Raw genomic sequence first — 141,014 nt, 5'->3', positions numbered from 1 at the left:
AATACTTCAAAGGATGGTGACTCAACCACTTCCCTCGGCAGCCTGTTCCAGTGCTGGCTAATCCTTTTGGTGAATAAATTTTTCCTAATATCCGATCTAAACCTCCACTGGCACAACTTGAGGCCATTTCCTTCTGTCCTGTCACTTGTTATCTGAGAAAAATGAATGACCCCCACCTTGTAACAATGCCATTTCAGGTAGTTGTATAGAGCGATAAGGTCTCCTCTCACCTTTCTTTTCTCCAGGCTAAACAACCCCAGCTCCCTCAGCTGCTCCTCATAAAACTTGTTCTTTAGACCCTTCACCAGCCTCATTGCTCTTTGGACGCGCTCCAGCACCTCAATGTCTTTCTCGTAGTGAGTGGCCCAAAACTGAAGACAGTATTCGAGGTGCGGCCTCACCAGTGCTGGGTACGATCACTTCCCTGCTCCTGCTGGTCACACTGTTCCTGACACAAGCCAGGATGTTCTTGGCCTTCTTGGCCACCTGAGCACACTGCTGGCTTATACTCAGCCAGCTATCAAAGAGCACCTCCTGGGTCCTTTTCTGCTGGGCAGCTTTCTGACCACTCTTCCCCAAGCGCATAGGATTGTATGGGATGGTTGTGACCCAGGTGCAGGACCCAGCACTCAGCCTTGTTGAACCTCACACATTTGGCCTTGGCCCATCTATCCAGCCTGTCCAGATCCCTCTGTAGAGCCTTCCTACTCTCATGTAGATCAACAGTCCTGCCCAGCTAGATGTCATCTGCAGACTTACTGAGGGTGCACCAAGGGTTTGTCCTTGGATATCCTCTCTTTATGCACTGCATCGCTTCAGCTCATTGCACCAACACCGCAAAGCACCACTCTTCACCTCTGCCTGAGCCTCTCACCAAAGAGTCAGATTAAACCAAGGTGGAGGCTTCTTCGTTCCACCCTGCTGATTCCAAGTAAAGGATTTAACCCTCAATTATCCCACTTTTTCAAGCTGTCAGGAAAATGCCCGTGATGGGTCAGCAGCAGGAAATAAATGGCCAGAGGTCATCTGACCGTGATGGATGCCAACTGCCCTCTGTACCCACCGTCTCCTTGGGCTGCTCCTCACATTCTCCTCCCCCAGGAGAAACCCTATCTCCCCTCCTCAGTGTCACCTGAAAGCGGGGATCTGCTTTCAGCCCCATCCCGCCACCACTGCTCTGTTACCGACAGTGGCGCGTACTAAGTGGCTCTGTCGCCCCGCCGAAATCCTCATTGTTATTGCTGGCTCCAGGGAGCTGTGCCCTGGGAACTGCAGAGATGCACCTGGACAACTACTGAAGAGGTTTAACTCTTTAGGGTCCTCCTCACTAGGTTCTGCTCCCAGGAAAAGGGAGCAGGGGATCTGGCAGGGAGATGTGGTGAACAAGCTGGAGAGATGGTGGCGAAACAACCCATGGATCAAAGTGCTCCCATCTAAGAGGCACAAAGGAGAGGGAAGGACACCCTAAAGCCAAGCTTGGTGATGGGAGAGGGTCTCATGGAGTGAGAAAGACAACAGGAAAATGCAATTTAACTCTGACAGAAGATACTTAAGGTAGGGAGGTGAAGGAATTGTGTCTCATCTGGCACAAGAGGACAACGACTTTGTCTCCAACTGTTTGGAGAAAGACTATGAAGCTGTGAAATGCCTCATTGATGGATTCCTAAGGATTTCTTCTTTCCTTAGACTAGAACAAGCATTGCATGGCTTCATCCGAGGACTCCAGTTAACCCAGTGTTGCAAGTGTAAGTTGACCTGGGAATCCCAAAGCAGGATTTGAGCCCATCTTCTTGCAGATAAGGCAGGAGCCTTAGTCAGAATCCACTGCAAAAGGTGATACAAATTGGATGAATGAGTCTTTAGGAAGTCACAAAACAATTCACCTAATGTCATGCCCTGCATGGGCATATGTGTCTTACCACCCCCTCCATACTGTGCAAATGGTCACTGTCACTCAGGTCCACCAGCCTTGGTAATTCAATTTCCTCACCTGAGGAACTAGCCAAGAGGGCCTCTGTATGTGTCTAGACTGTCTCTACCCAGGAGATGACACGAATAGCCCAAGGTTTTTAATTCAGATGTATGGACCTCAATCTCCATATCCACCCAATCATGGGGAAAGGGTAAAGAGCTTGTCACTCACAACTTGTAAGTGAAAAACTGTCAAGATCTATTGAAGATGTTTCTTGCTGTCACATCAGCTGTTCAGATGATTTTCAGTGGCTTCCAGTCTTGCTGGTCCAAAATCAGATGAGACCCTCTTCAATGTTCAAATTATTGTGTACCGAATGTTCCTTGGTGTTCATTGCAACCATCAAAATATAATATATGGCTGTTGCAACCCCTGAGAGGGCAGGTTTGTGGTGAGTGGGGTGCAGAGTAACTGGGTTTGGTGGAAATTTTCATCATGGCTTAAGTTATAACCTTTCCAGTTTGAGGGAGAAAATGAAGATATGGTTCCTGGGAGGGTGACGCTGTCAGCAGTTGGCACGAATGGGCATGTAGAAGTGCTTATCATTCACGTCCAGGTGACCTAATGTATCCCCAAAAGTCACATCCAGGTTTATCTGCTAACCCTAGGCTCCTGGCCCTTCTGCTATCCATTTGAGGGATGTGCTTCCAGGAACCAGGTTTCTGGCTGGACAACAGGGTGAAGCCAGGGTGCAGAGCAGAGGTGGGCTAACATGTGCTAGGGTTCACCCTAAAACAGAGATGGGACAAGGAAACGGGTGTGTGAGCAGGCTTGGGAGCATGAAGCATTCCCACAGATTAGAAATAACTGAAGATCCCAGATCCCATCTGGAAGGTGAAAAGCAACCCCAAAGCATCAAGAAAGTGTAGACATTTGCAGTGCCACTGAGTACAGTCTGTAGATTTTGCTTGGAGGACTTAGGAGCTGATGCCTCCTCTTTTGTTCATGGGATTGCATTGGGAAGAAGGACTGCTGTGGATATTTCTGGACATTTCTAGCCAGAGTGTGATTGATGTAGGTGTGGGGGCAAGAAAGCTCAAACTGAACTAGATGACTGCAGTGCTCATTCTGCAGCTTTTCACAAATCAAATACTCCAAGGATAGGAGGGAAACCAGCTCTGCAAAGATCTACCTTGGCTTTTGGCCTGGAAATGAGGAAGAGCATTAACTCTAATGTGTTGGAGGCAGGGGTGGGCACAAAGAATTTTGTTAAGTAGTTAATGGATGCAGAATTTGGTCAGCCCTGTGGCACCGACTCTTGCTAACTCGGGGATTTTAGCAATCCTGTGGGATGCAGGCTTGGATAGAAGTGCTCTGAAAACAGACACTCTCCGGCTGTGCACTGAGATGGCTGGGAGGGAAACCTGGCTGCTGGAGGGATATTAGTTCAGAGACAGAGTCCCCTCGCTGGGAAGTGTATCCTGCTCATGGTAGCACGGCAGCCATCAGCATCCCTTGCTCCGTGTTCCTCTGCTCCTGCAGCATCCTTGGCTGGCATCCCTTTTTCCTTAGTTTGGGAGAGCTAATGAGATCACAGCCCTTAGCAGGGAGCAGATAACAAGTGAGTAATTCCCTGACTCCCGACTCAGCAGAGGTTGGCGTCACTGGGTGAGTGACATGGTTTAAAGAAAACCCCGTTTGTGGCCAAGATCTTTAAGGATTCTCCCATCGTGCTTTCCCCTCCCTCCTTATCTTGCTCTACCCCAAGGTTTCTGGCATAGAGCAGCTGGGGAATAAAATGTGAACCTTTCTGGTTTGGTCTCCCAGGCTCTGCTGGAGGCTAAGTGAGGTTAATAACTGAACACGCCGGGAGGTATTGAGGAAAGAGACAGGGGAAAAAGCTCCGTCCCTGATCTGATAGTGATAAACGATTGGAGATAGGGTATCTGATTTCTTCTCTCTGGTGGTCTCTACAGTAACAGCTTCCAAGAGAGCGTGTCAGCCATTCATTAAAGGAAAACGGCAAAGATTATCGCTAATATCTTGAAGATTAGTTAGATAAATATACGCTGCAGAGGAATATGCAGAGAAACGGGTCTTGCGGCTGCCGCGAAATGCGCCGGCTTCATCGACTGAGCAAAACCAATTTGCATCCGCTGCCGCGCACGGTGCTCTTAAAGATGATCCGCGGTGTTTGTGTTTGTAAACACACAGCGTGCCTGTACTTAATGCACACCCACTGTCTCCTTTTGTGGTTAGAAACGCAAGAAATTTTGTTAGGAGCGGACTGGAAGCACTAAATGATCCCCAGCAAACTCTGAGCGTGATTTAAAATGATACAGATGACCGTACGAAGTGGTAAGTCAGCCAGGATGGAGCTCACCTGGATAACTTCTAGGTGATTGAAAAGTGTTGGGATGCTTCCAAAAACAGAGAGTGTGAAAGGAAGAGTTTTTCCCACAAAATATTGCAAATATAAATCCTCTTGATAATTTTTTTTGAACTGAAAATGGCATTTTTTTTTCTTTTCAAGTGATGTACAAAATCCTGTTTTAAGCCAGCCCTTCTCGAGTGGGGAGGACCAGAGCAGAGAATTCCAGAGGTCTCGTCCAACCTACATCACTCTTGTGAATGTGAACAGGAAGCTTTGCTGCAAAGCAGCTTTCTGAAAGAAAGGGATACCCAGTACTCAGTGTCAAATGTTGTTTTGTTTCCTTTTAAAAAACCAGCAAGCAGAAACACTCGTGGCGCTAAGTCTAAATGAGGCAAAAACTGTTGTTTCATATTGACGCAAGTGTCAGCTCTTGTTTCTCTTCTTCTAAACTTGAAAGCCAAAGTCACATTTTAAGTCAAAACAGAGGAGAAATGCAAGGGATGCTGGAAGGGAACCAGCGCTTGGAACCACCATTTTGCTGTACAAGGAGAAATCGGGGGGAAAAGCTCCAGCCTTTGCTCCGTCCTCTGGCTTGGTTTGCTGCAGGAAAAGGGTGAATGTGGCCACCGTGTTCTGGCACAGGTTGGTCTCACCCGAGGACTGGCTGGATTTGGGGTGCAACATCCACCGCTGAGCAAACTAAGATTTTTTTTTATTGCCTCTGCATCCCTCTTGTCACAGAGATATGTCCCTGGGAGTGTGGGATGCTGCTGTTGTCAGTTTGGCCTGGGCTAGAGCTGCTAAATGGTGGAGGGCTCGTGGATTTTTGTTTCATCAAATAATCATAGAATGGTTAGAGTGGGAAAGGACCTTTAAAGGTCATCTAGTCCAACCCCCCTGCAAGGAGCAAGGACGTCTTCAACCAGATCAGGTATATGGGCTTGCTTCTTTTATTAGAATTTTAAGAGGTCCCTTCTCCCTGATTTTTTTTGGTCCTTCTCCACTTGACCATCCTCGATGGAGCACCACTAAGCAGAAAGTGTCTCTGGCATGGCTGGAAAGCCCTGGTCCAGGGGGAGAAGCAAGAGGGGTCACCCAGAGGTCACCCACCACATCCGTGTGATCATTGAGGCAGGGCTGTTGCCATTTTACCCTTCTGGGTTATGAATTGAGCTGGTGAAGCATCTTAAGAAGTCAGGAGAAACCATGGAGGTCAGAATTTTATGCCTGGCCAACCCTCTCCCCCAACTAATTTTCACAAGTACCCTTAGATACCCTAAAATAACAGCAACCCATTGCTTGATTTCTATCAAATCCACCAAAGGGGTGGAATTTGCAGGGGGAAGAATGGCTTTTCTGCAGGATTTGCAAAAAAAGGGCTTCTGGGGGTAGAAGAATGAACCCTTTTTAGATGCCACAGGGCTCCCGGAGCCATCGCAGCTGCAGGGAGGCTCTGGTGCCCTCCAGGGTACCAAAACTGCTTCTGTGCAGGCACAAAACCCATGTAGCAGCTGTAAAAGGAAAAAAAAAAAACCAACACCTTTCCACAGCAGGAATTTCCACTGGAGTAGGCAGAGTTGAAGCTAACAGGGAGGTACGAGAGGAAAAAAAAAAAGAAAAAAAAAAAAAGATTTACATGAAATATGGCCATTCTTAACCTTTTCTCTCCCTCCACGTCTCTTCCATGCTTCCCAATTTTCCTTCCCCCCCAACACTGTGGCGGCCCTCCCTTCCCTGTGCAGAGATGGCTGGAAAACAAAGAGCTGGCTTATTTTTTATTTATTTATTTATTTATTTTTTATTTGTCACCTCTGCATTCAGATGGAGGTGGGATGCTCTGTATATGTGTGTGTGTGTGTGTGTGTGATGAAATTCAGGCCAAGCAGGCAGCGCACAGAATTCAGCCGCCCTCAGCAGTAAATACTCGCAGGAGCAGCAGGATTGAAAGTGCCGGCGGAGATGAGAAAAGAAAGGATGCGCGTAATTGCACGCTCAAAATGCCACCTTCAATTGTGGCTGCGGATAAGCCAGCCTGTTCCCTGCCGCAGCCCCGCAGAGCGCTGCCAGGGTACCGCCGGTTCCCCAGCACCGTCCGACCTCAGGGTACGATGACTTCAGAAAAGTCCATAATAAAATCAACCTGTATTTTTTTTAATTTTTTTTTTTTTTTGGGGAAGGGAGAAATCTCCAGCTTCAGGAATCCTGGGATTTTACTTTTCTTACCCTATGACCTCCTGCCTTTTTTTCTAGCTACCTTCACTGTAGAAAAACCATTCACAAGATGTGATGGCAAATATTAGGACTGCAGTCCATTAGTTCACTTTTTACCTAATATCTGCTCTTCTGGTGAATTGAGTGATTTCGTCAGATCATGAACTGCAACAGTTCTTAGCAGACTGACTTGCTGGATGCGTGCATACTTGCCTTTTTTTTTTTTTATTATTATTCTGGGCTCCCTTCAGAAAGGAAATAACTGCCTTATCCTCAGCAAAACTTCTTTGCAGCACAACAGCAGCCATTTCCTCTCCTGCTCTTGCTTTTCCAAGCCCTAATTTGGACACAGTCAGCCTTTGCACTTGGCCACAAATTACATCGACATAATAAAGAGCAGGAGGGAAACTGAGGCTGGTTTGGGAGCATCCAGAGCATCACCCTCCATGCCAGCCCAGCTGGTTTTGGCTTGGCTGTGGTTTTGGCTCGGCTGTGGTTTTGGCTCAGCCATGAGTGACATTCGTGCCCCTAAAGACCAGCCATGACTCAGTTTTTCACCCTCTCCTTGCTGCGAAGTCATTTTTTCTCCTCAATTTTAGCTTCGGTAGCTCCTTTTTTATTTTAGGACAGGTTTCCATGATGCTGCTAGCCCTCAGCTGGAGCCCAAGCTCTTGACCTGCTCTCATCTCTCCGCTGCCTTGAATTCATCGCAGGTACCTTCCCCCCTGCTCCGAAGCAAAAACCTGGGAAAATCTTACAGTCCGTAGAGACGCAGCTTATACCCATCTCAGTCTTATTTGAAGCTGTGCCTTTGCGATAATGCCACAAAATGCTGGTCAACACTTTTAGATAGCGGAATTTTCTACCGGAAAATGTATTCTTGTCAAAAATCGTCTTGGGATCAGGCTGATTGTGGCGATGTTTTTTTTTTACATTAAAAATATTGAAATGAGTTGTTTCAACTGTTGTCGCTTCGCTTTCAAAGCAACAAAATATTTTGTAACGCCAGGGGAAAACATCCTGCTTCAGCTCTGCCGAGGCATCCTTGTTGCTTCGAGTGTTTATCGTTAAACCTTGGATTTAACAATATATTGGATTATAAAGTTGAGATTTCTGCCACGTTTCATCGCTAGTGGGATGGAACATTTTTATTTGACTGAACTAAAACAGTGTAACATCAGAACAAAATATTTCCAGGTTGATTTTGTTCTGAGGATAAATTTCAAATTCTTATATGTATTTTTGGCTTCAGAATGCAAACCCATTTCCAGATGTCAGGATTCTCAAGCAGAATAAAATGTCATTTTCCAGCAAAATGATGTGTTGCACACTTAGACAACTGCTCGAAAAATCATTCCGGGTTCCCGTGTGGATTTTCCCCAGTCTCCTCTTAACAGCATATATTTTTTTAAGACGTTATTTTTTCACATGTGTGCTTATGGATGCGAGACTAGTCCATACGCAAATGTGATTAACGATCAGAAAACAGATCGATTGGGTAGAAAGGTGTCCCAGCTCCTCCGGCATCTCTCTTGGTGTAGTTGGACACCACAGCCACTGCCTCAGGGCTGCAAAACCAGTGGGTGCAAGAAAAAGGACTTCAAGTACCAGTTGGTTTGAAGTCCTTCTGCCTTGCAAAAAGAAATTAAGCCTTTAAAATTTCTTTAGAAGGGTTGTCAGCGTTTTTCTGCCAAACGCTATCTACATCCCAGGAGTTTTTCAGATGTGTGCCGGTTATCACCGCTTGTGCTAAATGAGAACATTGGAGCCACGGCTGGAAAACAGCCTGGCACTCGGTAAGAGCGGAGCTGACCCTCAGTAATAAAATAACGTCTGCTTCCAGGATCCTGCCACCTAAATGAAGAGATGGAGCTGAAAGAGGGGAGCGCTGGGAGAGGACCCTGTGTGTCTCACCCTGTGCTGTTACCCCCTTGCTGGAGCGAGTCCTCTGAAGCCAAAACAGCTGAGGCAGCAGAAAAGAAGAGCCAGACCCTACCTCAATGCTCCGTAATCAATTTGCACTGGAATTATGTACCTCCTTGGCAGAACAAAACCCAAGTCCCGTCCCGGGAGAGTGAGGCTCGCGTGGCCACGTAAGCGTGCCCGCAGCTATGACTGGGAGAAGAGCCTGGTGGGTTCAACAAAATGAGCCCCATACACCAAATCAGGATATTATTTGAGCGTTGGCAGAAACTGAACAGAAAATCCGTTGGAAAGGGCTGGCTGCAGCCAAATGCCAGAACACAGAATAACTTGGCTTTTTTTTTGGGGGGGGGGAAAGTGTGAATTTATTCTTATGGCAGCTCATAACATTGTTATTTCTGTGCAGGGTGTGGACCAAGTCTCCTGTCTTCTTTCCTTAAAACAAGGAAGAGACATAGATTTATAACAGATTTTCCTTCACCTACGATGCACAGGATTTATTTCACATTTTTGTGTGCATGTTTACTACAGAGGGTATGGATATGTGTATAAAAAGAAAATCAGGCTTTCTCTACAAGAACCCTGTGTTCTTATTACAGGTATATTATATCTACTAACATTATCTTCCCGTCACAGCAGAGTTTAAAGGAAACCCATTTTCTGGCGGGCTGGCAGTGAAGTCCCTGTTTTTACGAACACTTATGCACAAGTGTGGTTTTGATGGAATTGTGAAGCGAGGTAGTACCGTTTTACAGCCACTTCGCACGCATTTTCCCCCAGCCACAAAATATTGCACAATTTAAAAAGGTAAGAGAGAGGCTGGAGCCCTGAATATCTGCATCAGACACACACATGCCTATTTATACCTCCCGGTCCGGCGAGAGACACCCCGCTACGCTGGTGTAAAATCAGGAACGAATCCATCAATGTCAGCACTTTCCCATCGGTTTAACGGCGATCCGGCTGAGCTGGAGCCCAGCCCCCTCTCTCCCGCTCAGCCTGGATGTGCCCCTTGAAGGAGCCAGAATTTTAAATCACCATTTATATTATGTCAAGCCTGTTTATTGCGCTCAGTGGCTCCACAGCAGTCCCACCTCGTATAAACTCGACATTATCCCTTTAAGATTCAAACTCCCTAATAAGTTTTATTTAAAGACAGAGCCGGTGCGTGCGACTGGAGCTTTTTACCCAGGTGTCCGCAGCCTCGGCTTCTCTCTCCATCCCTCCGTCCCTGTTGATGTGTGCTGATCAATTACTCATCAAATCTTAATGCGTGCTTTAACTCAACTGTGGCATCTTAATCAGAACGTTGACCGCCGAGTGTCAGCCCCATCGACTCGGGGGTGGCTGGGACAAATGAGCCCATCGACTGCCTGGATGGAAAGAGTGTTTCTGTTAGCCTGACCTGCCGTCTAGTGGCTGCAGAAGAAGAGGACAAATGAAGACATATGTGCGAGGTGAAAGCCTCTTTGCAAGGTTGGGGTGGTGGTGGGTGAGCGAGGTCTAGGTGCAGGCTGTGGGGTGGGATCCTTACCCCTTGGTCCCCCTTAGGTGCAGGTGTTGGGTGAGGAGGCTTCCCATGAGGCTGGCTTCACCAGGCGCATCAGAAGAGGTGGAGGTGTGTGGCACAGGGTAGGAGGGATTGTGTGGGGGTCTGTACCCCCACAAGTAGGTTTGTGCACACATGTGGGGCTGGATCGGCGGCGCGTACGTGGGGCTGGGTCAGCAGAGCACAGGGTGCGTGATGGAGGATGTGTGGGAGCAATTTCAGTTTGTGTGTACCCACTTGAGCAGGGATGTGGCAGTGCACGCGTGTGCGTGTGAGAGTGGAGGCTCCCTTGTCTAGGACTTGTCCGTACACAGTCGTACAGGTCTGTGGGATCCCAGAAGAGGAGGGACCCCAGGAGAGGCACTGCCTGGGACTGAGGACCCAAGGCTGGATGTAAGGGACAGAGTGCTCTCCATGAATGTGAAGCTCTGTGCCGTGGGACCTCATCCCTGAGCTGAGACCCCATGGCACACCACAGCAAAGAGGCCAGCCTGCTTTGGGCCAGTCCCCATCATGCCTTGCAAGCCTTTTCCATTTGGCTTTTTTTTTTTTTAGACTTTTTTTTTTTTTCCTCAGTAGCATCAATTTTAAAAGCTGCTTAAAGGAACAACAAAGAAAAAGCTGACACAGACCTGAGCCGGTGAGAGCGAGCAGGTCAGGATCGCTGCACTCCTCTTGGGGTGGCAATGATGTTTGCATCCAAGCTTGTATCTTGTTTTAACAAGCCCTGTGCCCTCCGGACATCTCTCCTACAAACCTGGAGGAGACCCAGGGCACCCTTTTGGGGGGGAGAGGGACTATCACGTAGCAGGTCCGGCCCATCCAAGGGAGCTGAGAGCACATCCTATGACCAGGGAAAGCGGCAGGCTGTGCTGGCTCTTTGCCTGACACTCCCCATCGGATGCAGCATTAGCTGAGGGCAAAAATACTCTGAAGTCAGGTACTTCAGTTAAGTGCCGACAAGCAGGAGGGATGTGTCTGGGATTCTGGGGTATGTAATGCCTGGAAGAAGGATTTTTTTTTTTTAAGGCTAAGATGATCCCTGCGGGATGCTCTAGAGAGATCACAAGGGCTACACAGCTGCTGTTTCAGTCCAGAAGGTTTTAAGAGGTCGGGATAACACCGTCTCCCCAGTTCTCAGTGCTGTACAAACATTCCCTGCCCCGAATCACCCCTTTGCCTTCCCCAGCACCCAGGAGAGACTCAAGAGCTGAGGATATCAATAGTGATATTCCTTTTTGACCCACTTGCATGCTCCATGTCACAAAGCACCCCTAAGGAGATGAAGCCACTCGTCAGTCACTAGTTCAAGCCACCCCATGAGACCTTTCCTCGTGTCGCTGAGGAAATAGTGACAGCGTTTTGCTTACAAGGATGCAGGATGCTGACATAGGAGAGGAGAAAAGAAGGAAAGAACCAGGATCCATTTCTGGGGCAAGCAGGGAGCCATGGCTGATGTAGCATCTGTAGAGCAGAGTGATGTGAACCTTGGGTCCACCACCAGCACAAAGATAACAGTGTCTGAGCACTCCAGGTGATACCAGAGCCTGGTTGCCCTCCCTGTGGAGGATCCCTTGAGCTTGACGACATCCATGCGTGCAGAGAGGGGAGAGAGGGAGATCAGCCTTGCTAAAACTCTTCCGACCACTGTATAACAAGCACTTTCTATGGGCTCATTGATACAGTCCCCTACCAAGCTGCTTACAGGCAACGGAGAATTAGGCAGAGGAGGTCTTGCCTGGAGCTTACACTAAAGGGAAATGAATCCCCTCTGGAACCTTGGGCCTGTGCTTTATTGCTTTAACAAGATTGGGGTGGGGTTTTTTTTGCATTGCTAACTCAGATTTCAATACCCAAAATTTCAGGGGCTGTGAGCCCTTGCTAAAAATAGCTCTAGAAGTGGATGATGAAATAACAGTCAAAAGGGTCCACGTCAGCATGGTCACTCCTGAGACTTATCTGTGGTCTTACAACATTATAGATTTATGAAAGCTGAAGAAAGTGTTCATCTTGGCCAGGGCCCTCTTTCCAATGGTAGCCCTAAGCAGGCTCTCTCAACGGGAAAATTAAGGAGAGGACAAATGTGTGATACCTCTTCTAACAACCTAGCAATCTACAGCTGTTCCTAGCTCAGGGGATTTCCTGAGCCTGTTGTCGCTTGTCTATTTAGTAACACTCAGTAGATCTCTTTTCCAAGAATGTCTGCAGCCTCCTCTTGAAACCATTAACCGAATCCACAACATCCCCTGGCAAGCAGTCCCACAGCTCTGTGATTCGGTACGTGAAAAGCATCTGCCTTTTGTGAAAGCACTAGCTCCTAGATCCTCTTCGTAGGTAATTTTTTTAAAGTCACATTCTAGACCTAATTGTCTAATTGATCTAATTGTGAATAAACACATTAGAATGTGGATCTTACAGACTCAAAGACAGATAATTAAAAAAAAACAACTCAGCATTTATTTTGTTTTGAAGATGTTGTGGTTTTTAGGTAGAATCGTGATTTGGAGGACTCATTCACTGATTTGAGGGTCATTGGTGGGATTGTCAGGACTGCAGAAGGCTGCGTGATGATCTTTAGCTTCATCCCAAAGTGTCAGCATTTACAGACACGTCAAACTGGCTAAATGCATGTGATGCCAATTCAGGATTTAAGTGAGCACGGTGTTGGTCAATGTAGTGCCATCTCAAGGAAATGTAAAGAATGGCCCTCAGTCCTCCAGTTTGAAAAGATTACTATTGAACAGGGCTTGCCACATTGTCAATGAGTCTTTCCCGCCTCTTGAAGTATCCCCAGGGCACTGGGAGAGGGACTTAATGTTAAAAGCTTTCCAGTCCACACTACAGGAGATGCATGCATTTAGTGGAAGAGAAACTTTGTGGTGCCTGCTTGGGACACTGGGACACTGGGGCACTGAGGCAAGCCTGGACAGACCCGTGTCTGACCTTGTCAGGCCAGTTCCCTTCTCTGTTTAATGGCCATAATCACCTCAAACACCTTCACCAGAAGGACTGAAGATTCATGGTAGTCTTTCCCTTCTCGTTACAAAGCACAAGCCATGAGCAACTCCAGGCTTTATTACAAAAATCCTGTACAACAGAAGAGTAGCCAAGATCCAGCCTCTGTGAAGCAGATGACGATTGCACTTGGAGTGGGGGTAAAAACACACCGATGCTACCCAAAATGTCTTCAGTTGATATGTAGATACTATTAAAACCATGCATCAGCCTTCTTTTGAGTCCCATACCTATGGGGTGACTGCTTGGCTAGGGTACAGCAGTCACCAAAGCAAAACACAAAGACTTACTGTTGTATTGACTGGCAGCTTGGAATGATGTTAGCACAGAAAGAGACTGGACAAGACTGCTGAAAGCAAAGGCAGGATATACCAGCAATGTCAAGGGTAAAAAATCCCCCTTCTCCTGTTTCTGTGGTGGAAAGGGAATAGCCATAATGACACTTGGGTTCTCAATGGCTAGAAGTTGCAGCAAGTGATATTCCAATTAGATATAAAGAAAAAAAAACCTGAACAAAAGCCCCATGAGAGTGGTTAGGCGAAGAAAAAAGGAGCCAGAGAAGTGGTGGAGCCAATCCTTCATGGATTTATTTTCAGCCTCTCATGTACTTCATTTGGCTTCTTGCTAGAATATGTGGATTGAGGAGGAAAGTCTCCACTTTTCTTCCAGAAATGTCATCATGCATAAAGAAGCCCTGAGGCTCAATGCCTGAAGATGAGATGACAAGAAGAAAACGGGAGGAGAACATTCAGAGGGGAAGAAAACCTCTACCTTGTTGAAGGACTTCAGTCCTCCTTGCTGGGTTGATATGGAGAATCTTCTCCTGGGATGGGGTGAGATGCAACTGAAAGAACAGGGCAAAACTGGGGAAGTGGCAGAAGAGTCTGTTCCTTGGAAGAACAGTCCAAGCATGGCAGAGATGCAGCAATTTCTCTTCTGTAGAGACTGCCCCTGTTCGAAATGGAAAGGGAAGGCGCAAACTCCAGAGCAAGGGAAGACAAATCACACAACAGTGAACTGTCCTCTGACAGCACTACATCTCTCCAGTTCCCCTGATAAATGAGCCCCTCAGACTCTGCTTGACTAGACATGTGCAGGCAGATGAATGTCTCCCAACCCCAGCCAAAGAGCTGATCTCCTCTTGCTATAGATCTGGAGACTCCTGGCAGTAGTGAAGGATAAGTGTACTCAGCAGGGTCCTAGGTTGGCCATTGTGGAGGGGAAGCACTCAGGATGGTCCTGTGAGAAAGCAATGGATTTGGAAGGAGTCCAAGTTGTCAACATGAAAAGCCTTTCCCCATGGGAATGGACCTGGGCTCTTCACTCAAGAAGATCTCCTTGCTTTAAGCCTATGGGAGTAGGAAAGCAGTCAAGGGAGACGCTCATGAAATGTTGACTGTCTTCATAAGGACCTGTGTAGCTCAGCTATCCATACCTCTGTAAGTGATGATGTTTAAACATCTATGGCTTTTTAGTAACCTCTTTATATCCCCCCCTCCTGTCTCCATGTTCAGGGGCCTCATCTTGGCCCAAGAAGAGCAGTGAGAGATTCTGCTCTTGGTTGTGAGAGGAAGACACAGTGCAAGTAATGAGGATGGGTTTCCTTCTTGAATGGCCTTATGTTCTTGGCTGTAGCATAGATGAAAACATGAAATGCTTCAAGAAGGATACCGCAAGGATACCTTTTGTATAACACATCACCTGCTTTTTCTTTGAGCCCCACTGGTTAGGTTGGCATGAAATCTCAGTGCAAACCTAAGCTTAAGCAACATACCCAGAGCCAAAGAAAAGGTTTGTGGCAGAGCTGGAAAAAGAACCCAGGGGTTTGAATGTTCTTCTTTTGCAGACCAAGTTCCTACCCAAAGTCTCCCGCCTCGATGTCTCCTTTTTTTTTTCACACAATGAACAACGGATGAGGGGCATTGCCCTGTGGAATTGCACAGCTTTGCACAGCCGTAAATAGTTGCACATGTAGCAGTAGGAAATGGGGACTCCAAGGGGAGTGTGGAGACAGGCTGTCATTCTGCAGAGAGTTAAAAGCACCTTGTACCTGTAAAAAAATGCATGGTTTCTGTTCTCTCACTTCAGCAAGAAAAAAAAAAGTCAATTTTATTCCCTCTGTTCAGATGTTTTCTTTTCACCTGAGCTGAAAAGTCCCTCGGATTGACAGTACAAGTCTGTCGGGTCTGGACAAACGCAGTGCTGGAAGCTACAGAGACGCCATAAATTATCAGACCTTGCTTGTTAACACATTAGCTGCTTTAGTAAATCTGCAAGCTCTCCTTTGCAGCTTTTCCCCAGCATCCATCAAGCTCACCCTCTGGACTGATAGCAATTCGAACGGCTCCTCCTATTTGCTTTGCCCATGGTGACACCAGGTTCTCTCCCTTCGTATCGCTCGTCCTCTCTCGCCTTTTAGCTGGTTCATTACCTTGCATAGGCCAGAGGGGCATTTTGGGTGGTCTTTCAACAGCAGCAAAATTAACAAGATACTGGCTGTTCCCAAGTTCATCTCCTTGTGGGTAGACCATCAATTTCAGCAGTGGAGACTTCAGGAACTCACACCAGCTCACGCACCCATATGCCCACATGAATGCGCGCTCAAATCTTCAAGCTGCCGCAATTAACAGGACAGCTTTTAATTGGCAATTACAATTCCATTAAGCTGGGTCTGGCAGATCATTTGCTCTGTCAGGAAAGCCCTGAGGCAGGGAAGATTAGTGGTTGGCAGGATCCGGGCTCCTGTACGGGAGCTGTGGAGGAAAAGACGACAGGTAACAGCTGTGCTTTCTCAGCCGGGGAAGGTGGGAGGGAGAATTACACTTGCTTGAAACCCACTCATCTTCCCCACTCAGGGGGGCTACATCACACCAGAGCCTTCAGGAGGAAAGCTCAGCAGCTCCAGGGATAGAGGAAGCAGAGATCAAACCAGGGTCCGTGAAGCAGAATGAACTTCAGCTTTGAGAGCACCTGTGAAACAAAGCCTGGAGCTTCTGGTTGAAAGGGGAAAAGCACATGTGGCTGGCTGCAAGACTGGCTCCAAAGGAAGTCCATTGCTTGAAGGTTTGTGAGGTCTGGACGTAACATCTGGGCACTGCTGGGCACCTTCAGGACATGGAGGATTAATTGAAAGAGGTGGTTTGGGAGCTTCCCAAGTTCTGTTCCTGGCTCTTCAGAAGATCATGTATGTGGTGTTTAACCATTTTGTGCCCACCTACACTGATGGAAATTTTATCCTCAGCTTTGCAAAGCGCTCTAAGATGCCATGGTTCCCAAGCCAGGGTTTGCATGCCCATCCCTGGTTTTCAGGACCCTGGCACTGGTCCTGTCGTGCTCCATAGGTCCCTCTGAACCCTCTGCCATATGAATCCACACTCTCCTGGCTCTCCCTCGCCAGCTGACCCAGCATGCTGGAAACATCCTAGGTGTGTTGCTTGCATGAGCCAACTCAAGTGTCAAGCATGATGGATGGCCAGAGGCAGAGAGGAGCTTCAGTCCCAGCAGAAGTCGTTGCTAGTTTGTAAAAGGCAGAGAACAACTTGTTGTTTGCTTGTATTTATTTGCCTGTCGGCCATCCCCAGCCCTTATCAGCTCTGAATTCCCAGGCCGACTTTCATCAGCTTCAACAGAAGAAGAGGACTAATTATTCATTTCCTGAAAAATTTGTGAAAATACATAGTTAGATAAAGGAGTCCACAGTGCCTCCATGGTTCACAGGGCTTCACAGACTCCACACAAAGAGAAGATGGAGAGGAGGAGGCTGGAAAGCAGAGTGACATCAATGGGCACATGGATATTTCAGACTCCCAGGAATCCCAGTAGGATGCAAGAGACCAGAGGAAGCTTGGTCACACAGTTGTGGGGTTGTCCATCAATAAGTTACTTGCTCCACAAGGACAGCTTGGTCCTGGAGCCTCTGGGCAGAGTTTGCTAGCTTGCATGCAGCATTGCTTTGGCAGATTGGGGGTCCGTTTAGTGCATCAGCTATTTGTTCCCTCTGTCTGAGCTCTCAGCACTCTGTCTCCATCCTGCCCCTCATCTCTCATTCACAGCCAGAAGACCAGTTCTCATATCTGATCAACCCAAGAGTGCGGATGCTATTGCTCCCTTAGCAGATTTTTGTGCAGACAGATTGATTCTTCCTCTGGCTTGGAAGAAACCTCCCATGAACTTCTACAAAGTGGCCTCTTCATTTTCTTTTCAGTCCCAGCATAAAATTCTCCTTTGATGAGATATTTAGAGACCCCCTGATTACCTGTGAGATCTATGCTCTCTACAGTCTCCACTTCTATGTCATTGCTTTGAACTGTCGCACCTGACCATACCCACTGGAAGCTTTTTATGGGTCAGGACCTACTATCCACCATTTCTTGTTTGTTCTTAGCATGGATGTCTCTCTGTAATGGGATGCTTACATGCCTATATAGAAATAAATAACGTAAACAACGATTTTCTCTACTGCTGGCAGATCTAACTCTATAGATGGATGGGAAGGAGACCTATTGAGCAAGAATCCCATTTTAATACCTCACTCAATAGTTCTTGGTGTCTCTCGTGCTTCCTCACCTCTCAGACACACAATTGTATGTTACCAACCCTCTGACAATATACGAATATGCAGATAATATTGACTTCTGCTACGGTCAGTTTCAAGATTTATTGACCTGAGAAGGGAATATTGACCTGAGATGAAACTGAGGTCAATGTGTGGATCTCAGGGGAGCATAAATTTCAAAATTGACCCACCAAACAGAAGTCAATAAATGAATGGTTAATATAAACATTGTCTTACAAAAATTAATTCTCGGTGACATGGGTTCACATGCAATTTTTATTGTGAAATATGGAAGACAATATTGGTTGCCGTGTCTGAAGAATGTGAGTCAGTGTCTGATTATGGAGAGTAATGAAACTGCTGGGAATGGAGGGAAAGGAATTGGATGTGATTATAATTTAATCTTCCGTCAGTAATGGAGCAGCCTTTTGTTAGTCGGAGTGGGGCTATGAAGATAACTCTCCAATGTGCTAGGCAGGATAATGTCTAAGCTGCAGGAAGAAAGTCTACAGAAGTTGGTGGCTCATGACATCAGTTCTCCTGCATTGGGGCTCTTCACAGATCTCAGTTAAGTCAATGGGGGATCCCATTGACTCCTTTCAGTGGACTGGGACTGAGATCCTCATCTGCAATCTGGTGTTTGTCAGTTTATACAGTCTTCAGTTAAGGTAGGCTACGGGGAAAAAAAAATGTGTTTTAGGCCCCTTGATGTTATTTGTCATGTGTGGGGACACATGGAGTGGAGGTGCTGGGACCTGCAGGACTTTATGGCCTCATGTACAGTCTTGCAGTCTTCTGTCCCTAATCACAACTCCCCTACGCACACAATTTCCATGTGAGCATTTCCGAGTGGTTTTTTTTGTTGTTGTTCAGAAACGACTTGCAAATTTTGCAAGTGTTTAAAAGCATCTGTAGCGGGTGAACTACAGACTATTTCTTCATCTTCTTCTTTCACTTCACCATATCATGGTCTCAAACTTCTGTCTGTGGTTGGCAGTTCTTCAGCCCATGTCATAGAAAACAAAATGTTGTTTCAGTTTGGAAGCTCATTACCTGTGTAACCCCATCTTTGAGTTCTCGAATGTTAATAGATTTGGTCACAAAGGACCACTTGCAGAGCATTTGAAAAAGACGTGAGAGTTTGGACTACATTAGGTTTTTCATTATCTTCTTTCTTGGTTTCTTCAGAGGGATCACCACACTGCCATTAGGTATAGCCTGATACTCTCTACAGACAACGGGTGTGATATCTCATTGTGCTGGGGCTATATTGGTCTCAGATCAAAAATAACACTAGTAGGAATAAGCAGCAATGCATAGAAACCGATAGAAATGAGAGTCTAAGGCAACTTCTGTGGAGGTTAGGGCTTGTGGGAGAGAAAACAATGGTGCTACTGATCTGTCCTGGTACTGATGATGAGCTTCATCTGAGCAGCCTAGATGCCTACAGTGTAGACATCTCAGATGTTTCCATCAAAACTAATATTTGACTTATCTCTCTTTATAGTTAACGGAGACAAACTAACATTTTCATGGTGTGGCTTGTCCCACTTGAATGAACAAATAAATCATACCCAAGATGTGGGTTTCTGAACCACTAAAACCTTCTGGTTTAGAAAACTTCAAGGTCAATTTTCGTAGGTGACAAAGCTAGTTAGAGAACACTGCCATTTAGATCCAAATCTCACTGTGATCAGAGGTGTCTCTCCGTGGACAGACTTTAGGTTAGACAGTAACCAAAGCTGTAGTAATCCTAGCACCTTCTGGTCTCTCCTTTACCCAGTCCGGAGTTGTCCTGGCATTGTCTCTGCATCCCACTCCACACTTGGCCATCCACCTAATCACTGCTTCATATGGACATCTCTGGAGACTCTCAGTGCAAAGTGATGTCAGGTCCACGGCCTTCCAGGTCCTGTGCCAGTCTGCAGTGCACAGCCAAATTGAACTCATCTATCTTGGCTTTAAATCGCTGTCCAGATTGAACTTCTTTCAAATGTTTAAACCACTCCAAGGATTTGAATTGCAGGGCATATTTAAGAGTAACTTAAATTATTAAAGCCCTTAATGTTTGGGGGTTTTTTAAGATGCATTTTGGAGCTGTCAAGCGAACAATCTTAAATGACAGATTGATGAATTCATTGTCCCTTACCACATCTCCAGGAGGAGAGAGGAATATGGCTCCCAGTGAAACCAGCTTTGCTAATGGAGGTACAAGTTTCTTTCTGCTTTTCAGCCTTTTTGGCCATTAGCACTCTTCTGCTGCATGCATGGGTCTATGTCAGCCGTGGACTCTCTAACTCAACCTGCTGATGATGAGGACTGACCCTGGGTAGGACTCATCTTCTGGTGACAGGGACACTGCTTTGTAAAGCAGGTCTTCATTCTGGCACGGAATGCCTGTTCTGCCAGGCAACCAGATCTGCTCCATCACTATAAAACTGAGTTCAGAAACACACACAAACATCATATCCTCAAATCTTGTATTGGCCCTCATGAACTGTTCTTCCTGCACGAAAGAAACCAGTTGTATACCAGAAGGACTGGTGCAAAAACTCTGAAGAAGGAGTAGTGTGGGGTTTGTAGATATAAAAATTGATCCTCTGGCTTAGAGTTCAATTGCTTATTGCCTTCAGCTTCTTCTTTGGGGTCTCACAGTCCAGATTGGACATTTTGTCCCATGAGTGAATTGTAATATAGAAGGAGGTAAATTCACACTAGACGTAAGGAAGATTTTTTTCACAGTGAGGGTGGTGGAACACTGGAACAGGTTGCCCGGAGAGGTGGTGGATGCCCCATCCCTGGAAACATTCCAGGCCAGGTTGGACGGGGCTGTGAGCAACCTGATGCGGTTGGAGATGTCCCTGCTCCTTGCAGGGGGGTTGGACTGGGTGGGCTTTGAAGGTCCCTTCCAACTCAAACTATTCGATGATTCTATGATTCTATATTATGTTGGGAATATTCCTCATACTTCTTTGCATGGAAAGTAAGAAAGCCAAGGTCACCGGGACCACACTGGTACTAGTACATTAAGTGCCTGAGAGTGTTTCCAGCACTGGGACCCAACTGTTAAACCGGTCAGTTGTTAGAATAGTCCCGGACACACTAATGACCTAGGATAATTAGCCCTTTTTAAAATGATTCCCAGGAATCAGCAATCATGACCAGCCACCAGCCATTGCCACCACATAATTTTGGACATCTTATTTCAAGGGTAGGGGATTTTAATAGTAATGCTGTGGGTTGTTCAATGCCGACTATCCTCAGGGGCAGAGGACAGTCCAGGCATATTTAATGTACAAGAGCAGCCTTAAAGTCTGGGCAAAGCCCCTGTTTGGTTGGTTTTTTTGCAAATCTCAGCTCCCAATCAAGAAGCCACTTCATGAGCAGAGCAGCCTTCCACAGCGTTCTGGAAATAACGAACAGCAAAAAGATCAAAAATCCCGGAGGGATGGCGGAGCTTCAACGTTAATGTATATGGAAAGTTGTGCTCATTTCTGGGCTTCCTCTTACCAGACAGATATTGTCAAATGGCAGGGAGTTCATACAAGAACAACCGACAAATGACTGAGGGCTGGAAGGATTGATTTACAAGGGCAAGATGAAAAGAGCTGAATCAGTACAGCAGTGATCAAGACGTGATGTGACATCTCCCTAAGCATCTGAAGGGCGTAAACACCAAGAAGCAGTGTCTTTGTGGGAAATGTCTTGTGTCTGCTTAACAGCCCGCTTCATTGAGATGTAGCAGGCTACTTACTGTCTATTAAAGAAATGCCACTTGATCATTATCGGTGTATTTATGGAGGGTCTAATGGCTTTAATAAAGTGAGAATTGCAAAGGTAAAGAGTAGAGGAATCAAAGCCGTGTCCCTCCCAGGTGAAAAAATGTAACACCTTTTTTTTTTTTTTTTTTTCCACAGATCTGTGCTCTAGGTTGAAGCCGTGTCCCTGCAAGGAAGTTAGTTAACAGAGAACAGAAGAAAAGCTGTCTAGTACATGGTGTGTTCTGCAGTGGAGTTCTTAATTCTTCTCATTATCTGTAAATGCCAAATTTTACCATTTGTGCTCCAAATTCATTATAAAGTAGGGACTTGCTAGGTCTCAGCTGAGACTGCTTTCCCTTCTAGCTGAGGTGAGGGGTGGGGACTCAGAAAAGTGGAGTTAGCCTTTCCTAATTTTAGGTGTCTATCAATCCATTAACATGTCCTTGGTTGGAATTTTCAGTGGATGTCAGGCCATGAGTTTTCTCATCCTAGAGCAAATGCCTACTCGGGTCAGAGGAGCCCTGACCACATTTCACTGACTATCTTGGGAGTTCAGACAACCATCTTGCATGTGGGTACTTATATTTCTTAAAACTAGGAAAAGCTAACTCCACCCTTGCCAGCTGGTCCACACACAAAGAGAACAACACAATAAATTTCTTTTTTATCTGGATCACATGAATTTTCCATCAAAAGCCTTCATTCAAACCTCTCTTCAGTGCATCCTCACCGTCTTCCCCTGCAGTATGAGGAACTGGTAAGAACAGCAATGGGAGCTAATGCTGGCCACTGTGGGAAGGGGTGGTGCTGGGGTTGTGTCATCTGACATGCCCATGGATTGTGCTGGATCCTTTAATAGCAAGTGGAGGGTGCTAATTCCTTCTGGAGGTGAAGCTCATCTCTCTATTTTTCCTCCTCTATCCTTAGCTCGCCCCTGGGCTTTAAAGAGAAGCCACCTGGCTGTGCTCCTCTCTTGCACCTGCTTTCCCCTGGATTACATATCGGCCGGAGCCGAGACACAAGTAACTTAAGAATGTTCCCTAATGGAGACTGTGCTGCCCTTATCTCCTCGCGACAGAGGCAGGCGAGTGTGTGAAATGTAACCCCCCGCTTGTCGCCAGTACAGGCAGACCCTTCATGCCTGTGTGGAACTGGGCTGGTGTCGGGAGGCCAGAAGGAGACTGCTGACAGACACAAGAGCCAAGGGCATCCCGATTTGGAGCTTTTAAAGGACTAGGAATGGACAAGAGCTCCCTCGGGCTCGTATCGCAGGGAGATGAAGGCTCCTGTTACTTCTGCCCTGAGCCATATTCCAATCCGTGAGCTCTCCTAGAGGACATCCAGCTCGTTGCTGAGATAATCCATTGCTGTTGCAGGACCAGCTGCGTGCAACCTCAGAAAACTTAGGCTTAGGATCTCATACACCCTGATACACTTTATAAGAAAGTCTAGAGAGTTTTTTTCTGCTGTGGAATAGTTGTGTATAACTTGACTTGTACACTTTCCCATATGTCAAAACATCTTGGAGCAAAAGTATCTTCACTTAGTTCTGAGACAGTGGGAGTTAATGTCCTGAAACAAGAGTAGGAGTCCAGAGACTTGAGTTTTCTGCTGCTGTACTCATTATGTGTCATCAGGCATAACATATATCTTGCCTATAACTCAGGTTTTTTTGGTGATGTGAGGAATTATCCCATGAACGCTGGATTACGCCTGTTCCCACAGGAATTGTGAAAATAAGTTCATTGTTCAACCATGACTTATTTTCAAAAAAAACACTGTAGACCCACTCACTAAAAAGCTGGTCTCAGGCTCACTAAAAGCAATCAAAGAGTCCCAGAGGCTGAACTGGGCTTTGAATCAAGCCTTGGGAAAGGTAACTTGGCCTTCTCCAAGCCTGTAACTGAAAAGCAGATGAACTGTACTCACTTGGTAAGTTCCTCGCTCCCCAGATCCCTGCTACCAAGCACAATACGAGATTACTTCTGGTTACATTCCCATGATGAATCCCTGAGATTCCGGATCCTAGAGATGCAGTGAGAGATTCTGAAAATCCACATAGAAGAGCCGGCGGTCTATTTGCAGTCTGGCACATTAGAGTTGATCTTCTTGACTATTTTCTCAGTCACTGTGTTGGACAGGGAAATTAAGCATGAGAAGTTTAGCTTTCCCTGAACAAACCATTACAATCTCCAGCGCTAACCAGACCTCCTCCTTACCACGGCTTCGTTTAAAGACTGTCAGCTGGAAGACTAGGGAGCTGAGATGTCTTCTCCTGAACCTGTGCACCATGTAATGCTTTGGTCCATCCGAACTCAGGGTCCGGATACGGGTGTTCAAAGGGGTGAGACCCCCCCGCCAAGGGGGCTGGGGACCGGAGCCTACGGGCAGTGCTCAGCACCACGGACAGAGGCAGGAGCAGACCCCGGGGGCAAAGCCCATCCTGGGGGTGAGGGGGAGAGCAGGGACCCTAAATTTCTTCTGTATTGCAAAGGGTGCTGGCGAGAAGCATTTGAACCTTGAACTAACAACCGGAGTGGACAATCACCCTCCTTTCTTCACCAACAGTTTCCTCTGGGACTTTGAAGGACTGAATTAGTGGAAAGCCCATGGGGCAATCAAAAAGGAAGACTGGGGGTAGGGTGCTGATTTGGGAGGTTCAGCTTGGAGCAGCTCATGCGTTTAAAAGAAAGGATAAAGCTTCATGCTTAAACCTCATTGTGATTCTGCCTATCCGTCCTCCCTGCCCCTATCCATCCATCACTATAGATCACCTAATGTTCTGTCTATCCATTCCTTAGTAACTCATAAGCTTGTCTTTGCAGAAGCTGTTTTTAGGGGCTGTTAGCCCTGGACTCAGCCTCAGTAGTCTATTACTGTAACACAAACCATACACAAAAGCTATATTCTTCCTGGACCTGTCCCACTACTCTCCTGCCTGTCTGATACAGTACAGAACCATTCATATCTCCACTTAGTCAGCCCTGTTCTAACTCATTTCTGCCTACTCCTCAAATTCAGTCGGTGGGACTGCAGAAGGAGACCTTGCTGCCTTGCTAAGGCCTGTGCTGCCTTCTACCACTGCTGTTCCATTTCCCCCTTATCTTAGCTCAGCCTTATATTCCACCAAAATCCTACTTTCTTTCCCTTCCTTTCTCCTGTTACCCTCATCCTCTCCCTTTCCCATGCTGTCCATAGGGCAGTCGAGGGTGAGGAGTGTGAGAGATGCTGAGGAAGAGCAGGAAAAAGCAGAAACGCTCAATTTCTCTGTACACCAAAGCTCCTTGGAATCACATTGCTGACCTCAATACCAGATTTCTCCCTTTAATTTTGCCTCAAGCAGGGTGAATGCAGCCCCTGTTCCTGCGAGGGGAAGTTGCATCGCCAGCACCTGTCGAACACCAGCCTAGCACTGGTGTATAATTTAATGGTCACTATGGGGAGAAAGGTACAGGCTTCCCTCCACCCCCTTTTTCCTTTAACAGAACATTATCTAAACAAACGCACTCCAAAACTGCTGAAGCGCAGGCAAATAATGACACGGGAGCAGGAGCCAGGCATTAAAAATTCATGTCGGCGAATATTAAAACTTTTTACTTCATCATGTCAAGGCACCAGGCAAATGCAAACAAATGAGACCCACTGAGCGCTGCCTGCATGGGCCAAGACAGAGACGAGCCACTCACGCTGCTGGGGAGAGACCTGCATTGCGGTCCCTGTCTCTCCTGAGATGTCAGGCTCAGAGGGGGACGGGGGAGCTGAGGGGGTAGTTAATTGCTTGGTGTCTCTAAATGAGCTCTGCAAGCTGACAACTCTGAGGAAGGCGGCTCGCTGCATGAGCTGTGGGGCGGGTACGTGGTGGTCGGGAGCAGCCCCATCCCCTCCCACATGCTGTGCTGTCAAGGCTCCTGAAATGGGGAACATCTGGCAGGGGGCACTTCAATCCCCTTGTTTATTTGGTCCTGTCTTTATTCATTAAGGCACCGACCCCCGTCTGCTTCTTACTGTGCTGTTGACAACAGGCTTGTTCACCAGGGGTTGTGATGATACCCAGCAAACTCAAATCATGAGTGGCTCTCCCTGCCACCTTGGAGGAGACGACTCCGTGAGCTGGAGTTGGCAGGCAGGGTGGGCCATGATGGAACAGTTTGAATCCCCTCCTGGAGGGGATTATGTTGAAGAGGAAGAGGTTCTCCAGGAGAGTGAGTGCAAACAATCAGTCCTCTCCTAAAATTAGTCCTAAGGATCTGAGCTCTTGGATGTTTGACTCCCATCCTCTGCTATTTATGGCCCAGCTCACTTTTGCAGAGCTGAAGATCTGTGCCTGGTGGCAGGATTATCCAACTCCAAACTGCTGTGTTACCCCTGCATCGTTTAGACAGAGGCAGTGCAACATGAAAGCAACCTTGCTCAAGCCACAGGGTGATTTCACTGGCCACATTTTCAAGGCAAGGCATGAATCAGTTGGTGGAAAGAGCTCTTCAATTAATCTCTTCCAGAGCCATCTATCACTAATTAGGTAATTTTCCCTGTTATGCTGCACACACTTTTAATGCACCCTGTTTACTTAATGACTCCTGTGATCCCCCCTAACACAATTACTGGTGATAAGCAACTGATGAAGAAAAGGATCTCTTGCTGTATGATGCTTTATTGGAAGTGCACCGAGCATCACGTTCTGATTTTTAATAGATAACTCCTCTAAGTAATTGATTAATCATAAACTCACAGACTGCAAGAGCCAGAGATAATTTTATGGCACCTAAAAAGAGGAAAGATCTAGATGATGTAATAACTAGCAATCTAGAGGCAAATAAAGGAGGGGAATGTTTGATTAAACATTCAATATATTTTTATCGCCTTCTGTGTTATGGAACTGCCTTCATTGGTTTATTGTGTGGGAAGAAACAGCCAAGGTGTTCACGGAGCCAGATGCACCCCTCTGTGAGAAGGGTGCAAGGCTGGCAAGACGGTCAGAGGAGCGATTATGAGGGTTATTTTAAATCACTCTGCCTCTGTAGCCTAGATAAGCCGTGAAAAATGAAGCCTACAGCAGGACGTGACGCTGTGCCACACCACAGGTAACATTTCAATGCCTGGCTCCTAACGGTGGTGTCCCCAGCGCAGAGCTAGGCAGTTAGAAAAGTCTCCTAACCAAGATTTCCTGAGTGTTGAAAGTTGAGTACTAAATGATGGAGTTAAAGTGGGTCAGCTTCAACAAGCAACACTAAACGGTGATAGACATGACGGAAGTTCTTGGACCTCTTCAGCGCAGACTGATCAAGGTTGAAGGACTCCTGGGCCTGTCCAAAAGCATAATGTGAACAATTTGGAGAACATCAATACTGGAAACCACCGTGTCTCCAGAAAATAATTTTCTTCAAGGCCAGGCGGATGCAGGGCTGGACTTTGAGGACTACATCTGTAGTTTCTCCCAGGGTCTAGCTCAAATCTTTCAAGCAGTGGAGAATCTCCCAGTGACTTCAACAAGTCACAGGCAAATCCATCTCTGTGATTATATGGGTGTCTCACCAAAAAAAAAAGAACAACAAAAAAGGCATTACAGAGCTATTTGGTGAAGGATAGTGCTAGAAATGGGAGAGAGAGGTTGCAATGAGCTCTGACGTGAAACAACTTGCTGCACACCTGGTAACTGGCCATGGATATAATGTTAGGTCATGTAAATAAGTTTTAATATTTTAAAACCAAGCTGCACAATGCATGGGAAAGTGTTGTTCACACAACAGCCCTGCCCCTAACCGCTACCAACTGCTGCTGCTGCTGTCTGGGACCACAGGTCCTGACTGACCACAGCTGGAGAGAGAGGGGAGCAGCCTTGCCTAGGGTGGTGACGACGGAAATGGGTAAGTGCTAAAGGTGTCATTTCACTCACAAATTTCAGTGTTGCCAAACCCCCATGCACAGGACAAGACGATTACAGCCTGAGCAGACTTTGAATCCCAACCCCTTGTCTGCAACACACCACAGCTTTTCTTCTGGAAATCATGCAGGCTGTTGTCAACAGTCACTCCTAGGACAAGCTATGTGTGTGACTGGATTGTCAGCGTGATTTCAGTGGCTGCTTTCTGGTCGTCACTGTGATGGCAAGGACCCACAAGGCTGTAATACAGCTTGTGGTTCCTCTCTGTGATGGGAAGCACTTTATGGTGTCCATAGTCCTCCTCTGCAGAGAGTACCACACCATGTAGCGTCTCCTCTGATCCCTAGAAAGCTTTTTTTTTCTGGGCTGTGTGGCCTGGATAGCAGCTCCCTGCTGCTCCCTACAGTCTCTCCATCTTCTAGCAGGAGCTGCAGGCTCCCAGCTGTGTGCTGCGGCTCTTCCTCTCTGCTTCTCCTCCGAGCAGGCTCAGCAGACCCCAAGAGCAGCTCCCTCACAGGGCTCCACTTCAGGGCTCTTTTTACAGAAACGTAACATAAACAAGGAACAAACACACAGCAGAGAAAATGCTCACTGCATCTTCTCACACTACTGAGGGTGAGTGGTTGCAAGGCGACAGAAGTCATTAGTTCAGGCAAGAATTGGGGAAGCCCTCTCCTGGTTGTGCATCCAGGTAGCCATGAATCTGACTGGTACAGAGAAAGTTAAGTAGTGGCACATGGATTTTTGCTACTTTTGTACCAAACTTACTCCAAAAACTTTCTTGGAGACTGCTCTGTACGTGGAAAGGTGTTTCAGAGCCAGGCTTGAGGGCTGGACACGAAACAGATCCCAGGTCCAGCACTCTCACCTCCCTAACCTTGCGTTGCAGCTGACGTACATCATGGGTACCATCTGCTTTGCTTCAGCCTTAGGAGCCTAATTCAGCCCTAGAGAAAAGCCAAGGCTGATAAAAGGTTTGTAAAAATCTATGTGCTGGCTCTGAGGGCTACAGGTAGGAAAGCAGCCTGAGGCAGAGGAAGAAGAGTTAATGATTGGGGTGCGGGGGACGAGAAGAAGGGGCTTGGATTACAACGCAAATAATAGATAAATCAAGCAGCAGGAGACAGCTTCTTCAGTGCCAGTTTATTTATCATTGTTTTCTCTGGGCACTGACAGGCTGAGGAAGACAGGGTGGGCAAACAACATCATCTGGCTTGATGGATGAGGCGTGGAGAGGGAAGGAACCTCTGGCAGGCCTTGGAGAGGAGGCAGGCGGGAGGCAGCCTGGGAAGGGGTGCGGCGGTGCAGTGGGGAGTGGACTGTGCTTGGCATTAGGTGGCCGTTCTCCTTCCCAGCCTTGACCACCTCCTCAGAGAAGAGAGCAGCTGGTACAAGCAGGCAGAAAAACGAGACCAGGTACCAGATACTCGTAGTTTCTGGAGATTTCTTGCAGAGACAGGTGTGAGATCGAAGCATCCTCAGAGCCAGGATCAGCATCCTCACTCCTTACTGCCAAGGAGGTGGGCTTTACTTACACCTTTGTTGGACCCTAGAGCTCTTTAACCATTAAAATTCCTTTCTTTCTCCCTTTTTTTTTTTTAATGTTTCCAGGAAAAAAATATGCTGTATTAATCTACTCCAGGGAAAAGACAAGAGCCCAGATCCCCAAAAGTCCTTAAGTCCTGCCTTTTTTTGGATACTCTTCCTATTTAGGCTTTTGCAGAGCAGATGCTTAGCTGCCGTTTAACCCCAGAAATGCTTAAATACCCGGTCTCCCAACACGTTCTTTTGCTTCTGAGCTGCTTAGAGCCCTGGCTCACTTAAAAACCTTGGAGATCCAAAATCTATAAACTCAGTCTAGGGATGGGGCACTGGCCTCTTGTGAAGAGCTTAAAATTGGACCTGTTCTCCAGTGAGAACCACTCACCCAGAAAGCCAGACATGGGAGCAGGGGTTGAAGGAAGGTAGGAGAGAGAGGAAAGGCACATGGCTATAGCGGCAAGGATCCTGATTCCTTAACTGCCTGGTCTAGGAGAAAGGCTTAGGATGCATACAAGTCTGCCTGTAAAAGATCATGGGGATTTCAGCCTTCACGTACTGATGCCTTGAGTGTGGAGTTAATGTTGATATAACAAACCCACAAGACTGTGGCTGTGACTTGATCACAACTCTTCTTTGATCAATGCTACCGTTGGCTTCTTCTGTCAGGCATTTGTATTTTCCCCTTTGACCCTTCTCCTCAATGCTTGAGTGCTGGTTGGTTTAGCTGGCCACCTTCCAGAAGCCCCTCATCAAGGATGAGCATCCTGAGCAGGAGGCATTTAATGGCTTCTCATTGCTGTGTCAAACAAAGCAAGAAGTCAATGGAGCTCTGTTGGCTATGCTCCAATCCCCGTGGATGAAATGTTTAAAATTTGCCTGTCTTGATTGCAGTTCGTGCTCAGGACTCTCAGACTATACGTGCAATATCTGTTAAGAAGAGGCTGTGTTTTATCTCTTTGTGTCTCTGATTATCTACCCGAATCTTCCTGAGATGAATATGTCCAAGCTCTTTTCCTTGAGCTGTTGAGCTCTGGATCTTGGGGTTTTCTGCTGGAGGGGGTTCCCTTGAGGGGAAGGCCAGAAGGCCTTGTAAGTCAGGTAGGGTAGCTTCATCCTCTACTGATGGGCTAAGTCCCATCTAGGCTTCTCAAGACAAGAAAAAAAAGCAATTAAAGAAGATCCGGCTGAGAGTACAACAGGAATGTGAGTCACTACAAAGATACTGCTCTCTTTTGAAAGAACCAGGCTTACTTCCTCGTCTGCATTAAAGGAAAGCAAAATAGGTGTAGGAAGCTGAGTATCTCGCTAGGGAGTGAACTGAAACACACCAAGTGGGACCTCTTTCTGCTCGCTGTGGCTGGACCTACCTGCCCTAAACACAGAGGTAACAAGCCACAACTGTGGCCACAGTTTCCAGTCTTAGGATAATTTCCAAGGGGCTCACAGGTCCTTGCATTGGCTTGGGCAACAACGGTCTCTGTCACCTTGTAAACAATGACAATTTTAGGTCAGTTTCTGGGATTTTGTCACTTTTGCCTGTTTCTATTACCAGAACCCACAAAACAAAGCTAATCCCTGTGAGGGACAAGGGGAAGGGATGGAGTTGGGGTCGTAGCAGTTTTATTGTCAAGCTTCCAGGCTTCTCCGTAGCTGTGGGGGACTTCTAGTTATTTAGAGAAATTCCCTTCCCCTGTAGCAGCACTTGCCCCATGCAGACCCCTGTTATGCATCACTTGGCTGTGTTCGCCTTTCCCGATCACTGGGAACCAAGAAAAATAAAGGAGAACTTTATTTTAATGTCCCATTAAAGACCAAGGCAGCACTGCCTGGCTTACTCCTTTTTCACTGCCTGGCTTACTCCTTTTTTTTTTTTTTTCTAATTTTTTTTTTTTTTTAACTTTTTGGTAGGCTGTGAGGAAGCTTTCAGAGTGAAGAGGGATTTCAATAATTACCTTCCGATTCTGCCCCCGATACGGTACCCTATCCCCAAAGCGCAGGCCCTGCTCGCCTGCCCTTCATCTGAAACTCCAAGGGAAGCAGTTTAACATGAAGCCACATTGATATTCAAATAGATTATCATGCAGGCAAATGGAGGCAGCATTCCAGCCAGCAGCGTGTGAAAGAGCAACTAATGGATTAGTATTTATGGTCGAGTATAATCCACATTTTAGGATACTGCATCTGGAAGGGACATATGATGATCTCCTTTTTTCCAGCCCCCTCCTCCTCCATCCCCGCCTCACTCACCCCATCTCTTTTTCTTCTCCGCATCTCCCTCCTCCTCTTCGGACAGGATACAGCAGCCTCCTGGCACCGCTGATCTTGGCAAAATTGATGACGGGACTTTAGGATCCATTAGAAAAACAAATTCTTAAACAGTGTCTTCTAAAATCAATCACTTTTACCTTTAGTGGGATTTATCGCTAGCCTGCCTGCCCCTTATTGCAAAGATTCATGTCTCCCAAGAAGAAAAAATGACCGAGTGGCTAAACTCAAGGCTGGAGGCACTGGCCTCTCCTCTCTCCCCACAGAGGTGTTTTTGGGATGTCTGGGCTTACAAGAGCTAGCAGTGGAGGTAGTAGATCGGGGTTTGTGGGGCCTGATCCAGCCCAGACCTCGTAATGGAGATGTGGCACATCAGCTAGGCTCTTCGGTCCGGAGCTGGTGACCAGCAGCGCTTGGGAATGGGGAGAAAGATGCTGCAAAGGTCATCAAAATAGAGAGAGGGGGACATAAGAACTGAACATTAAGGTGGAGTGATTAGGAGCAGTTCTTCGAACCCAGTGGGTGTCCTGAACTAATCCTTGCTTGCACCAGAGAATTTCTTTTATGTCAAACATCTCCTGATGTGAAATTTGTAAGGGATGCGCAACACAATGTGATAAATCCATGGAGAAGAAAAACAACCAGTTAACCAGAGTAGGAAGGGTCATAGCAGCAAGAAAGGTCTTCATGGCACTGGGTGGCATGTGTAGGTGTAGGTGCACATAGCGGAAAACTTTCCTAACTTGGAGAAATACACAGGAGAGGGGAGTAATCTCCCCAGGGATGGACTTCAGCAGCACAGTGAACAGCCCTAGGTGGATTTTGAGCTACAGCTGAAGAGCTGATCATGCCTTGTGCCCCATGTGTGGGTACATTTCTTTAAGCTTTGGCTCTTATTTCACATTTGTGTGGGCTATGCTTCCAGTGGCATGTCTGGGGGTTGGCTGAAAGAAAGGGAATTGTGGCCACCTAACACCAAGGCAATGAATTCAGCACGAAAAGCATCTTCTGAGGTCTCCTTCCATCCAAATATTGCAAAAGCTTTGAGATTTCACAGCCCTGGGGAGGGAGAGAGTCTTATTGAAGATACTATCACAGCTTGTCCCCCTGAACTGTTTCATTTAGTGATCAGAGAAGTACAGACAAGGTCTATCTCCAGGGATCTATTTTGTGAAATATGGGAAGTTTACCAAGTGTACAACCTATTCTTGCAAATTCGTAGGGGCTAAGTTGTTTTCAGGGACCCTTGGATTTAATTTTGCATTGGACTTACTGATAAGAGAAATGATAGGGAAAACTCTCAGGCGTCTTTTCCCAGCTGAGCCCTGCCTCCAGACATCTAACCCAAGCTGGCACAGATGAGAGGCAAATCTAGCCCTTGGTTTTAACCTCACGGTGCTTCGCGGGGTCTTTTCTTCTCACTTGGATCTGGTCCAGTCCAGCACAGGCAGGCTGGGCTTGTTGGGTGACTTGAAAGTCAAGGAGGTAGAAGAGGTATAAGCAGGGATGAAGGGGAATAACGATGCAAGAGGCAAGTCAGAGCCTCCTCAGCCCCAGGGCTCTGAGCATCCTCCCTCTTTTAGCTTCAGGGATGGGAGGCGATGATGCCAGAACATTAGTAAATTCAGAGAGAAGCTCATAATTCCTATCGATTCTCAACCAGCCAGTGCGAGGTGTATAAAAATGCTTGTTCTATCATTTAGAAAAATGGCAATGTTATGATAGAACTGATTGATTTTCCTCTTTAGGAATATTCATAAACACTGGTTCCAAGAACTGATAAATCTCCTTTCCCCTGCGCAGAGTAAATCACTCCCTAGTGCTTCCCAGAGCGCTGGGGGCAAGGGAGGTTGCTATTTCTAATTCCTTTCAAAGGAGCTGTAAATGGGGAGAGTCTAGGGGTACAGAGGCTTGGTGGCCAGGTCACCCACAGGCCATCAATGCCAGACCTTCTTTCTAGGGGGACTTCAAAAGCTCATTTCTCCCGTTATGTCCTTGGCTGGGGAAGGCTGGTGAAAGAGGATCAAGAGCTCCATCCTTGGCCCCTGGCTGGGAAGCACCTCTTGCTCACGCTTAATTAGCTGCATGTATTTTTTGTTTGGGTGTAGTTTTCAGTTTGCACCCCTAGATGATGATATGCAAATTTGAACTCTAGCTGGGATGTAAATCCTCCTTCCTCAAAGAGCCTGCTCCAGGGAGCATGTCATCTCATCGTGGCCTTCGTTCCTCCAGGCACAGGACACTTTAGCCATGCTCAGAGGCTGGACCGCTGCCTGTATGTTCAGTTGGACCCAGCCTGGCAATCCCTATCTCCTTCTCATAAAGGGCAGATAACCGTGCTTCTGTCCAGGAAAGCCTCCCAGGCCAGCCAGAGGACCCTTGGCACAACTGACCTCCACCTCCAACTCTCCTTTTGAGTTTAAATTGGGATGCTCTTCCACTGCATGGACCTACAAGCCACCTGCAGGCAGCTGCCCCCACCCAAGACCTAGTGGGGTGGAAAAGACATGGTAGAGCCACAGTGCAGGTGCATTCCCGCCTAAGCCTCCTCACTTCTGAAGGGAGTGTTGTCTGGAAGATCACCAAGAAAAACTTGCACCAACCCTGTAAGTGCCTGGTCCTGCTGCATAAAGTCTGGTAGGCTGATTAAAATGCCTCCAACTGCATTAGCTTGCTATGGTTGCGTGAGAACTTGCCCATCCTTTCTTGGGCTCGTAATGGTGTTGACCAGGTAGAGGATCTCCTGCCTGCTGGTGTTTTCAGGGTACTGCTGGATCAGGTGCGTCTGGATGTGATGGCTGTGCATAGAGGCAGCCCTTTCAGGCTGTCAGGAGACCACGTGCCAACAAAAGTCAACATATTTCTCCTGCTTGTCACTTTTCTGGTCAAGCACTTGTGGTTATAAGCTACCAAGCAACCCTCCTTGTATGCCCTGGAGGTAACCCCACAGGGCGTTTCTCACAGAAAGAAGAAAAAAGCGGTGGGGAAAATTAAAAAAATTTGCATCTCTTTCAGGGCGAGAGATTTGGAGAGATAATAGTTTTTATAGGGCTACTTGATATGATTAGAAAAAGCAGGAACATTTTCAGGTTCATGAAGTCTCTCTCTAGAAACCCAGTCTTGCTTATAAGCTTTAGCTCATCTCGGCTGCAGCTGCATCACTACATCCCCTGTATAAATTGCTAGAACTGCGAAAGAAGTAAAAATAAATGCATCCTCACTTGTCCGGGTCACTACTAACATCTTGCCTAGAGGGTAATACTGAAAATGTGGATTTTCAGCAGCAGGCAGGATATTTTGATAGCCAAAGAGGAGCTTTTTCTACTGCGATACAGAGGGGAAAAAAAAATAAAAGAAAATACATGTGTGTCCCAGTAAAAAATATTGGCAATTTTTATTACCTTTTAGATTTTACTTCTGCAGTAATCTATTTTAATGAGGTCAGCCTGCCTGGCACCAGGTACCCAGTCTAAGTGGAGTAGTTTAATGTCAGGATCAGGGAGGAGAGGAGCATCGATGAGGAGGGGGGGTCTGGCCGTCTGAGACACAGGGGCCCTATATCACGCAAACTTACGGCGTAAAAATTGACTCGGTTTGCACATTTTTAACTGTATTTGAAATCGACAAAAAGTGTAATTATAAAAAGGGATATATCTGCCGGGATAGGTGGGGGATTTGATGAAGCCACTTTGAAAGCACTGGCTTTTCTGTAGAAAAAAAAAATATGCTTATTAGTGCACAGTGAAGATTTATTAGATTATATGATTATTTATTAGAACATATGTTGCAGAGAAGGGACTCTATTATCTATCTATTTCCTGTATTATAGAACACAGTCAATATTAATACCGCTGCAATTTGAGATTAGGTTTTAGAAAGCCATTTTTACCTATGTTGTTCCTGTCCTTTAAGGAGTATTTACACATATTGCAGTCAAAGATGAGAACATAAGGAGGCTCTTCCTCTCCATCTGCAAAATTGTAAATCTACATGAAAAAGTTTTCTCTGGCTGGAGATAAGGCGTGGGGCTGAGCCCAAAAGATGTTCACCATGAGATGTGTATGGTCCAGCTTTCCCCAGCCTCTCTTCTGATCTTGGTCATAAAAAATGGTTCATGTCTACAGCGCCTGAAGGCATCCTGCACCTTCCCTATTGGAATCTTTCAAGCAGATGCGGGCAGGCCTTGAACTTGCTTATGACCCAGGTAGGACATATTTGCCAGTATACTGCCTTTCATGGTCAACGGAAAGGGGACAGGCCCTTTCGAGGGATGTTCCTGCTACTCCTTCCTCCCCTTTTGCACCTAGTTTTTGGTAATACAACTGCTTGGTGCAGGTTTGGTGTCACTGCCTTGAGTTTGGGGTCTACCTGGGGTGTTTCAAGCAGCACGTGCCAGACTGTGCAGGACAGAAGAGAGGTTTTCTTGCCGTTACCATACGATATCTGCTAATATACTGGACTCTTCCTTACCATTGTACGTCTACTTTGTGTTATGTGCCTTGGGAACATGTAGACGGGAGGGAGACTGACAGACATAAAATTTGATAGAGAAATTGATAGACACCCACAGTGGAGATGGGCAAATGACTGGAGGGAGATTTGAGAATAGATATGCTTGGGAGATAGATTTGGATGGATGCTATCTGTCTCAGATAGAGATCAATATACCTATAGCTCCTTTACACCCATTGGTTTACTATCAGTGGCTACCTGACTTATCTTTTCTGTTTTACAGGCTGAAATAAACATTTTATCTGCATCCACATACACGCAAAGGAAAGTGAGAGCATCAAACACCCAAGAGACAGATGCTACAGAAGCCCTAAGTTATGCAATTTACCTTCTCTCCTGCTTGCTCTGCTCCCCATCACTCTTTGCTGCCAACTGGGTGTTGACGCCCATAAAATTCCATTGGCAAAGAGGCGTCCAGATCCTGGGACATCAAGTTTGGGAAGATGGGATCCATCTGTGCAGCAGTTTTTTATCCAGGACTCTCACCCCTGGCAGCACCAAGTCTTGCTGTTACTGTAAATTCCAAGTAATAAGCCCCTGGGAATTGTGCAATACATTGCTTAACTTCCTGGTTCCACTGCATCCTCTCCCCGCTTTTTCTCCCACCCCAAGCCCCCATATACACGAGCCTCCCCCTGGGCTTGGCTGCTTATTGCCAGTGGAATCGATTACAGAGCGAAACCCTTCGGGACGGCTCCCTTCCCTTTCCCTCTGCCCCCATCTCGTGCCCTCTCTCCTCTCCCTCATCACCCCTTGAGCCCTCGTCAAACCCCTTTCCCACCTCCTCCCTCCCCACCTTCCTCGAGCTCTTGGTGAGCCCAGTCAATTCATCACCCTGTCAGACCTGTGTGACAGCCCTTCATAAATGCATCGCAATGAGTCGAAATAAGCAACGGAGCAGCCCTCAGCCCAGCCAATTTAGCAAAGCAGGCAACATCTGAGAAGCTGAGTCCCGGCGTGCCGGAGATTGAAATTGGGAAATTGGTTCTACTCCTCTTCGACAGTGCATTTTTTTTTTTTTTTAAGTATACCTATATATTCTCTCCCTATATAGACATACATTTAAGGTAATTCTCTCCCACTTAAATCTCCAGCACTTATTACACACAGACACCGCGGCCCAGTTGCTTTTTCTCTCTCTCTCTCTCTCTCGCTTTCTCTCCTCAACAGTGGTAGATTACGAGAGGGTTTTATTGGTAAACTTGCTTAGTCTGCAGAAACGTGCTGGCTTCAGCAGATTGAGTCTGTAAGCAGGGCTGGGCTCCTGGCTGCCACAACTGAGCTCCCCCCCAGCCACCTCAAGCGGCAGGGAGGCAGGTTACTGGTCTCTCCCGGATGCTTGCAATCACATGAGGCCACTGCTGCTGAGCCTTGCGGGAAGAGCCCATGTGGGGTGCACGCACTTATTCCCACCCGGAGGGTAGAGGATGGAGATAATGCACATGCTCTAGCTGTCTACAGTGGAGGTATGGATATCTGACCTCACTCTGGGACCGCTCTGTAGTCAAAAGGGCAGTGACTCAGTGGAGATCATGTCATCCTGAAGCACGATGTCTGTGCTGCTCAGATGAATGATGACCTGAGCCCCATTGACTTGATCGCCATCAACTGTAATGGGTTCAAAGATGGTATGGATGGACATACTCCTTTTGTAGGCACTTAGGGGAGATGAATCCCACACGCAGTTTGAATTGAGAGCTTTTCAGAGTAGAGCTGATCTCGTCAGAGTGTGTTTCTGCAGTGCTTGGCAGGAGGGGACTCTTGGTATTGCCTTCTGGTAGCTCACTGGTGGGTGAAGCCGAGGCGATGAGTTTCATGGTAGCTAGGTCCAAGCTGGCAGATGTGCCTTGTCCATGGCATCAATAGGATGCAGAGTTTGTTTTTTTTTTTTTTTTTTTTGAGGTAGCAGAAAGATGAAGTGGCAAAGGTGACCTTACAGTGATGTTCTGACTCCGGTCTTGGAGGATCAAGGTTAACCACTCTGATACCTTTCACCAGGGCTACAGCCATCCATGTCCCCTTCCATTGGAGGGACTGTGCAACATTTCATTAAATTAGGAGATGATAGGGTTGAAACAAACAGTAAAGCAGTGGTCATACTTCAGATAGCATGCCATTAAGCTATAAAAGAACTTGTCATGGGATATTGTGGGTGCTACACCCACAGGGTTAAAAAAATAGAAAAAATTAAAACTGGATAGATTAAGCTGGGAAAAATCTGTAAAGGGCTGTGAAATACGAGACTGCCTCTGGCTTAGGAGTTGCAAGCTGTATGTTTTTGAAAGCTAGGACAGTATTCTGGGGACTTTTCACTAGGACCAGCTTGTGCTTATACTCTCTGGGAGATCCTGCTGGGAGATGAGCGCTTAGTCTGAACTGGTATGGCCTTTCTTATGAGATAACCTGAACGTCACGAGATGCCTGAGGTGTTTAACACGAGTTCACCTGAAAGGAGGCTACTCTTACTTTCACTAGCTCTTATGTCGCCACTCCTGACAATGCCACCATATGTTAGATGTGTGCAAATCTTCTCTTCAGCACTCAAAATAATGCTAGGTGGCCACTTGCCAGCCAGACAGGGTGCAGGACACCGCTGACTGGTGTTCAAAACAGCAGCTAATGTGCATGGAAAGGGCTCTATCCATCCAACTCTCCTCCCAGGTGCACAGCATCAGCTAAAAATAAAACCATTGACTTCGTAAGTCATCACATGGAGCTGACATCCCACCAGTGGGGAGCATGGACTTGGATCTCACTAGGCCCCCGCTGACACCTACATAGACATTCCCCAATCATTCATCTACCTACATGTGTTATGGGTGGTTTTCAAAGCATATAATGACCTGAATCAGTCATTACCAGAGCAGTATGCAAGGAAGGTCTTCACCAAAACTGCGGAATATACTTCGTTCACCTCTTGCCATTTCAGCCATTACACTACCAGCTTCCCTAAGAGCCCAACAGCCTCTCCCTGGTGATCATTCATCCCAGGAAATTGTTAAGAGGCAGATAATTAATTGTTGCAAGTCACTAAAAAAATGATCATTCTTTTCAGAAAATTACCATGATGTTCTGCAGAAATGTTAATGCTTGCAGCCATAAAATGAATGGTGAGCTACAGCACCAGCTGCCAGGAGAGCCGTGAGTTATAATCCCACAACTGGATGCAAAGGGGTAGAGCTTCCAGACGTTTCTGAAGAGAGGAAATGCATATTCGCTGGATAACCGTTCGGCTTTATGGTTATTTTTTTTTTCTGCCCCAGGCTCTGCAACAGACCGTTAATGACTGAAATAGGGATAACGACGCTTTTGCTGATACCGGCTTGGCATGGAGAGAGTCTTCATATTTATTTTCCATCTGACTGTTGGGATTTTACTCCAAACAGTTGGAAAAGAGGACTTGGAAAGTCACGGCAATGCTGGTCAGACTATCAGGGCCGTATTCTGCTGCCTCCTGGGGATAAATATCTAAGAGTTTAAGAATTGCAGGCAGAGAAAATTGGAATTACCAGACCTGAGAGTTAATTGCAGAGAGTTTAAAACTCTTTCTATGCTCTCCAACAAATGTCTAGTTGAGGCAGCTGGAAAGACGGTCTGAACATTGTTGTTGTCCTCACATTCCAACAATCCAACCCAGTGAGGCTTAGGGAGTGAATCTGGTACGTCTCCAAAGATTTGGGTTTGGAGTCAGGATGACTCCTGACTTTGCATCCAACAGAGTTCTCATCATTCACAATGCTAATGCTGCTTATTCAAGAACCTGGCTGAAGTGGGCAGGTGTAAAGAAGGACACAGGGTGGTTTTGGAAAGCATTTTTCTCGTCTCTCTGCTAGATAAGACCTGACATATTTATTGATTTCCATTTGTTATGGACTAACATTTGCATCACTTAGTGTTACTCCACAAATGGAACAAGAAGATGACTCAGGTCACAGCTGGTTTCCCAAATATGGGTTGTTTTTTTTCGTTCAAGAAATGTGCAGTTTCCAAATAACTAGCTCCTGGCCTTCTCTTCCATGCTTATCTTCCAGTGACTTCACCTCCTAGCAATGGGGTGGGTTTCCTGGCTGTCAGACCTCTTGCCTGCAGAGAAGTCTGCAAGTGACGCGGACACCTCCTCCCTTCTCCACCAAGCAGGGTTTCGTTTTCCCTGTTCTTCGCACAGCTGGTTTTGAATCTCTATGTGGACAGCAGATCCAGGGTAGACGGAGATGAACTGTCTAACCCCTAACTTTTGCAGAAGGAGTCCAAGACCCAACATATCCCTGTCAAATGCCAAGGGTAGCCACTAATCAGGATACGTTGTTGGTGAGATGCAATTTGCTGAATGGAGGTTGAAAATGCACATTTATGCCTAGGGTAAGAAAAGTAAAGATTAGAAGTATTTCTGCTTTATAGGAACATTTCCACATGACTGTTTACCTCCCTCACACCAGTACTAGTCTCCCTAACACCATTATCAACCGACATCTTTCTGAGAATGTAAGAAATGTCCAACTGCTGAGGATACCGGTGGAGTGTCTAATTTGGGGCTGAGGTGGTGAGTTCAGAGACGAGCAGCCAGGATGACGAGGGAACTACAGGGCAGGAACTATGGGGAAAGCCTGCAAGAATTGGGGCTGTTTCTTGCCAAGAGAAGAAAGACTGCCTTTAAATCAAATAAACAATGCAGCAAGAGGGAGGGAATCGTTTGCTGTCTGTGTCCCTGGTGAGCAGGTTTAAAAGACGACGCAGCAAGAAAGATTTAGGCTAGACATTCAGCAAAGATCCCTAACTGGAAAGAGTGAAGCAATGTCTGGGGAGGAGGTGGGGGCATCTCAAACACTGGAAGAGTTCAAGATCAGGTCAGTCAAAACGCCTCTCAAGAGCAAGATGGGTCTCGCTGCTCCTGCCCTGAGGAGAAGGAATGGTGACGTGACCCTACGGTGCCCATTCCAGCCTTATTTTCCAGGGATTACAGGCTATATTTCCCAGTAACCAGAACCTCAGCTAGAAAACAGCCTTCACACAGTCAGACCTTTGGTTTCTACTGATCAAAGCCAGATTCAGAGGACTGATTGAGAGCTCACTGACTCCATGGCTGATCACTCTTCAATGCTTTCAGCTTTAATGAGCTGTCTGTGAGGAGGAAAGGGAGACGTGAAGGTGCTCTGCCATATTGAGGTGACAAAAACATGTCACTGATGCCTCCTTTGATGGCCTGTTACTTGGAGGATATGCTGCAGGGAAGCCCAGCTTGTTTGGGGTTTGTGTTTTCTACTTCTCATCGTTATCAGTCTTTGACATGTGACAGCAACAGGTATCGTGCTATGCAAAGCCGCACCAGCAAAGAAGCAAGGATAAATGCAGCAGGAAGCCTAGGGCTTCCACACGAGAAGGCCTTGTCTGCAACCCATCCACCTCCGTTTCGTGCAGGCAGGTGGCACTGAGGGTGAAAAACAATGACAGGGCTGGTAGAGCCGGCAGAAATGCTCAAAGACAGTGTCCATCACCCATCACAGGCAATTACAGCGGAGCTACCAAAAATGAGCTTCTCTACTTACACTACTCTTCTCCAGATGGGGCAGCCTGCAGGTCCCAAGACTATTTTCTCCACAAGGTGTCTAGATACATTCTCTGATGTGGCAACAACCTGTGCAAGTGCCATATCCCTCTCTACGTACACAGTTCCACCAATATTTTCAGTAATTTCCAACTCAAGACTCAGCGTCCCTGTTCCGGGCAGTCTAAGGAATGACTTAGAGTCAAGGTCATCTCTTCCATGAAGTCCAGGAGAGACACTACTCCTGAAAACCCACCCAAGGTATACCACATGAAGCTCCACCTATACACCTGAAGTATATTGGGATCAACTATGCTCCAGCCAGAATCCTGGAAGAGCTGAAAATAGGAAACAACACAAGCTGAGTAGCAGGATTGTGAGCCTGAGTGGAATCGTTTGATTGGAGACTGGCAGATGTAGCTGCTGGCTTAAGAACACGCTAAATGGGGCAATTACAGGGCTGTTAGTCTGGTCTCAGGGGCATGCAAGGAGCCGCTTACTGAAGACTTGGAGTAAATGATAAATGAAAGGAAATACATTTATTAAAGTTAGGTAGTGTCATTCTCTCTTGAGATCTTCTTCGGATAACAGATTTTCCAGGAAAAGCAGAATGCCGTAGGTCTCATCTATCTGGATTTAGCAAAACATGTGAAGTGGCACCTCATGGATTATTAGAGATGAAGTTGGAGAAGATAGGATCTGTATGAGAACCATGAGATGGGTAAAGAACTTGCGGACAGTGAGAGAACAGTGGCTGAGAGGAAAAATATCAGCCTGAAGGGAAGTAAACTGGTGGAGCTCGCCAACAAAATCTGCTGATAATACGAGTTTAGGAGGCAAAACCCATGCCCAGGAAACTGCTGGATGACCTTGAGAGACTGGAAAAGGAGAAATGGGATGAACGGTATTTATGCAAAGCACAAGGTGATGCATATGTAGACTTACAATAAGATTCCCTGTTATAACCTGGGGGAAAAAATAAAGAAAAACAGAAAGCTGAGGTTAATCACTGACTTGATGCTATAAGATGTCTCTACACACAACCATGAAAGAAGGTGAATGTGACTGTAAGATATACCACAGCAGGGATTTTTCTTAGACTTGGTCAAGAAAAAATGCATTTTCTTGAGGTCACTATGGCGGAACGGATACTGAACTGGGACAGAAGGATGAGGGCTAGAGGAATGAACAATGCAGCTTTAAGGAGTATGCAAGAAGAGGAAATTTTAACTTGATACTTGGATAAAAGTTTGCTCATGAGGGTGATCAGATGTGAGACTAGGGACTCAGAGAAGGTGTGGGATCTCCATCCTTGGAGGTATCCAGATGGAGAAGGCCCTGAGCATCCTGCCCGAGCTTTGAAATTGAATCTACCTTCAACATTGACAAGTTTTAAGCAGAGGTTTGGACAGGAGATTGCCAGAGATCCCTTCCAGCCTCCACTGTCTTTGGATTCTATAATTCCAAAAAAAAAGTCTGAAAATGCAAAATTGGTTTTTAATTGTCAGAATGATGAAGACCTTGAGTACTGAGCCTTCATAGCTATCCTGCCTACTCCAGGTTAAAACACGTTTCCAACACTCCCAACCACCTCAATGTGTGATTCTGCTAATCAGCTTGCATTTAGTCAGGGTGCAATCACATCTTATTAATTTTAAATTGCACACATAGTCATTACCCCTGTAATTGTCTGCTTAGTAAATACACTGATCCCCAAGGGCTTATTGAGGCTTATCTATTCCTAGGTGACCTGCGTGAGTATTGACTATTTGCTTGTTAGTCTTCATTAAGTATGGTTTTTAATAAACAATTGGAAGATAATCAAGAAGCAAGCAGAAGCTTTTCTTGAGGAACATTGCACACCTACTTCAGATGGACTGTCTGAACAATCAATCATGTTCACCTGCAGTTCTTCAAGGGAGAAAAACTCAATTTGATTTGATTTCCTGACTTTTTATGACTTGGGCTTATTTCTGCTTTATTTTCAGCTCCTACCTCTGCCTTTCCTCCCCAGACCACTTCTCTCTCCTTTTCTGCCCAGAATTCTGGTGGTATGGGCTGAGTTGAGAAACATGGGGCATCATCATCTAATTTGCCTCAAGGTATCCGGGACACCCTCCCGAGGCTGGCAGGTGTTTTATAGAACTTGTAGGGAATCCTCTTGACTCTCTCTGGATTAGAAGCTGGAGGCCAAGCTGTGGGATGAAAAAATATGGATAACCGAGCACTTTGTCATTCCTACTTTGTCTTCTCTTGCACCTCACAGTCCTTCTTATGACCAGGAACAGCTCTCTTACGGGCTAGCCTGCCATAAATGCAACCCACCTCACGGTGAAGAGAGTTTGCACTTGGGGTGTGCTTAGCTTGTGGAAGCACAATGTATGCAAGGTTGGGACGTTGCTGAACAGGGGCAGAGCAGAGTTTCCTACCTGAAAGAGGCAAGGGGAGATTTCTGAGCGTGAATTTTCCACCTCTTCCTTCCCGATGGCACTGGGAAGCACTGACTTGCCTTGCTGTCCTGGGGTGCATTTAGAGATAGAATTATGAAGGGATGGGGGAGAAAGATTTCCCTTTTTTTTTTTTTTTGGGGCAAATTAATGAAAAATCAATCCAGCCTCAAAAATCCATTAATGGTGATAATGCACTGGTTACGTAGTGGGAGCAAGAACTACAGCGAAATCCAATAGCGCGAGTTAAAGTGGGCCTCTCGCACCTTCCTGCAGTCATGGTAATTTGTGGGGGATCGTGCAGGGGCCAGCAGATTCAGATGAGCACAGCAGCTGCTTCACCTCTTTCTAAGATGTCCTGGTTTCCTGCTGTGGTCATGCATGAGTCTCTCATGACAGCTGCCTCCTTGCCCTGAACATGATGCTGTTGAGTACGTGCATTTGCAGAGGGGAGGGGGAGAGTCCACGTGTGAGTCCATGTAACTTTGATGTGGGTGATGGCCCTGGGCAGAGACAGGACTAGGATTTCCATCCCTAAATTAGCTGCAAAAAATTGTTTCACTCTTTACACAGAAGAGATTACTTACTTAATCCTTACTTGCCCCTTGCTCCTTCTCATCATGGCTGTCTTCATGCAAGTAGAGACACCTTGATGAACAGTTAATGTTCACAAGCAGGCTGATCTCTGCCCCGTCTCCCTCCCTGATGGCACAGCGAGGAGATCTTTGCTTGGTTGGGTGAAGGTTTGGTGTTTGTTCTGCAAGGCTTTGCTCCTTTAACCCAACGGTCAAGTGGTTCATGGGTCACTAAAGGGAGGATGTGATTAATTTTCTAGAGAAGGTCTCTCTTCCCGGATGTACCAGGACAGAGACAAATCCATCCTGCCCTTAGTTTGGGGACCCTGGAATCTGTCAGAGGCTGGATCCAGGCTCTCCTAGAGTCCTATGGTGTCCCAGACACCCTCAGGGCAACAGGTTCTGGTCTATTTGGCTAATTTCCTCGGGGGTAGAAGACAATTTTTGGAAGGAATGAAGCTTGGATGAGGGTTGGCCCTCTGCAAAATGTTTGAAACCGTACTGTGAAAAGCCATGAATCCTTCACCCTCTGTCATGCAGAGCCTTTTACCAGGATGCCCTGGGCTAAACACGGTGTAGTGCCATGAGCTTTCACCCCTGTCCAGCACCTTCCAAAGGGTGCAAAGTTTTGGGACAACGTGGATGACACTCACCAGCTGAGGTAGGCACATGGGGTCCCTGAGCAGGTCCTGGTCTATCACAGCACTGCCCTACATATGGACATGCAAGATCAAGGCTTGGGGACCAGGTGGGCTCTGGACCCTACGTTTGGATGACCATCAGTCCCCATGAGCTTGCACATAAACACATCCCCACCCTCCATCCTCACTCTGTTACTGATGAACCTTTCTGATTCCGTACGCGATGAAAGCTGCCTGGCAGCTCCATCCAGACCCATGGAGGTTCCCCCTTTCCCCCCTCCTTCCCACAGCCCAGTCTGCTCCCCCACACCCCACCTCACCAGATCACTGAGATTTATGAGCCAGACTTGCATTATGAGGTGAGTGACTTATCGGTCTGTCAGGGGGAGCGTTTTAAGACAGAATTATATGGGAGAGGGAAAAGATTTTTACCAAATTAATGAAAAATCAATCCAGCCTCAAAAATCCATTAATGGTCATAATGCACTGGTTACAGATAGAGAGATACCGCAGAATCCAATAGTGCCTGTTAAATACCTCTCCTGGAATGGAGCGTCTGGGATATAACTCATTCATTAGGCTGCCTATGTTTACTTTTTAAAGTGACACCAATCTCTGTCCCTACAGGACTCCATGCAGCATTTATAAGCCGCGTTCCCCCAGTGCCCATCTCCGGGGCCGGCTTGGCCTCCGTGCTGGAGGAATTGATCCTCCGTTCCCTTTTCTCCCCCCTCCCCAGGACAATCCTTGCTGAGGCAGTGCTGAGCTGACTCCCTCCCTACAGCTGATGGTTTTCACTCTTCCCCAGGTGCTGGCTTTCACCCTGAACAGCTCTCCTGAGGTCCGACCTGCAGCTGAGTGTGTCTCCTCTCCACTTTCCAAGTCTTAGCTTAGTGCTGGGCTTAATCTCTCCCTCCAGCCCTGTCGGCAGTAGCAATACTGCTCATCCTGGGGACTGGCCCTGCTCCCAGTCTGGTGTCATCCAGCTGTAGAGCGTGGTGATGGCTCTAGGGACGCACGGTTACCTCCCGCCCACGAACTGTTGTTGGCGCTCCCTCATCTCTCAGCTTTCTGAGATACATGCTTTGAGTCTCCCAGTTCTCAGCCAGATGAGCAGCTTGACATCTGGTTTGAAGGGTGAATGTCGGCCACCTCGTCTCTCAGAAAGGATTCTCTGCCCCTTCGGCCCCTGCTTCGGCATGTGAGGGCTACTGCGTGCTCTTTGCATGCTCTGCCCCACACTTCAGACCTCTATCTATCCCAGTGGTTCCAGCCCTCATGGGGCTGGTGGGCCTGGCTACCCAACACCCCATGAGCTGGCAGCCCATACCACATCAGCAGGTGGATCTCAGGTGGCTTCTGATGGAAGCTGCCTTCTCCACATCCATCCAGCTGCTGTCACTCACTGGCCAGTGGAAAATTTAGCAGAGGCAAAACACTCAACAAGTCAGGGCCACAATCAAACTAAGAATTGCAGATGTCTGAAGGACATTAAAACCTCTCTAACATCCCTCTGCAGTGGTGAAGCTATGTGCCTAAGAGACCTTAACAGAGAGCAGTACGTGCCTTGAAAGAGTGGTTCATACCACTCCTCCTCCATTACCGAATCTCTATGCGGTGGTCCAAACTTCTCCATGCTGCAGAGGGCACTACAGAGGTCCAGGTGGTGGGAAATGCATGGCACTGTGATGTGTCATGGTAGGTTCAGGATGCTGAGCAGCCTCAGACATGGAAGAGAAGATGTTTTCCTTCTGCACAGTGCCTACTCTCCCAAGTAGACAACTTGCCTAAGAAGCTCATTGCTGAGCCTGAGGGGGCTTGGATGCAGCATGTCCTGGTCCACGGGATGGAATGGGATGGGAACTCTGCTCTTCACATCAAAGCTGAACCACAGTGTAGCCAAGGATGCAAGTGCTGGGCAAAGTGAAGACAGACAAGAGGGACTTGGAACCTGCAGCCTCAAAATGAAGACATTTCTCTTGAGGAAGATCTTAGTTGTGTTTTGCCTTTTGCTTGCGTTATGAGGATCCTTAGAGGTCACTGGATCAAACGCATCCAGTTCCAGTTGTGCTCTGACATATCACAGCACAGCTCTGGGCATTGGATGTGTATCACACGTGCTTTTTTATTCTTTACCAGGCCTTGAAAATTCTCTGCCTCCCACTGGAAAAGTGCAGAATATTATATCGTGGCTTGTCTACGAGCCAGAGGCGAGTTGTGCGTTTGGTGCTACTCTGATCTCACCTCCCTTTGCTGTACAGCCCTACGATTCCTGCACCTGCCGCTGATCCACTTCTGATTTATACTGGGCTGAGCAAGGGTGGGATCACGACCCAGCATCTTTCGGTGTGATGCCTGGATAGAGTCAGATACACATATCGACCCTGCTAAATGTCATAATGCACCAGAGGTTTGTTTCCTTTAAATCTTTTAAAAAGCAATAAAAGGACCCAGAATACTCGAAACACCAAACATCTAGCAAAGTGACAGGCTGTCAAAGCTGCCTCACCAAGAAACCCTGGGCCCAGCAAATTTTAAGCAGGAAAATTTATTCCTGTGTCGCTCATCTCTCCGAGTGAAAAATGGCCAGGGCTCCTCTTTTGCATGAAGTCTTGAAACCACCACAGTGCTCAAACAAGCGGATCGGCCTGAAACAGAACCATTCATCATCCGGAACAGGCAGCCGCGACAAGCACCACCACCAAAAAGAGGAAAAAAAATATTAAGTTGTGGGTTTTATCCAAGCTTAAATGATCCTACCCATTAATATGACACGACAGGCTGCGGAGCACACTTCCTTGGTTTGGCCGGTAAACGGCTTCACTGATATCTAACAGAAGTCTCCAGGAGAACAGCTCTATTAGCTGGTCACCTTTCCTTCCATGGCCATTTGCATGGGGTTTCTCAATTCCAGCCCCCTCCCCAGAGAATTGTTCTAGGGGATTTTGACGAGAGATGCCTGCTGCCCAATGTCTGTGTTGAGTTTGTGTTGTGTTGACTTTCGGGACAGAGCTCAGAGTGTGAGGGCAGGGCAAGAAGCGGAGAACAAGAAGATGTGGAGGGAGCATTTTCTGAGCAGAGCTTTTTGCTCCTGAGAGATGGATTTGGAATGGGTTTTGCTGGAGATGGTTTTGAGTAAGCAGGTAGACTCTAGAACTTTAGATTCTTTTTTTTTTTTTTTTTTTCCCCACTACCTGTGCCACCCTTCTAGCTTGTCTTCTGTTTGACTACTGCACTCTGGGATGGACTGGTCTTGAGTTTGGACATGATTCTTGTAAAGCAACTAACTCTCCTGATCTCCTCTTCTTTCCAAGGCTGCTGGGGATCCCATGGGATTCTTCCAAGCAGTCCTAGGTCTTCTCTCCAGATATCCAGGGCTGTGATCCTGTTTTCTGCCTTGTTCTCTTCCCTCAAGATCCTGAACTTCACCATTTCGTGGTCACTGCAGCCAAAGGAAATGCACTCTCCAATTCCCTCTAGAGAAAAACCATCTACTAAAGGCAGTGTGTGGCTTGTCCATCCTCCAAATCTGAAGCTTAGTCTTAGTTCAGGAAGGTGGAGACCAAAAAAACCAGCTTTTATCTCAAGTTCAGACTCCAGATGTCCTGCCGCGGCACTGAAAAAAGCCACATCATCTGCATGCTCTTGGTCTATGGGTGCTGCATTCCTGGTGGCAATGCCTGAGCTAAGCACACCGTTCCCAGGACACTGGTTGGTGCCATCAGCCCAGTAACGCAGCCTTAGCTGCCAACTGCAATGCTGAATTGGTGATACAGTCCCCTGTTCAGGCTGATCTCAACCCGTAAGCCCAGTTGAAGGCTGCAATGCAATGTTTGAGGTGGTGACACCATGCTTGGGTCTTGAACGAGGTGTTTCTATCTCTTCCCTGAATTTCCCTGCCAGTGAGCAAGAATAAGCTTCCCAGAAGTGGATTAGTGGTGAAACCAGTTTGTTCTCGCCGGTGTTACAGGACGGTAGTGGCAGAGTTCGGCAAGGTGAACACAGAGTTGGAATTTTACAGGAGGTCGTGATGATGCAACTAGCTGGTTGCAACCACAGCCTGAACATCTGACCTTTGTTACGGGCAGGGGTGCAATGCTCTCTCCTCCCACCTGGCTGGGATTTTGCCAGATCCTCGCACTCGGACCTGTCACATGTAAAGCAACCGTGCCCACTTGCAGGGTGGATCCATGGACTACGGGCGGATGTGGATCAGGTTTTAATTTAGAAATGCTGACAGGTAAGGAGCTTAGATTCAGCATTATGGACAAGCGTATCTCATGGATCTTAATTCCGCTGGAAGTTTTGCAGGCAAAAAAAAAAAAAAAGAAAAAAGAAAAAAAAAAAGAAAGAAACTTTCACTTTCTTCCATCATTCCCCTGCTCTCAGAGCTCTATTTAAAAGGTTGAGTTAAAAAATGTCTTTAAAAACCAGACTGCCCAAAGCATGCTGTCTCTCCATGCAGTGTCAGTCCTGCAAGATGAAAAGGATTGCCGCTTTTCACTCTGTTGTCTTCTCCATCTTTATTGGTGTAAGAAGCACGAGTAGATGGGTATTTCTGGTCACTACATGCCACCCTCACTCAGCTGGTGCTGCGGAGAAGGTCAGCTGAGACTTCAACGTATCCTTCTGGCCTCAAAATCTATTACCCTGTCAGCATTATTTCTTGCCTTTGCAAGTCCTCTGCTAAAATCAGACCCCAGCTGTGCTTGACGTTGTGCAAAACCCAGGCTCCAGCCTCCCAAGCCGTCCTGTGCGTGGTCACAGAGACCTGAGGGGGCTCCAGGGGATTTGTCTTCTGCAGAGCTACGTGCGGCGGATCTGCGGTGACGTGGAGCTACCTACACCGGATCTGTGCTGATGCGTTGTCCTCCAGCTGGATGGGGCTGTCCCACGTTTGCAGCCTCATGTGGTGGCCTCTCTCCCCTTCCACAACCCCATGTGCACCTAAGCTGCTCTCAGGGGCTTGCACAACGCTGGAAAGACCCAATAGGAGCCTGACGACAAATTTCCCTGCTGTGATGTGACCTATGGGTGCAGACACATTCCCACCACCACAAGCATCATGCTTTGCCACTTCCTCAAGCCTGGGGAGACCCTGGAGAGGTACAGGTTTTGCAGCCCAAACCCAGATGTGTCACACAGCCCCACCGCTCGCGTGGGTAGAAACAGAATCATAGAATGGTTTGGGTTGGAAGGGACCTTCAAAGCCCATCCAGTCCAACCCCCCTGCAAGAAGCAGGGACATCTCCAACCACATCAGGTTGCTCAGAGCCCTGGCCAACCTGGCCTTGAATGTTTCCAGGGATGGGGCATCCACCACATCTCTGGGTAACCTGCACCAGTGTTCTACCACCCTCAGTGCCCCAATTTTTTTCCTAATATCTGATCTGAATCTGCCTCCCTCTGTTTTGAAACCATCACCCCTCGTCCTGTCACAGCAGGCCCTGCTGAAGAGTACTGAACATCACAGGCTTTAACATCTGCAGAGTAGATCTCTCCCTCCCCTTTCCCAGGAACTTTGAGGCTCAAAGAGATGTAGGATCCTCTTCAGTTTATGGTCTTCTCCCTCTCTGTCCCGGACTTTGTGAGCCCAAGGATTCACTGATGGCGATATGTTTTCCTCAGAGGCTGGCATCTTGCCCTTGGCTGTGCTGTGCAGGGTAGAAAAGCTGCCAGGAGAGGTGGACAGGGAGCATCAGCACTGGGAACAGCATTGGTGATGGGATTACTTTTATCGTGCTCTTCTGCTATGTTAAAGCACAAAAAAAAAAAAACCAAACCAACCCAGTCCAACCTTTTATTTTAAAACAAAATCTATACGTCGGGCTGAGCCAGACCTGAGAGCACCTCTTAATTTTTCTTTAAATAACACGTTGAGCGCTTGCCAAGACAAGAGGAGGAGAAAAGGGAAAAAATCAAAAGCATTTTCCTAACGTGTTTGGGAAGCCTAGAAGTCCCCTATTACACAGTTACGGTATCAAACAGTCTTTTTCCCCATGCAGATAAAATAATTCCCTAGATCTAATTTTAGACGATTTGCCATTTTGTGTGGAAGCTTAAAAAAAATTTAACTGGTGTCTCATGAAAGTCAAATTGAGTTAGGTCTTTTTCTTTCTTTCTTTTTTATTTTTTTCTCCTTAAAGATGATTTTTCCCTTTAGATTTTAATACATCTTGGTGTTCTCACTAAGTGAAGCCGTGAACAAAGTGCTCCAGTGCAAACTGAGCTCCTCCTTGGCTGCTTTCATGCTGTGCTCAAATACAAGAAGGAAATACATATATATATGTGCACGTGTGTGGGAAAGAGATATTTAAGTGGATTTCTTTTTTCAAATGTTTATATTTAACCTGACTCACCTCTACCATCCACCTCATTATTCGTTTTATGCAATTTAGAGGCAGGGAAACTGAGGCACAGAAACTGTGCCCACGTTATGAGGGATCCTGCTTGCTCAGCTCGTGGCCTTGCACCTTGGCTGCCTTTTGGGCTGGATCCTGGTCTCAAAGCCCCCTTGACAGGACGAGCGTCCTCCAACGATAAGGTACGTGCCTGGACATCTGAGAAGTGTCATGAGGTAGAACCACTCGACGACACTGGCTCCACACGGGGAGGTCCCTGTGGTTCCTGAAGTAATTTGTAAGCAATTGCTGACCAGTCAAGCATTTAAATACTTTGCAGACTCAATTAAATGTCCAAGGGAGTTGCTGGTTTTTGGGTTTTTTTTTTTTTCCAAAAAGCCTTTTAAATACCAATAAGAAAGTCTTTATTCATTTCCACTAGCGTGATTGGCAGAGCAAGGATGCTGAAAGCCTGGGGTCATTCTGTGAGCCATTAATCCTACCAGACATAAGCTTTATTAGCAATATTTTCTTCTCTGGCTGGGTGAGATCCATCTGTCACCAAGATCTTGGTGGAGTCAGACCCACCTTTGGTCTCCAGCTGGGGCAGCAAGCATTAAGGTCATCAGCACAACACCAAGTCAGGCATATCTTTATCTCTAAGCTTTATTTCTAAGACCTAAGGCACAAGGGTGTTGTGACAGCAGGTTCTCCTTGCTGGGAATTTTCTTCTCTCTTCAAGCACTGTTGCCTTCTCTGGTAAGACACAAAGATCTGGGCAAGTCTTGGCTGCTGGTTAATGGCAGAGGAGAGGTGCTTTGGAGAGGCTTGAGGATGGGCAGAGCTCTTCCAGTTGCTGGCTTGGCTGGCCCCATGAGTCTGAATCTTTCAAGTGACTGCTTCAGCTTTCCTCCCAGACTGTCATATCCACAGGGGACATTTCATCTGCAGCTTCACATGGATTCCACTCTGTCTTGAACCTCCTGGCTTCACGGAAACCTACAACTGAAGTGCTTCAGCTCTCAGTGGCTGCCTACCACATGCAGAAGGCAAGACGTGCTGTGTGATGGCTCGTGCTACTGAGGTCCTTCCAGTGGCCAAGAGGTTCTTGGCTGGCCAATAATCTCCTGGACTGGAGAGAAAGGCAAAGTCTCCCCAGATTCCTGCCAATCTGCCCTGGTGAGCAAGGTTGCTCCTCTGTCCTTCTCCTGGGATCAGTCACTCTCTGAGCACCAGCCACGTGGTGGGAGGATGCCCTAAGTTTGATTTTATTTCCACTCCACGACGTCATTTCCCACTCGGGCTTGTTTCTTGCCCTTCTGGCAATTTTGGAGCATCTTTAGGAAAAGCAAAGCTTGCTCTTTCCCCTCCGCCACCTTCCACCACTGTCATCATCCCAGTCAGTCCAGGATGCTGGCCATAGCAATATTGATCATTGTCAATACTGTCTTTGACGGCTGGGTCTGCCAGGGTCAATATGGTCAGAATTCACCCTAGAATATTTTACAGCTGTTGTTACAGATAAAGTCAATCAATCCATGAATGACTCGTCAGTAGGAAATATGAGTTTGCCCTTCTGCATCCCAGTGTTGTGTGAGATTGCGGGAAAAATTAATTTTGCCTTTTTCCTGCTCCACCTTGTTCTCCCCCAGCCCCCCTCACCCCAGTTCAAACATTCATATTCTCCACCCCAAGCCTTGGAAGGTGCCAGCTGGTCTTCATAAGCTCTTAAGCAGCTCTGGGCATGCCCACGTCACAGAAGCCACCGCTGTGATAGCGGAGGTGAGCAGGACAGATTTTCAGAGAAGCTCATCTTCCACTGTGATGCTCCAAGGCTTGGGCAGACGTTGGATTAGGTGCTTATTATCCTCCCCAGTTATAGCAACACATAATCCAGGGATGATGGTTTTGACAGGCGGAGATGAGCGAGGGGACCCATCCCTCCTGCCACTAAGGCGCTTCCAGCAGCTCCAAAGCTGGCCAGACTCCTCATCATCCATCAGGGATGCTACCCCAACTCTGTCCCAGGTTTAGCTTGCTTCTGGTGGGGTCCTCAAGGATCTACACCTTTGCTGCTGTTGGATCATCTCCCCAGCCTTCAGCTAGAGATAATAAGCCCCTTTGACCTCTTATCAGATTTGTGAAAGGGTCTCCATTGGGACTGGAGGGTTTCCAGCAAAGACAAACAGGGGGGACCGTATCTAGGCATCCTTATCTCCCATCCCTGGGGATGATGGCTTTGGGACACAGCAGCAGGCCAGCAGCTCCTTGGATTTTTTCTCCAGCATAGCAACTGACTTAGCACTTTTGCATCTGTGTACTAACGAAGCAGTGATTAATTTCACTGGGCCATGCTGGGATCTTATTAAAGAGAGAGCAAGCACACCCCGAACCTGTCCCCGACTACCCTAGAGCGGGGCTGGGCTCTCTTCTCTCCCCCCTCCTTGCTTTTCCACTCTGCCTTCTCTCTCCTACTAAATTAATCTCCATTGCTCCAAAGGTCTCTCTTGCACACACCGCTGACCCAAGCTCAAATTGATTTTTTTCCCTTACCCCTCACCCTCTGCCTGTTTTCTGCCAGCAAAGCAGAGAGAAGATTTTTTTTTTTTTTTACTGGTATTATTTTTATTTTTATTTTTGGAGGGACTAAACTTTGACCTTCCAGGCTCTGGAAAAAAAATAATAATTTAGAAGTGAAAACTAATTATTTCAATGCAGGAACATGGGGAAAGAGCCTGCAGAGTGGGGGTTCTTTTTAGTGACTGCTTAAGGGGTGAAGTTATCAAGCCAGCTGCTGAGGTTTCATTCTTTCCTGGTTGCTCGCTGCCTGCCCCTATTCAGCTGTGGGTTAGGGCCATTTATTTCTTCTGGTTTAGACAGATTGGGGCAGCAGTATCCTGTCCTGTGGCTCTGAAATGTTGTGATGGTCCTGCTTTTGGTAAGCCCTTCAAATTCACCCTCTTTGGTGGATTTTGGGCTTGATGACAACTGGGTTTTGAGCAGAGGAGCTGGGTACGATGCTCGGAATTACAATGATGCTGATTGCGGCACCTTGGGAAAGAGCCTGCCTCTCTCCCCTACTCTCACCTCTCGCTAACAAAGAGGGCCCTTGCAACTAGGTCATCAACCTGGGAGCTGGGGATCTGCTTCATGCCAGTCCCAGAGCTACCTGGGACACTTACTGCCGAGACTCGGCACCATTTGCAATGCTGGTGCCAGTTAGTTTGTTGGCTCAGTGGAACTTGTCTCTTACCCCGTCCCTCCTCAGCGCCCCACTTCTCTGGCGGCTTCTTGATACGGCAAAGAGAGAAATAAGTGCTACTGCAAAGCTCCCTTCAAGCAGAGATGCTCAAAAACCTCCATTCAAATCTTCTTGCCGACAAAAAAAAAAGGAGGCTACCTTGGCAAGCGCCTGCTTTTGATGAAGTTTTTCAGGTCTCCAGACAGAATCAGCAGTGTAAATGTTTCCTGCAAGAGGAAACCAAAATTTCCCCTGTCTTTGTCACAAAGACATTTAAAGTTTACTATAAAAGAAGAAATCTTCAGGCTGGTGTGGGAGAGGATGATGGGGATGAGAACTGGTCAGTTTCCACTCTCAATCCCCCGCATAGAGGAGAATTCTCTGGCAGAGGCAGCAAATGTCTGCATGAAGGAGAAACATAGAATAGAATCACAGAATGGTTTGGGTGGGAAGGGACCTTCAAAGCCCATCCAGTCCAACCCCCCTGCAAGGAGCAGGGACATCTCCAACCACATCAGGTTGCTCAGAGCCCCGGTCAACCTGGGCTGGGATGTTTCCAGGGATGGGGCATCCACCACCTCTCTGGGCGAAGGTGAGAAGGAAATATAATTGGCAGCCCTATTTGATAAGTTATGGCTGAATTAGGCAAATAGCAGGTTCATGGTGTTTAAGAAAATCCACAGGACAGAGAGAAGATGACTGGGCATGGGAAGAGGAGCTGCAGTGGAGTGGTTATGCTGGTTAGGGGGGTTCTGATGATCTAACAATACCACCAGCTTGAAGGGGATGGTTTTGTGATGGGGCGAAGTTGTTGGTGGTACACAAGTTGGAGGAAGCCCTGCAAGGGCCTTGTCCTGGTGCATTGGGGCACTTGAAACGCAGAGTTGTCCCTACAGCACCAGCCAAAAACTCCTTCGCTGTCCTTGGGTGCATGCCATCTGCTAAGGGCAGGTGCAGACTGGTGAGTGTAGGGCGCAAGAGGAAGATCAAGGGGTGACTCTGATCCACTGGTCTTCACCTTGGGGTTGAGGCACCAGGAAGTCAGAAAGGGACGGAGGGATGGATGGCACAGCTCAGGTCACTCAGCTCAACTTCTCCTGGCTTCCATCGTCAGCACGGCTGCCTCTGCCCTACAAGTGTCCACCCATGAATTCTCCATCTCTTATGGCTTCAGGTGTGGTGCAGGGAGTTCTGGATCCTCCCTCTTTCCTCCTCCTAAGGACCCCGCAGGCTGCTCCTGGGCATGCAGACTGGATGTTCTGGAGTCTGTTACATGCAATGAGAGCACTGTTCTCAGCCCTGTGCCTGAAACAGTTGGCTCACCTTGGCAAAAGAACAGAGGAAAATACCTGTCCATCTCTACTGGCCCTATGGGTCTTTCTGCTCATGGCAGTGCTTGGAAAGGAGATGCTCATGCTCTTGGCAGATGCGCTGAGGGTAGTGTTAGTTAAACCCCACCAAAGCCCAAGGGGTTTTGTGCAGATTAAGGTGTCTTCTTTGGTACTAGGGGGTCTGAAAAATGGGTGGAAAAGTTTGAAAACCTAACCTGATCATGCTGCAGACAGGAGCTCTGGGAGGAGCATCCTGGCTCTCCACAGTGAAGCTCCTCTCTGGCAGGGACATGATGGTCAGCCTCCTTCCAAGGGTCAAGCTGGTGTTGGATTTCAGTTCCAGGGCCCAGGTGGGGAAGCTGGCCCCAAAATGCCTCTGTGCGTGAGCGCAGCCAACACACCAAGTCAGCAGCCTGGGAAATGGTTCCTCAGCAACTTCTGGAGGACGTCTCAAGGATGATGCTCCTGCAGAGGTCACATGGGGCTGGGATGCCAGGATGCCACTCACAGTGTGGTGTGGCCAGTGTGTGGCAAGGATGGAACAGAAGGAAGAGGGCAAGCAAGAAGTGCAAGGACTTTGGGGTGGACTCATCCCTAATGAGGGTGGGTACCCTCTGCAAGGGTCTCGAGGCCATCTGTCCATCAGAAAACTTGCCTTCCTGTTGAGGAGCACCTTGGTCAGGGAATGAGACCTCCAGGACACCCTTACCAAGCCTGTAAAGCAGGACTTCTGGGGCCAGCCCTGCATTGGCACAACCTCTGCTCCAGGGGATCTCAGTGATCTTGCGAAAGTGGAGAGAGATGTGACCTTCTGGAGGGAGATAGAAGTGACTGACCCATCACACAGTGACTCTGAGGCACCAGTGACCATCACACATGGATCACGAGTCCCAGCCTGGCGCATGAGCAGATGGGGAAGAAAAAGGCTCTGGGTTGATCCCAGGCAGCAGTGCTATCCTCAACAGGAAGATTCACCCTTTTTTTTTTTTTTTTGCTGAGAACTAAAGCTTTGGTGCCATGATATCATCAAAGACAAAAACAGTCCAACAGGAGAATTAGGTGGGACTTTCCAAATGTAGAAAACAGCCCAAATTCCAGCCTCCTTTCTAGACTCAAATGCAGCCAAAACAGGACTTTTTTTTCCCCCTGACTGAAAAATCATGGAAAAACATTTCCTAGTCTCCCTGGACACCCTGGTGATGCTCACAGCTTCTCTACTGTTCTTTCTCTAAAGAGGTCTCATGGTCTGGAGGGGCTTTGCTCCTCGCACACCACCAGAATCACCTCCCAGCCACCTCCATCTTGAAGTAGCCCATGAGCAAGTAAGTATAGGAAGCCAGGAATAAGAAAAAGGAAGAGATGAGGAGCAGCAGGGATGGAGTCAGCCATTCCCTGAGCTGCTTAAAGGTCTTTGTTTGGTGCTAAAAGAAACCAGCTCCTTTTGTTACGGTTCTTTACCGTTGGCACTTTGCAGCCTGGAGGTCGGTGGTGTCAGAAAAGGATTGAAGCATCTGGAAAGGTGATGTCAGTAGGAAGGCAGTTGGTCATGTAAGGTTAGAGCCGGAGTGATGCCGCAATCCTGGCAGATAGATCGGTGTAGGCAAGCCCTTCGCTTGCCTGTTTGCCCACATCTCCGCTGTGCCTTGCAGCCAGAGCTGCAGGGAGGCCGGATGCGAGCACACAGCTGATTGACCCCGCAGCACGTGGAGGGCAGTGGGATTTTTGAGGTGGGGGTCCCTAGGTGTCAAGGCAAGGCTCTCCTGTTCCCTAGCAGAGCGGCTCGATTCGAGTTGATGGCATCCACAAGGATGCTTGCAGCATATGCAGAAAGGACAAAGAAAAAGAAAAAAAAAACAAACCAAACAACAAACCAACACACCCAACAACACGTTTACCCAGATGAAACATTTATGCCCATTTGATCTTGGAAATGTAATTACTGCCGCTTGCCCATTGATCGCAGCGAGGCGGATTGACCAGCACTGGTGCTTGTGGAGTCCTCATCTGACTCCACTAAGAAATGTATCGCTAAGGCCAAGCCCAGAGCCAACTCTCCCCATGGCTCCGGTCCCTTACGGTAACCTCACCTTGATGTGTGTCACCCAGGGGACAACAAGTGCCTTTTTGCTCTCAAAAAGGGCTGTTTTAGAACACAGCATTGTTTCTCTTCCATCGCCGGCTTGGCTCCCTTGAGGCCCGGATGGATTGAACTTGCATTTCTTTGGGACAGGAGGGTCTGGGATGAGCCTTGCTGCTCAGCTGCTCAGCTGGAACTATGTCAGGAGCTGGGGTGATGGAGAACAGCAGGTAAACAGCAGGGGTGCCAAGCGGAGGAGGTGGGACCACTGGGCACCTGGGCTTTCCATCTGAGGAGAAGATGCTTATTGCTCTGGTCCCAGGGATTCAGGAAACACCAGCCTTCCCGAGGGCTGCCTACGTGTGCATGATTTTAAACTAAAAGAAGATAGATTTAGACTAGACGTAAGGAAGAAATTTTTTATACTGAGGGTGGTGGAGCACTGTCCCAGGTTGCCCAGAGAGGCGGTGGGTGCCCCATCCCTGGAAACATTCCAGGCCAGGTTGGCCGGGGCTGTGAGCAACCTGATGTGGTTGGAGATATCCCTGCTCCTTGCAGGGGGGTTGGACTGGGTGGCTTTGAAGGTCCCTTCCCACCCAAACTATTCCATGATTCTATGATTCTACTGCATCTGCCAACACACGTGGGGATATCACGTGAGGATGTGCATGGGATGGCTCTGTTGTGGGCAGCCATGCTTTTGGGGCAAGGGGAGGCATCACACCCCTGTATGCCTCCACCTCCCACCCTCTGCCAGCAGCCCCATGGGGTTTGTGCCCATTCTGCTGAGCTGGTTGCACTTACAGCTGCGTGTTGGCAGGGAGAGCAGCAAGCTCACATGAGCAGAAGGTGCTCGCTCTCCTCTGGACATACGGGCGCATCACGTCCCTTGGGTTTAGGATGGAAAAACCCAGAGTGAATTTGCAAAACTCCCCTGCCCCAAGGCAGCCATCACTTCTGCACTGAGCTGTGTAAGCTCTCGGCTGCCCGAGGGTGAATACACACACGCACTCACACGTTTCCCAGCCTCCGTGCAAAGTCAGGGTGCAATCATAAACGGGTGAAACCCCTTGATTTCAGCCCCACAAAACCCAGAGTGGATCAGGGCAGCCCCTTTTTGCACCCCGTTTGCACTGGGTGAAGGTGCAGTAGTCTGCAAATTCAGTAATAAGGGCACAAAAATCTATGCTTTTACTGCAGGGGGTGTGTTCCCTCATTAGTGTTTATTTTTTTTTGTTGAAATTCTCCATGTTTTCAACGAGAAAATGAAAGTGCAAAGCCTCAACTTCCAAGGTTTTGATAAATGAAAACAGATTTAAAAAAAAAAAAAACCAGAGGAAGTAAATTTGAAAGTTTTTAACAAATATACCTAAACTATACCTTGGAAGTGTCAGTGGGATTTGTGCTTTTAAAGACCATGCAAACACCTGTTCTTCTAGAAATTTTTCTTAAGTAACAAACTCCATTTCCCAACTCCTTCTTCAGTTGGAGCTTTATGGAGGGTTTTCATCTTTTCTCCCCTTTTCTTTTTCTCTCTTTTTTTTTCTTTAAAAAAAAAATAATAATCTTTTCATTTAATGTTTCTGAAGGAAATCTACTGTTAATCTGTCCAAAAGCTGCGAGTAAGGGCCACCCGGTGTGCGGCAACAGCCATCAACCTTACAGCAATAACGCCGCAAATGGATCCCTGAGGGGAGGCGAAAATCCTGATACGCTATCGGCTGCGAATCCCTTTCAGCGGAGACGTAACCGTTTTACAACCAGGTAGGACTGTGGTGAAAGCGGGAGGTCGAGTTGGAAAGGGGTGAACGTGGGGATGAGCGCGTCACTACTCCGTAAAGACGAGATCGGGGCAGTGGACCAGAGCCTCTCTGCCTGTTTTTGTGGTTGTAGGAATATGATGTTGAGGGGACACCATCCAGTCTCTTCTGGCTTAAATCCATGCAAAATTGGTCATGTCACAAAAATCCCTCCTGGTTTCCACCAGTGAGCCCTGCATGAAGCAGTGACCCCTTCAAAGACCCCCATAGGGAGGGCTCAGATGGAGGGCAACATGAGTGGGGCTGCTAAGGGGGAGAGGGCAGGATGCTAGTCTTCATTTCCCAGTAGGCTTTCCTCCCCCCCAGAAAGACCCCCCTTCTGCTTCTGGATGCTCTAGGAAATAGGGTTCATGCCCACCCTGCACCTCGGTGGCAGAAAGGAGTTCACACCGTTGGCCATCGGCGGCCGTGCCGCAGGAGACGGAGCCGCGTTGAACATGCTCTTTGGGTGGCTCTGGTCTCCAAAACCCTGAATTTGCCCCTCCTGAAGCCCCATGGCGGGGGCACATGGGGAAGTCCAAGGGTGTGAAGGTCTCTAGGACCATTCCTGGTCATCACCATGCTGTTGACCTGGACCTCTCTGGTCTTGCACTTTCTGGTCGGAGTCTTGCACGGGCACTCTGTGTTCTCAGGATGCAGAGGGATGAGGAAAGGGTTAAAGGGATTGAGGGCTACTCAGGCCCCCCTGCTAAGGGGCTGGCAGCCCCCCACCACGGTCTCAGGGTGGAGAGGAGAGCTTCGGGTTAAGGACACCCCAGAGAAGGCTGCCTCACGTGCAGCCCATTTCTAGAGGCTTTTTTTCCAAGCCTTGCTTTATTTACCTGTTCAATATCAGAGAGCAATTCCCACCGCGGCTTTAACATCACAGGCTGCAAAGCGCTAACTCTGCGAAACACCGCTTCCTCTTAAAGGAGCACATGCTGTCACACCTTGCGCTCCACCGGCACGCGGGCCACCCGTGCACCCCCCAAAAAATGCCCCACGAGGGGCCCGCAGGCTGCACAAGGGCATCCACCTACGGATGTGCACGCACAGCGTGTTCCCATGCGCGTTTGCACGGATGGCAACCCCACGTGCACGCCGGCAGCAAAGATCTGCTCACGGCGTGTTGCAAGCATGCGCTGTGCACGCGCGCGGGCAAGGAGAGAGCTGGAGGGGGGAATTTGCTCAGATGCTGCTGGATGGGGTCTCCGACACGCTCGTTCTGCGCCCATCTGGCTCCTAACCTGTCCCTTGGAGGCTCTCCGGGGAGGTGGGGAAAGAGGAGCCCACTGCAGTGATGCAGAGCGAGGGAAAAGCAGAGGAAAACACATAACGGGGCAAGGAGATGCATCCTAGAGCTCTGTGCATTGCTATCAGCCCTTGAGCCACCAGTGTGACACCCCTGTCCCCCCATAACCCCCTGATTTGCGCTGCTCTTGACTGCATCCACTGTGGTACTCGCTAATGAGAAACCCCATCTCCATCTCCACCATCAGCCTGTGTCGTATTCCAAAGCAGGGAGGAGGATGAAGGCTCATGGGCATCGCAAGCTGCAACCCCTCGCTGCAGCCCCGTCCCCCAAACAGGTGCCTCTCCCTGGGAACTGGGATTTTGTCCAGGGTTTTCTGGTACAGGGGAGGCCCTGGAGTACCACCCCCCTCCGCCTGCCAGTGACAGATGTGCTCATCTGCTGGTGGCTCGTGCTGCCGGTGGCTCCCCTCCTCATGCCGGGGTGATAAATGGATTTACCCTGCATGAAATTGCTGGCAGCAGCTCGACCAATCCATCAGCTGCTCCTTGCTCACCACTTTTCAGTTCCCCAGGTGAGCTTGGTATCCACAGCCTTTCCCTGAGGCTTAGAAAACCTGGGGGTGGGGACAGGGATGGGAGCTGGGCTCCAGGAGAGCAGGGATGTCTTGGTGGGGTTCACCCCATGAACTTTCCAGGGCCTGGCATTTGGATTCAGTGCTTTCAAACAAGACAGAAAGCATCTTCACATCCATATTTTTAATTTCATTTTTTTTTTAATTTGAAACTATACTGAGTATCACCCCAGCTGTGTGATGGGTCTTGTCCCTGTGGAGAGCCTGGTCCAAGGAGGGGGTCAGCTCTGCCCTCCATCCCTGAGGCTGGCAGAGGGGTGGGGAGACAGGCCGCAGGGTGATGGAGGGGGATGGTGGGGTCAGGGGGAGACAACGGGTCGGGGATCATGCTGGGGAGCTGCTCCCTGCCTTGAGCTCGTCATCGTGCTTGGCAGAGCCCGACTCCGTGGAGCCCGAGGATTAATGCTTGTCCTTGCATTTCCGACGGAAACCCGTCTGCTCTGGAGGAGCCGTCTTGCCTGGTACATTTCCTGCTGAAGTCTGGATGCTGGGACAGGGAAAATCCTCTCCGGGAGGATGCTGCAAGGCAGTGGGGAAGGTGGTGGGGCTCCAGCCAAGCGTGGTCTTGGGCTGTCTTCATGGTATGGGGTCTCAGCTATGGATGTCAGCGCAGTATGGGGTTGCAGCTATGGATGTCAGCGCAGTGTGGATGTTGACCTGAATTTGGATGGAGACATTCATTCAAGGGGATTGGGAGGGTTGAAAACTGCAGCCACAGCCAGGAAAAACACAAAGTAAGTCAGATCCTGCTAAATGGTGAATGCCCAAACCCCCAACCAGGGCTTGAGGAGGTGTCTCCACCAAGGGGATGCACTGATTCACTTCCATCGATTTCAGTTGAGCTGAAACCTTTCCCCATCTCCTCTTGCCCTAGCTGTCCATTCACATGCTGCCTGTTAGAGCTGGGAGAGGTTTCTTTCTCACCTGCAGCAGCAGAGGGGAAGGAAAAGCAAGGAGAGGGCAAGAAGAAGACTACAGCTCGTGGGCCAAGGGTTACACAAAGTCCCAGCCCAGCTGCAGGCAAAGGCTCTCCTGTTCTTGTGAGGTCTGAGAGACCACTGGGCTGCTTTGACAGCTCACGAGGAGCATCCTGGTGCCTCACGGAGGGTGTCCATGGTGTCCCTGGTGTCCCCACAACAGGCAGCACTCTTTGCCACCGTGGTGTTGGGGCTCAATCAATAGCTCTGGAAATAAAGAGCCGCAGGAGCGGCGTGGGCTTGGGCAGGGTAATGGATGGGAAAAGACAGTTCACTGAGAGGGGAGGAAAAAAAAAAAAAAAAAAAGAAAGGAAAAAATCAATGGGCAGGATTGAGATGACATCATATTGCCATTATTATATCATCAGCCCCGCGCGGTTGATTTATTGCTTGGGTAATCGCTCTTCTTCTGCACTTGCTGGCCTCGGCTTGGTGTCTCCTGCCCTACTCACACCAGAGCTCTTGGGTTAGAAAACAGAGACTATTATGGGCCCCATGAAACCCCTCTGGCCTCTGTAGGTGTTTGGGGAAAGAAAAAAAAAGGTTTGGGGACACAATGCTGCTCGTTCCCCACTATTTGCCCTCTCACCAAGGCATGCTGGTGCCTCCTTTGGGGATGAGCTTTTACTCGAAGGCTTCCTGAGCCTGTGCTAATCTCTTCGCTCCGATCATGTTTTCATCGTTTGCCTTTCTTGCTGCAAAGGGAAACACGGAGAGGAGACCCCAGTCCCTGTTGAAAGGCCAGATCCTCAGTGACCTTCTTCCAAATCTTCTGATGCATCAACTGTTATACCCATCTGGGTACCAGGACAGAAATTCAGCTTGTTGGCTTTCTAAATTTCCCCACCGCCTTTCCCATCCCTTTCTGTTGGGTTTTGGTGGAGATAACATCAGCACTCATAACTGTGAGTACGGAAGGGACAAGGCCATGGTGAAGTTGCCACCTCCAGCTACGGTTTTCTCTTAAATCACAGAAATAATCATGTTCGCCTCAGTCTGATTAAATAAAAGGCCGAAAAGAAAAGGCAGGAGAAAGTAAACACACCCCAAATTGGGTAATTAAGAAGCTCAAGTCTCTGTAGAAGCATTAGCTTAGTAGCATTACACATGTACGGCACTTTTTAATGGCTATTCGAGAAATTTAATATGCACTTTAATAGATCAGTGTTCTCCACAATGCGGGGCCTGGGCAGGGAGCCTGATTTCGGCTCAGCGAGGATTAAATGATTTGGTTATATCGCATAAGCAGCTGAGGAAACGCCACCTCCCACCCCTCCACCCGGTGATTAGAGAAGATAAGGGGCAACAGCAGACCCAGCCCAGCCAGCTGACCCTGTGTGTGCCTCAGTTTCCCCTCTCCATCGACCAGATTGCTCCAAGGAAGCAACAGCATGAGAAACTTGGGGGCCTCATCAGGAGGACCAGGCCAACTAGACGTGGGAAAAGCCAAATTTTCCTGCAGGGCTGAACTCAGTCCAAGCCAAGCACACCTCCAGGGTCCCTGCAAGCCACCTAACCCTCCTCCCCGTTTTTCACAGAGCTCAGAAGCTCCCTCCCAGCCCAACCGGCCATTCCCACTGTGGAGACAGGCACCGAGCCACTCCAGTCCTCCCAGTCCCGCCACCTGCTGTTAATTTTTGAGCTTTGCCAGGCAGTGACTCACGGGTTTTGCTCACACCCCACCGCAGCCTGCTGCAGCCGTCTCTTTCCCTCTGCCGCTAATTTTGTTGCCTCGTTAACAGTGAAAACAAAACTGTGGTAGTTGCGGTGGTTTTGGCAGGACTGATGCCCCGTGAAGCCCCTCGGCCCTTTTTATTGCTGTGCTCCCACCACGCGAGCAGCCTCCCTGCCTCGCCGTTAAGCCCCTCTTCGTTACCGGATCCTCAAACTCAGCGCTTCGAGGCCGCGGCGGAGCTGAGGCTGCACAATCTTGTTGCACCTGGCTCCTTCCCAGGCTGCGCGGCATCCAGATGTGCAGGACTCGGCATTCAGCTGCGTTGGATTTGGTATCCAGCTGTGCCAGGCTCCGGATCCCGATGCAGAGCTCAGTATCCAGCTGTGCCGGATGCACTATCCAGCTGTGCCAGGCTCCTGATGCCTCTGTAAGGCTCAGCACCAGCCCATGCACAGCTCAGAATCAGGCCTCACAGCATCCAGATGTGCAGAGCTCAGCATCCAGCCGCGACAGAGTCATATCCAGCTGTTAAGGCTCCTCATGCCTGCGTAGGACACATCACCAGCCTAGCACAGCTCAGCATCCAGCTGTGCAGCATCCAGATGTGCAGAGCATCAGGGCATTGCATGCAGTTTGCAGGATTCAGCATCCAGCTGTGCAGGGTTCAGCACCGGACCGCCCTGGGGCATTCTGGCCGTGCTGGGGATTGGGTTTGGATGAATCATGGGCATCCTGGCCAAGGCAAGAGTTCAGGGAGAGGCAGAGAGAATTCACAGCTGGCAGCTTACGGCAGGGACTCGCTCCAGGGAAAGGGCAGGGAAAGTTTTGGCAGGACGGAAAAGTTTCCTCACCAAGATATCATCAGGCTGAGCTCTTTCCTCAGGGAAATTAAAAAAAAAAAAAAACCCACACATTTCCAATGAGTATTTTTTTTTTTGTCTGAGGAGTTACCTTCTTGTTATGGGGGGGTTGTAGTTTTCTTTAAAAAAAAAAGAATCAGGGATCTTATGTCTCTGGATATTATGGCACATGAGGTGCTACATGTCAATGTATTCGTTGGCCCTGGTTGCAGCATCCATGTGTCTTCTCTTGGCACCTTGCAGCATCATCAAGGGGTTCAGGCAGCGATGCAGGGGAGGTAGAAGGGACCTTTGAGACCTCTCCAACTCATTGCCTGAGTGTCAGCAGCCTGGACCGTGCTCGCCAGTTGAACCAGCGGCTGGAGGTGGCAGGTGCCACCACCCTGCCCTGCCGCGTGGCTCTGGAGGCAGCGATTTCTCCGGGGCTTGGCAGCGCAAGGTTACGGACTCTCTGATTTTTAATTAATGCGACTGACTCGGTGCGCGTTGGGAAAGGGGAGGGCCGGGGACGGGAAATTGTCCCTTCGAGGGACAAACCCTGACAACCTTGTCATCCTCAATTAGCGGGTAATTACCTCAATGACGTACGTCTTTATTAATCCAATTAATAGAGCGGGTGGCGTGACCTCGGCAGATCTGCTGACTCAGGGTGACGCTCGCCAGGAGGGGACGTGGAAAGGGGGTGGAGGAAGGAATGAATTCCTCCTCTCCCAACCCCTCTTCGTCACTAATTAGAGCGGCTGTTTGCGAGCCCATGCTCTGGCATGGTTCGAGCAGACAGGGATGTCTCCCAGTCTGATCCCAGCTTCTTTCCCTATCTGCCATTCTTTCCATATCTGCCATTCATCTGATTTCTTGTCTGTTTGTCCTCTTATTCATCCATCTTCCAACAGACACTTCTCTGGGGAGAAATAACCCTATCACAGGACATGTAGCCCCAAAGAGTGGTGGTGTCCCAGTCTGGAGTGTTGGGCTTGTCCCTGGTAAAGAGCTACAAAGGTCTCAACGCACAAAGCTTCCTTGGATGGAGAAAAGCTCACTGCTGGGTGGCAGGATAGACGGAGAAATAGATGGATGGACGGACGGATCAATGGAAGGATGGAGGTGGATAGATATATGGATAGAGAGACTGATAGGTAGATGGATGGGCAGATGGATAGGCAGATAGGTGGACAGATGAACTGGTAGATAGATGAATGGATGGATGGATGGAGAGATAGATGACAGGCTGAATGATGGATAGGTAGATGGATGGATAGACAGATGGATAAATAGGTAGGTAGATAGGTGGATAGACAGACTGATAGAGGTGAATGAATAGATGGGTGGATGGATGAATGGATATTGATGGGGCTGGGGCAAACGGATTGATGATGTCAATGCATATATGTATACGTATGTGCAAGTACACGTATATGGGACCATTTGTCTAGGAACCTGTGGGGATAGCTGGACAGACTGATGGGTGACCGGAGAGCCATGTGCAGGTCAGATAGGTGGGGAGACAGTCAGATCAATTGCCCAGATCATACCTCTGGTGAGGACACCAGAGAGCACGGGCATCCAATGTTGCCCAGTATGGACGGTGGTGCTACCTGCACCTGCATGGACTTTGTGGACCACAGCCGCTTGTCCTGGCCGATTGTAACCAAGAAACCCTTGCGAAGCCAGATGGGATGCGTCACAACTGGGAGTGCTCCCTCTCATCCAAGGGACAGTCCCAGGGGGCTGGTCCCAGGGAGGGAACACTCTGAAGGTCCCACATCCCCAGAGCCACCGGCTGGGGTGAGATTTGCTGCTGGGCACTAACCAGGCAGGGCAGAAGTGGGGGAAGGTAGAGAGAGAGAGCGCTCTTTTTTTTTTTCATAGCTCTCTTGTGGAGCGACCTCTCCTCTGTCTTTCCCCACAGATAGAGCCTCAATTAAATTCGGAAATACATTTTTTAATAGGACTTTCACCTCAGCTCCCTCCCGGGCTATTAAAGCCATTATGGCAGAGTTAAGTAAAGAACTAGCAGCCAGGCAATAAGCTTGAGAGCCTCTGTTGCTGTCATCATATGTTTATGGCCCAGGCAATGTTTGCTTTATTAAAGATTCAGGAGCCATTTCTGAACGGCTCAGTTCTGTCCTTCCCATTAAAGACCAGGCCCTGGCGAAGGAGGCCCTTTGTGAGCGCAGGGAAAAAGAACGAGAAGGACCGCTCCCAAGATGGGGAAAAAAAAAAAAATAGACGGAGTTTGAGAAGTCTAGGGGCATGGCAGGAGTTGCTCCACGGCAAGAGACAAAGAAGGAAGAAGTAGGGATACGCTCCCCCCGCCCCGGACAGCTTGACATTTGTTGCCCCTGGGTGCAGCAGAGAAGGGCCCTTCCCTGTCTTGCAGGGTTTATTTGCCCCTGGTCTCCAGGGGTTGAGCAGGACCCACAGCATCCAGAGGGTCATGCAGGCTGCTGGCTTGGCTCAGTTCAAAGGCACATCCCTGCCTGGCCCAGCTGCTGCATCCAGCCACATAGAGTGAGGTCGCACCAGTTGGGCTTGCTCCAAGCCATGAGGGATCCCTGCTGAGTACCATGACCCTGAAAGCCCCCTTTCACCATAGCATGACCCTCTTTCACCATAGCATGACCCTCTTTCTCCATAGCATGACCTCCTTGCTCCATAGCATGAACCTCTTGCCCTATAGCATGTCTGCCTTTCTCCATAGCATAACCTCCTTGCTCTACAGCGTAACACTCTTGACACAAAGAATGGTTCTCTTGCTGGACTGCCCGACCCCCTTGTGTTATAGGGTGATTTCCTTGCCCAATGGCACGGCCTCCCTGCTCCATAGCATGACACGGTTGCCTTCTAGCACAATCCTCTTGCTCTACAGCATGACCCTACTTCATTGCACGACCTCCTTGCTGGTAGCATGTCCACCTTATTCCACAACATGACCTTCTTTCATCACAGCATGATTTTCTTACCCCATAGCATCATCCTCTTGCCCTCCTTGCTTGGTGTAGACCCAGATCGGTCTCCCAGTGCATTCCGCAACCCTTGAAAGCCCCACATCTCTGGTCCAGCCTCAGTTTCCAGTGTCAGTGGAGTCTGTGCTGCAGTGGAAACATAAAATAGTTTGGGTTGGAAGGGACCATTAAACCCCATCCAGTCCAACCCCCCTGCAAGGAGCAGGGACATCTCCAACCACATCAGGTTGCTCAGAGCCCCGGCCAGCCTGGCCTGGAATGTTTCCAGGGATGGGGCATCCACCACCTCTCTGGGCAACCTGGGACAGGGCTCCACCACCCTCAGCGTAAAAAAATATCTTCCTTACATAATATGAATCTGCCTCCCTCTGTTTTGAAACCATCACCCCTTGTCCTGTCCCAGCAGGCCCTGCTGAAGAGTCTCTCCCCACCTTTCCTGCAGCCCCCTTTGGGCACTGGGAGCCGCTCTCAGCTCTCCCCGGAGCCTCCTCTTCTCCAGGCTCAACAGCCCCAGCTCTCTCAGCCTGGCCTCACAGCAGAGCTACTCCAGCCCTCTCAGCATCTTCATGGCCCTAAACTTGACCATCTTTTGTTGTTGCTGTTGCAAAGAGATGGTCAGAGGCAGCTCCTCATATGGGGATCCAAATCCCAAAGTGGGGCAAGTTTGTACTCTACCTACAGTAAAAATTTTGCAGATTATAACAAGAAAGGAGAGGGCTGTGCAAAAGTTACTAGCTTTGAAAAGGTGACCCATAATGCTTCAGGTCAAGTTCTGGGGATGAACCCAGAAGAGGACCAGCATCCTTTCCCATCATCCTTTAGACTACAGAGCACAGACCTTTCAGAAACACTCATGTCCTACAGAAAACATGGCACAAGGGATCAAAGGAAGACTTTTGTCCACCCCCATCCCACTGCCAGACCACGTCCACCCTGGGCCAGGTCTAACATGCTCCCACGCAGGAGCTGCTCTCTTCCACGCATGGGAAGGTGGCTGAGCACTCCCCAGCGACCACACGGGGATGAGGGTGTCCCCAGCCACCACTTTTGTCCCTGGTAGGAAGCAGTGGGGGATGATGGTCCCCGGGGACAGGTAGGTGCCTTGTAGGTCCCTGCTCGTAGCAGCTCACCTTGCCTCCTTTCCCAGCAGCACTTTGCCCACCGGGCAGATGCAAGATTTGCTGTCAGGCAGCGTCGAGGCAATCGCTAGAGCAAGACCTGACTTGGGTGTGAGCACGTAGATGGGTTGCATGGAGTCACGTGCATGGAGCTACATTCCTGAGGGTATGACAACTGGTGCTCGAGCACCATCCCACCCTGTGCTGGGGTGTCTTGGGGTGGCCAAGGGCTGGCCAGGCTGTGGGGAGCAGGATTTGGCGTGTACCGATTCTGCCCTCTAGTGCAACGCTGCCGGCTGACATCTTCACCAGCTCCTGGACCTGCTGCTCTCTCCTCCGCAGCAGCACCCAGTGCCTTGACCTGAAGCCCAGCCTTGACCCACCCGACTCTGCTGCCCTGGTGGCTTCAGACCCCTCCAGCACAGCCCCTCTCTTGTGGCCTCACGTCTGATGGGCCTGCCAGTGCTGTTTGCTGTCGTGCGAGTCCGTGGAGGGCTTTAGCGTGATGCTAGGGAACCATGGCCAAGAGGTGACCTTGCAAATCTCAGAGACCACCTTGGCAAAGCTTTTAGGATCAGCTCAGGGGAGGAAGACCCCCACTGTAGCTCCAGTGGGACCCGAGAGCCAGATTGCAGGAGCAGGATGGGTGCTCCCAGTGCTCCCAGCAAAATTTCATCCCTTCCTTTACAGGGTGGATGGAGCTCGCTACGAGCTCAGGGTGCTCCACCCCAGAGGATGCTGCGCTGCAGCGCTTGACCTTAATTCTTGCACACTCCCCCCAGTAAGGACCTCGCAGGATATATGGTTTAAAAGTACTTTTTATGCCATGCTTCGCAATGCACTGGTCTCCAAAGCACCCCAGGGACACCTCTACTCACACTCGGGTGACAGGGTGGGTCGAGGGGTGCCAGCCCGGCTGGGTGGGATGCGGGGTGCTGGTGCTGTGAGGAGTGGGCGCATGGGACAGGATGCTGCTGCCCTCCAGTGGGCTCAGGCTGGAAAAGATGGATGTGGGCACCCGGCTTCGTGCAGAGCGCATGGGTGCTTGGGAGGGCCGAGGTGGGACGTGAGGACACCTTCTACGGGATGGAGAGAGGAAGGGAGCAGGAACCAAGCGGGCTCAGCATCGCTGTCATTCCTGGAGCAGGAGAAAGCCAGCTCTGTCCCATCCTGCTCCCGAGACGGCCCCTCTAACAAATTGCAAATTCAGTGCAGCGAGCCGTGAGAAGAGCGTCTTGCACGGGTGCAATGTCTCAGCACCAAACCACGCCAGGGCTGGAGGCCGTCAGTCCAATAGCTGCTTTCCTTCTGTTGTCCCCAGGGACAGGCGGGAGCATTAATTTGTAGCTAGCGACAACTCCAGAGGAGCCATTACGCGTTACGGTGCCAATGAGCCGTGAAGCGAGGAGGTGAGCGCGCAGCCGGAGCTCCCAACGCCGCAGGTACCTTCTCCTCTCCTATTAAGAGAGCCGTTGTGCACCTAATGGAGGGGAAAATCAAAACACCTTCCCACCACGCGGGAAGGGCTGATGTATGGGCTGGGAGATTTTTATTATCGAGCGTGAAGCTCTGAGTGGAGGAAAATTCAACCTCAAAGGCAGGAAACATGGTTGAAAACTCATGGATTTCCTGGGCTTTCTGTGGTGGAGTTTCCAGGATGGTGGGCACCATGGTTTTCTGTCTCACGGGCCCTAAAAATCAACAAGGGATAAAAAAACCCCACCCTAAAATCCTCTTCACATCTCCTCTCTAGTCATAAGATGCCCCTAAAAGCACCGCATTAACTGGTCCCAGTCCAGGATGCCCACACCATTGCACGTGGCCTCAGCTTCTGAGCCCACCTGGCGCTCCTCTTCGCAGGGAGAGAGGCCGAAGAGACCTCAGGTTCTTAGTTACTGTAAAGCTATTTTTTGCAATGGTTTTTGTGCTTTCCACCCATGTTCTCTCCCACCACCCAGGATCCTACAGGATCCCTTCACCTCCTGGTCCAGATGGAGAAGATAAGCATGGAGAAACCTACTGAGGAAGCAGGCAGCACCAGGCTCTCGCTGCTGGAGCACACATCTCATCTGAAAATACGTCATCAGAGGGGGAGGCGATCCCGGCGATGGAGTCACGAGTTTCCCACATCTACTGAACGTAGGCGGGAAAAGGATCTACTGCAGCAGAACAACTTACCGTGGGTGGCTTAAAAAATTTGGTACAGCTTTTGAGGTTGGTGCTGGGTACAGGAGGTCTGATGAAAGGGGAAACATTTTAAATTACAAACATATGTCAAAAAAATTCAGGTGCCGTTTTAACCCTGGCTTGGTAGATGGGGAAAAAAGAGGCTCCCCATCAGCCTTTCATATTTTAAATCAAGGTTGAAAGCACTGACCTCAGTTCCTTCCCATCTAAGGGGGTTTAAACCCATATCTGTGTCTCTGAAGAGGAGCTACTTTCTCCTGTCACCTCCTGTGGGGTGCACGCTCCTTGCGCAAGGGACTTGTCTGGCCAAGTCACAGGCTTGGTCATCCTCCCAGGATGGCAGCAAGGTGGGGTCTGGTGAAACACAGACCCTCAAGGGAAAACAGAGGGGTAGGTCATATTTCAAGTCTTTTCTGTTTACCAATGAGCTCCTCCAGCATGAGTGATGCCTCCGTTCCCATTGACAGGGTCTTACAAAAACAAGGGGGTTGGAAACCCTCCTGGAAACCTAAAAAGAGCAGATCCAAACATGTGGTGTGAAGGAAAGATGATTTTCTTGAATGGTTTCCTTCTTTCTCAGGAGAAAAGCCCGCAAGGCATCCAACTTGATGCCCGCTCCCCACCTCCTGCGTTACTACCATGAAATAACCCACGTGACAAAGCCACCAGCTCCCATTACACCATGCTGGAGACTGAGACGATGGCTCACCAAGGGCTGTTGGACCAATTCAGATGTTTAGGAGCTTCGTTTACCTTGGATTAGGTTGTACAAGAGCCAAATGATCTCTCCCAACATCAACAGCTTCAGATTTCTGTAAAAATGACCCCAAAATGACCCATTTGGAAGCCCAACCGGGGCTTGTTCCTCTCCACAGCTGGTGCACCCAGTCCCACCTGTAATTTGCAACAGAGATGTGCACTGCGAAGTGGTTTTGAATCAGTGCTTTTTAATCCATAAAAGGTGAGAGTCCATGTACAAATTAAAAAAAAAAATACAACAAAAAAACCCCACACTGGTGTTAGGGAATTATCCAACTCGCACAACACGCAACCCCTCCGCCAACGTCAACGGAGGAGTTGGGTGATGAAGGTCGAAACGCAATGCACGGGCGCACGGCTTGTACACGCTTCTTCTACACAAATACATCTCCAGCTCGGAGACGTCTGTGTCGGCAACGCATTTAGGATCGGGGGAAGATGCTGCCGGTATGCTTTAACGGCAAGGTGGCCTTTCCTGTGAACCCACCCCCTTCCTTACCACTCCCGCGCCAAGCAGCTGGTGAGATTATGTAGAAAAGCTGACTGCACCAGATGGCCTCGTGGTGGCAGCCAGATCCGTAATCCGGTCTGATGATGTCTCGGTCTACGGAGAGGCCTCTTGCTCAACAACGCAGAGCTAGAAGCCCTCCTTTAGTTCTCCTGAAAGAAAAGCGGGGCCAAAAGCTTGGCACGTGGTCATCATAGAATCATAGAACGGTTAGGGTTGGAAGGGACCTTCAAAGGTCATCAAGCCACCTGGAAGAAGTCACAATACAACCCTGGGGGGAATGTTCTCACGACTATATTCCGCTGCCAGCGCACGTTCACCGCTACAAATTCGTCACGACGTAAAAAGTACAAAAATACAATTGCATCTCTGAAGGGTATTTTATACCTACCAAGATCATCCAAGCACTGAAGACCAAGACAGCTCCTTAGCCTTCAGAAAAATAATGCACAAGGCAGAAATAGGATTGAGAAAATTTTGCCAATCTATCTAAGTGCGTCTTCGGAGCCTCCCAGCGTTTCCAGTACAATTACCAAGATGCATGTATCCATCAGCCCAGCTCTGGTACGAATGCTGACAGCACAATGTTAGGGTATTAGCAACGCGTGCGAGATCCAATACTAGCACAAATTCAGTAGTTTAATAATCTGGAGGAGCTATCTTCCTGGAATTTTAATCTCATACCAAGAAACAAACAAGGCTCTTAGCTATTAATCTACTCACATATTTAGGGCAATCCACCTCTACCGATTAAAAAATGCGAGACGACAAATGCACGTTAAGTCTTTCCCTTTTCTTCCAAAGAAGCAGGCTGTGCAGCTGGGCTACATTTGCTGGGCCAACCTGGGTGTCCACTAAAAAAAAAAAAAAAAAACAAAAAAAAAACCCAACCCAAAAGAACACTAAAAAAAATAGTCAAACTCATCCTAACTTCAACCCATTTCACTGGGACATCTCTAACCGGTACCACGTCTGGGCTGGACCCCATGATGGGGTCACCATGCGTCATCAATGCCTACGCTCTCCTCTCTCCCAAAAAAGGAGTTGAAGGTGACCTCCAGCTGGAGCTGCTGAACAATTTGGCTCTGCCAGCAGCTGGTGGCGGGCGGTGGCAGCGGTGCCATCTACTACCTTGCAGAGAAAGCCTAGGAGACTCTAAAGAAGGTTACAGCTTTTGCTTTAATGGCTGGGGCTTGGTTTGGCTGCTCCTCGCACAGAGCAGAAGACACAAACCAGTCCCTGCTTTATACTGAAGCACAGCTCCCCCCGACCCCTTAAGAGCAAAAAAAAAATAATTAAAAATTAAGAATAAATCAGTGTTTCCCCATATTGTTTAAACTGAGGATCGTTTAACGCAGGAACTGGGAGACGGAGGAGTCTGGCGCTGCGCATCGCTCGCCTCTTCGGAGAGGATCCGACCAGCGGCACGTCCCCGGGGCGGGGGGTCCTTGCAGCACTGACACCAGCACAACCCGGACAGGCCACTGGTGCTTGCGAGGGTTCACGGGCAGCCAGCCCCGGAACTCGTGGGACACGACGCAGCTCGGGTGCCGCTTCAGTACATGGCCTCGTTATCTCCCACCGCGGTGAAGGGGACGCCGTAGGTGCTCTTCTTGCTCCGCTTGCTCTTCTTGCTCCAGACCAGCAGCGTGCTGGCGCTCTTGCTGTTCATCAGGCTCTTTCGGTTGTTCTCCTTGTTGCTCTTCAGCATCCCGCTACCCGAGGACATGGCTGCCGCCTTCTTCTCTGCCTGTTTGGGAAGAGGAACGGAGAGGGGTGTGAAGCCAGAGCAGTACCCAGGTTGCGGACGTGATGCCCTGCACCTCCAGCCTGGGAGCAAGACACTGGGGAACCTCTTCTGCAATTTCCCACCTAAGGATTGGGACAGGACTTACGGCTTTCGGTCCCTCCGAGCCCTGCAGAGTTATCACCCCGATCTCCACTCCCTCCTCCCCAGTGCTCTTCAGCAGCTGCACCACCTCGGCGTGCTTGGACCACTTGCAGTCCTTGCCTTTCACCGAGATGATGTAGTCTCCCTCCTTCAGCCCGGCTTCCTGCAGAGGAAGAGAGAAGACACACACGTGTTTGAGCTCACGAACGCTGCCGCACAAAGTCTGCTTGGTTTCCACCCCACAGGTCCCGATCTGGTGGAGACACAGGCCACGGGGAGGGTTGGGGGTCCACCTTCCACCCGCAGCACAAGACAGACGATGCCTTCATCATCCTCAAGATTTTACATCTGCTTTGCAGCGTGCACGCCCAAGCGGGATGCTCTACAGACTAAGGACCTCGTTCGCAGCTGCCGGCGATGGCCACACTCGACACCCAGCACGCTATAAACTCCCAGCTCCGTGACTTTTTGCAGCCTTGCAAAAAGCGCATCCAGCTCTGACTCTGTGCGAAAGGTTAAATGCTGCAGGTCTCCAGAAATAAAATATTAAAAAAAAAAAAAAATTGCCTGCAAGCCTAGATCTTTGAGAAAATGGAGCAAGCTCAGCAAGGTCCTGTGCGCACGCTTCATCCATCAAAGCATCAACAAGGCTCTTGATACAGAATCATAGAATGGTTTGGGTTGGAAGGGACCTTCAAAGCCCACCCAGTCCAACCCCCCTGCAAGGAGCAGGGACATCTCCAACCAGATCAGGTTGCTCACAGCCCTGGCCAACCTGGCCTTGAACGCTTCCAGGGATATGCTTGAAGAAAAGCATGCACCAGCCTCGGACTGTGGGGACAGCATCAGAGCGAGGAGCAACCCAGCCAGGACATGCCAGGCCAGCTTCAACGGAGGTTTAGAAACCTGTCCACACAGGGATATCCTTATTTTGCTGTCTACCTGGAGTCCAATCCCACCCCAGCTGAGTGTAACGTATGTTAGCAGCCTGAGGGACACAACCGTGGTCCAGATATTCTTTAAGAAAACTGTCTCCCAAAAAAAAGGATGTGATCTTGCTGCTGAGGAGCGTGTTATGGAGATGCTGGGGCTCTGGATGGCAGAGTTGATACTGAGCAGTGCTGAGGAAGGTGGGAAGACCCACCACGATGCTCCAGCAAGCTTCTGCTGGAAAACAAAGTTGCCCCTGATACATCAGAAAGCCCACACAGTGAGTTTTCGCCGGGATAAACCGCGTTTCAGACTGGCCATCTTGTTTCATCCGCTGTCACGTCCCAAAATGGGGGAGAAGGGAGCTGGGCGCTTGCCAAGGAGAGGCTCCCAGCAGTTAAAAACTGAGCTAACCTCTCTATTTTTTCCTTTCCTAAAAAAAAATCCAACTCAGTTCTTTCGTAACACCCATCTGCAAGCCCCAGGCTGAGGTTCAGCAAGGAGAAGTCTCCACCTGAGCCCACCAATGCAGTCCAAGCCATACAACTGAGCGTTAAGACCTAAAACCACCCAGCACCCCTCATGGCAACCCCTGACACCCCACTTCCAGCATCCCCACGGGGACAGCGAGAGCCTGGGGTACTCACAGCAGCGCAGCCCCCCGGGATGACACCAGCGATGAGGACGGGGGAGTCTCCTCGCAGGGTGAACCCAAAGCCGTTCTCTCCTCTCATCAGGTGGACTCTCCGCACCGGGTACCACTTGTTTTTGGCCGAGAAAACCGAGAGGGGCCCCTGGGGTAAGGCAGAAACACGGAAAGCACCTTTCGGCGCAAGAACAACTCCCTGGAGATGCGCAACCTTGCAAAACACCCGCTGATGGGGAGGAGGCAGAGCAAGAAAGCCTGTCTTTTGTGTTTCTTTTAGTTTCATCCTGCCTGCGTGCCCAAAAATGCAGATTTATGCACTATAAAGAGGTGCTTAAAAACCCACGTCACGCTTTGGGTTTGTGAGCAGTAGCATGGGCTCACGCAGGCTGGAAGGACCTCAGGAGGTCTCTGGTCCAACCCTCTGCCCAGACCTTAGGTCTGGACATCCTCCGGGATGACCTGTCCCACCGGAAGGATGGAGGAGGAGGTGGTCTCTGCATAGTCAGCAAGCTGGCATCAGTTTAGATACTACGATCCCAGAGCAAACAAAATGGAAAGCTCCAGTGGGCAGAGCCGGCTCCTTAATTCCTCAGGAACAAAACCCATCACCCACGGAGGGACAATGGGGGTTGAGGTTTTTCACTGCTGCCTGGCTCTGAGGGATGCAGCCCAGCTGGGGTGGTCCAGCAGCAGGGTGCGAGGCGGTGGGACAGGTCACCTCTTCAGGGTCAGATCCCACCCCAATCTTTCCTATTTTTCTATCTTTTTCCTACTTTCCTGTTCCCACAGGAGCAGGATATACCTGCCTGCCCTGAGGCTGTTCAAAAGCAGAGATGTCCAACCTCTCCTTGGGTGCTACGCAGCCCTTGGGGTGCCTGAGGGACAGGGACAGCACAGCCAGATGTCACAGAAGCCCCAAAGCTCATCCTTGCTCCCCAAGACCCCGTAAGCCTAAAGAGGGCAGGGATAAAGGTCCAGTGGGATTTTCCTAGTACCTCCCAGCTGGTACCATCCTGCTCTGCTCCCCCAAAAAGCTTTCACTAAAGGGTCCCTTTGGACCTTCTCGGGTAAAGCCCACCCAAAATGCCCCCATGCACCGGAGGAGGTCACAACCCATTTAGGTCTTGCAGACACAGATCTGTGCCCTCCCACTCCTCCTCCCGCACGGGTCCCTGTTTGCAAGGAGCAACTCATCCTCCTTGGAAAGCCGCCTGTGAGCGCAGCAGCTGCACCGGGAGAGGCAGAAGAGGCTGTGGGGAGGAAGGAAACCAGGCAAGCAGGGCATGCAGGGGAGGAGGAGGAGATGTCTGCTCCCTCGGGGCGACCTCCATCCCATAGCCGTACGTACCAGCCTGTGGAAGAGGTCGGTCACCTTCACCTGGGAGAAGTTGGGGGATTTTATCTCTGGTTTCTGGTGCGTTTTGGCTAGCGGTAGGGAGAGAAAAGCACATATGCGGGGATCAGGTCGCTGCAGCAGCTGCTGCTTCTACATCACACTCCCTGAGGAGGAACGGTGCCGCCCGTAAGAGCTGAGACCTGCTCAGGCAGCTGCCGGACACGCTGTCCGGAGCCCCCGCTCCCATTCGTGATGCTCCACCGCAATGTGGGGAGCTCCAGTCCACAACGACATGCCACAAACTCACCATGGAGCTCGCCTACCCCACGCAACCCGCCACAAACCCCCTCTTCTCCAGCTGCACTCCCAAAAAACCACTTACGCTGAATGTTCGGGGCATCTCCTGTTTCAAAGAAGTCCTCCTCATGGTCGATTTCCGAGTATTTGCTCAGCGAGCGTTTGTGGGCGAAGGAGAGGACCTCCTGAAGGATATCCATCTTCCGCAGGATCTTGCACAAGCCGTGGATCCTCATGGCTTCCTCGTGCTTCATGATGGCTTTCTTCAGATGAGCTTTGCCTGCAAAGGGAGCGAGAGAGATCGCAGCCCGAGCGGAGGGGAGCAGTCCCGCCGCCGTTCCCTCTCCGCTCGCTCGGCTGCCCACGGATGACGGCAGCCTCCGCGGCTGTGTCACCCGACGTGACTCAGGGACAGCCCAGTCACGTTCGCAGCTTGCCAGGCGTTCAACGTGCGCTAAATGGAGTAGGTCCCAGCCGTCAGCTCGAGCCCCCGATGTAGGGCTGGGAAGGGACCTTGAAGGGTGACCTACTTCACTCCCCCGGCGCCGGCGGCAGAGCTGGCAGATGTTCCCGAAAACCGCCGGCGAAGGAGCTGCCATCGCATTGCGGCGCCCTCAAAACACTTCCTAATGCTTAACCTCAATCTCCTCTGCAAATTAACTTCTCTCCATCGCCTTGCATCCCCCGGGGCGGGACACGGAGGACAATTAAGCCCCGTCCTCCCGGTGACAGCCTTTTCGCTTCAGGAAGATGCAACACGTCTCCCTCTTTTCTAGGCTAAGCAAAGCCTTCTCCCTGCCCCGCAGGTCCTGCTTTCCACCCTCTTCGGCGTCTGCTCTTGCCTGGCTCCTCTCAACTTGCCTTCAACATGTTTCCACCCTGGTGAAAACGGAGCAGTCGAGAAACGGCCAGAAGAGACGAAATCGCGATGACCCACGAATATCGACGCAAACATCCTTTTCGCAAGCGACCGCAACCAAGATACCCGCATCCAATGCTAAACTACCAAAAAAGCGAGATATATATATAGACACGTATCATAGAAACACGTGTGCCGACAGCATTTCCAGTTTCAGGACACACGGTGGCAACATAAGCCAGGGAGATAAGCAGGGTTTGCTACAGACTTCAGAGGACCACAGCCAGTGGCCTGAAGACCTCCGCTTTCCCCCCTCAAGAAGTTGCAGTTAAGGAAACACGTTGAGGTTGGATGGAAAACAGAGAGGAAGAAACTCTCCAAATTAATTCTATCAAATGCTAGCAACCATATTTTATCAAAGCGCCCACAGCCAGCTCCATGTACGGACAAGAAAGCAGCTCTGCTTTGTCGAATAGCATCAACTCCTGCTATTCGCAAGAGGTCACCAGGAATAGAGGTTGGGCTTGGAAGTTCTGCAAGCTTTTGTCTCCATTCTGTTGAAGGTGGTGGAGTATATTACATCTGATAAAACATAATGTTATAAGACTAGGAGACAAGAGAAAGAGAAGAAATATCCTTTCAGGGAGATAATTTTAATACTGCAAGTTTCTTCCCTTCCTGTAAACCAAAACCAGAGCTGAGCTTGGTGTCTGCATGTTCATTTCTAACCAGCAAGTGCTGAATGAAGCCCATTCCCCCAAAAAGAGTGGGCAGAGCTGGAAGCTGTGTTGGAGCAAATCACGAAACCAGATGACAGCAGCTGAGGGTGTCAGGGTGGTGTTACCATAATGCTCTGGTTTTGGGGTTGATTTAAGGAGTCTCGCCATGCACGTCCTCCACCTCCGATCCCCAGCTGTGAAACCTGGCCAAGTAGCCAGGAGGACTTTGCTGGGGCTGGCGACGTGACAAACTCATTCCTGGTGGGATCTGTCTCCTTTCACACGTGTGCAATGAAGGCAAAGAGCACCGAGAGGCAGCTCGTGGGGGAGACGACACCCCAAAATCAGGGTGCTGAGCTTGCTTCCGTTGCAGCCTTGTTGGGGAGGGGCTGCCAAAACGTTACGTCAGCTGAATAAGCAACACTCTGTTTTTCCCCTGAAGCTGAAAATCTGCATGGGAGGAAGCTCTCGTCTCCCAAGCCTTCTGATGTAGCTAAAAAAGCCACCCCCTGGCATCTGCTGTGTCTTCTTGTCATCAAGCCAAGTCAGCAGCAAACGCAAGCCAAGGAGCTTCCAGGAACTCTGTGTCCCTACAAATTTCTCCATGACATTACCACGGCACGACATTCAGCGTGACATTACCTGGCTCAGGACAGCACGGTGCCTGAGGTTTTGCTGTCAAACTCAGCTGGACAGGTAGGTGCAAGGACCAGGAGTTGGTCCTCAATGCCCCAATAGGGAACTGTGACACTTTCCTGCCTTCCCAGGAGAGGCTCTTTTCAAAGAAAGCCCCAAAAAAGCTTTTAGGGAGAGATCCCCCAACAACTCACCACATTCTTTCGTGGAGGTAGGGTTACAACAGCGCTCACTGACCGTGCATTGAGGTTTCATCGCAAAAATCAGGGGCTTTGCCCCTACTGACGTTCTTACCCAGCTTCCTCCTCTCCTCGGGGTCCTGTAGCAGGACACGGAGCGATGGTCCTTCCGGCATGGTGACATGGAACTGGATAAAAGCCTTCTCCTGCTCTGGCAGTTCAGCGTCAGACGCCACTGTGTGAAACAAACGGGTGGGGACGGGCTTAAAGAGAAATCAGGGTGCTGCTCAGCCACTTGGACCCCCATGGTGGTGGGGACAAGGTGACCAGGAAGTCACATCCATGCTCACGTGGCCCTGAGAATTTCAGCAGCAACTTTCTCTCAGATTAAAGTGTAACTTGGAAGCTGAGTCCTCCTTGCTGGGACCTGGGACTCCTGCACGGGCAGAGAGCTTGTGGTGCAACCAACTGGGTCCTCTGATGGAGAAACTGAGATGGATGCAGCTTGCACAGGCGCTCCAGCACCACGCTGGGCTCTGTGTGCTTCATTTTTACACCTCTATTTCCAGCCAAAGCTGTTCCTAACCCCCTTTGGCTCACAAGGGAGCTCAGGGTTGCATGGCAGCCTCCTCGCCTGGGCATAGAGCGCGACGGGAAGCAACGCAGAGGGCTTGCTGGTCCAAATGGAAAAGAGATCCCAAAGCTTGGGGAGCACCTCCAGCGTAGGCACCCAGAAGGCTGGGAACCAGTAGCTCCGGGGCTGGCTCTCCCTGTGCCAACTGTCTCCATCCCAGCATCCCCAAGGGATTAAACTGCAGCGTAAGGAGTTTATTGCCAGCTGGTTATGGAAGCGAATGATTTGTTATTCTGAACCAGGGTCAGGGTACGCTTGGAGAGGCAGCGGGCGGGCACGTGAGAAAACAATCCCCAAACACCCAAATCAGGGATTTCCTGCAGATCTGTGTTTCCGCCAGCACCTAAGGTTATTAGGACAAGCAAACAGTCTCAAAATTCTAGGGGAAAGGTTTGCCCTCTCCCTGGTAACGCCATGCAAGTCTGGCCCCGTCGCCATCCTCTGCCGCTCCAGCCCCACTCCAGTCTCTCCCATCTCTACCCCAGCAGCTCTCCTTGCTCAACCAGGTTTCTGTAACACCCACGCGGCGCAAGCCCGGCAGCAAGATTTTAGGCAGGCTCTGGAGCGGAGGAGAATGCTAGGACAGTCTGGCAGCCATCGTCATCACCAGTGAGGTACAGCTTTTGGCAGCCACCTCCCAAGAAGTCCCTCAGCCTGTCCTCAGCCACCTCACCAAGTGATGGGTCGGCACCGCAGGTCACAGCGTGCATCGGCTGCCCGCCCCCAGACCCTCTGCCTGACCCAAAATCACTTGCACGGGTGTCGGTGATGGCGCGGATGGAGATCGCGGGTCACATCCCACGTCTGCGCTCCAGCTGGCTCCACAAAGCCAGGTCAACCCAACTCTGGCACAGTCACACACACCCTGCTGCCAGCACCCCACCACCCTGCGATGCCCAGGGCAGCTGGCCACGAGGCTGGCAATTAAATTTGACTAGCCCAGACCAATTTGTCCAGGGATATTCTGTTTTTGGTTTTTTTATTTGTATTTTTTAAACCCTCAGCTGGCCCACCATATGGAGGTGGATGCCTCCGGAGGATGCCCAGTTGAGGACGCTTGGCGCGCGCATGGTCAGCAGGCAGCTGACCCCTCCATTTACCCACCCAGCCCCAAAGAGGACAGCAGGTGACAACCCTACAGCAACTTGTAGCTCACCTTCTTGGAAGGACTTTGCAAGCACTGTGCAAAACAGAAATATCGGGGAGATCTGCTCCGTGCATGAATCGCTGAGCCAATGAACAGCATCGACAGCTCAGAGCATCCAAAAAATTAGGTTTTGCATCCATCTACTCTGTCCAGATCTCCTTTCACCTCTTTTTTTGCAGTCCCTCCCAAACACCAAGCTGCCACCAGGAGCCAGCACCTGGCTGAGAAGGCAGCTGCTTCCACACTCACCCGGACAGTCGCAGAGAGCAATGGCAGCGAAGTAGTGGGAGAGGGCTTTGAAATGCTCCGACTTGACGTGGACCATGGTGGTCCAAGAGAAGGGAACGTAATCCTTCACGTGGGCCTGGGTCATCGTCTGGTGCACCAGCGAGTAGACGTCTTCCACCTGTGGGGTGTCAAGAGACAAGCTGCTAAGCCATGGGTTGGGATGGTGGACATCCATCAGGAGACAGTGACAGCAGGCTGTCCTCTCCTGCGGGGTTCTGCTGACCACAGAAGGAGTCTCTGCAGTCATGACAGCCCCACCAAGTCCTTTCCTTCCCAAAGTGCTCACCCTCGCTGCCTCCTGGGCAAGCTGCAGCCGGGCGAGGAAGTCGTGCTGAGCACGCAGCAAGGTCATCTTCTCAAAGACGCACTCCTGGACCTGGGCGACCATTAAACGCACCAGCATGTTCAAAGAGGCAGCGCTCATATCCAGGCTGGGAGCGTTGGAGAAGTTTTCCTTCAAGTAGTTAAAGGCACCTGCACAAGGGAGAAGCTCCTGGTAGCAGCCAGGCTTTTGGTCCACAAAGGTTTCCCCACCAGCAGAGCAGGAGAAGAGCCATCAATCCAGTTCACACACCAAACATCTCACCATAACTGGTGGGTAAAAACATTGGAGGTCTCTCCCTTACTATCTAAACCATCCTTGTGCCCACAGTTTTCTTCTCCAAAGACCTGGTTGATCATAGTCCCAGGGTCTCTTTTTTTTTCCCCCAGCTGCTCGCAGACAGATCAGCATCTCTCCTCTCCCCAGCTGGGACATCCTACTGCCATGCAGCAAGAGAGAGCCCTTTGGGTGGCTGTTGGGTCATCCCAGCTCCTCTTCACAATCCACAGAAGCAGCGTGGTACCAACTTCCGCTTGGTTCATGGTCCCTTGGAGATACCCCGTCCCCATTTCTCTTTGCACAACTGCTCCCTCCCCTTCTTGAACTCATGAGGATGATTCCCACCCTTTGGAAATGCTGCCTGCACCACCCCCAGGGAGCCAGGGAAAGGGTGAACCCACATACCAGCCGCCTTCTGAAAGGCATCGATGGCCTGGTTGAGCCCTGGCAGGGATGCACGGTCCTGCCGCGCTCCTATCTGGGTGTGCAAGGCTCCGATGTTGAAGAGCACGCTGCCCTTCTCAAAGGCCAGCGCCCGCTGGTGGGATGGGACTCCCGTCAAGGAGTCGTACCTGGGGAAGGGAAGAGACAACGGCTGCCCATCTCCAGGTCCTCACCCATGGATAGAAGAGGTGCCTGGAGGGTTTTTTGCGCTCTACGTGGGCTCACAGCCACCGTTCCCATCACAGCTCATCCTCGTGGGGCACACACTTTCCTCCGCCTCCCCTAATCAACCCACCCAGGATGAAAGCAAGCCCAGAGCAAGAGGAAAACCCAGCTCCCCACGTTCACCAGCTCCAGCTTTATTGTCAAAGCAGGCATCTCCAATGCGAAGACTTGTTCCCGGTTCCCTCCCCACTCGCGATACCCCTGGGTGGGATCAGGAAAGCTGCACCAACCAGTGGAAGAAGACACCCAGGCTTTTGTTGGGAGGGAAGAAACGGCTGTCGAGGAAGTAGAGCTGGTTGTAATACTCCATCAAGAGCTCGAGCCCGGCTTCGTTGCGGCTTGGGGTGCGCATTGCCTGTGGGGACGGGAAAGGAGACACTTAGGTGGGAATAGAGAGGGGAAACAGGAAGGAAACAACGGATTTAAGGCCAGCCCAGCGGGGAGAAACTTCACCCGAGTTATTAGATCAATACGATCAGATCAATATCAGGATTCGGTCAACAGCAGACAAGATCAGCCCCCTCCGGCACAGGCTCTGCTGTGGGAAAGGTCGAGGAGGCACCAATTCGGTGCTGGGGCACCCAAATCCCAAGCCAGCAGCCCGGGAGCCATGCTGGAGGTAATGCTCATCTAAACCAAGCTGGGATTTCTATTTTTTTTTTTTAAGAGAAACTCATGCAAAGTCTGATGAAACAAATGCTAGGGAAGAAATAGGATTTTTTTTTTGTCTTAATAAAAAAGCCCTTGAGCTTTTGCCCTGGCATGGGGAGAAGGGTCAGAGCTCTCCTGATGCCTAATTTTAACCACAAGGTCTTTTCCCATCTCCTGGCTCCGCAGGGTTTCTCTCCTACAGCCTGAAGAACAGGACCAGGCCCTTCACAAGGGCTTCAGCAAGCCTCTTTCCTTCCTCTCTCCTGGATCAAAGCGTCACGTCAAGGCAAAGCTTGAAGTTATTTATGAGAGCTGTTCTGTAGGAGCACAAGGATAGGGGTGCAGTTTGGAGAGAGGATGAGGGGATCCCCAGGGTAAAAGGTGGCATCTTCAACGAGTCTCGGTGGACAACCCAAAGCAAGACTTTGCAGCTCAAGGGACACCAACCTGCCGCAGCTCCATGAACTCCTTGATTTCTTTCTCAAATAAGACACCCTCTTCTCCGTAGTGTTCGCTGATGATATCCTGGATGGGGGAAACCAGAGAGAAGAAAACCTCTAGTCACCCGTGGAAATAGATACTCCAGATTTAAAGGGTGACTTTGGGTGACTGTGTAGGCAATTTGCAAGCTCTCACTGCTAAGAAACCTGTGCCAGGGAAAGCCAACTCCTCCCCTACCTGGCTCTTGCTTTCCAGCATCTCCAGCCCCTCATGTCCCACTTTCCCATGTTTTAAGTCCAGCTCCCCCCCATAAATTTCTTTTTTGAAACTGTTCCAGAATAGAAAATGCTTTGCAGCTGCTGCAGCATCTCCTCTCCAGCACCCAGCCCATGTGTCAAACCATCTCCCAAAGTGCGCGGTCGCTCCCCTCCATCAGCTTATATCGCAGAGCATGTAAAACCCCAACGCTCACCTTCAGCGGTAGCAGCAAATCCAGCTCCTTCGTCTCCTTCAGGCCCAAAGGGATCATGGGGACACTGATGGACTCGCTGGAAGAAGACAGCAACCCATTTGGTGGTTGGTTTCAAAGCCTTGGAAAGACCCTGTGTGTCAGGGACTAAAATGAAGCCCGTGCCAACCTCATGAAGTTCAACCAGGCCAAGTGCAAGGTCCTGCACGTGGGTGGGGGCAATCCCAGGCACAAATTCAGGCTGGGCGGAGAATGGATGGAGAGCAGCCCTGAGGAGAAGGACTTGGGGGTGCTGGTGCATGAGAAGCTCAACATGAGCCAGCAATGCGCCCTCACAGCCCAGAAACCAACGGCATCCTGGGCTGCATCAAGAGGAGTGTGGCCAGCAGGTCGAGGGAGGGGATTCTGCCCCTCTGCTCCGCTCTGGTGAGACCCCACCTGCAGCACTGCGTCCAGCTCTGGAGCCCCCAACATCAGAAGGACGTGGAGCTGCTGGAGAGGGTGCAGAGGAGGCCACGCAGATGCTGAGAGGGCTGGAGCAGCTCTGCTGTGAGGCCAGGCTGAGAGAGCTGGGGCTGTTCAGCCTGGAGCAGAGGAGGCTCCGGGGAGAGCTGAGAGCGGCTCCCAGTGCCCAAAGGGGGCTGCAGGAAAGGTGGGGAGAGACTCTTCAGCAGGGCCTGCTGGGACAGGACGAGGGGTGATGATTTCAAAATAGGGGGAGGTAGACTCAGACTGGACACAAGGAAAAATTTTTTCACACTGAGGGTGGTGGAGCACTGTCCCAGGTTGCCCAGAGAGGTGGTGGATGCCCCATCCCTGGAAACATTCCAGGCCAGGTTGGATGGGGCTCTGAGCAACCTGATGTGGTTGGAGATGTCCCTGCTCCTGGCAGGGTGGTTGGGCTGGGTGGGCTTTGAAGGTCCCTTCCCACCCAAACCATTCCATGATTCTGTGATTCTGCTGCTCCTATTCAACTAGAAGAGGACTCAAATCTGCAGAGCAGAAGGATGCACTTCCCTATGTGATGCCAGGATCGGCAGCGCAAGAGGAGAGGTGCACAGAGGTGCTCCAGCTTCTGCTTTTCTCGCCGTAACAAACACAACAGCAACAAAATCAGCTCCGGTGACAAAGCTGCTTTAATTACCAGCCCTTGGGAACCGGCATGATGCAAGCACAGATCACGGATTTGCCTACTCCTCTGTGCTAATCTGGGCTTCGGTGCCGATAAGGACTTGCTCGGGCTGCAGAGCTGAGCCTGATATGGGAATTTTCTCCCTCAATTAAAAGCAGTTGTCTAATACCACCACTTATCGCAGAGCCCGTTCGATATCGTAAAGCGCTGAAGATGATGATGACTCTGGGAACACCGACTTGGGGAGTGATTTGTGTTTCGACATTAAAACAGGGCAGTCGTGCAGCACCGAGGAAGAAGCGCTGTGAGATGATAGCCAGGAAGGACCATATTTTGGAGGACTGAGCAGCTATTTGGATTTTCTGCTGCCAGGAGGTAAAGAAACGGTCTGTATAAGCATCAGAGCCTGGAGTACACAGAAAATCGCAGCCCCGCAAAGAGCATCAAAGCTGGACCCATCAACTGGAACAGGTTGCCCAGAGAGGCGGTGGATGCCCCATCCCTGGAAACATTCCAGGCCAGGTTGGATGGGGCTCTGAGCAACCTGATGTGGTTGGAGATGTCCCTGCTCCTGGCAGGGGGGTTGGACTGGGTGGGCTTTGAAGGTCCCTTCCCACCCAAACCATTCTATGATTCTAACCAACTCCTGTATATAGAGATGGAGAACAGGAACCCGTAGCTCACATCACCTCCGCAAATGCTTTCCCCAATACCCATCCATCCTTCAGAGATGTCCCCAACCCTGGCACCAAGCCACGTTACTGCATTCCCAGACCTTGGCCTCCCAAAGGAACGCTTTAAAGAGATGAGAAGGGTTCGGCAGTGCGTGAAATGGGAAGCAGGTCGGGCAGGATGAAGCCCTCACCAACCCAGGTTTGCACAACGGCCGCCTCTCGTTACCTCCAGAAACTGCTGATAAATTTTTAGTACGTCACTGATTAGTCCAGGGGAGAAAAGAGGCAAAGAAAGTCACAAAAACAGGAGCGGGGCAGGGAGGTTGCACCCACATTTTCTTCTGTTCATACTGAACAAACAGTTTTAAGAGCTATAATTAGTGCAGAAAAGCCATTATCGCTCCTTCCCTAACAAGATTTCCGCTTGAATCCAATGCCCGGAGCAAACAAAGGGGCTTTTGTTTGGCCTGGGAAGGGTTTTGGGGTTGCTGCTGCTGCTGTTTTGTTTTTAAACCAGGGCAAACAAGCGGCAGTTTGGAAAAAAACAAAAATCCCTGGTAGGGAAGAACTTGGGGAGGATGCACGCAACATGGGAGAGACCATCCCTACTTCCAGCACAGAAGAAGAAGGACCAGCATTCAGGATTAAATTCAGAGACTGCAACAGACGCTCTGAGTGCAGCAAACACCTCAGGGTGGTGGAGATATGGGCTTCCTTGGCTTTCTCCCTTTCTCCCATGAGACCCCACGGCCCTAACAGAATCCTCCGACCAGATCATACTGGTCCTACATTTAATATCATTGCAGCAACCTGCAGGATGGGGTCACTGAGGCTCTCCTGGTCTTTGCACCTCTCTCTGTTACCTGCAGCACAGTAATCCTGCCCTGAGGAGGACCACGCACCAGGAAAAGCATGTGGATGGACATAGAATCATGGAATGGTTTGGGTTGGAAGGGACATTTAAAGGTCATCCAGTCCAACCCCCCTGCAAGGAGCAGGGACATCTCCAACCACATCAGGTTGCTCACAGCCCCGGCCAACCTGGCCTGGAATGTTTCCAGGGATGGGGCATCCACCGCCTCTCTGGGCAACCTGGGACAGAGCTCCACCACCCTCAGTGGAAAAAATATCTCCCTTAGACCTGGTCTGAATCCACCCTCTTTCAGTTTAAAACCATTACCCCATGTCCTATCACAACAGGCCCTACAAAAAGTCTGCCCCTGTTTCTCTTATAAGTTCCCCTGCAAGAAGGTCTCCCCGGAGCCTCCTCTTCTCCAGGCTGAACAGCCCCAACTCTCTCAGTTTTTCTCCATAGCAGAGCTGCTCCAGCCCTCTCACCATTTTCGTGGCCTCCTCTGGACCCATTCCAACAAGTCCATGTTTGTCCTGTGCTGGGGACCCCAGAGCTGGACGCAGTGCTCCAGGAGGGTCTCACCAGAGCAGAGTAAAGGAGGAGAATCCCCTCCTCTGACCTTCTGGCCATGCTTCTGGTGATGCAGCCCAGGATGCGGTTGGCTTTCTGGGCTGTGAGTGCACATTGCTGATTCATGCCCAGCTTTTCATGCACCAGCACCCCCAAGTCCTTCTTCTCAGGGCTACTCTCAATTCCTTCACCCCCCAGCCTGTATGATACTGGGGACTGCCCCAGCCCAGGTGGAGAACCTTGCACTTGACCTTGTTGAACCTCACGAGGTTCAGATAGGCCCACTTCTCAAGTTTGTCCAGGTCCCTCTGAACGGCATCCCATCCCTCAGGCACATCAACCGCACCACTGAGCTTGATGTCCTCAAAAGCCATCCACCCATCCATCTCAGGAAGGGAAGAAGCGGCAGCAGCTCCCATGGGGGTGCGGTGTCCTCGGTCTTTTCTGCCTCGGGGATTTCTGCTTTTCTTACCCAGAGAAATGGCGCTGCTGACCCGCCCCGGCATGTTGGTTGGCTGCTGGCGAGCGTGCTAGGATTACCGCTCGGGTGAGTCAAGCCTGAGGTGGCTGGGTAAGCGTTTCAAAGCGACACAGCGTTTCAATTAACAAAAGGTCTAACCTCAGAAAGAGGGGAAAAAAAAAAAACAAACCCTAATACCCTTGATGGGAAAAGCAACCAGTGAATAATTCTCTCTGGGAACAGTCAGAACAGGAGGTTGGGCACCTGAGTAGCCACATTTTTAATTTCTTCTGCTAAATACGCTACCTCACCTGCTGGAAAAAAAAAACCTCATGCTTTGGTGGGATGCTTGGGAAAGGACAATGCAAGTGAAGATGGTTGCTTCTGACTTACAGGTCCTGCATTGGGAGGCTGGTGGCCAGAGGAAGCACCATCCAACCCCAAATGTCTCCTAAGCATCACCTAGGAAAAGCTGTTGAGTTTGCTCTCCTTGCAGCTCTATCAGTGAAACGCGGATGTCCCCAGGACGAAAACCTGTTTCCAGTAAATTTCGCCCATGCCCAAGTCCTCCTCTGTTCTCCAGCCACCACCTCATCATCCCTGCCAGAGTGCCAAACCCTATGCAGAGCACGGAGGTAGAGCAACAAGAGTAAGGCGAGAGGCTGCCTTGCTCCCAGAAAAAGGAAAAATAAAATAATAATTAAAAAAAAAAAACAAAATCCCAACTAAGCAAGCTGCTCTTCCCATGCTGCGGGGAGCTGCCGGCCCGACTCGGGAGCCTGGCCTACCTGTCGTGCTGGTAGATGTCCACGCTGCTGTTCAGCTCCTCCAGCTCCTCCTTCAGCAGCTGCAGGTTGGAGTTCACGTAGCTCAGCTCCAGGGCAACTGTCTCTTTGACCTTGTGGTTACTGGTGGCTCTGCAAGACAACACCATGTGGATCAAACCTCCCACATTTCATCAGTTCCTTTATTTATCAATGCTTGGTTGCACTGATAAACAGAGATTAAGCTATCGAGCGGTGCCACACCATGTGCGTCCATCCAAACCTTCCTGCAGAACCATGCCTCTTGCTCTGCAAATGACCATGGAATGGTTTGGGTGGGAAGGGACCTTCAAAGCCCACCCAGTCCAACCACCCTGCCAGGAGCAGGCACATCTCCAACCACATCAGGTTGCTCAGAGCCCCATCCAACCTGGCCTGGAATGTTTCCAGGGATGGGGCATCCACCGCCTCTCTAGGCAACCTGGGCCAGTGTTTCACCAAACCCATTGTAAAAAATTTGTTCCTTATATCTAATCTGAATCTACCTCCTTCTATTTTAAATCACCTCTCCGAGAGTTATTGTGCTCTTTCAGAGTGCAAACCAAAGTGCCCTGAAGTGACATTGGGCTTTAAAACCTTAAACATTCCAGGCCAGGTTGGCCGGGGCTGTGAGCAACCTGATGTGGTTGGAGATGTCCCTGCTCCTGGCAGGGGGGTTGGGCTGGGTGGGCTTTGAAGGTCCCTTCCAACCCAAACCGTTGGATGATTCTATGATTTAGGGGATCGCTGGGTGGTTTCCCTGAGCAAACCTGCGCTGATGCACGTTGCGTTCCTGATGCGGGGTAAGCGTCGATCTCCACGTGAGCACGCGGAGCCTACGTGTCTCCAGCAGCCTCCTCTGCGGAGTTATCAGCTGTTTGCTCAGCTAACACCCAACAAAGATTTCTGATAATTTTTTTTTTTTTTTTTAAGAAACTGTTTTACTGGCAACACCTTTATCTCCCCCATTGCTTCGCGCGGCCTCAGTATTTGAACAAGAAAGGAAAAAGTTTCCGCTGCCTCTGCCCGTTGATTTCGCCAGCAAACAAACCCTCTTAATGCCCCTGAGCAAACACCACGTGCATTTTTTTCCAACACACCATTCATGGCAACCTCTCCAGGAAAGAAGGTTGATACGCCGAACGGAACAGTTCAGGAGATTATTTTTTTTTTTTTTAAAGCATTGAGAGGTGGGTCGGTTTTTGTTTGGTTTTTTTTTAATTTTTTTTTTTAATTTTTTTTTTTAAATTTTTTTTTTTTTAATTTTTTTTTTTTTTGCAGAGGCAAAGAAATTAGCAAGTTCAGCTGCAAACTCTGCTCCAGGCTGGGCAACCCACAGCTTGTTTTTTTGGTTTTTTTTTTTTTTTTTGAGCCTAGAGAGATGCAAAAGAAGTTTCTCCCTGCAACTCAAGTCTACAGTTTTGAAGCAACAACCTTTAGACTTACAACATAATGCCCCCCCCCCGTCAGCCTTTAATTTCAGACACAAGCTGGATTTTTTTCTCCCCCAGAATTCCCATGTTTCATAAGCTCTGAGCGCCACAGCGCTCACAAACCCACATTATTACTCAGCTGCTAAGCGAACTTGTGGGAGGGAGGAAAAGTGGCTGCTACTAGAAGACACCAGAACTGCTGAATTAGCAAAAAAAAAAAAAAAAAAAAAAAAGAAGTGCATTTCCCTGGCTGGATAATTAAGATGTGTTTTGCATCACATTTTTGCACCACATTCTTGCTCACTCCCCTGCACGCGGCTCTGATCCCCACTGTTCGCACCACAGCCGCGGCCAGGCACGTTTCTGCTGAGTCAGCACATTTTCCTTTAATTTTTTTTCTTCTTCATCACAAAACGGAGTCGCGTGGAGCGGCACAGGATGAGCCTTTCACGGCCTTTTTTTTTTTTTTTTTTTTTTTAAATCAGATGAGGCACGGCAGGCTGGCTGAAGCAGCGGGGTATGAGGGCTGCGACCTCACCTCCCCCTGGAAGCCCCGCTGCCCTTGTCCACCAGTAAAACACCATTTCTCGCCGCAGTTCAGCAGAGGAATTATTACTCCCTTCTTCCAGGTGGATACGCCGCTGATGTTAAATCATTCAAGTTCAGAAGGGAAAAGTCACTCTTACTTTATCAGGGTAAAAAAAAAAAAAAAAAAAATTAAATAGCTGTCAAAATGTGCCAAAAAAGCTATTTTATAGCAGCCTCATTATATTTTTCTTAAATTAACAGACCTGTCCACTCTGCATATGTGCTTCAATATCCCACAGGAACATGAGATGCATGTAAAAGCTACCAAAAAAGTGGTCTTTGGGTTAAAAAAAAAAAAAAAAGATAAAACAGCTGCAGAACTCTTCAGCGGGGTCTGTTGCAGTAGGATGAGGGGTGATGGTTTTAAAATAGAGGGAGGCAGATTCAGATCAGATATTAGGAAAAAATTTTTTACACTGAGGGCGGTGGAGCACTGTCCCAGGTTGCCCAGAGAGGTGGTGGATGCCCCATCCCTGGAAACATTCCAGGCCAGGTTGGCCGGGGCTCTGAGCAACCTGATGTGGTTGGAGATGTCCCTGCTCCTTGCAGGGGGGTTGGACTGGACGACTTTTGAAGGTTCCTTCCAACCCAAACCATTCTGTGATTCTATGAAAAATGATGCGATCGCATCGTGAACACTCCACAGAGGAAGGCAGTAATGCGCTGGCTCTACTTGGGCTGGACCAGTCGCAATACAAAAATCATTCAAAGGTGCCAACTTCTGCGCCATCCAATGAACGCATCGTCCCAACAGTGCGAAGAGTCGCAGACTATGCCCATCAGCAAAGACATACCTGAATTTTCAGACTCTGCTCCAGTGGAAGCACTGCGACAGGGAGTTTAAGAACTAAAGCTGGATTTGATCCGCTTGCTGGAGGTATCAAGCAGGAGCTCTGCAGTCCAACCTCAATCCCAGTTAAACATTTCACAGAATCATAGAATGGTTTGGGTTGGAAGGGACCTTAAAGATTATCTTGTTCCAACCTCCGTGCCACAAGCAAGGACACCTTCCACTAGACCAGGCTGCTCAAGGCCTCACCCAACCTGGTCTTGAACACTTCCAGGGATGGGGCATCCACAACTTCTCTGGGCAACCTGTGCCAATGCCTCACCACCTTCACAGGAAAGAATTTCATCCTTACGTTTAAGATAAAAGCTACTCTCTTTCAGTTCAAAGCCATTACCTCTTCTCCTGTCGCTACATGCCCTTGTCAAAAGTCCCCCACCGGGTTTCTTGTAGCCCCACCTTGCTCACATCCTGCTTTGCACCAGGCTTCCAGGACTTTAAAATTTTTTTTTTTTTTAATTAAAATGCATAGCGTCAGCATTTTACCGAATGACAAGTGTTTCTAGGATGAATATTGCAAAGTCAAGGGAAGACTGAGCCAACCCCAACCCTAGCCATGAGAGTGCCAGCGTCAGCTGCCTCCTGGACATCAAGACCGCATTTCCACTCCCAAGCAAATCCCTTGACCAGAGGGATGTTCAGGAGATCAGGACTCACCTGAAAAGGTTTTCTGCTCCCGCTCGCATCCTCATCTCCTTGTTGATCTGCTGGTTAATCCGCGCCCGGCGATGCTGCAGTTTGCTGCGCTGGGTCTGGGCGAAGGGGTCGCAGCCCTGCTGAGAGAGAGGGGCAGGGTCTCACCACAAAAACTCCACCATTTGGAGATTAAAAGTGGCACTTGCAGAGCCCAGCATCACATGGGAAAGAAAAATTTTATTATCTAATACCACACGTGGCTCACAGGAATTGATTTTCTAAGATATTCAGAAAAGGCTTCCCAAATGCAACCGTGAGCAGGAATTAAGCATCTTCCTTTCCAGGGTCCCATCACCCAGACACGAGACAAGACCCAGGGGGGTGCAGATGAGCTCAACATAACCCCTGAGCTCAGGAACAGATGTGACCTTATGTCTATAAACGCTCCCATCTCCTGCTGGTTACGGGGGATGGAGTGCAGGCAGCAAGTCAAGAGTTCACGGGGGTGGAGAAATGAGTTGCACAAAGTCGTAAATTAAATCCATCCGTGCCTCCTCCTTCGGCTTCGGCTCGGACTTTCTGCAGACAGCGAAACACGTTTAATCTCCGACTTCAGGAAATAACAGACGGCAATATCCCTCCGTCTCGCAAGGGCAAGAGGTTATTCTGGGATGCCCCAGACAGAGAGGTTGCTACGAGGTGGGTCTCCACACTCGGGGCCACAAAAGCTCTGCCCAAGCAGAGATGATTTCCATTGTTTGAGGAGAGGTTCAAACGGATGAAATGAGCCTCTGAAAGACCCCTAGATAAAAAAAAAATAAAAAAAAAAACCAAACCAAAACCCTCCTTGTGAGGGGACAAGGCCGGACAGTTTAAGAGGACGGAGACCTCAGAGTCTGCCTTCATACACCAACACAAAGCATGTTCAGATCCCTCCAAGACCATATTAAGATCCAATGTAGCACTGAAAGAAATCAAGAAATTCCTCAAAGCCACTATTTCACCCTCTTGCTTCCCTCAGAAAACCTCCATTTGCTACGCGCATCAGTCTTACCCTGCTCCCCACTGCGTTCCCTCCACCACTGCTGGTGGACCCCATGCCTCCACATCAAGAAGGGGTTTTGCCACCCAAGAGACTCTACACAACTCCAACACCGCTCGCTCTCATCCTGTCCAAAACATCATCTCAGCTAATTTCTTCCACTTAGAGATCTCAGCGGGCTTCACCATGTCTCACCTCATCCTCCAGGATGGATCACAACAGTCTCAAATCCAACAAGCCAGGACAACGCTTGGTTACCTTCCAGAAACACTGCAGGTCCCAGTGGGAAAACTCACATCTAACAAATTATTTGATTTTTCTGGCAAAGTAGGAAAGGAAAAAAAAGAAATCCTTGCTCAAAAACGTACGACACCAACTTTGATTAGTAAGTAAGAACGGCAAATTTTGTGTTTTCATTAATTTCAGCTTTCTGAAAACTAATTTATTGTATCTGATGTCCACTAATTGGTGCCTCTCTTTGAAAAGGGTCGGGGATTAACATCGGCATTTTCATTTAAGTGAAAGATTTTGAGCCCCTAATTGGTATACTGGACTCCATCTGGTCCACAAATCTGCAAGCTTAGTGCTTTACAGTAATCCATGAATTTGTTGAAATGAAGGAACAAGGCGGAAGCATGAATTATTCCGGAAAAGCAATCAAAGTGGGATGTTAAGGAAAACATACCAACAGCTGTACAAATCCTGGGTCTGAGACATTCAGGAGCAAATACAGGAAAGGTTGACCCAGAATGCCACCTCTGGGTTTGCCTTGGGGAAACCCACTCAACCAGGGGAAAAAAAAAAAAAAAAAAATCCAGAAATTGGAAGAAAAAGGAAAATTATGAGGAATCCCACATCATGAAGCCAAGAAGGGACTATGCCAGGTCTTCTCCAGCAAGAAGGAGCTGCGTCATGGCTGAACGTGGTCCTTGGGGAAAAAAAAAAAAACCTAAAAACCAGACAACTTAACCCAACCACGCAGACACTACTCAAATCTGAGCACCCAGGGGCTCTCAAAGCAACGGAGACAGCACCAGACTCTTGTCTAGAAAAGAGCTGCTTCTGCAGATGTTCTCCAAGATATTGCACAAGTATCTCGTTTATTAATTAAGGGCTGATTACAAACATTGTGCTTCCAATGATGTTTCTTCACAGAGCGCGAGACATTAACCTACATACGGAAATCAAAGCTTAAAGCTGCGGGGAAGAAGCCACAAAGAGAAGGTGATGCTTATTAAAATTTCAACGGCCCCTCAGGTTTACAGACAAGAGCTGAGCGTGCTTGTCAGCTTCAGGGAGACACAAGCCAAACGCGCATGCAAATACATCCAAATCCATGCAAGCATGCAGGATCCAAGTCTTCTCTCTCTGCCTCCAGAGCCATAAAAATCTGCCCCAAACTCAATGTCCCAGGTAACAACCGCTGGAGGTGGAAAGTGCATCTTTTCTTCCTTCAGCTCTTCCTCCAGGAGCTTTCATCACCTTTGAGACCTCTCCACTTCTTGCAAATGTTTGCTTGAAAGCAGTCACAGAATTTTAAAGCAAAGACCACCTGAATACATGGGCAGGAGGCCAGAGGAACTGCAGGTGAGACATGATGGAAGAGACGTCAGTGGGAGGACTACCTGAAACCACAGAGAAGGTCCATGAAGGCCTCCTTGTCTGGAGGCAAGACAAGAAGAAGCTAAGTAAGAAAAGAAGTGAGATGCAGAGTGGCATGAGAAGACACTAGGATGGCTCTACAAGATTTTCAAATATTAAAACCTCTTTACTGCAAAAGCAGAGGTTTATCTAACTGACCTGGCAGCTCCCCACTTCTCCCAGGCTCAGCCTGAGACGACACCAAGGGGCAAAACTCGAGTTGCTGTTGAGTCAAAGCTGATGAATGAGGCCCCTCTCGAGCATTCAAACGGAGCAGCACTGAATCATTAATCACTTTACCTTCTACAAGGGCACAAAGAAGCTGCCTTCCAGGAACGCCTGCAAGCCCTGATGCAGCTGGAGAGCAAACAAGCTCCCACAGCATCCAGGACACCACAGCGTTTGGATTCCTTTAGACTTCTCCCTCAGAGACACTAAGCCATTCGTACCTCCACAAGGTTTTATTCCCCTCTTCTAAATACCAGGTGTCTTCTCAGTTGGATTTAATGTGATAGTTATCAATCCCCATCCAGGCTCCTAAGCAAAAAGGTACCGGAAAGTCAGGTATTGGAGCACTTGACGTAATACCAAAGCCTTGTAAGGATGCCAAGTCAGGATCTTGAGACTTGCTGCCCTCAGGGACCTCATGTGATCTCCTCGCACCTTGCTTTCCTCCTCATCCTTCAAGAGGTTGGGCAACTGCAGTCGCCCATGGGATTGCAGCACATTTTGCCCTCCAGAGGATCTGGTGTCGATTGCAAAGCTAGCAAGAACCAACGTAAGCGCCGTGCGAAGGCCACCGTGGGGAAAAGCCAAGCCTAGTCTGCTCCTGGAGAGCATCACTGCAGAAATGATGTTACTTCACAAATATCAGAGCAAGAAGGAAGTTCAGCTCCAGAATAGGATGCTTAGCCCAGGTTAACTTACATACGAAAGGAAACGTCATCAGAAGCAAAAAAGGTCGTATTTAAATCAAAAGGTAGACAGAGGAGATAGAGTCAAGAGGAAAGCACGCTCATCTTCCAACGGCTCACATCCAAAGGAACCCAATGCTTTGCCTGTGCTCTCCAAGTTGCAAGCAAAAGCTAAAAACTACAGCAGAGTTTCTAAAGTAAGCGGTGATGGATGTAAGCATGCCTTACATAAGGGTGGTGTGGGGGGGGGGTGGGGAGGGGAAACCACCAAAACCCACTGTTAGGTTATAAAAGGGATTTTCCTTGCTTAATTCTTCTTTGTGCAAGCTCTTGAGGTCAACCCTTTAAGGTCAGAAGAAAGACGTGTTATTTCCACCAGCCTCTTGGGCTTTGGGGTGCACCTAGGGCTTTGGAGTGCACCTAGGGACATCAGTAGACAAGTTGGGTGCTTAAGAAGTGGCCAGGTTGAACATGAGATTTCTTAGACTTCCCAATTTAAAGCTTTTACAAAGGAGAAACGAGCACATAGCTCTCCCAGTAAGGGGCTGGAAATTGTGTAGCAGCCAGGGAACAGCACAGAGGAGAGCGTATGTTAAGAAAGTCATGAAAATGAACAAGGCGTGGGTTGTTAAGTCACACAAGTCGCGTCCGGCTCTGAAATTTATTGCCTCTGACAACGCAGGATTAGAGCCAGTACTGTTGGAGCAAGGCCACTTTATGCTCAGAAGACATCTGCCAAATAACATCGCGTTCCTCGGCATGGAAAGAGGACAGCATTAGAATCATAGAACGGTTAGGGTTGGAAGGGACCTTCAAGGGTCATCTAGTCCCTCTGTTTTGAAAATATCTACCTCCCTCTACTTTGAAACCAAAACCAGAAAGTCTTCAGTTAACGCCTCCACGTAGGGAAGAAAAGGGAAGAGGCCAGAAGACCCCTTCCAGAGGATGTCAAGAAGAACAGATCCCCTTTGAGGGACGTCAAGGCTTCTGCCAATTCAAACCCTGTCTTTGCAGGGAACACATACAATGATGTAATGGTGGTATTAAGTCCCCAACACCTCTTCCAGTTCAGGAGCATCCATCCGGGGTGTTAACTAGGGTGATTACGTGATTTTGTTTCCTTCTACAAGCAAGTCTTCAGGGAATGTTTGCTTAGAGACAACCACAAGTGTACTTTGCACTTCACATCTCCAGTAAACACAAGGAGATGGAACCTGGATACATCTCGGGTGACATCTAGGTCACATCTAGTGCACACCTAGACGTTATTGGTGTCACCAGTGCCAAAACAAGGCCACCACCGCCCAGCTCTCCCAGCGCTAATGACAGACAAACCAAATTATCTGTAGGAAGAGGTGGATGTCAGCAGGTCCAAAGGGCAAGGCCATGCACAAAGGGACTAATTTCTGCACTTTCGTTTCTGATAGAAGAACAAGAGCTTGATTGCTGGAAGCAACTCAGCAAAAGCAAAACTTAAAGTGTACGAAGAGATCAAAGGACAACCACAAGCTGTTATCATGAGGAGGGAAAACGTGATTCTAGGACATGCTGTTAAAGTTATAAGCAAGAGGGAAATGGAAATGCAGATCAGGTTGCTCAAGGGGCTGCTGCATCGCTGTTCGGAGAAGCTGGCATAGATCAGGAACGTGCTGGTAAAAGCCAGGCATGGATCTCTTCAGAGAAATGAGGACAGGGTCTGTATCACAGAATCATGGAATGGTTTGGGTTGGAAGGGACCTTCAAAGCCCACCCAGTCCAACCCCCCTGCAAGGAGCAGGGACATCTCCAGCCACATCAGGTTGCTCAGAGCCCCGGCCAACCTGGCCTTGAACATTTCCAGGGACAGGGCATGCACCACCTCTCTGTAGCTGGAGTTCAGTTATAGCCCCAATAGGTATTGCAGCAAAAGCTCTAGATACTTGCAGACTTTGGCTGGATCACAGGAGGTGCTCAACAACCCACCTGCTGAAGCATGGACCAAGCCATGCCATCTCCAAGACCAGCTTTAGCCACAAAACAGTCACCACCAAGGACTTCTACCAATTAGAGCAGCTAGAGAATGCCCACAGAATTGCAGGAGAAACTAAAGAAGTTTAATTTGCACGTAGACCGGAGACATCCATAATACAGCAGTGGTGAGACGAGTTGTCCCCTGGTGCTGACCAAGGCTCTGCAGCCAGCCCCACCGCCAAAGTAGACAACCTTCACATCCCCAAGGACTGGGAAGCTCAAGAAGAAAGCTGCAAGGGGAGAAGGGCACCAGCCCTTGGTGCCAGGCAATGCAATATCAGTCATTTTTACCCACAATTCTCTTTTTTTCCAAAGAGGGAATAACCTAGTTTGATGGAAATCAAATTATCTATCCTAAAATTTGTCATTAAGGTCACGCACTGCACATGGGCAGCAGCACATCTGCACCACAGTCCTGGTACCCCACGTCAGACAATACAGGCTCAGATCCGGTCTCTCAACGCAGAGCAACGTGCTTGAGATCAGATGAGCAGAGCTCAGGACTAATGTCAGGATTAGGCCCATCTCAGCTTCCACTGCTCAGACCAACTTGGGAGATGGTGGATACCATGAATATGTTGAGCGTAGCCCAGCTGCATTTGGCAAAGGTACTTGTGATGTTCCTCTGGTACATCCCCTGAAGCCGCCAACTGTCTTCAGCGCTTCCATTATCCCAAACTGCTGGAGATGTTCCTTAAAGCCTTCACCATTATTTTTAAGTTATTCCTCCCAGGGAATAAACAGCTTATTACTTTTTTTAAGGGAAGGGCCATCAAAAAGGCATCAAAAGTGTTATTACTCAACCCTTCCCCAGGGAAGGAAGAAGACACGGTTTAGCTCTTCTGTTGGACAACCCATTGGGATTTCACTCATTTGACCTCTTCAGTGCTGCCTCGTTCCCTCCTCACACCAACCAGTTGCTGAGGTTGGTTGCTCAGGGCATAAACACACTCACCAGATGAAGTGGCAGGAGCTCTGCTGGAGCCAAGCTCCCTGTCACTCACCTCCACCTCATCTCCTCCTATCCTAGCAGTTCCCATAGAAGCTACCCCAGGTGCTACTTCAACACGCAGAGAGAGGAACCAGCAGTCAGAATAAAATAAATAATAAAAAAAACCCCTTCGGAGCCAAATGCAGAGCCAAGCAAGGCTACAAAACGAGCCTGAGATATCTTGATTTGACACCTGACAGCCACGCTCCAGACAGAGCCACAGCAACCTTTGGAAACCATGAGGAGTCATCTCATCTTCAAACCATTCTCTCATCTAGAGGGGAATTTTTAGGTAGGATCAGGACTCACGGGCAATGCCAAACTCATGCCAGTGTTGGACAGGTTTATCGCTAACTCTAAAGGTCCTCAGTCTTCAGAGGTCTCTTAAGCGGGTCCCGGGTGGTGAACTCCTACAACATTCAACATCAACAAGTTAGCGACCAATTGTCCTTTCCAGCACTACCAGTCTGTGCTCACGATGCAATCAAAGAAAACAGCACAAAAAGGAGCATGATGCTAAAGCACAAAGAGCTTGCACCCAGGAAGCCTTCAACTCCAGCAGGGATGGTGAATGGAGAGCCGAAGACCAGTGCTTGGGAGGCTCAAGCGCTAACCACCAAGCATAACTCAAGCAGAGGTGGGCAACTCCACGAGAGCTGGTCAAGTCCAAGCTGCGTTTTCTCTCCACTAATGCACCCAGCTTGCATCACGGCATGGAATCATGGAATCACAGAATCTTTAAGATTGGAAGAGACCTCCAAGATCAAGTCCAACTGTCAACCTAACACCACCATGCCTACTAAACCATGTCCTGAAGTGCCACATCTACACCTTCTTTGAACACCAAATGCTCCATAATATCAACATTTACTCTGCAGTGAAAGCTAGAGCAAAATACCTGTGTGGAGACAAGGAACAGCCAAAGACGATGACTATTTCTAGAGCTCTAGGAAGCGCTGGCACACAAACTACCATTGTCATTAATAGAGGTCAATCCATGACCCCAACCCTGTGCGTTGAGCACACGGTCTCTAGGTACAACCTCAACCCTGCAGGTTTTTACCCAGTCCTGCACCTGGGTCGTTGCAATCCCAGGCACAAATCCAGGCTGGGCGGAGAATGGATTGAGACCAGCCCTGAGGAGAAGGACTTGGGAGAGATGGTGGACGAGAAGCTCAACATGAGCCAGCAATGTGCGCTCACAGCCCAGAAGGCCAACTGCATCCTGGGCTGCATCAAGAGGAGCGTGGCCAGCAGGTCAATGGAGGGGATTCTGCCCCTCTGCTCTGCCCTGGTGAGACCCCACCTGGAGTACTGCGTCCAGTTCTGGAGTCCCCAACACAAGAAGGACATGGACCAGTTGGAGAGGGTCCAGAGGAGGCCACGCAGATGCTGAGAGGGCTGGAGCAGCTCTGCTGTGAGGCCAGGCTGAGAGAGCTGGGGCTGTTCAGCCTGGAGAAGAGGAGGCTCCGGGGAGACTGAGAGCGGCTCCCAGTGCCCAAAGGGGGCTGCAGGAAAGGTGGGGAGAGACTCTTCAGCAGGGCCTGCTGGGACAGGACGAGGGGTGATGGTTTAAAAACAGAGGGATGTAGATTTAAATTGGATATTAGGAAAAAATTTTTTACAATGCTAGTTGTAGAACACTGTCCCAGGTTGCCCAGAGAGGTGGTGGATGCCCCATCCCTGGAAACATTCCAGGCCAGGTTGGCCGGGGCTCTGAGCAACCTGATGCGGTTGGAGATGTCCCTGCTCCTGGCAGGGGGGTTGGGCTGGGTGGCCTTTGAAGGTCCCTTCCAACTCTAACCATTCTATGGTTCTATATGCTTATAACACCTCCCAGTTAAAAAAAAAAAAAGAGCAGGTATATATATCATTATTACATATATAATATTTCCTACCACAGTTTTGTCCCCAGAAAGCTAGGTTTAAGCACACAGTTGATCCAGCAGCTGGAAAACTTGCTGTAGAAATCGGATAAACGGAGCATCAAGCTCTCAGCACCCGTTTTATTTCCAGAACCAGGCTGGTCTGGAAGCTATTTTGATAGAGTCGGAGCTGTCGACCGGGATTATTATTCGCAACCCACGAGTTTGAGCCAGGCCAGCGCAGGACAAGTGGCCAAGTGACCTCGCTTTAGCCGCATTAGCCCGTGGGATAGAGAGCGAACCAAAAGCCAGAGAACCACTCCACACACAAAAAAAGAGGCTTTAAAATTCTCTTTTGTAAAAGATTATGGACGATTTCCTTCTCTCCTGAGCCAAGGGCATTTCAGAAAGTACTACAAGACAACCAGGAGGTCACAACAAAACATTTTTGCTCCCTCAACATCTATTTATTATATAAAAGTTCCTCTGGTGAAACTAATCTCACGAAGCAGCCCAGCTGCAAGCTGTTTTTTTCTGTGGGAGACATCACCAGCTAAAACCTTTAAAACCTTTTATTGAGAATATGGTTACATCACGCAGCCTTTTAACGAACGAGCGGAGGATTAAGGTTTTAAATTTCCCAACGAAGCGCCCTCACTGCTGGCTAATGCACTCAGCAAGAGGAAGGAAAAAATAAAACCAAAGCGGGGAAAAAAAAAAAATTAAAAAAAATAAAAACTGGGGTTTTTAAACGGCAAAACCTGCATCCTGAGCTTGGATTTTAGGAGCGTGAAGCTGCTCCGGGGAGCTGGGGGAGGCACAGGGCATCATGAAAGCCGGGGCAGGACGCCAGCAGGAAACAGATGTATTAAATCTTCAGCCCCAGTATGTGAACCCTGGAAAATAAAAAAGAAAAAAAAACAAAAAAAAAACCAAACCACACCAAAAAAACCCAAAAACCACCATGGCAGCAGCATTCAGTGTCCCCTGTAAGGGAGCAAGTGTGTAGTGGTCCCATCCACAGCCCCTGACGCTCTCAGGATGAAAATAAATAAATAAATCACAATATTAATAGTTCCTTTTAAATAAAAAAAATTTATACCATTAATAGGAAATCTAATCAGGTGGTTTGGGTTTTTAATTAAAAAAAAAGGTAATCGTGTTATGACAGGTGTTGCACATCCCCTGCCAGTTTTCCATCCCCTAAACCTTCGCAACTTTTTCCTACGTTATTCCCCTCCGTCCGAGGGATCCAAACAGGGTAAACCCACTGCTAACACAAGGGAAACGGTGTGTCTGTACGCAGAATAAAACGGAAAAAGAAGAAAAAAAGTCCTGCTAATCTTCCCTTCCAAGCAGCACCTGCTGTTTAGGCAAGACTCCGGGTAAACTCCAGCCTGGTTTAAGGTTGCAGCCTCCTGAGCGGCGGTCGGAGAGGCCAGGCTCAAGTGACTCAAGATCAGATTGATCCCTGTCCAGCCAAGGATGCAATCTCTACCCTCGCTCAGGAAAAACCACCTTCAGAGCCTGGCTGAGTTTTGGTGTTATGGGGTTTTTAGGATTTTTTTTTTTGCCAAACGACTGCAGAAACGCAGCGCTCCGCTGAAGAGCAACTTTTGAAAGTTCTAGGTGTGCAAGAAAAGATCAGATTTCAGGGCGAACTCACGACAAGTTCGCAAAGCCGGCTCCCGGGGGACAGACCTAACAGAACACGCACCTAACCACCCCGAAAATGAACATTCACCCCTCTTTTCTCGTGCTCTTTAAAGCCTCCTCAACCCCACAACCACGCACCGACACCCAAGGGACGGCAAGGAGTTGAGCGGCGGGGTCGGCGGGCGGCCCGAGGACAACCCCCGTCGGTTTCACCTCGTTGTTACTAATTAAACGAGTGACGCCAGCGAAGCTATCGGCCCCATCTCGCACGCGCAGCCAGGCTGCCGCTGCGCCGGCTTTCCTTACGGGCAGCTCCCGGGGGTGAAGCTTCTCAGCCAGCAACACCCTGCCCGGTACCTCCGACCGCAACGCGGGGGACAGGTAGCGCTTGGCTGGACCACGTTCCTACGGGTAGGAAGGAGAAAAAGCCAAAATATAGGAGAATTTGGTTAAAAGGAGTCACTCAGAAGCTTGTAGATGGAGTCAGCGGAGGAAGATGTGAGAAAGGAGTGGAGTTTAAGAGAGGACGAGAGGTGGATTTAGACTGGATCTAAGGAAGGAACTTTTTACACTGAGGGTGGTGGAGCACTGGCCCAGGTTGCCCAGAGAGGCGGTGGATGCCCCATCCCTGGAAACATTCCAGGCCAGGTTGGCCAGGGCTCTGAGCAACCTGATGTGGTTGGAGATGTCCCTGCTTCTGCAGGGGGGTTGGGCTGGGTGGGCTTTGAAGGTCCCTTCCCACCCAAACTCTTCTATAGTTCTGTGATTCTATCAGACAGTTGGGTAGGGATGCTTATGGACGAGCTGCTCTCTCATCGTTTCTGTTGCACCCCAAGCCCTTGGTCACATTTCTATGCCACCCCAAGCCCTTCCCCATCCAGCCCCTGCCATGTCCTGACACCCCCACCATACTTTGATGGCCAAGACAGACCTACACCCCCCCAACCCACAGGACCACCATCCCCACAGACCACCAGACAGGGACACCCAGCCCCACGGAGCCATCGGTTGAGTGCTTCGCCGTCCCGCGCCCACCCCACCGCCGTGCCTCACCTTCCGGGTGCTGCTGCTCTTCAGGGCTTGCAGGAGGACCAGGCCACCATCTCCACCCCCTTCCCCGCCACCGGCCAGGCTCTCCTCCTCGGGGGGCATCATCTCCAGGGGTGCAGCATCCACAGGGTCTGGGTGGGGTGGGCCCACAGCTGGGGGGTCCTGGCTCTGGGGTGCGGTGTCCCCTCCTTGCGGGGTGGGGGGGGGGGGGGGGGCTGGTAGCCCAATGCTACACACTACTAGCCCCAACGGGGTTCAGAGCCCAGCCCTACCCTGGGTGGGGGCTTAAATCCCCCCTGCACCCAACATCTGGCCAGATGCGGGCCCACAGCCCACTTCTCTCCTTTCCGGGGGGAGAAAGGGAGAAAATGGGGGGGGGGAGACCCCCCCTTTGCAAAGCTACCCCAAAATGGGGGGCAAACCCCCCCAGGACCTCCCTCGCAGAGCTTCCCCAGAGAGGCTGGGAGAAGCCCCTCCAAAACTCCCCTTGTAAAAAACACCCCAAAAAAGGGGACAACCCCCCCCCCAAAATCACCCCAGGTGGGGTGGAGGGGGCAAACCCCCTTTACAGAACTGTCCCAGCGGGGGCAACCCCCCAAAAAAAAGTCCTTTGGGGAGCTGTCCCAACTAAAAGCGACCCCCCCTCCACTGCCCTAAAAACCCCGCACCCCCGGCTGAATCGGGGGGTCGTCCTCCCCCGGGACGCGAAACCCCCGCTCACCGCGACCCCGCCATTGGGCGCTGCCGGCCCCGCCGCGGCGCGGAGCATAAGGAAGGAGGCGGGGGCGGGGCGAAGCGCGGCGTCGACCAATGGGAGAAGGGGAAGGAGAGGACGGGCGGCGGCGCTGCCCAACGGGAGCGCGGGAGAGGAAAAGACGGGGAGGGGCTGGCGGGGGGAGGAGCGGAGCGGCTCGGGGGAGGGGAGGGGCGGAGGGGGCTGTCGCCCGTGGCAACGGTGGGAATTAGAACGCTGACGACGTCACGGGAGGGGGCGGGGCTTCGGAGGGGGCCGGGCCCCTCCCACCCCCCCCCCCCCCCCCCCCCCGCTCTCTACATCTGGGAGCGCGTGCGCTCCGCCTCTAGCCACATCTGGACGAATTCACCTCCAGCCAGCCCCCCCCCCCCCCCGCCACATCTGGGCGTGCCCCCCATCCAGCCCCGAAACCCCCCCACCTCCTTCGGGCAATCCCCCCCCCGCAACATCTGGGCTGCTGTGGCGTTGGGGGGGGTGCAATAAGGCAGCACCCATCGTGCACCCCCCCCCCTCCCCGCCAGCTCCAGCTGTGCCCCGGGCGCTGCCCTCTGCGTGGCCCCTTGGCCTCATCATCCCCCCCCCAAAAAAAAAAAAACCAAAAAAAAAACCAAGCAACATCTGGATGGTAACTGCAGCTGGCACAGCTGTCAGAGCGATTCTGCAACGCCTGGGACCGCCGTGCCCTTGCCCTGCTGCAGCTGTTAGACCCTGCTCCCACAGAAAACACAATATAATACCAAATAAAATACAAAAATAAGTGAAAAAAATAAAATTAAATCTGCTTTCTTACTTTTCCCAGCCAGATGCAGACAAATCCTACCCCATTTCCCCATATCTGAGCCGAACACGGGTGAGTTTTACTCTCCACCATGCTCAGAAAATATAAAACTGCCGAAATTTTGTTAAAAAAATTGTCCAGAGGTTGGAAAAATCCAATTCCCGAGACGCGCGCGGGACCCTAACGCGTGCAGAGCCCGGCGCGGGGATACGGAGCTGGGTTGTCACTGGTGTGCGTCACCGTGGAAAGGTCCTTTCGTCTTTATCAGGGCCCGGCTTCGTTTCTGTAACGAAGCTAACGAGGCCGCGCTTGTGCGTGATGAATCCTAGCCGTGTCAACGGGGCATGGGGAACCCTGCGTGGATTCCGCCGTTTAACGAGAGGAAAACAAAAAAAAATAATTAGCCCGGCAAACATTAAACCTTTTATTTTGCATGAATTTATTTCATAACTTCCTGAATATATTAAACCATTTCCACCTTTCCCAGCCAATTTTTCCTCGCTGGGCTTCGAGGATTGCGCGTGATCCGGGGGAACGGAGTACGTTAGGACGGATTTTTCTCTCCCTCCCGGTTTTCCCAATCCGAAAGGAGTCGCTGGGCTAGAAAAGTGAAATTCCTGTTGAATCCGGAATGGCAGCAATATTTTTCCAGATGAATATCGCAGCGGTTTGCTAAGAAGAGTGCTTTAATTGTGTGGCCGCAACTGTCCACGTGCTGGGGAGCACATGGGAAGACTTATTTATTCTTCTGCCGGAGATGGAGTTGCCTTCAGCCCGACGGCGATCGATAGCTCGTGGGATATTGTCACTGACACAGCCCTCGGTGCTCGCCGCCGTGTCCCCAAACCCATTCGCTGTCTGGTTTTCCCCAAGGATGAGCCAGACCCACTTTGTGGCCTACGTTTCCCCGCTGCAGAACCTTGGATGGAGCCATCCTGCTCCCATCTCCCACGTTGTGAAGAGCGCCTGCAAGGGGAAAACATACAAAAACATGAAAAATTAATCTGAATTATTAAGAATTTTAACCCCAGTTGTGCTTGGGTAGGATGTATTAGCAAAGTGGAGCTGGTCTAGGGTAGGACAGGTTTCTCCCAGCTCCCCTACTCTACAAATCTCATCGTTTTCCATCATGGACATCCCAGCTCGCATGGAGAGCTTGGGAAAAACCTTCACCAAGCATCAGGATTGAATAAATCTGTACAGGAACCAGGGTGAAAATGGAAAAAAATCAAATATACGCCAGTCCTTCGTTTGGCAGAAGGCGGCCAAGAGCTAACAAGCCCCGGCATGAAGATGTCCTCTCCTGCTCCCTACCCCGGGGCCAGCTCCCATCCCTTGACAACTTTTACTCATCCAGCAAGAAAGGTGGCTTAGATGTTGGTTTATTTTTTTTTTTCCCCAGGTGGCACAACAAGGATCAAAGAGGCTTTCCCAGAGCCAGCCCTGTCTCCGGGGTTTTCCGCTCCCGGCCGCGAACTGGGCGGCACCTTCCCAGGGGAACGCGTGGCCCTGCTACTCGCCGTGGTTGAGGATCTCAGCATGGCGCAATGTGATTTTTTTTTTTTTTTTCCCCCCAAAACCCAACACTTTTGGGAAATCTCGTGTTTCTTCAAGCTATGCAAAGCTCCCGTGGCTGCTTTGCCCCGACCCCTTCCCAGAAACGCTGCTCACGCCGGGACGGTTGAGACCGTTTTGAGGCTCAGCTGCGACGAGGTGCTTGATGGCAACGTGGGCAGGTGAAAGCAATGGACTCACCTGCCTGAAAAGGGCTGGAGAGGAGTGGGACGGGGTGAGTGCTTCAGGATGGGGGTTACGGGCAGTGGCACGCAGCACCCTGTGAGCTCCAGCCTCTGCACCGCAAATTTAGGCTCAATGACCTCTCCAAATCCAACTGTGGGGCTCTGATGGGTAAGGTGCAGCTGAGAAAGGCTGGATTTTGGGACTAATTTAACCACACAACTGCAGAGGGGGGTGCTTCCTAGGAGGGAGACTTCCCTAAGCCTCTTTTCAAGCAATGCGTTTGGCCCAACTCTCCACCTGGGCAGCGTTTTCCCCCAGCAGTTCTCCTCGCCGAGGAAATGCTGGCTAGAGGTTCTCCTCAAATTCAGCTTTTGGGCTAAAACTTCATTTCCCAGGGTGCATCTTGGGCTGGGAGCCTCCAATCAGGGCTGAGGGAGTCTTTAAATAAGCTGCCTGCAGTGGGGCAGTGCCCTTAGGGAGGCAGCTGGGTAAGGGGTGAGGTCTTCTCCAGGCTGAGTGGCTTTGAGGGAGTATGTCACATTGTGCTGGGTGAGTGTGGTCCCAACAGCAGCTCCAGGTGCTCTCAGCTTGAGAGAGGAAAGACTGGTAAAATATGGAGGTTTTTGATGTGTTTTCTGCTCCTTGAAAAGTTTGCAGGATGTCTCATGGTGCTCTGTAGCTTGTCCTTCTCTCCTTGAGAAGCCCTCTTTCTTTTCCTCAATGGTAAAGGCCCTTCATGGGTGGGGACCACCTTGGCATTGTTTGAATGTGGTCTTTATTTCTGGTGTTCCTTGAGGCCTTGGTTTTTCCAGGGGGAGTAGTGATTTGGGTGAGAGGGCTGCTCCAGCCGTGAGGAGAAGAGAGGTGATGGCTGGGTGGTGGTGGCCCAGCTGCCTGCTTTGGTGAGGGAAGTCAATATCTCAATTTTGCTCTTGTTTCTTTGTTGTGTTTCTTATTATTTTCTATTGTTGTGGTTTTTTGAATCTAATTAGATCCTTGATAATACTTGCTGCATACCCTGGGCTGTTCTGAGGGGGCAGCTCCACCCCAGCACACAACCACCACCATCTACCTACCTGAACCCGTGCATTCCTGTACTATGCAGGATGGGGCTTTTCTTTTATTTTAGTGGCAATTTTATTTTTAACACCTCCAGCAGCAGCTCAGGGACTGAGCTCAAGTCTCTTCCATTTGATGCTCTACTTGGGTCCTTCTTGAAGATGAGCTTTACCCTGCGGGTAGCTGCAAATTTCAGGGTTGACCTACGGAGTGAGCATCTGTTGGGGTTTCCTCTAGAGCAAAAAATGAGGTCCTACCAGCCGTGTACTCTCTCCATCTTGTTGCAGTGACCATCCTCGGGCATTGTGAATTAACCCCGTGTCACATCTTGAAAAGCCAGTGGATGACTGAGCCATGGGGGTCTCAAGGGCCAGTGGGGCAAAGAACAGCAGCAGGTGGGTACCATGGGGCATGGCAGGGGATTTTGGGAGGCCTCCAGCATTATGTTATCATGCTTGGTGCAGCTGGCTCTGATGGGGAGCCACGGTCAGCAGGGAAATTCCTCCAAATTTCCTTTTGGGAGCCATTTTTTTGATGCTGTTGGGTTACGTAGTGTGGCATCATGCCATGGCTTATTTCCACTACCAAGGGCTTTGCTACAAGCGTTGCCTACTTGGCCATGGTGGGATGAATTTATTCTTTTTGCCAGGAAGCGAAAGAGCGAGTCGGGGAAGGGGCAGGAGGTGCAGAAGGCACCCAAGGGAAAGGGTGTGAAGAAAGAGCCGGAGGAAACACTATGCACGGTGGAGGTACCAACAAGCCCTCTCCATGCCCAAGTGTTGGGGTGACCCTTGCAACTGTCCCCAAAGTTTTGTAGGCATCAAACCCACTGCATGAACTTCCTTCTCTCTTACACCGCTCTGTCCTGATGTGCAGCCCCCTGTGGTAAAAGGGAAGAAGAAATTGCCCAAGGAGAAACCACTTCAGGAAAACATCATCAGCAGGTAACCCCTTGGCTGGATGGAGGGGCTGATGGTGGCAGCCAGGGAGGAGATGAGAGCTGCAGGGATTTGACCGCCCTCATGTTGAGGTTCCACATCTGGGTTCACCCCAGAGTCATGCAAGGGAGCACTGCATCTAACTCTGCTCTCCTTGGGCTGCTTTGATTATCTCCGGGGAGACCTGATAGCGGTCTTCCAGTACCTCAAGGGGGCCTACAAGAAAGATGGGGAGAGGCTGTTTAGTAGGGCCTGTTGCAATAGGACGAGAGGTAATGGTTTTAAAATAGAGGGGAGTAGATTTAGATTGGAAATTAGGAAAAAACTTCTTACGATGCGAGTTGTAGAACACTGGAACAGGTTGCCCAGAAAGGTGGTGGAGGCCCCATCCCTGGAAACGTTCAAGGCCAGGCTGGATGAGGCTCTGAGCAACCTGATCTAGTCAGGGATGTCCCTGCTCCTGGTAGGGGGGTTGGACTAGATGACCTTTGAAGGTCCCTTCCAACCCTAACCATTCTATGATTCTATGAAAATGAGTTTTTAATCGGGAAAAACTTGTTTCTTCTCTGTCTCCTTTTTGGCCAAGCAGCTCTCTAAAGCAAGAGGCTGCAGAAGGGAAAGCTCTCGCCGTGAGCCTGCGGGATGGGATCCAGGCAGAGGAGGGAGCTGCAGCTGGGTTGGTACGTGGTGGTCTCTGCGCTGGAGGATTAAGGAGCACTCGTGTGGGTAGCTTGCAAGGGAGGTGTGAGGATGCTGTCCTACAGCTTGTGGTTGGGTGCAAGCCCCTAAAAGGGATCTTCTGAGCATCTTGAATTAAATTAGAGAGTAAGCTGCCTGAAGGTCAGATGCATGTGGCTTTGGGGTTGAATCAGTCACATTTTGGTGTTGGACCAAATGAGTGACACTAATGGGGAGTACCAGGACATAGGTGACTCCATCACTTCCCAAGCACGAGGTTGGGATTGGTCTCATCCTGACAGCGTCCTGTACTGCTGTTCTTCACTGCTGTTCCTGGGATGATGCTGGAAGGCACAGCTCCTGGTTGATTCCCTTTACATTTTGCTTTGCCCGCATTAACATCTTGCGCTTGTCCTCTTGGCGCGCAAAACCAGCAGAGATGCTTTCTTCCCTTCCCCGTGATGAGTCTCCATCCCTCTTGCAAACAGTGGCTGAAACGTCGGCAAACATTCCTGGATGGATACGATCAGAGCTGCAGTCTTGAAACCCCCCAAGGGTGCCTGCGGTCGGTGTCCGGGTGTTGCCAGTGTTCGTGGCAGACATTTGCATGCAGGATTTTTTTTTTTTTTTTTTGGAAGATCGTGGTTGTCTGCTCTTGCATTTACCAACCTGATTTCTGACAGCAGCTGAAGGATTGTGAATTTGAGAGCAGGCGTATTCCCAGGGAACAAAAGTGTATGCTGTCATAACCAACCTATAATTAACTCAGGTTTTTCCCCCCTTAATGAGTTAACTCAGCAGCAGCTTTCAAGAAAAATCCCTGTGTGGTTTTGGCCTCCCTTGAAAGCCTTCGAAAGAGAAACTTGGGGAAGTCAGAATTTATAACAAGAGCCTCGATGTTTGGCAAGCGTTGGGTGAAGCTGGGATGGGTTTCAGGGCGCCGTGTGGTTAGATGTAGCCTTGCATGGCCAAGAGCAGAAGAACCTGGCTTCAGCTTTGAAAACAAGCGTGCGAACAGTGTAATAATATTTCTGGTGGCCACCATGGGTCAGGTCTTAGGGCTCTGTCCTCATCTTCTAGGTCCTGTCCTCATCTTCTAGGTCCTGTCCTCATCTTCTAGGTCCTGTCCTCATCTTCCCTCTGCTTTGCTTTTTCTTTTTCCTTGCCCTTTGTTCACCCTTGTTGCATTTTCCACCCTGTGGCTTTGCCCCCCACCTCTCTTTCCCCCTTGCCATCTGCTATAAGGGTCACTTAATCTCCTAAGGACCAAGGAGGGCTGTGGATGCACATAAGCTGTCATTTGATGCACTTTTGTTTTGGAGCCCTCCCATCCCTTCTGCTGTTCTGGACCAGTGCCCTGATAGCAGCAACACATCTAATGAGCACGACAGTTGAGGAGCGGTGATAGTTTTCATGAACTTGCTCTGTAAAATACCTTTTCAGTGTTGTTGGAAGTAAGACAGGGATTTCCTAACCCCATAAAACCTCAAAGCTCTCCTCGTGCTTGGAAAACTCTTCCTGTTTTGGGCTCCCGGTTTCTAGCCGAAGCAGCTGAGGGAAGGGCAAGGCGATGTCGATGGGATGTGGGTACTGTGGCCTGGCAGGCTGCCATCGCAGGGGTGGGTGGTTGCTAGGGGGTGATGCTGCTGTTGGGGTACCCACGCCAGCTAACCACTCCCAGATCAACACTTAATATCTTTCAGGAGGAGACTGACTCAGCCCTCCACCAAGGGCCATCAGTGGGGCTGAAAGACTCTTCAAGGTCAGTTGAGCAACCTTCTGAATGCTATTTTTTTTTTTTTTTTTTTTTTTTTTCCCAGAGAACCGGAAACTTGTCCTTTCTCTTCTTGCCATGGAGTTGCACAGCCGTGGTTTTCCCTCCTGTATCACTGATACACTCTGCTGCTGATGCACTTGGCAGCTTGGCCACGTCCTGGTGCCTTTCAGTGACCTTAAAGCTTGCCAAAAACATCACAAGTGGGATTTGAGGCCTCATCCTGGGATTTGAGGGTGGAAAGGGAGTCTCCTGGCCCCATCCAACTTTGCAAACGATGCTCGAGTCAGCAGGGCGAAGTCGCTCAGATGCGCATACCTACATAAATAAGGAGGTAGGCGGTGGGGAAATGCTAGTGGGGACAACCAGCCTTGCAAAGCCTGGGAAAAGGGTGTTTTTCTCGCACCCCGTGCTAGATCTGGGCAGAGATAGGGAGCTGAACTCATAAAGCTGTCCCTTAGCAGGCTAATCCTCTCTGCTTCTTAGAGGCAGGGGCTTTCATGTCCATCGAGAGGCCTCTAATAAGACCTTCTGGGGAAGGAGCCGATCCCAAAAGGCAGCAGGAGGACTTTGCCTTCTGAGTCATGAATCTGCTGGTGCTCTGGCTGCTAATGAGATTGGAAGGGCCGAGCGTGTTTTGCTGGGCCGTTTGCCCTAATGAGTTTAGTGGACGTTGTGTAACGTGTGCTCTGGCTGCCTGGAAAAATCATCCAACCCTTGGATTGTGGTGTTTTTTTTTTTTTTTGGGGGGGGAACTTGCTGTCTTTATCCCAGACAAACTCAAAGGCGTTCCTGAGCCCTGTGTAGCTCTGACGTCCCATCAGAATTAGAATTTCATTTCTAAATGAAATTTTAGAAATGGGCCCAAAATCTCCCTTTCCCTTGCAGAAACTATGTCTGTGGGATGTTTTTGGCTAAAAGCAGAAATTATGGCTTTGCTCTCTTTGTGCTCACCTGGATGTGCAGGAGAGCCATCACCACTGTTCCTTGGATGGAGAAACCTGGCTCCCAGCTCCTTCCTGGGTGGCACTGGGGCAACTGGCCATGCTTACAAACTGACCCATGGGCTGGTGCAAAGGCTTGAGCTCAGCCCCAACCTTGCCTGGCATGGGCTGAAGGGCGTAACTCTGGTTGCTTTTCACCTCCTGGCCTAGAAAAGTTGGGGGATTTCTGTGGTGGTGTGCTGATCACAAGCTGGGGATAGGCTGCAGAACATCACAATGGGCATTTCACTTGATTTGGAGGTGGCCATGGCCCAGGCCATGAGGGACAGCTTCATGTTTCACCTCAATGCTGTGGAGACAACCTGGCTCGGTTTAGGCTGTGCTTGCTCTTCCCTGCTTAATCTCTTGCTTTGCTCTTCTGGAACATGAACAACTCAAAGATGAGGTTCCCAACTCCCTGCCTGGTTTGGAGAAGCCTTAGGAGAAAGTATTTTATAGGGGTAGGTTGGTGCTTTATAGTGTTTGCAAGTCCCACAGAAATCCTCAAAATTAACCGGACCTCTTTGCTGACCAGGGAAACGTTCCTTCATTCCCCACCCATATTGCTGATGGTGGAGGTCATGGATCTGGACACTCCTGGTCCTGCAGCTCGTTGCAATGACAAGGCTGTGCTTTTCCTTGTTGTACCAGTGCTCAGGGTGCCTTCTTGGGAGGGGGAGAGCTTGTCCCCACAGTCTGAGGAGATATGTCCCGTCATAAGGTCTCTTCCTCCAGTGTGTCCATGATGCTCAGCATGATGCCATCTTTGTCCTGCTTTTTACTGATGCTGCCAAACCTTGCAGACCTGTCCCCTTCTCTGGGCAGAGGGGTTTCTGGGAACATTTCCTCAGGGCCTTCCCCATTTTGTCTGGAGACCCTATGGTCCTACTCGTTTGAGCTTCCTCATCCCAAAAGTGGCAACTTGGGGCCGTTTCCTCCAGGAGCCAGTCATGGCTGGTTTGGGATATTTCCATCTGCCGCAGCACCTGTGGTGCCACCATGCTTGAAGGGAAACAAGGGCTTGTTTGGGAGCAATCCTCTGATTTTTGCGTGTAAGAGGTGGAGGCTGCTGCTCACCAGTGCAGTGAGAAGTGACTGTGCTTTTGCTGTAGGTCGCAGCGCAAACCTCAGAGAGCAGGACCCACGGTGGAATGTCAACTCTCAGGGACCAAGGCTGGAGTTGGGGTAGGAAACCCAGAGGGCTGACCCAATCCTGTATGAGACATGTCCCTTACCACCTCCTCCATGCACCTGGGCTTTGGGATGATCGCTTTCCTTTCCCAGCTTCAACCTTTCTCCCCTTCTCCCCTCACTATGAGGGTGGTGAGGCACTGGACCAGGTTGCGCAGAGAAGTTGTGGATGCTCCATCCCTTGAAGCGTTCAAGGCCAGGTTGGATGGGCCTTTGGGCAACCTGGTCTGGTGGAAGGTGTCCCTACCCGTGGCAAGGGGGTTGAACAATTCTTAAGGTCTCTTCCAACCTGAACCATTCTATGATTGACTGCTTCCCACAGGTCCTGAAGTCAAGTGATGGTGGTTCTGGTGGGGTTGCATTGCTTTCTGGAGAGCCTGGGGCTTTGGAGATGGATGTGGAGGTCACTGCTATGAGAGAAGGTGAGGAGGAGCTGGACCCTCCTGTCCCACAGCAGCAAGGGGATACCCAAGACTCAAAAAGAAAAAAAGCAAAAGAGAAGAAACAAGAGCAAAGGAAGCAGCAGGAAAAGGAATTGTTGAGAAAAAGAGGGAGCAAAAAGGATGAATTTGGGGAAAGCCCCGGAGATGTGATGGAGGGTGTTGAGGAGGAGGGTGCTGATGGGGGCAGGAATCGGGCAGCGGGACGGGGCAGAGCCAAGCGAGGGAGCAGCAGCAGCCAGGGACGGGGTGATGGGAGGGAAAAGCAGGAGAAGGGGAAAGCGAAGAAGCGCAAGAAGGTGAAAATAGAGGGAGTGGAGAAGATGGGGAAGAAAATAAAGAAGGAAAAAATGTTTGAAGAGGAGCAAATGCTGGAGAAGACAGATGAGGAAGGAGAGGGACTGGAGGAGAGAGATGGGGTGAGAAAGGAAAGTGAAAATAGAAAAAGAGTAAAGGAGGAGGAAGAGGAGATGGATGAGGAAGAGGGTGAAGGATGGGGAGAGACCCAGAGTGCAGAGATTAGGCAGAAGGTGGAGGAAGATGAGGCAGGGAAGGGAGATGTGCCAGGGAAAGAGAAAAAGCAGAAAATCAAGGAGAAAAAGCCAAAGGAAGAAAGAAAAGAGAAAGGGAAGAAGAGCAAAGAGAAGCATGAAGAAGATGAGACCATGGGGAAAACCAGGAAAAGGAAATCTAAGGAAGAAGGAGAAGAAAAGAAAAACAAAAAGGCTAAAAAGGAGGAGAAAGAAGAGGCAGAAAACAAGTGGAAATGGTGAGTGTCCTGTGTGCCTTTGGCCTGTGGGCTGGTCTAACACCGATGCCGCTGGGCTCTAGTTTTATTTATTAGGGCAAAAGGATGAAAATTCTTTTTATTACGATTTTAACTGTTCTGCTGTATTTTCTTAAGCTTTCAACTCGGCGCTCTTGGCGGGAGCAGGGGGATGAGAGATAACAGGAGGCCCAGAATACAAAATAGTATTTGTATAATTTTGTTTTATTCTTATAACAATACATGGAATATGTATTCCTCTGGAAATGGCTTTGCTGGTGTCCAGCCAGGGGAGGGAGGTGCTCATGGGTGATGGAAGGAGATGGTCACCAGAAGCCCCTGTAATAAAACAGCTTCCAAGAGAGCAGGACCCATATCAGGGAGTTGAAGAGGATATAAAGGGGCTGCATTCCCCGCCCCCCCGCCCCCAACTCTTGCAGCAGGTTTTGGATGATCCAGGCAAGCTTTTTGGTAGGAGAGCATTGGGAAAGGGTGTATGAGCAAGGCTGATGGATGCTGATTTTTTTTTTTTTTTTTGAGGTGGCAGGGAGCAGCGGCTTTAGCCACTTGGTGTCACTCTCTCCCAGAGGACCCCAATATCTGGGGCAGAGAAGGAGCATTTAGGGGGCTGGGTGCTTTGGAGCCTGGTGCAAACCTGGGCTGTGGGGAGCTGCTAGGGTGTTATCCCAAACAGGGGTGCCCGTGGGTGCCTGGAGCTTTGGGACAGCTCATGCAGGGCACAAGGTGACGTGACAAGTGGGACTTAGTTTTATTTTTGCTGAGTAATGCCTTTTTGAGGGGGCTGGAGCTTCTCACAGAGACGAGAAGCTGGTATGTATCATCAGCTCGGTTTGCAGTAATTTTGCCCCAAATCACGTGCAGGACTACATTTCCCATAAGGCTGCACTGCCCTGGCACGTGGGGAGTGCCACAACCTGGACTGCTTGGACATGGTGGTGGCTTCTCATGGCCATGCCTTGGGTACCACCATCGCCGTGCCCCGGTGGGTAGCAGGGTGCTGAGGGGAGGATGCTTGGCTCGACCTGGGCACCCTCCACCTCCGCTGTCTCTGTGGGTGGTCGGTGCCATGTACCGGCGTCTCACCTCGTCGCTACTTGGCCGGAGGGTCCGTCACCCTCAGCCCAACCCTGTTTGCCTCTGGACAGGTTCAAGGGGCTGCCACAGGTGAGTGCCGGCGATGCTTCGCTGGGATGTGGGATCGCATGGGGTTGGGAGGAAAGTCGGAGCCCTTACGGCACCCTGTGAATCACCCTTGCGGCTGCCTGTTTCTGAGATGCTTTCAGGCAAATTTTCTATAGCTTGTTGACTTATTTTTTTTTCTTTAATATCTCTTTTTATCTTCTGTTTTCCTGGCACAAAGCACCTTTTAATGTGATTGATTTATTCCACCCTACTTCCCGTGAGAAGGACAAAGGTCAGAAATACTTCCGGGGCGCTGCTGAGCGAGAAACACTGGGGTTTTTTTTTGGTTGGCTTTTTTTTTTCCCCCCAGACTGAAATCTAAATCTTGCTGCACGTTCCCAGCAATCCTTGTTTGTTTTTTTTTTTTCCCCAGAGATGCTGGGATTAAGGCGCCAGTGCCAGCCTGAGCTGCAGGGTGCCGATCCCCTCCCCGTCCCACGCGCTTCTGCTGGCAACGCTGTACCGGCACGCTTCTTCCTCTGCCCCTGGCCTGGGTTATCTCTTTTTAATGCCATTCTGATCTTCAGGGTGGGCATTTTGGCTATATTTTTTAATTTTTTTTTTAATTTAAAAAAAAAATCTTCACGTCACAGCGAAGGCTTGCAGTGATTTTTAAAATCCTGTTTGCTCTGGATGCGTTAAGATCTTGTTTGTGTTAAGATCGGATTATCAAGCACTGGAACAGGCTGCCCAGGGAGGTGGCGGAGTCGCCATCCCTGGAGGTGTTTCGAAGAACTGTAGATGGGATGCTTAGGGGTGTGGTTTAGCGGTGGACTTGGCAGTGCTGGGTTAATGGTTGGATTTGATCATCTCAAAGGTCTTTTCCAACCTGAAGAGTTCTGTGAATGTTGTGTGTTGCCTGTCTCTGGCATATGCAAGGGAACCTTCAAAAAAAAAACGGAGCTAGTGAGGGCTGGGGAGGGAAAAGGGAGGGTACATTTTAGTACTTGCAGCCCCTTTCGTGACTTCTGTGACTCAGCAGTGGGGTCTCTGCCTGTGCCCATGGGTTTGGTTGACTGATCCATCCCTTCCCTCTCCCCCCACATCCCTCCACGTCACCACGCCAACCATGTCCCCTTCCTCAAGACACTTTTTCCTGAGTTGTATTGCAATCTTCCTTATTTGAAAGCATGGGGAAGGCAGTAGCAGAGACAAGAGGATTTCACCCAGGTTTTGTGGCAGCCCTCGCTGCTCACGGAGCATCTTCCTTGTATGACCTTGGGACAAGGTCCCAGACTCCAGAGTGGGGATGCTCTCATGGGCCCCTGTGCATCTGTTCCAGGTGGGAAGAGGAGAAGAAAGAAGATGGGGTGAAGTGGACCCAACTGGAGCACCGAGGACCCTACTTTGCCCCCCTCTACGAGCCGCTGCCTGATGATGTGCGGTTTTATTATGATGGTACGTCTTGCTTGTGACGGGACCTGGGACGTGTGGAGTTGTCTTCTGCCTGGCCAAAGAGCTGGCATCTTCTCCTGTTGTGTGTGTAGGGGGGGAAAGTATTGCAGACCGCAAATTATTAAAGGACCTAAATATCCCATTGGATAAAGCCTGGACTGTGGGTTAAAGCTGGAGGGTTTTGCACATGGTAGGAGTTACAGGGTTATTGGGGACCTCATGAGCGCCTGATGGTTGCAGGGTGCTTCATGCATCCCCTCCCATGCAGGACACCCTGAGCAGGGTGAGAGCTCCCATGCAGCTGGATTTGTGGTGCTTCAATGCAACTGTGTGTGGGTTTGGGACTTGCCCCTCTGCTCACAGCCTCCCCCGGCTGCAGGACATGCAGTAGTGGGGCTGGACTCTGAGTTTCTCGAGGGGAAGCAATGCATTTTCATGCTGTTGACTGAAATCCTTGTGTGTCTCTATTGAAGATGTACTGGAGAAAAAAAAAAGAACATTTTTCTTGTTAAGATGCCTTCTGGGTTTGATCTTTAAATCAGCTCATGCATGGTTTCCCTGCAAGCTGGGAGAATTAGATTTTTTTTTTTTTTTTTGCTTTTAAGCTGCAGTTTGGCTGTCCCACAGCCCCACTGACTGACACATCACTTGCCCTCAAAGATGGAAACATTCCCTGGAAACGTTCAAGGCCAGGTTGGATAAGGCTCTGAGCAACCTGATGTGGTTGAAGATGTCCCTGCTCCTTGCAGGGGGGTTGGACTAGATGACCTTTGAAGGTCCCTTCCAACCCTAACTATTCTATGATTCTATGTTGCAGGGTTTGGCTGGGCTGCTCTGAGCTCCTGGTCATAGCTCCCAATGTTTCACCTCCAAGAAATGATCCAGGATCCAATGCCCAAGATTCCATGGGCAAACATGAGAAGCTCTTGCATCTGTGTCTGTTGCACAAATCTCAGCTTTGAGCTTCCCATGATCGCTCCATCTGTGCGGAAAGTATTTGAGATGAAACATCTCCAAGTGGGATCTTGCCTATTCAGCATAGTCCTGGAAGTGATCATGGTCAGACAGCAAACGTTTGTGTTGTCCTGTGGAGCCACCAATTTGGAACTCTCACTCTGTCTGTTTTCACCCTTTGTTCCTGTTTTGGTACTGTTGAGCACGGGTACTTGCCGAACAGCTGCCTGGTGCTGTGGAGTTGGGCTGTCCCCATAACGGGTGCTAAAGGTCCTCTCTCTTCCTAGGCAAACCCCTAAAGCTGAGCCTGACCACGGAGGAAATTGCCACCTTCTACGCCAAAATGCTTGATCATGAATACACAACCAAGGAGATCTTCCAGAACAACTTCTTCAACGACTGGAGGAAGGTACCTTCCCTGCGAGAGCTGCTTTGCTGTCCACCCTCTGCATCAAACACCCTGTCATCCACAGGCAGGCTCTAGGCTTGAGTGTGGGATGGAGGGGATGAGGGTTTTTTTATGGTTTAGTTCTTATACCTTTTGGTGAAGTTTCTTCAGTCCCTGCAAGCTGCTTGCAGCCATGCTTATGGACCACTCGTTTCCCCAGCAAAGGTTAGAGGTCGTTTGGTTTGTCCATGGATGTAAGCTCAAACATCTGGAGGCAACCTGGCCTCCTGCCATGGCAGCTTTGTCTACCCTGGGGTGGATGTGGCTAGGATAGCTGGTGTGGCTGCTTCTGATTTTTTTTCTTTTTTTTTTTTTTTTTTCTGAAGAACTGGCAAGTAGGTCTCCACTTCTCTTCCTGTGAAGGAGAAGCATAGGCAGCAGCTTAGTACAGAATCTGTTTTGCCTCCTGGCTTTATCTGACCCCTCTCATGTCTTGCTCAGGAGATGACCTCAGAAGAGCAGAAGATAATCAAGGACCTGGACAAGTGTGACTTCAAGGAGATCCACCAGTACTTTGTGGATAAAAGTGAGGCGCGGAAAGCACTCCCTAAAGAGGAAAAGCAGGTGAGGACAGTTTCCTATGACATCTAGGGCTGGCTGCTATATTTTGAGACAACTTTGGGTATTTCAGCTCCTGCTTGTCTCTTTTTCCTGGTGTTATATCCTGATCTGGGCCAAGCTCCATCCCTCCATGACCGTCACATTCCTCTTTATTAAGTTTATCTGCAGAGGCTACGTGTTTCATGGCTTTTCTGGGTGCCAGTCATCCTTGGACCATGATTTGGGGTCCTGTGCTATCCAGAGGGTGCTGGACCTTGCTAAGGGTCTGGTGGCACACAAGCTCTTCTCCATCAGCGTCTCATGTGAGGACAGCTTTACCATGAGGGTTTGCAAAGTGGGTGGAGATGAGATGATGATGTTGGGAGTAAACTTGTACCCATGCTTACATCTTCCTCCAACGCTTTGAGCTCTGCCTTTCCAGCCTTGCTTTCTCCAGGGAAAGAAGGGGAGCAATAGGCAGGCACGACTCATGGGATTTTGGTTTCATCCTGTGAGATGATGGTGGGATGGTGCTCATTTCAGAAACTGAAGGAGGAGGCAGATAAGATCCAAGAGGAATATGGGTACTGCATCCTTGATGGACACCGGGAGAAGATAGGCAACTACAAAACTGAGCCACCGGGGCTGTTCCGTGGACGTGGTGACCACCCCAAAATGGGCATGCTGAAGAAGAGGATCATGCCAGAAGATGTTGTCATCAACTGCAGCAAGTGAGTTGCCACGGGAAGAGCTGAGCTCCTGAAAGCTGAGCTGCTTTTGGGACTGGGATAAACAGCACATCTCCTCTGCCCTGAGGTGCTGTGGGGTTTTGTTGTCTCCTGCAGTCGTTCCTTGCCACATCCTCAGGCTTGAACTCACTGGAGCCCAGAAAAGTAGTGATTGGGTTAAGAGTGTTTGCCCTCTAAGTTACGTGAGTCAGATTGGTCTGAACCCACCCGTATGAAGACTTTATGGCCTTGATTCAAAACACTCCTCAGCAGCCCATCAAGTTCTCCTGTTGTCCCCAGCATCCAAAGGAGAAAGGCCTGATGATGCTGTGGAGCAATTTTGGGTGGGCTATATGTTGGGGTTTTTTTGTTTGTCTTGTTTTAGTTTTTTTTTCTTGCAAGTAATGCTGCAATGTGTTGACCATCCTTGGCTTGCTGTGAGGAAGCAGTTGTGTTGATAACCTGTTTCTTCTCCATGGTCTGAAGGTTGTAAACACTGCTCTGCCCACAGGGACTCCAAGATCCCTGAGCCACCAGAAGGGCACAAGTGGAAGGAGGTGCGCTTTGACAACACGGTTACCTGGCTGGCCTCTTGGACAGAAAACATCCAGAACACTTTGAAGTACATCATGCTGAACCCCAGCTCCAAGCTGAAGGTTGGAGTGATGCTGCTCTTCAGGCAGAGTTGTTTCCTTTTGGACCACTGGCTTTTTGCCAGTGGGGAAAAGGACAGAGATGATTAAGCATCAAGCCTGTTCCAGGGGATGGATTGTTACTGGCAGAGCCATCCCTGTGCCATGCTGCTCACGTGTGTCCAGGGAAGGCTGTTGAAGGGTAAATAAGGCAACTGTGTGCAATCTGGACACAACTGAGCAAGTCTGTTGTGTCAGTCCGCACTGGTGGTACCCAAGCAGCAGCGGCCATGGCCATGCAGTGCTTGACTGCTTGGCTCCTCACTTGCAGTGTGCTGGCTGCTAGCTGGTGGAGGACATCTCCAGACTATGAGCAGCTCAGGTTTGGCCAGGGTCCCAGGTCCAGCACAGCCAGCAGAGGGCACAAAACCCTAGATAAACACTTTCTGCTGTGATTTTTTCCCCTTCATGGATTTTTCTCAAGAAAACAATGGGGTTTGGGCAGTATTTAGATGTTGGAGGTCTTACCAGAACAGAGTTTGACTGGTAGGGGTGGAAGGAAGACGGAGTACTGGGTGGAAATGTTTCAACTTCTCTTTCTAGGGGGAAAAGGACTGGCAGAAGTATGAAGTAGCCCGGCGCTTAAAGGATGTTGTCCACAAAATCCGTGCTCAGTATCAAGCTGACTGGAAGTCCAAGGAGATGATGAAGCGACAAAGAGCAGTGGCCCTGTACTTCATTGATAAGGTATCTGCAGCCTCACCCAGGTCCCCCATTCACGTGGAGGTTGGGATTTAGCTTACCTGGTCCACCCCATCCTGTAGATTTTTTTTGATGTCTGTTGGTTTGATGTCAACTGCTCTTCATGTGGAGCCTGGGTTGCTCCACGTGAGGAACCTGGTAGTGATAATGGAGGATGGTGACTGATCCCTATCTGCTAATGCTTGTGTGACGATGCAGTTGTGTGGCAGCACGGGGGCTGTACTGCTCTTCCCGGACTTTACTTGCATGTGTGTCTCTGTGATGGCAAAGACCCCACTGGTGAGCTGGGTAACTTTATTCTGGGGGATTATATTCAGATTTCTTAGAGTAGGGAAATAATCTCCTGCTGGAGGAAGTCACTTCTTGGTTTCCACCAGGGTCCCAGCAGCCACTCAGGAAGGCACTGTTCTGAGAGAGCTTTCTGGTTTTTTTTCCTCTCCCTGGTCCCTCTCGCACATCCACTTTAACCTTGGAAAGGGGAACTAAGGTGGGCTAGGATGGATGACTCGTTGTCTCCTTCCAGCTGGCCCTGCGAGCCGGCAATGAGAAGGAGGAAGGGGAGACTGCAGACACGGTTGGCTGCTGCTCTCTGCGCGTGGAGCACATCAGACTGCACCCCAAGCTGGATGACCAGGAGCACGTGGTGGAGTTTGACTTCCTTGGGAAAGACTCAATCCGTTACTACAACAAGGTGTCGGTGGAGAAGCTGGTGAGTGGGGCAGAAATGGAAGCAGTGGCCAACATGGCAAACTGCTGCTGCTGGTTTAGCTGGGTAGCTCGGTTCACTCAGTGGTCATCAATCTCAGATTTGTATCAGAAACCTGTTTTAAAGATAGAGCTGGGGGGTTGGGATGGTGGGGAACAACCTATGGTACCAGTGGCTTTGAGGTGCCAGTAGAAGCCCTGGCAGTTGAGCAGGTTGGTGGTGTGGTAGGATGTGTATTCCACAAGTCTGAATCCAAATCTACCTGGATGAGGAGGCAGATGGACATGAGGGAGATACTTGGGATTGATTTGCTCCTTGTCCCTGACTGGGGCCATCCTTTCCTCCTCTTTAGGTGTTCAAGAACCTGCAGCTGTTCATGAAGAACAAGGACCCAGGAGATGACCTCTTTGACAGGCTCAATGTGAGTTGTCACCTCTGTGCTCTTCAAATGGCACTGATGGCCCAGAGGGAGTAGAAGCAACCTGTGATACCCCTGTTGAGCCTACAAGCTCCTAGACTGTGGTGCTACATCAGTGTCATCCCCTACTTTGGTTTTGAACTGTCCCCTCCAGAGACATCACATTGTTTAAACACCCTGTTGAGATGCTGTGGTATTTTTTTTTTTCCATCTTCTTTCTGCACTGGTAGCATCTCTGCTTCCATGAAGGCAGGTTTGGCTGCCTGCTTGCACCCACACGTAACCCATGTCCCTGCTAAGAGGATGACTTTCTGCTCCTTCCCTCCTCTAACTCATCTGCTCAGGCTTTTTTTTTTTTTTAGCCTGGGAAGGCCTGCCCACATAGATGTTGCTGGAGGTGTCAAACTTTAGCTGTTTGACACTTTCACACCTCGCCGGGGCTCAGCAGAAGTGTGAGAGGCTGCCGGAGCACAGTGATGCTGAAGAGATGTGCTGCAGCCTTCCCTCCTGAGCTGCAAAAACCTCCTCCCTCCTCTTCCTCAGTATGTGATATGGGGTGCTACACCCCGTGCTGCCGCTCTGTCTGCATCCCCTGCAAAGCTACTTGTTCATCTTTCCTCTGAAGAGGCTGCTCCTCTCCGGTTATATAAGATTTATCTGTGATAGGCTTTCTTGGTACAAGTAAGGCTTCCTCCAAACATCAGATGACTCTTCTTAGCATCTTCTGCATCCAGTCCAACTGCAGCCCCACGTGCTGCGTAGAACAGAGGTATCAGATGTGATATATGTGAGATGTGATGTTGGATGCAAGATGGATATAGGTGGGCAGAAATCGTTGACTTACTGAGAAATTTTTTGGGTTTAGATGGAATTTGTGCTTGTTTTTGGTAGATGAGAGCCTGACCCAAAAAGTAGACCTGCAAATGACAGGAGAGACTTTTTTAAATGCTTAATTTGATTGATTAGATGGAAGATTGTCTGAAAAGCCAAGTGCTTTATTGTCCTGGCTTCTGCTTGTTCTTTCTTCCTTTTCCACTCCATTTTGTCCTATCTTCCTTCCTCCAGACTTGCATTTTGAACAAACACCTCCAGAGTCTGATGGATGGTTTGACTGCCAAAGTGTTCAGGACCTACAATGCCTCCATCACCTTGCAGGAGCAGCTGAAGGCGCTCACGAACTGTGAGTTACTAACAGTGTTTGTGGCATCACCACCTGCATTGTGTGGTCAGTAGGCTCAGGGATGTCCAGCCATTGCTTTGGGGTCCCTAGAACTGCCTGCCCCTCCTTGGAAGGTCATGCACCAAGTCATACATACCAAGGGTGGTATGTAACTTATAAGGGCATGTGGCAGGCTGGGAACCATAGAATCATAGAACGTTTTGGGTTGGAAGGGACATTTAAAGGTCCAACCACCCTGTGAAGTGCAAGGACATCTCCAACCAGACCAGGTTGCTCAGAGCCCCATCCAACCTGGCCTTGGATGTTTCCAGGGATGGGGCATCCACCACCTTTCTGGGCAACCTGTTCCAGCGTTCCACCACCCTCAGCATAGAAGAGCTTTTCCTAATATCTAATCTAAATCCACCTCCCTCTATTTTGAACTGTCCTTGTCCTGTCACACCAGGCCCTGCTGAAGAGTCTCTCCCCACCTTTCCTGCAGCCCCCTTGAGGTACTGGAAGGCTGCTCTAAGGTGGTCTCCCCAGAGCCTTTTCTCTAGGCTGAACATCTCAAGAGAGAAATAGTTATCAACTCAGTGGCAGTCTAACTGATAGCCAAGATGGGAGTATTTTCCCCCCTGGCCCCTTGCATTGCTGGTTGGTTGCGTTATTTTTGCCTGCCTTGGATAGATGAGAGATGAGGCACAGTATGAGACTTGGTGATGCTCAAGTGTCCTTCATCAATTTCTGCAACCAGTATTTCTCTCTCCTAAAAAAGGATGGGAAAGGTAAAAAACTTGCTATTGTTCTGATCTGTTCCATGCCTTCCCCAGTTCCCAGAAAGGAGACATAATGATGCTTCCATTTATTTCTAGCTGAAGACAACGTTGCAGGAAAGCTCCTCTCCTACAACCGAGCTAACCGAGCTGTGGCCATCCTGTGCAACCATCAGAGGTCTACACCGAAAACCTTTGAGAAGTCGATGAAAAACCTCCAGATCAAGGTGAGACAGACCAAATGGAGAGCCCCCAGACCTGATCTCACCTCTGCTTATTTGTGGGGGTGGGATTTGGGGTTGGGGAGAGAGAGAGTGTGAATAACCTCATGGCTAAAGAGGTCACGTTGATCAAGCGCGGCAGGGAATAAACCAGGAATAGTGGCTTTTTTAACGAGTACAGAGACACCATTAACCCTAGATGGAGAGGGAGGGGTAAGCCCAAATGCTGGATGAAGCACACTTGGCACGGAGTTTGCAGTTGTTTTGGGTTTTTTCCTCATTGTTTGGTGTTTTCAAACCAAGTTGGGTGCCTTTTGTGATGGCACGGCTTCAATAGAGTTGGCTTGGGACCAGGGAAGTTAGTCTTCCTGGTTTGCAGGAGGACGAGCTGAAATTTCATGGGTCTGCTGTGGAAATACCTCAGACTACCATTTTTAATTGTCTTCAGCTTTTGTTCACACTCTACTGATAAGTTTAGGACTTTGCAGAGGCTTTAGCACTGCCGTGAGCCAGTTGGTCTTGGGCAGTTGCCCAAGATGAACAGATAAAAGCTGAAAGTGTTTCTGGCATCTGTGCTGTAAGGGCTTTTTGCAAGATGTTAAGAAATGCTTGAGCTCCAGCAGATGTTGCAGGGGAAAAGTTCTTAGTTCTAGAGAAGGGCTGATGGGAAATTGAGGAGCAATGTGGCAAAAGAAAGGGAAAGAGGGAGGCAGCTGAAACCTCCAAGGAGGACAGGAGCATGGGCTTACTTTGTATTTACCTTCACAGATCGATGCCAAGAAGCAACAGGTGGAGGAAGCCCAGCAAGAGCTGAAAAAAGCTGAAGATGAGTTTAAAGACACAAAAGATGCCAAAGCAGAAGTGTGAGTGACTCTTCCTTAACCTCTTTTGCAGAGGGCCTATGAATGGGGGATGGTGTGGTCTGACAACCTACGTGCAGCTTGCCAGAATTGACGTGCCAATGTTGGGTACCAGGTGCCTACTGTCCCATGGCAGCCTGGCACACGGGTGGAGGTCTTGCGGATGGTTCCTTGCTACAGTTGGATTACAAAGAGCTCCTTCAGGGGGATTTCTTTGTGATAGGATACACCTCGCTGAATATTGAGACTTCAACCCAAGCTACTGGCTTGGAATTATCATATAAATGCCACGGTGCAGAGGATGCCTAGCTTGAGGTTGGAGCTGGGAATACACAGACTGACCTTGACGTATGTGTTTTTTTTGTGGGGCACTTGAGTGGTGGATTGTGGCCTATCTGATCTCTGCAGTAGTCATTGCATGGGTTCTGTCCAAATTTGCTCCCCCCTTGCAGAGCCAAATGTGACTCAGTGCCCGGGGACAGGAGGAGGCTGCAGGAGAGAAACCAGGCTTGCATTTTGTTTTACTCCAGTTCTTGTTTTCTGCTCCTGCCTTGTGTTGGTGAGATGCAGGGCATGTTGTCCAAGACGGTTATTGCTCATGGGATTTGAGGGAGATGGTCTTTGCTAGGTGCTGGCTGTTGTCCTTGCCTGAGTTTGGTAATATTTTTATAAAAGTGCCTTATCAGGTCAAAGCATTTGAGAAATAGTTTAGTACTGAATGGTATATTTGACCCAGCCATTCTGGGGTATTTCTAGGCTCAGGCCTTGTAGAACGTAAAGTGGGTCTAGAGACTACCCTCAACTGAAGCTCATTGGCTTCCTGTCATGCTCCCAAGCAACGGCAGACCAGAACTACTGTATTTTACTTCTGCTGCTACTCTTCCCTTTTAACATGATGTCTGTGTTACTCTTCCTCTGCCCTCAGCAACGTGGAGAAGAAAAAGAAGCTGTTGAAGCGGCTGGAAGAGCAGCTGGCGAAGTTGAACGTCCAGGCCACGGACAAGGAGGAGAACAAGCAGATAGCTCTGGGCACGTCCAAGCTGAATTACCTAGACCCCAGGATTAGCATAGCTTGGTAAGTCTTGGGCATGCTGTGGGGCAGAGGTTCTTCTAGAGGTGTGTAGATCACCTAGCCCGGCCTGGGGAGGAGCATAAACACATACCTGAGCTTTTTGGGGAAAGGAATAAAATTTATATGGCCAGAGAAGCCTGCTGAAGCCCTGGAGATGCTGGAGGAGGAGAGCAAAGTCCAAAGCTGTTGATTCCCTTGCTGCAATTAACTGTTTGCAGGATGTCCCTTCCAAGTTTAGACCAAGGAGAGGTCATTTTGTGCCACTAACAATAAAGATGTGCAGAGTTAACTTTTTAAGGAGGTTGAGGCAAGGAGTTTGCATGGCTAAAAAATACCACACCTTGAGCAGAGAGCATCTCCATGGTGGGAGCAGAGCTGTGATGGGTAGCACATCCGCGCTGCGCCCTCGTCGTCTTTACAGGTGCAAGAAGTTCGGCGTGCCCATCGAGAAGATCTACAACAAGACGCAGAGAGAGAAGTTTGCCTGGGCGATCGACATGGCCAACGAGGACTTTGAATTCTGAGACAGTGCCTTTTGTTTTACGTTTGCTCTCTTTGGTGCTGTTGGAAAGCTTTCTTTACGTGCTGCTGCCGTCGTCGCAGGGGTGGGACCAGGGGGTTGTCCAATGAGAGAGTCTGATACGGGTATTTTGTGCCTTTTTTTTGTATACAAAAGAGCAGCCAGTTTCTAGTTGAAACAGGTGGTGCTGAGTTGTGACACTCATCCTGACTGCAGTGACTTTGATGTGAACTTTTAATTCCTCTTTGGAGTTGCCAGGCGCTTTGGATCTTTTCTTACCAGAGTCCAAGAAGAAGTTTGAATGAGAGCCTTAATTGTGCTGATGAACAAGATTAGATCTTAATCCTATCTCCTTGATGTAGTAGAGCTGCGCTGCCCTTGTCAGACCCGAAGTTGTCTTGATGGAGAAACACAAGGCAATGACGGCACCAAAATAGGCAGCTGCGGTGTACGACCTGGGCTTGGGTCAGGGATGCGCTGGGAGGAAGGGGAAAATATCTCGGGGTTTTACATGTCAGGGTATTTTGTACCTTTCCACCTCCAGAAGAGGAGAACATTGTGCAATTGTGTAAACAGAATAAAAAAAAAAATGGAAAAAAATGTTGTTGGAGGGAGTGAATGTCATGGCAGGAGAAGGGAGGGGAAAATACTGGAATAAAAAGCAGGTTTCACATCGGAGGGATAAATTCACCTTGGTGTGAGCCCAAATGTGCCTCAACCTTAGTCTAGGAGAGGACATCTTATTTGGGGCCTACTTGCTCCAGTTGGAAACTAAACTGTCCAGCCGCAGATTGAGCAACGGGAAAGGATGATGCTGGCTGTGGGGCTGGACCAGGCTCTGATGGGATGTGCTGGGGAGCGGCACGGACCTTGCTGGAGCTGTGTTGGGACGACAGCTCTGTCGCCAGGTTGCGTTCTCCCCAGTCTGCTGCTGCTGCTGGGCATGGACCATAAATTATGGGTGCTTGCTGCCTATTTGGCTGCTTTACAGAGGAGAAAAAGTGATATCAGCAATGTACCTGGCAACAGTTCACCTCCATGCCAGTGAATCCCAGGTGTAAGCAAGCTGTTGCGTTGGCAGCAGAGCTTTGTGGCATCTCAGGGCTGATGTTCAGGTCGCTGTAGACCAGAGCTCTCGGTGCTTCCCATGTGTTCATGTAGAATCACTTGTTCTTGTGTTTAAACTCTTGCTGGTTTGGTTAGAAGTCAGGTACTTGAAATGCATTTCATTAAAACTGGAAGTGATTTCTTCCTGAGGTGACTGGAGGCTTTTCTGCAAGTTCTCCAGGGTAAAGTTCTGCTGTGAGCTGATGTGCAGAGGCCTGAGCCAGGGCTCAGTCTCCATGATGGGGTTCTGCGTATGCTCAGTGGTCTGCAGGGGATTAGGCTTGGTAGGAAACCCTTTGTCTTCAAGCAAAGAACCTGCCTGCACATCGCAAAAACCATTTGTGCTTGGAGACTAAGGGTCTGTATGCAAAACTGAGCCACCAAAATTGAATTATCATGGAATGGTTAGGGTTGGAAGGGGCCTTCAAAGGCCATCCAGTCCAACCCCCCTGCCAGGAGCAGGGACATCTCCAACTGGATCAGGTTGCTCAGAGCCCTGGCCAACCTGGCCTTGAACATTTCTAGGGATGGGGCATCCACCACCTCTCTGGGCAGCCTGCTGCCAATTGCTGCATGATAAGAGTTGTGACAAATATAAGGGGAAAGGCACGGGTGAAGCCAGGGTTTCATCTTACGTCTGCTCTGGGTGTACTGCACCACTTGGCTGAGATGTGGCAGCTTTTGAAACTCTAACTGGGCTCTTTCTGCAAGCCCCAAGAGCTCATGTGGGTTTCAGTGAGGCAAACGCCTCCTGAAACAGCGATCTAAATCTGAATGGTGGCAATACTTTTTATTTTTTAATTTTTTTCTTTTTCTGGCCAAGGTAGAGCAGTCATCAGCTGCGCAAGGAACAGGCAGGAGCTGCCAAGTGTGCCTTGACCCCTGTGTTGGGTTTGTACCTGTAAAACTGAGGTAACTGGCTTGGGGTCAATGGATGGAGAGGTTTTTCTGCCCACTCTGCTAAATGCTTTCTGGCTTTCAGAAGAGGTTAAAGTGAAGATAAATATCGAGTGATGCATTGGTAAGAGCAGCTGCAGCAGTTTGAACAGCTGCTGGGGAAGCAGTGGGAAAAATGACTGCAGAAAGTAAATCCTACTGCAGCTTTGGGGGGGAAATGAGTAATTTGATCCTTGGCCTCTCCTCCAGCAGGCCTCCGTCAGTGCTGTGATCCTCTCCTGGTTTAATGGGGTGGAAAGGCTTGAGAAATTGGTGTCCCACATGGCCCTGTCCATTCTCACCCTCTTTTTGCTGGGGCAGTGGATCCACAAAGCGAGCGCTTGGTGATACGTCGTGCTTACAAGGGTTGTGCTTTCTCTGTCAAAGCATCCTGCTTCTCTCCAAAAGGCCATGCTTGGAGCAAAATTGAGGTAGTTCAACTCCAGTGAGAGCTCAGCTGATGAACCTGGAGGCCTTGGTTGCCTCTTGCGCTGCAGCAGATGAAGATGGCAGATGGGCTCTGTGTGACGTGAAGGACTTGTTGGCCATGCTCAGATGCTCTGGATGTCAGAGCTGCAAAGACCTGCCAGTGTCAGCTAAATAGTACTTATTGGCTATTCTCTAGGAGCTTAAATGAATCATCCTTTCTCCAAAGGGTGTTGCCCTGGATTGTGTTGCCCTGTAAACCAGCTCCAGAGGCTTGACCAAGACTGGAAATCCAAGTACATGGCAGGCATGAAGCAAAAGCAAGGTGGAGAGTTCGTGTGTTTTGCCAGGCATCAAATAACCCGTAACAGGGTGAGTAACACAAGCTGTTTTGAAACAGCAAAGCTTTAATGAGAGGCTGATAGTCTTGGGCCGTGTCCTCTTGGCCCTTGGCCATCAACAAGTTGGAGAAGCTGAGCTACTCGCCATAGACATCACAGTAGCATGAAGGAGCAGTCTGGCCTGTTGCCCAATCTGTCAGGGATTTTCCACCACTTGGGACCCTGTGGACCCCATCACAGACATCTCTCCGTAGGATCTCTCTCAGCCCAACAGTTTGGGGTTATTTGGTGACTCCAAGAAACGCTGGCATACTCAGCTGAACCCTACCTGCCTTGACCCTTCCAGAGATGTTTTCAGCCCAGCTTCTCCAATGAAGCGCCATTCTGTAGGCACATAAAACCCTGTGCTTTCATGCCGAAGACGCTTGGTGGCCCAAAGTAAAGATACTAGCAGTTTTGCCAGTATTTGACTAGTGAAATGCAAGGTCAAAAACTTCACATTTTTCCTTTGCAATTACTTCCTTTTTTTTTTTTTTACTTTTAAAGTAAAATTAAAAAAAAAAAACCAGGAAGGGAATATCTGCTTTCAGGCAACACCAGAAATTATACCTCTGCCTGCAACTTTCTCAGGGTTATTAATGTGCTTTTCCTAAAAGCCTGTTGCTCATATTGGTTATGAGGAGACCTCAAGGCAAATTTACCAGGAACAAGGCTGCTGATGCTGATACTGGGATGGACTTATGGCTGCTCTAGTTACATAGTGATGCTCAAAAAAAAAAAAAAAACCAAAAAAACAAAAAAAAACCCCAAACCAAAAAAAAAAAACCCCACAACTGAAAAACCTTCTGGAGGCTCGAGAGTTGGTCTCCCTGCCTGCAGGCTGGGGATGTCCTATACTGTGTGATGGCACAAGGACAGTGCTGATACTGTGGCTGCTTGGTGAGATTAAACCTCTGGGTGGTGGGATGCAGAGAGAAGTTCCTCTTGTCTTGCTTTGGCATCTGCTGCTCACACCCAGCTTCTTCCTGTAAGGGCTGAGGTTGGGAGGGTCTGTGAAGGGCTTGAGTCCAACCTCCTGTTCAAAGGAGGGCCAACTTTGACCGGGTTGCTCAGGGCCTTCTCCAGCCAAATTTCTATATCTCCAGGGAGGGAGGTTCCTCCTCCATATCTCAGGGCCCCTGTTTTGGCAGTCAATTGCTGCACTGTCAAACTTTTTTCTTCTTCCTTACATCTGCTTGGAATTTCCCTTGTTGCATCTTGTAACCAGCTGCTTGTCCTTTTTTTTTTTTTTTTTTGTGGTCCTCCGAGGAGAGTCCAGTTCTGGCCTCTCTATAGCCACCCCCCATTAAATAGCTGAAGGCAACAACTTGATTCCCCCTTAGCCCACTCCCCTCCAGCCTGCTCTGTTGCATGGGGTCACTCAGCCCCACATCTGTGACTTTACTGAACTCTATGAGTTTCTCAGAACTTCACCTTCCGCTGAACGCCAGCCTCAAGGGGGTGGGGGGGAGCTTATGTCTGAAGGAGGTAGGACCATCTCTATAGCTTGGGGGTGTGTATGAGTGATACCTCTCCCCACATAGGAAGTGGTTCAAGCAGCATCCCGGAGAGATGGCAACACGGTGCCTGCAAAAGGTGCCAACGTGCAAGACTTAAGGCCCTTGGACTGAGCCATGTTTGTTAGAAACCTTCCCACGTAGTGCTTTCTCCTGGAGATGAGTCAAGCTTTTGATGCAGGGCCAACAGATGATTGATCCTTGTTGATGGGGAAAGAAAAAAAGTGCATCAGCCTCCACTTTCCATAGTGGTGAGGGTTGGCAGAGATGCTCCCCTGCCCATCAGGGTTGCGTGGGGTGAAGAAGGGGTCCTGGCAGGTGATCAGAGGAAGGGCAGCCATCAAAGCTGCTTAGCTGCTCTTTCATCTGCTTGACGATGGGGCCTTTGCTCAGCCATTCAGAAAGAAGGGCTTTTGGCTGATTCATCTTAATTGGTGCAGAGAGGGAAGTGGGTGTGATGAAAACTCCTCAGGGAGGAGCCTTTGCTGTTGAACTGCTGCTTCTGCTCTGCATCTGCTCCCTGGTGAGTGATCAGATTAAGGAGAAAACAAAACCGCTCCGGTCTGGCTGACATGTGAGAGGTGGGAAACCCCTGTGGGTGTGAGGAAACGTGAAGGGTTTCCACAGGGGGTTTTTCCTCCCACCCTTCTTCCCTGGAGACCTGATACTGCAAAAATTAAAAAAAAAAAAAAAAAAAGGGAAAAAATAGAACAGAAACTTTAAAATTGAAGAGCAGAAGAACATTTAAGTTGAGACTGTCACTGCTGTGCTTCAGACCCTCTATCTCTGAACACAACGGATGGAGGAACTTCCTTTTCCAACGCCGTTTAGCAGGAGAGAAGGTGATGTCTGTGGTTTGGCATAAATAAAACATGTGCTTAAGGAGCTCCCTGGGTTTATACAGTCACACTCTGTGTCCATCAACAGTCAGCCAAGTTTGGACTGCCGAAAAATAAGCTCAAATTGGGTAAGCTATGAGAAATGGGATCTCTGTGATAAAATGGAGGATGGTCTAATGAGAGGCAGAGGAAGGGCTTCCAAGGCAAGTATAAAACTCCAGGATATCAGGTTTGTGTGCAGCAAAGGAGAGCTCCTGGCACTTGCGTGCAGCTGTGGAAGGGGCACGGGCTGCCCATCCTGAGTGTCCCATAGGGAATGAGTAGATGATGTATAGGCTGGTTCTTCCTACAGCTTCACATAATGATATTTTTGGCCAGCTGAGCACATATGTTGTTTAAAAAAAAAAAAAAAAGCCAAAAAACCACCAAAGACTCAGGAAGAGCTCAGCTCAGCCAAGCCTGTCTCAAGCTCTGAGAATGGATGCTCCAGGCTTTAATCCTGAGTTGCTGCGAACTGGGGTGTGAGTAATTCCAATAAATTACTTGATTAATATTCTTAATCCAAGCCTGCATTAGGCTGCAATTAGAAGTGATGGGCTTGACTCAGAAATAAGCCTCTGAATAACTGCTTTCACAGCTGCAGGAGGGCTCATAAATTCCTTCTGCTGCCATGAGCCTGAGAAGAGCGTGATGCGAGGTCTCAGCAAACTGAGGTAGCTTCCAGTGGTTGCCTGGTATTACGTGAAGGACGGTGAGGCAGATAGCTGATGCCTTTCAAAAAAAGGTCTCTACTCCCTTCCCACAGATCACCTATACACCAATGAGCTCTCTGTTTCATTTTGTTTGGGTTTTTTTGTTTTTTTTTTTTTTTTAAGATGTTCTGTGTAATCTCTTCCATCTATTTCTCAAACCCTATCTGGACTCTTCAACTCCTGAAAGCTTAGTTTGCCAATGTGGAAGAGAAGGGGGTGGCAATCATCTCAACTGACTTTAATTAAGGCTCATGTTTCCTTCTTGGTAGTCCCCCAGGCAGGAACAGTTCCTGACTCCCCATAGTTCATTCCTGGTGCTACAAACCCCACTTTCGTCAGAAAAATGACCCGGGGGGGGGGTGTGTTAAATTTCCACCACCCCTTCTCCTGTGTATCCTTGGACCAAGCACTGTCCCCATTTCTGCACGTACAAGGATTCCCCACGCAAATAGGCACGAGATAAACTCAGAGCGTATAATTCTATAAATAAAATGAAATATCTCAGTCTAGTTTTTTTCCCTTTGAGAGTCTAAGGCAAGATTGTTTGTTATCCCTTAGCACTTTGATTTGGTATTGCCTTCGCTAGTGATAGGCCACAAGCTTTGCACTGAGTTTGCGAGATCTCAGGATTGAGGCTTGTTAGGTTTGCTCTGACTGAGCTTTGTCTTGACCTGCCTGAGGCTTTTTTTTTTTTTTAAAAACTCGTCTGAGTGGTAAGAGCAATTTTTCTAACTGACCGAATGGCTATGTCTAATTTGTTTTACTTTTGTGTATCTTTGTGTAGCACAGCTGTAGGTTTACACAGATAGCAGTAAGAAGCCATTATTCTGTGTAGAATGAAGTATTTATGACTCTGACCCAAGGACGTAGTGTAGAGAAACACGAGCCTGGTACGACAGCAAAGGACTTGAGAGGTGGAGATGTGGGATGTGGTGCAGAGGAGTGCAGGTATGGGGTGACGGGGTGGGGCCTGGGATGGAACGGGAGACCCCTTGGCTATAAACCACTCACTCAACCGAAGAAATGCAGACCTGGAGCTGGACCAGGCTGGTTTTAGGGTTAACAAACAGTACAATGTGTAAAAAGCACTGTGTATAATAAATTGAGGTGTAACACGCAGCTGCAGACAATGAAACGAAGTGTGTAACAAAAAAAAAAAGAAGTAACTAAACATAATTGAAATTACTCTGCGTGGATCCTAGAAAAAGAAGGAACCATCAACATGAACATCTTATTTGTCCTGGCGCAGGGCTCCAGATGCTGACAACTCACCACAATGCCACTAGTATGAAACCCTCAAGAGTGGGAAGAGTGAGTGTAAGACCAAGAAAAGGGGTAGAAACTGCTAAATACGTGTAACAATTTCAATGAGTATCATTCTGCAGAGGATTATTTTTTATTTTCTGATAATAGTTGCATCTAGACCAACGATCATTCTTGGATGAGGCTGTTAAGATTTCAGTTACGCTAATAACACATATGCACGTATACGTGGTGTGGTTTCTCTCTGCCTGTAAGACAAGATTTTGAGGTTCTAGCAGTAGCGTTGCATCTTTCTCCTGATCTTTCTCTGCTTCTCTCGGGCTCCCCTGATCCTGCTGGTACCACGCCAAGCTTCGAGTTGTGGTAAAAGAGCTGGTAGAGCAGCGCTTGGGGCCAAGACATGAGAGGGAAATCTGCGTAGCTGCGGGGGGAATGAGCCTTCCCAGTGCTAACCCAAGGCTCCAGGCTTGACCCCAACTGGGCAGCTGACAATGGAGAGGAGGTAGCCACTGGGTTAAATGCAGCGTTTGTCCTGGTCCTTAGAGAGTGGCTCCTCCTTGGTGGACCCAGCATGCATATCTCCTTTTCTCTAGGACCGACGCACAGCATGCAAGTTCCAGAGTCCCCATCCCCCTTCTGATGGCCTTGCTTCCTCCTGGGCTGGTCACCACTTCCTACCCACCTTTTATCTCCTGCCTTCTTTCAAAGAGGAACCGCTGCTATCGGTAGCAACTGCTTTCCTTTCGGCTTCTTTTGAGGTATTGTGAAACGTGTGCTCGAACAAAGGCAGCACACAAAACTCAAACAGCAGATGCGAGCGCCGGGCTCCTGCAAAGCTCTGCAAGTACGTCTGACCCCCCTGGTCCGGGCTGTGCACACTGTGCAACACGCGGGTTGACCTGTGTCAACATTTGCATCGGACACCTTCCAGGGTAGGACTCCACAGAGGGTTGGGAGCTGCTTCCCCTGAAGACCGTGGAGGCAAAGAGCAAGAGAAGATGAGGGCTCTCCTGATGGCATGTCTGGCTGCTGTCCTCTGCGTGGATGTTGGTGAGTTGTTCAGGATTACTGCAAGGCTTGGGCTGGGGTGGAGAGTGCTGGTTTTTTTTTTGGAGAATCCACATCCATAACTTCTAAGTCTTCTAAGTTGGGTTTTCTCTGTAAACTCAATTGCATTTTGAGATCTGCAGCTAACGCTATGCTTCTTAGATGGGGGTGCAATTAAGCTTGGAGCTAAAAATTGAGTGCAACCTTCACTGCTCCTCTGGCCCTGTGAACATTTGCTAACTGCTGTAATGGGGTAGTTGAATATCAGCGCCCGCAGAAAGCCTCTACCACCCACTCATCTGGAAGGAGAGCTTTCGTTACAGGGAAGTGTGTGTTTAGCAATTTTGGATGTGGGATAGTAGAAGGGGTAGAACTGGCTCAGCCAAATCCTGTATGTCTTATTCTGTGTCCTGTGGCCTGCATGAGGATGGAAACAGGTCCAGCTGAGGAGGGGTTTCTTGCTTTGATGTTGTACAAATTCATTATGTTCCCCTTCTGTAGCTAGCTCACTGACGTGCTACACTTGTACCAACCAGACCAGCAACGATCAGTGCCTGACGACTTCCCCATGTACCAAAAATGAGACAGCCTGCGTGACTATAGTTGGGAAGATATGTATCGGTGAGTCCTGTTCCCATGAACTGCCTGAGTTATGACCTCCCAGCCATGCTGACCAACGCTCTTGTGTACCCCAGCCCTGCTCTGTGTCATAGAATCATAGAATCATAGAATGGTTTGGGTTGGAAGGGACCTTCAAAGGTCATCCAGTCCAACCCCCCTACAAGGAGCAGGGACATCCCCGACCAGAGCAGGTTGCTCAGAGCCTCATCCAACCTGGCCTTGTGTCCTTTCCCCCCTTTCTGCTCCAGTGCACTTGGGTCTAAAATGTTCCCCTTCCATGGGGCTTTGCAAGAACTTGAATAGTGCTGGGTTACAGCCCAATTGATTCTTTGCTTGAATAACGAGGCAGAGGGTAGTTAAATGAACACCATAACCCATATAGATATGCGTGATCTTGCATGCTGCTTACACAATAAAGTTAGGATTTACCTTTGGAAGAAAGACTCATGGCTTGGTTTTATTTGACTTTTTATCCAGGCGCACAGCAACAGAAGCTGATCAGCAAAAACTGCGTTTCAAACTGTAGTATGTTTCAAGACCCTTACGAATGCTGCAGTCAGGACAACTGCAATCGCAACGAGGCATCTGGGATGAGACCTTCTGTCGTGGTGCTGGGAACTGCAGTTCTGGCCAGTGTTGCCAGGCCCCTTCTCTGGACTCAGCTGTGATGAGGTTCCTCTTCAATAACCCATGCGAGCTTCTTAACCCATCCTGGTCCCTCAGCACCTGCGTTTGCCCATCTGTCCCCAGAACGTCTTCTGAACATCTGATGTTCAGGCGTGGAAAGGCCAATCTGAAGCTAGCTTGAGCTTGATGGAGAAGAGATCCCTCAGTTATTCTTTTATAGCTTCTCATGCAACAGGGCTCTGCAGCCACCATTAAAAAAAGGAAAAAAAAAAGACATTTCTAAGATGTTTATTATTTATTCTCTTTTTTTTAAATTGAGTTCTGACTCACAGCAGGGCTGGGGTTGTGCAAGCAACGTGGTCAGGTTGTTCATGCAAAGAGCTAAACAAATGGAGGTGAGTAGGAGGAGAACGCGGTCCTGATCAGCACAGCGCCAGAGCAGACTGTGTCTCTTACTGTTTCAGCCAGGCAGAAGTTTCTGAAAGCTTATAGAAAAAGGTTTGGAAAGATAATAAATTTGTATCTCCAATGGTATTGTTCTAGTATGCTGTCAAGACTCTGTTCTTTACAAGGTCTGTGACAGCATGGGGAAGGTTCCTGGACCTGGGGTCAATGGTGCCCAGCTGTATAGCCAAGCTCTCTTCCTTTAAATAAGGTGCGTGAATCCAAAATACCAATTGGAAAGTAGATCTGGAATTGTCGGGGATGGTCCTAGTTGGCCAGGCCAAAACCGTGCTGAGGAGCATGCAAACAATTAAATAGTGTGGACAACTGTGGGACAACCCTTAAAACTGTGCGTGGGCTCTCCGTGTATTTTTGGTATGGACAGAGCTGCCTCCATGACAGCTCTTCTGCAATGTGGTTCTAGCCCTAGGGCAGCTGGAAGGGTGATGGCCTCCTCGGGATCTTGTGACACCTGGACATCACTGCTGGATAGCCATATTAATGCCCTCAAGTACAGCTACAATCCCGTGTGTAATTTAATCCAGACCCATCTGGAATTTGGGCAATACAGGAATCCCAGAGATGCCATAAAATCAGGTAATACCGGTCAACTGAGATTTAGGATGCCCCTGGAGCACCATTTCCCTGCCCTGCTTGAAAGAAAGGAAGCCAAAGGGCAGGTTCTCGGAAGGATTTCAACACCTTGATGTAACCTGGCCCCAGGCTGCCCATGCTGTGTTCTTGAACCCAAGTATCTCTGCCCCAGAGTGGGACTCCCATGGTGGGTGCTTGGCCACCTTCACAGCATCCAGGAATGGGAGGTGGGGTAGGAGCAGCCACAGGGTTTGAGTCCTGCAATAATTTGGCATGCAAAGGGTTATGCTGATGTTAGTTTGCAGTAAACCCATTGGGTGGCTTTACAAATTAACTCCAAGCTCACCTTGGCTTCCCTGAGAGTTAAGCACTGAAACATCTGTGAAGGTCTGAGGTGGGGACAGATCTGTGTCAGCGGGATGGTGATGACAACCAGCCTTCGTGTCCTGATTTTGGAGAGGATACAGAGAATGTGCCTTGCAGAACCAAGCACAAGTAAAGCCCTGGGGAGGAGGAGAAAAATGGAGGGAAAGAGTCAGAAGGAAAAATCACTCTTCAGTCACTGTCATTGGACCCAAGGATGTGAACAGCTGGAGTATGCCTCTCACTCAGGAGGTGCTGAACACACACAACTGCCTCTTCTTCCAGGGTAATGCGTGCTTCAGACTGTAGTCTTCCCTGCCAAAAACAAGAAGTGGCGTTACGTTGACCTGGCCTCTTCCTTCACCAAAATGAAAGATGAGGAACAAGACAAGGTTAGATTCTGCAGTTGCTTCAATGGGTTTCATTTAGGGATGAAAAAATCCCTGGTGGTGTAACCATACCTGGTGCTGAGAACCTCTTCTGTCCTGCAGTCCTCAGTGTACTAGCAACTGGGTGGGAAATGACAATGGGTACAGACTGGGATGATACTGGAATAGATGGAAATATTTGGGAACCTTCTGAGATGCTGCCTAAGAAGTGGTGAGGCAGATGTCATGCTCTGATCACAGGGAAGCTGAATAGTTAAAAACTTCAGGGCAAATAAAAGGAAGAGATCCTATGATCCCATGATATTTCTGTCCCTCCTTGTTGCTGTGGTTTTGTATTTGGACACTTGTCCTGAGGCCTTTTGTGAGAAGAGCCCAGTATGAAGCTCCCAGAAGATGAACAGATCCCTGGCTGACTTCTGTTCATTGACTTCTGATCTCTGTTCTGCATCCAGAAAGACTCAACAGCCAGAACGTTGCAGAGGGCAGCCGTATAAAGCTGTGTTTACTAGCCAGCTCCGACACAGTCGTGTACCGCAGTGCGGGAGAACCTAGAGTAAAATCAGGGACCAAGATCTCATCCTGAAGGATGTGATTCGCATGCCTGCAAGGGTCTGATCTCCAAGGCTGAACCTAAGCTAGGGCAATGAACAGTTCCTGAGAACATTCCCTGATCTACAATGACGTAATTTGCATTTAATTAATAATTTTAATTGCTAGCATGTTCCCTGGCAAAGTTCTAACATGAACCAACTGCCATTGTCCCATACAATGCCTGGAAAAAAAACAGAGGAGAGAGCACAAGGGCAGGACTACTCACAAGAGGCCCTGTTGATGTCCACCTCTTGGCCTCCATGCTGGAGATGGTCCTGGACACATTTAATTTACTGCTATAGCTGTAGCCTCGTTTCTGCTCTGTGATACTGGATACTGGGTGACCTTTTTTGGAACTCTCTGCCCTGACCCAGCCAAGCATTGCCTTCCATGCTGCGGTCCATGTGTTGACTGCCCAGGGTGACACCACCATCCTCAGTCTCCCATGTGCCTCGGAGGAAATGCCACCCATGGCAGTCCCACACCTCAAACATATGCATCAGCCATACCTGAGGCCAGGATTATAACTTCCCGACTATCTGGCTCAATGGGCCACCAACAACCCTCGACATGCCAAGCAGCCAATTGTGCACCCTTGTCCATCATCACACTTGTTCATCAAACCACTCCTTCCAGCGGACCAGTGGTGGACCACTTCCTGTGGCTTTCCAGATCATCTTCTTGCCATCAGTGAGGCGCAGATTTCAATCCTTGGACCAAGTGACTCCTCTCCAGCTCTGTGTCAGAGAGGAGATATTCACACCGTTGGTCCTTGGAAGAGAAGGAATAAACTGAATCAGAGACATTTCTTTGTGTAAAAAGAACTCTCAAGAGTACATCTTGTTAATCATGCTGAAGAGTAATACAACGATTTTTCCCTTCTTCCTCCAAAAAACAGTGAAATCTGGTTAAAGCAAACTATTTTACCAGCACGGACCTTTGCCAGGGTGCTCCCACTGCTGCAGGACACTGAGCCTTGGCTTCCCGGGCTGATTTCCAGACTTTTCTGAAGAGTCATCCCTGCAGGAGGACACCACACAATGAATCATACTGGGCAGTCCTTGTTCCCTGGAATAGGTCTAGCTCTTCAGCTGCTGCCTCGTGACATCTGGGAGGACTGACACACCTTCTCCGGCATCCACAGCAGCACCTGAATCTGGCAGAACTTCATCTGTTGGGCAAGCGATGTGGCTTATCCTCTCCACGCCCAGAAGGTGTATGTCCATTGGCGAGGAATGGTTAGTGCTCATGGGGTTATCAGGGCTGACTTCACCATCCTGTTGATCTCGATTTATGTCAGTCATGTTGGCAGACTCAGTGGTTTAACGGTGGTGTTGGAAACCTCAAAAATACCTGAAAATCAACCAAAATATCCTCACCTCAATAATTCCTCCTTTTTTTTTTTTTTCCTTGAAAAGGAAGACACTATGGGTTTTGGTGTCCCTTTGAACTTCCTCTGGCCGTGCCTTCACTGCGATGAGCAATGATTAGTCCAATCAGATGCTCTAAATGTCTCTGATGAGCATGACCCCTGCTTCAGTGATGCTTGCTCATCTGATTGATCTCCTACCCAAAAACTAATGTTGGCCCCCAATTATTTTACCCCTCCCCTCGTCCACCTAATCTCTTTCT

The 141,014-nt window shown here is 49.4% G+C and overlaps 3 protein-coding genes across 11 annotated transcripts; 2 read left to right on the top strand and 1 right to left on the bottom strand.

Annotated features, from left to right (window-relative positions):
* Window positions 1-72,090: 72,090 nt before the first annotated feature.
* Window positions 72,091-104,387, bottom strand: RHPN1 (rhophilin Rho GTPase binding protein 1). Of its 2 annotated transcripts, none has more exons than XM_086741361.1 (15): window positions 103,995-104,387; window positions 92,844-92,962; window positions 89,304-89,432; window positions 84,830-84,905; window positions 84,364-84,441; window positions 83,496-83,620; window positions 83,002-83,168; window positions 82,282-82,469; window positions 81,957-82,113; window positions 80,042-80,161; window positions 77,619-77,813; window positions 77,249-77,325; window positions 75,899-76,045; window positions 74,326-74,484; window positions 72,091-74,180 (listed from the first exon to the last, which is right to left on the bottom strand). In XM_086741361.1, exons 1-15 carry the CDS (start codon window positions 104,094-104,096, stop codon window positions 73,986-73,988), a joined length of 2,034 nt encoding a protein of 677 aa, XP_086597487.1. In that variant the 5' UTR covers window positions 104,097-104,387; the 3' UTR covers window positions 72,091-73,985. The 2 variants fall into 2 exon arrangements, with proteins under 2 accessions (XP_086597487.1, XP_086597488.1); XM_086741362.1 differs by having other exon boundaries at window positions 92,844-92,959.
* Window positions 104,388-114,277: 9,890 nt separating this feature from the next.
* Window positions 114,278-128,086, top strand: TOP1MT (DNA topoisomerase I mitochondrial). 3 transcript variants are annotated; one of them, XM_086741358.1, is made up of 14 exons: window positions 116,062-116,277; window positions 117,578-117,693; window positions 118,932-119,053; window positions 119,534-119,656; window positions 120,176-120,363; window positions 120,872-121,016; window positions 121,596-121,739; window positions 122,278-122,463; window positions 122,813-122,881; window positions 123,944-124,058; window positions 124,913-125,040; window positions 125,803-125,897; window positions 126,820-126,969; window positions 127,388-128,086. In XM_086741358.1, exons 1-14 carry the CDS (start codon window positions 116,180-116,182, stop codon window positions 127,488-127,490), a joined length of 1,782 nt encoding a protein of 593 aa, XP_086597484.1. In that variant the 5' UTR covers window positions 116,062-116,179; the 3' UTR covers window positions 127,491-128,086. The 3 variants fall into 3 exon arrangements, with proteins under 3 accessions (XP_010127461.2, XP_086597484.1, XP_086597485.1); XM_086741359.1 differs by lacking the exon at window positions 116,062-116,277 and adding an exon at window positions 116,912-117,017; XM_010129159.2 differs by lacking the exons at window positions 116,062-116,277; window positions 127,388-128,086 and adding an exon at window positions 114,278-115,095 and having other exon boundaries at window positions 126,820-126,973.
* A 3,045-nt stretch (window positions 128,087-131,131) lies between these two features.
* Window positions 131,132-137,254, top strand: LOC147601868 (lymphocyte antigen 6E-like). 6 transcript variants are annotated; one of them, XM_086742693.1, is made up of 5 exons: window positions 131,132-131,235; window positions 135,300-135,550; window positions 135,643-135,756; window positions 136,255-136,374; window positions 136,852-137,254. In XM_086742693.1, the coding sequence occupies exons 3-5, from the start codon at window positions 135,705-135,707 to the stop codon at window positions 137,040-137,042; spliced, it is 363 nt and encodes a 120-aa protein (XP_086598819.1). In that variant the 5' UTR covers window positions 131,132-131,235; window positions 135,300-135,550; window positions 135,643-135,704; the 3' UTR covers window positions 137,043-137,254. The 6 variants fall into 6 exon arrangements, with proteins under 6 accessions (XP_086598819.1, XP_086598818.1, XP_086598814.1 ...); XM_086742692.1 differs by having other exon boundaries at window positions 135,638-135,756; XM_086742688.1 differs by having other exon boundaries at window positions 135,300-135,756.
* Window positions 137,255-141,014: the final 3,760 nt, after the last annotated feature.

This window comes from Chlamydotis macqueenii, chromosome 2 (assembly GCF_036417535.1).
Source record: "Chlamydotis macqueenii isolate bChlMac1 chromosome 2, bChlMac1.mat, whole genome shotgun sequence".
In the NCBI taxonomy this organism is placed as follows: domain Eukaryota; kingdom Metazoa; phylum Chordata; class Aves; order Otidiformes; family Otididae; genus Chlamydotis; species Chlamydotis macqueenii.
This window is presented reverse-complemented; position numbering and strand designations above follow the sequence as displayed.

Excerpts from the sequence above, each read along its gene's own strand:
- RHPN1 (XM_086741361.1), bottom strand. The coding sequence starts at position 104,096 with ATGATGCCCCCCGAGGAGGAGAGCCTGGCCGGTGGCGGGGAAGGGGGT. Across the intron at positions 83,169-83,495 it reads CTGGGTGTCTTCTTCCACTG|GTACGACTCCTTGACGGGAG; the intron begins GTTGGTGCAGCT and ends TCCCTTCCCCAG. Across the intron at positions 82,470-83,001 it reads TGCCTTTCAGAAGGCGGCTG|GTGCCTTTAACTACTTGAAG; the intron begins GTATGTGGGTTC and ends TCCCTTGTGCAG.
- TOP1MT (XM_010129159.2), top strand. The coding sequence starts at position 114,278 with ATGGATGTGGAGGTCACTGCTATGAGAGAAGGTGAGGAGGAGCTGGAC. Across the intron at positions 119,054-119,533 it reads TCTTCAACGACTGGAGGAAG|GAGATGACCTCAGAAGAGCA; the intron begins GTACCTTCCCTG and ends TGTCTTGCTCAG. Across the intron at positions 119,657-120,175 it reads TCCCTAAAGAGGAAAAGCAG|AAACTGAAGGAGGAGGCAGA; the intron begins GTGAGGACAGTT and ends TGCTCATTTCAG.
- LOC147601868 (XM_086742693.1), top strand. The coding sequence starts at position 135,705 with ATGAGGGCTCTCCTGATGGCATGTCTGGCTGCTGTCCTCTGCGTGGAT. Across the intron at positions 135,757-136,254 it reads TGTCCTCTGCGTGGATGTTG|CTAGCTCACTGACGTGCTAC; the intron begins GTGAGTTGTTCA and ends CCCCTTCTGTAG. Across the intron at positions 136,375-136,851 it reads AGTTGGGAAGATATGTATCG|GCGCACAGCAACAGAAGCTG; the intron begins GTGAGTCCTGTT and ends CTTTTTATCCAG.